The 144,179-nt window shown below is 38.3% G+C and overlaps 1 long non-coding RNA gene across 3 annotated transcripts; it reads right to left on the reverse strand.

Moving 5' to 3' along the window:
- Window positions 1-15,374: 15,374 nt before the first annotated feature.
- On the reverse strand, window positions 15,375-96,579 carry LOC129146888 (uncharacterized). Of its 3 annotated transcripts, XR_008554233.1 has the most exons (4): window positions 96,339-96,579; window positions 89,356-89,437; window positions 22,801-22,920; window positions 15,375-15,679 (listed from the first exon to the last, which is right to left on the reverse strand). It is a non-coding gene; the product is annotated as an uncharacterized LOC129146888 (long non-coding RNA). The 3 variants fall into 3 exon arrangements; XR_008554234.1 differs by lacking the exon at window positions 22,801-22,920; XR_008554235.1 differs by lacking the exons at window positions 15,375-15,679; window positions 22,801-22,920 and adding an exon at window positions 75,854-75,874.
- Between the last annotated feature and the right edge of the window lie 47,600 nt (window positions 96,580-144,179).

Here is a 144,179-nt window from a genome sequence, read left to right on the forward strand (position 1 = left end):
GTAACCTGAGCTGCCCAACCTGCATGGGTGTTGTGTGACCCACCATATCATGAAACTATGCATACACAACACTCCTGAGTTCAGGAAGGGTTGATAATCCTTCGAGAAGGGCTGTCAAATGAGTTCAAGAAGATTCTTAAAGTAATGAGTATGTATCCCATTGTCCAAAGGACCTACTGCTGCTACATCTCTAACTCACAGCTAGATCCTGGGAGGAGTATCCTATGATTCATTGACTCTAGAAGAAAATATGTAGATCTGAATACAAATGGTTCTGCATTATTTGTTGTCTCCATATGAAAGTAGATGGTTGCAGCACGGTAGTTACAACTAACTGAACTTGGGGGACAATGGTGAAAGAAAATTCTCTCACTTGGCAGAACTTTAAGCAGTACATTTGATGTTAAGTTTTTCTGGAAAGAGATATGGATACAAGTACAAATAGACATCCTTTCATGGGCTGAAACTGATGGTTCAGCTTGGTGACTAGAGACTTGGAATGATCACAACATTGGTGAGGAGGTCTGAGGAAGAGATGGCTGTTACTTGGTTAAATCAAGATCATCATAATATTGAATAAATAGACCAAAAGATACTATACTGACTGGGTAGTTAATAGTGACTATGAAAGGGAAATCAAGTTGCTGTCATCCAATGAAGATAAAGGGCATGTCTGTAGCGCAAAAGATCCTCTGGTCTGCTACTTCGTCTTCCCATGTCCTGTGATAAAAGGCAGTGAACCACAGAGACACTTGCTAATGAATGTCCGCTGCAGGATTATTCATAGTGCCATAAGACAGAAAAAATTACACGTCTGTTAATGGATATATGAATAAAGAAACTATGGTATATTTGATATAGGGAATAAGGACTGATGGATTAGTATTTAGACGTAAAAAGGAATGTGGATGGTGCTTGAAAATACTATGCTAAGTGAAAGAAGTGAGGCACACAAAAAAAAAAAAAAATCCAGAGATTCCATTTTATGAAATGTTCAGAATAAGCAAATCTATGCAGGAGGAAAGCATATTTTTGGTTATCTGGTCTGGTGCAGGAGTAAGTGGGGCATAGACTGACTACTCATAGGTAAAGTGTTTCTTTTTTGGGTTAACATATCAAAAAATCAATTGTGGTAGTGGATGTATATCTCTGTGCATATACTAAAAGCTATTGAATTGTATTCTTTAGATGAGTGAAAAAAATGGTATGTGAACTATATCTCAATAAAGGCATTTTTTTATTTTTGTATTTTTTAAAAAAATATTTATTTATGCATACAAGAACAGGGGTATATGCCAGAGGTTAAGCACAACACTGTGAAGCTATCTGCAGCCTCTGCAGCTTCTGCAACACGACTTGATCCTTGCCAGCCAGGGAGCTACACACAAGGCATTTTTTAAAAAGTCAGTGAATAACTACAGTAATTCAACTGAGATAGGACTGTCAATAACGCAGATTTTTTTTTTAAGATGATTATTCTGACGCTTCTTTTTTTTAAAGTTTTTTTTTATGCATAAAAGAACTGAGGTGTAGGCCAGAGGTGTGGGGGTTAAGAGGATTCACCAGAGACAGAGTAGGGAGCAGAACAGGCAAACTGAAATAAACTGCTGAGGGGAGCAGCAGGCGAGACAGGAGAGGTCTGCTGCACCATGTGGGTCAGCTCCCTGGCCAGGAATAGAACTCATGCTGCAGTGGCTGGCCAAAGCTTGATAGTGCTGATACTTTAACCCCTGCACCCTAAGGGAGGCCCTCAGTTCAGTTTTTTTTTTTACATAGAAATTTCAGGGACAATGACTAGCTAGTGTGCTTGCTTCATGGCAAACAGAATTACTGGTTCTTTTACTTCATTGCTCAAATTGTTCTAGTTTTGTAACTTTTTCATGCTTCCATTCTTTTGCTTTCTGAGCACAGCCTCACTTTTTGGCATTTAAAGATGTTAATACTCATCTTGTATTTTCCATGCTATTTTAATATAATCTAATTATTGACATAATTGGTTTTATGTCTAATATATTGATATTTGCTTTATATTTTCTCATCTGTTTTGTCTCATTTATTCTTCCTTTCTTGCTTGTATTTGGAATTAACAAGTATTTTTTAATTATTTCATTTTCTTCTCTATTAGCTATTCAGTTATATCATCTGTTATTATGACATTATTGTTTGCACTTGAAATTATAATACATTTTTTAATTCATTATAGTTTGATTCATTATACTTTAGATTAGTATTTTACTGTTTCTCAAACAATTAAAGATGCTTATTTCTATTACTTCTTACCTCCTTGAGCTATTTTTGTACATATTCTACTTTTTCATATTATGAATCTCACAAGATATTATTATTATTCTTATTTTAAAGAGTCAATATTCATTCTTATTTGCCCACATATTTACCTTTTCAGGGGCACTTCATTCCTTCTTACCACCCCAGCCTTCTCTCTGGTAGCATTTTTCTTCACTCTAAAATTATCCTTATTTCTTGTGTGCACACCTTCCTGGTAACAGATTCTTTGAGTTTTCTTTGTTTTTGTTGTTATTTTGTTTATAGTTTTGAAAATATATTTCAGCTTCAGTTTTAAAGCATTTTTTACTTAACACAGAACTGTAGGTTGGCAAATTTTTAAATTTCAGTATTATAATCATGCTGTTGTCTTTTCAATTTCATGTTTTTGGGTGTTCTTGTCTTCTCTCAAGAATTATGCCTATTATTATTATTAATACTTAATATTATTTTTATGGACTGTTATAGTTGGTTATGTATCCCAACTATCCCATCACAACTGGAAGTTTTCTGTTTTCTTGATATTTGCATTAACTATAAAATAAGCCATTTCTATGATAGACTATACCTTCATCCTGTTCCTAAGCTTAAAAGAGAATGTATCAAAAATTTCTCCATTAAATATCTTTAGTAGTAGTAAGTATCCTTTATTAAGTTGAAGTAGCTCCCCCTTATTCTTGTTTTTCAGACAATTATGTTTTAAATGATAAGTAGGTGTTAAATTTATCAAGTGCTTTTTCTGAGTCTGTTAAGATGGTATGTGATTTTTCTATTTTATTTCATTGTTGTAGTAAATTTCATTTATTGATTTTCCTAAGGTTAAATAATCATTGCATTTCTCAATTCAACCTTGTTGATATATCTACTTTATCATGACATTTGATTTCAAAGCCCATTTTTTTTTTTTGTTTATATTTGCCAGCTATATCCTTTCTCATTATTTACCTTTTTTTTTTAGAACTTTTTTTAAAGATTTATTTATTTATGCATAAAAGAACTGGGGTGAAAGCCAGAGATGTGGAGGGTGAGAGAATTCACCAGAGAGAGTGGGGAGCAGAACAGGCAGATGTACTGAAATTCACTGCTGAGGGGAGCAGCAGGCAAGACAGGAGAGGTCTGCTGCACCATGTGGGTTGCTTCCTGGCTAGTTGGGGATTGAACTTGTGCTATAGTGGCAGTAGCTTGATAGCACTGGCTTTAACTCCTGTGCAACCAGGGAGGCCCCTACTTTTTTATGATTTATTTATTTATGCATACAAGAACTGGGATACAGGCCAGAGGTATGGGGGCATTGGAGGTGGTGAGAGGATTCACCAGAGAGAAAGGAGAGCAGAACAGGCTGACTGGCTGAAATACACTGCTGAGGTTGCAGCGGGAGAGACAGGAGAGGTCTGCTGCACCATGTGGGTAGCTCCCTGGCAGGCCAGGGATGCAATTTGTGCTGCAGAGGCTGCAGATAGCTTCACAGTGCTGTGCTCAACCCCTTGTGCCACCAGGGAGGCCCTCTCATTAATTACTTTTATAATTTCTCTTTCTTTGGTTGTGGGTTTCTGGTAAAAAAAATATATATTACTGCATTTTTAAAACTTTAATCCAGATGACTGCTAACCCTATACCATGAGCATGAGACTATCTCTTTGTTCCCCAAATTCTTGAAAAGCAAGCAGACTCTGCCCCTTTCAGTGTGATCAGTAATTCCTAATGACCTGAGACATCCGCAAAGTAAGAAGGCCCCATCTGGAGCCTCAACAAAAGAGCTGCCTTCCCCTGTGAGGCTGTAATGTGCACTTTATCCCCCTGGAGATACAAGATAGTTGTGTCTCAGACCCAACCTCCACTTTTCCTTATCACAGAGAAGTTGTTCATGATTCAAAGTCATTAGCTAGCAAGCAATTTAGGCTACCATCAACTCAGAGAGCCCGAAGAAAAGATTTGCAGATTTATATTATCTCCTAAAAGCAAAAACAATACTTGTTTATTGTATGGATTTTTGAAAATATATAGAACAAGAAGGAATGAAAATGTTTCAGTATAGAGAAAATCACCGTTCCTCCCTCAGGGAGGGTGTCTTTTTTTTTTTTTTTTTTTCAACCAAAAGGCATCAAGAGGAGGTTTTCCAGCAATAACCTCAACTCATCTTCTTTTCTGCCTGAATTTTGAAGGGCTGCATTTGGTCAATCAGGCCACCAGGAATAGCAGCCAACTTTGTGCATGTCCAGGCAATGGATGTCACATCAGGATTGCAGCCTGGTCACCTGGATATAATGCATTTTCCATAATAAAACACATCCGAATTTCAGGGGAGCTAAAAGGTGGAAAGAAGTGCATTAGAGTTGATGAAATAGAGTCATGCTTTGTAATTGAAAAGTGGCAGGAAGACTAGAAGGTTATTTGAGCCTTTCTATCTGTACATTTTTGTCAATTTACCTTTCTGAATTATATATGGATGAAAAAATGTCTGAAAAAGCATTGTGGTATAATTTTGAGGTGGTTTTGTTTTCACCTTCTATTTTACATTTTTAGCATGCTATTTTTTTAATAATGAATATGTAATTTCATAAAAACAATAAAGATAACCTTGCAAGCAAGAAATTAGAAAGTAAACAAGAGACTAGTGGTGATAAGGGGAGACAGGATATTGAAACGAGTGCTAATATTTCTGGACTTTATGTTATTTTTTTTTAATAAAAATTTTTAATTTTATTTTATTTTTTATTTATACAAGAACTGGCCAGATGCACAGGAGGGTGAGAGGATTCAGCAGAGACAGAACAGGCAACAGAACAAGCAGACTAACGAAATACACTGCTGAGGGAAGCAGCGGTCGAGACAGGAGAGGTCTGCTCGCCAGGTGAGTTGCTCTGAGGCCGGCGGGGATCGAACCGTTACTGCAGAGGCTGGGGACAGCTTCACAGCACAGTGCTCAACTGCCTGCGCCACCAGGGAGGCCCCTTTATGCTACTTTTATGTTTGTAGACACTTTGGAAATGTTGGAAATATAGAGGCGGAAGAGACTGAGTTATGAAAGGCATTAAATAATAATGAAATTACTCCAACATACTGAAATACATAAAATCTGCAGTGGAAAGATACCAGCTTACATGGGAGATTTGGGAGGCTGGGACAAGATTCTCCTCAGTTCATTAAATAAACAACTGATTTTTGAAGTAAAAGAAAATTCAGGCAATTAAAAATCAATTCTAATTAGTATTTTCAGAGATACCACAGTTATTAGTGGATTTTCTCTAGTTGTTTATTATCCCTTGGCTTTCTAATTTTGGGGGAAAAGTATCATTACCAACAAAAACAAATGATTCTTTCCTCTCTCATAAATCCTCCCCCTGCCCACACACCCTGCATTCCCCCCTAACAGCCATTCTTCCTTTCTTCAAAGATTTACTGATTCTCCTGCTGAGATTCTGATTTTTTCCATCGTATAATATATATGGAAAGTATAAGGAAAATTCTGTGTAAAGAATTCTAAAATATGCCTTCTCAATATGATTCCTCTGGGTATCTTTATTGAGATTTGGTTTGGCAAAACTATTTTCTTTTCTCAATTTTTTCCTTATAGATCTAAGCAAAGTAGTTTTCTGTCTCCATTGAGTCCCCATATGCATATTTATATAATATAATTTTAAGTTTAAAAATATTAAGCTTATGCATGTGTCCCAGACATAGTGAAAAGTTTGAAGAGGTGGAAGCATGACCTAGAGAGATTCATAAAAAAACTAGAAAAGTAGCCCAATGTGGCAGAAATGATGACTAATCACTGGTGTCCATATACTCGCCTACATTATCCGGCTACCCTTACAGTTAACGTGGACACACTGATGAAAAATGACTAGTTCTGGCCAGTGGTTACACATCTCAGGTGATTTCCATTCACATGCTCCCCCTCACCCCTTCATCTGCCGTCTGGATGATGAGAGGGCCTCCTTGCAGTGACAGAGGGGACAGCCAGGATTCCTGAGTCACTCACTGTGTTACCTTCTGAGGGCAACAGGAAATACACTTTTGCTGAGGTCAGCTCCTGTGATTCAGGGAAGTTATTTTCCACCATAACTAGTGTACCCACTATCACACAATGGATATCTCCAGAGAGTGCGAGAACTCCTGAGTTCCTCATCTGTGCTCTTAGAGAAAAGTCGCCTGAATCAGGAAAGAGAAGACAAACAGGGAAGGAGGAGGAAGAGGGGCACTGAATTTCTGAGAGAATGAGGATAGACAGACCCTTGGAACAGCAGTGAGGTGCAGTGTCTTCAAGGCAAACCTCTTTCTACTCTGTTATTCAGATCGTTTTATTGAAACTTCTGAACCTCATTCATCTTGCAAAATGAAGAGCATAAACTCAGAGATGGGCACACAGTAGATAATTCAGCAGTCAAATATTATTTATAATGATCTCCCCCTACCCTTGGTAGAATAAGAAAATTTGTGATTGAAAATATTAAAATACCATGCTGAAGAGCAACACATTGTTGTTTATTTTGTAATGAATAAGAGAATGAGTGAAAATGTCACCGTATGTGCAAATTAATATTAAAAAAGCATAATTGAGAGAACTAGGAACATTTCGTGTCTTTACCAGGAAGTGCATAAGGCCTTGTGATATCTACACAAATTTAGATAATGTAATAAAATGAATGCATCTCACACTGGAATAATTGAGAGTCATTATTTTCAAAAGCAATAGGGCAATTTTCAATGGAAAAAAATCTTTAAATTATGCTGCTACTCTATTATAATATCAATATAGAATTTATGAGACAGTCTTTTTAGGTGGCATTGAAACATTTGAGAATGTGACTGTCAGAGTGGAAGACTTTAAGAGACACTTTAAAGAATTAGAATTCTAGAGATGTGCTTAAAATGAACATTAATTACTTGATATTCAACTTGTATTACTCTATGTTCATAATAAGAAGTGATTTGGAGTTCTAGAATACAAAGGTTCTTTGTGAAAGCTCATTTTATTTTCTAACTAATCACAGTGAGCCCAAAGCAATTTATTTTCTTTTACTTATGTAACCTTTCCTTCCAAGGCCTTCTGCAGCCTTTCAAAGGAGAGCAGAGAGGCGGGGTGAGGAAGGTGCTGTTGTGGAAATTATGCTCCTCCGGCTGCTTGTGGCTCAGTCACTGGAAACCCTTGCCTAGAGCAGCCTGCTTGGAAGATCTGACCTCAAATTCTAATTATACCTTTTCTGAGTGACTCTTTAACTCAATTTACACCACCTAATCCCAGTGTACTTGCGCCTGACATTGAGGGTTTGCTAACTATGTCATCTGGGTCAAAAGTGGGGACTCTTGGGGCCTCCCTGGTGGCGCAGTGGTTGAGCACTGGATTGCGAAGCTGCCCGCAGCCTCTGCAGCGCCAGTTCGATCCCCGGCTGCTCCCCGGCCACAGGAGGAGGGTCCCACATGGCGCGCAGACCTCTCCTGCCGCCCGCTGCTCCCCTCAGCAGTGTACCTCGATCCTTCTGCCTGCTCTGCTCCCCGCTCTGGCTCTGGTGAATTCTCTCACCTTCCTGCGCTTCTGACTGTACCCAGTGCATGTATAAATAAATAAATAAATAAATAAATAAATAAATAAATAAATAAATAAATCTTTAAAAAAAGAAGTGGGACTTTTGAATCATCATGTGTATATATTTTTAAGAACAATGGACTACAATTATCTGAAATGTTACAATTCTGGAAAATTTATAAATTCGCTCTCTTAGGAAGGAATAAGTATTTTTTCTACTTTCTCGGGTCTTAGACTGTTGGGTTTCTTTTGCCTGTATCAGAACTTGGCCCTCACTTGGTAGAACTGCTACTCCGTGTAAATGTCCTGGGTAGAAACTACTTACTGGTTTCCAAAACTGTGATACCTTGAAAATTGTGGTTTTGATGTTTATTATAACTTTGGATCTTCCTGTTAGATTCCTCATTTGTAAACTATGGGCAATATTATCACTAACAGGGCAAAAATCTGTATACTACATATGAGAAACGCAAAAATGTAGGCTCTTTGGTTTCAAAATCCAATTTTATCTTCCTCTGAATATTCCAATCTTGTGCTAGCAGCAAAGGAAAAAGTCTTACATTTCTCGTTAATGATACATCCATCTCCTCCAGGCTACAAAGTCTCTTTCCAACAAACTTAGTCTATTTTGTTTAAATATTCAGCCTTTCCAAAATTTGAACTCTCCCCAACTCTTCTCTTGAGTATTTGCTCTCCACTTGTCTTTCCAAGGTGACCACCTAGGTGACAGGAAATACTTGAGTTCTGTGATTATGGAAGCAGACAGTGATGAAGCCATGTATTTAAAATAGAAGTGTGAATCACAATTTGTTGCAACCTGCCCTGCAAACCAACCCCTTATGTGCAATGACTAGCTCAGGAAGTTAGCCCTCTGTAAGTCAGAGTTCCAGGAAGCCAGTTTGCTATTTCTATTGACAAGTAACTAGAAATAATAACTTCTGTTAACAGTTCTTTCAAAATGGCCAAGATTTGGTTAATGACTAAGAGCTCCCTAATTTTTGTCCCTGCTTCCAATTTTGGATCAATGAGAGAAAGTCAAATATGCAAGTCTGACTAATCACCAAGGATGCTCCTTCTAGCTAGGTCACCTCTAGCCTCCAGTGAGAGTGAGCAAGACTTCTGTTTCACCCAGTGTAAAACTTACCTACTTCTTCTTTTATTTTTTTAAGATTTATTTATTTACGCATACAAGAACGGGGTGTAAGCCAGAGGTGCGGGGCAGGGCGTGAGAGGATTCACCAGAGAGAGAGGGGAGCAGAACAGGTAGATCTATTGAAATACACTGCTGAGGGGACTAGAAGGGGAGACAGGAGAGGCCTCCTGTGCCATGTGGATTGCTTTCTGGATGGCTGCGGATCGAACTAGTGCTGCAGTGGCTGAGGATAGCTTGATAGCGCTGTCTTTAACCCCTGTGGCACCAGGGAGGCCCTCCCACTTCTTTGGCTGCCACTGAGTCTCTGCCAAAATGTTAGTGACTGGTTGACTCCTTTGCTGTAATGAGCTCGGGACAAAACAGTATTTGTCTTGCTCACTTCGTTGGTCTTTATTTCCACAGCCTCCAGCTTCAGTGGAGAGCGCTCATATGCTGTCCTTTCTGATGGTAGCTACTGCCCTCCCACTGAGATGCAACGGGTGTCTCTGGGCACTGCTCCTTTCCTCACTGCCTCTGCTGCTGATGTGTCGCTGGCTGGGATACCTGCACGTCCACCCACTTGGTAGAGTAGGGGCCCTACAACTAAGTTAGCTGCACCTTGGCTCTCTTGGGGTGCAGATCTCAGGAATGAGTGAAATGCTTATCTTCTAGGCTGTGCGTCCCCAGCCTTTGTTCTGGGGTCTCTCACCCCCTTACCTTAGTGGCTCTTTTGGCAATGATATGGTTCTCACCCTCAGTTGCCTCCCCACAATCCCTAGCATGTGAGCCTGTCACATAACTATTAAGGACGATATGCCTCCTGCCCTCTCTCTGTCAAAACATTTTCTATCAGCAGTTTATTCCGATCTGCCTGCCGTGACAGCTTGAGGGCATCCTGCTACATAGTGTTTCCAAATAAGACGCAGGCAATTAGTCCCCTTTACCTTTATTGCCCCTTTGTACTTGCCTCTGTCTCTGCTCACCCCTCCAGGGTTCCTCCGACCCCCCAGTCTCCAGCCCTCCCTCCCCCTCCCCCAAACCCTTTCCCTCTCTTTTCCTTTCTCCCAACTTCTCCAACCCTCTCTCTCTCTCTCCTTTCTCTCCTTTTCCTCCTCCATCACCTCCACCTTCACCTCCCCAACCTTTCCTCTTCCCTGGTTCTAGGTTCAAGTCCAGGGAAACTGACTTGCTCCTCTCCTGAGTCCCAGCTTATACTTCTCTCTCTTGTGACTGGCAAACCTCTTCTCTCCCATGAACAGTTGGTCTGATAAGATCATCCTCTTGGTTATATCCTCATTTTACTTCACTTGTGAACTTCTGGCCCACCAGGAATGATGGACAGGATTTAAAAGTTATTTCCTGATGTATTATACCTTACCCGTAGACTGGTTTATTTTTCTTCACTTCTTCCACTATTAAAGCCAATCAAAGTGCCTATTGTCCTCAAGAGTGGTAAGAAGTAGTTTGGAGTGGTAATGAGGATCAACTGATAGGTGAAATACTTTGTGATTATAAAGAGTAGGCAAATATAAATGTTGTCATTTGAATGAAAACTTTGCTGATTGGTCTTGACTTAAAAAGGGGTTTGCTCCTTGTTTATTTAAAAAGGGTTCACTTTCGGGCCTCCCCGGTGGCGCAGCGGTTGAGAGCTGGGTTGCGAAGCTGCCCGCAGCCTCTGCAGTGCTGGTTCGAGCCCCAGCTGCTCCCCGGCCACCAGAGAGGGTCCCGCATGGCTCGCAGACCTCTCCTGCCACCCGCTGCTCCCCTCAGCAGTGTACTTCGGTCCTTCTGCCTGCTCTGCTCCCCGCTCTGGCTCTGGTGAATTCTCTCACCCTCCCATGCTTCTGACTGTACCCAGTGCTTGTATAAATAAATAATAATAAAAAAAAAGGTTCATTTTTGTTGTTTTCATAGGTGAAGAGTTCAGTTTAAAACTGTACTTTTTTTTTCTAATCTTGTCAAATATATGAGTTCATATCTTTTGTTGAATTCAGCGGTATCTTGTTATTCTGAATTTTACCAATAAAAACCAAAAATATGAATTAACATATATTTTTATATATTTCTTCCTTATAGTTTAAAGATAGTATAGAGATGACTCAGAAATCATAGAATCAAAGTTGATAAAGGGAACATCCAAAATGGAGTCAGGCCCTTGGAGAGTAGATTTATGCACATCTACCACACCCGACACTTGGTAACATGGATTTACCATCATCATCTTCAGAAAACCTGACGGGGCCCTGGGGGACTGAGGAACCTTGGAAGTTCTTGACTTTGGTGCAGGAAAGAACCCATGCAGGCATCACAATAAGTGAGTGAGTAGTGAAGCTTCAGTGCAATGAGAGGACATAGTCAAGAATGGGTGCAGATGATTTAAGAGAGAGCTGTGCCTTGGGTCTTGAGCTGCTCACATAAATACCTCCTTTGTGTGAGTAGTAGGGGCTCACTGATAGCATCCAGAATGGGCACTGATCAGTTTTGTTTAACAAAACCCCAGGGCCATAACATCCCTATTTTTTTTTTAATTTTTATTTTTTTAAGATTTATTTATTTGTTTATACAAGCACTGGGTACAATCAGAAGCGCGGGAGGGTGAGAGAATTCACCAGAGCCAGAGCTGGGGACAGACCAGGCAGACTGATTAAACACACTGCTGAGGGCAGCAGCGGGCGCAGCAGGAGAGGTCTGTCGCACCATGTTGGACCCTACAGGTGGTCGGGGATTGAACCGGTGCTGCAGAGGCTGGGGGAAGCTTTGCAGCCCAGTGCTCACCCACTGCGCCACCAGGGGAGGCCCCATAATATCCCTATTCTTAAGATAGGGGGATTTCACAATCAAGGTGCCCTGTGGGGGAAGGAGAGGAAGGGTCTAAACTAGCAGGGTTTGGGTCACCTTGCTCTGAATGTGCATAGACTTTTTTTTCTGAGCTAGTGGATTGGGGGGTGGGGTGCAGTTTCTGCTAAATTGCTGTTCTACCTCAAATTTGCACACATAGTCCTCAGTGAATGAGCACTCTGACACCTGGAATTTGAAAAGTTTGTAGAGAGGATGCCAGTCTACTCACAGGAATCAACAAACACTATCAGATCTCAGCTTCAGAGGACAGTCTATTACTGCACTGACATGCAGACATCCCTCCCTTTTGCATGTTTCTTTTTAAATCCCCTTTTAAATAATTATTTTAATTTGCCAGTAGGAGACAGTTCTGTAATTTTTTGCCACATGGGAGCCTTCCATGGCCTAACTGAGTCGTATTTCCTGCATTGCAGTTCCCTAAAACAGACAAATAAAAGCTTTGTTTACACTTATAGATACAGCTCTGTCTTGTGGCTGAATTATAGATTAACAACAGTAAGGAAAAATCCACAGAGTAGCCAGAGAATAACCCACCTGCCAGCAAGCACATTTCTTCTCAGGGTCTGGACTAAGGTTAAACCCTGATGATCCCAAATCTGCTTGGCCACAAATATATAGGGAAAAACAAACTCCATAGTGCTTACAGAGGAGTGAGAAAGTGCTCAAAACTGAATTCCTCCTAATATCTGAGAACAATCTCTTTTGATGTTGAAGAAAAACTAAAATTGATATTTATACGACACAAATTTATGGAGTTCTTTTTAAATGTACCATGTCTCATTTGAACAAATGGAAATTTTCTAAGAGAACTATTCCCATTTTACAGCTAAGGACAGATGAGGACGTCAGGCACACCCTGATTTGGTCCTGTTTCGACTATTGCATTAGTACACTGTGCTCTTTATTTAATCAGTTCCCTTACTTTAAACGTGTGCATTTAGGGAAATATAGGATGTTGAAGGGGTTTTCATTGCACTTTAAAATCCTTCAACTTGGGGTTACTGGGGAAGAAGAATAACATCCCCACCATCTTCATTGTGAAAGCTCACAAATACGTGTGAAAACTGCTTCGTAGTCGACATACCCACCAACAAAATCTATAAATATATACTTTGGAAACAGTGTTTCTATGGCAATGTAGTATTTGCCAGAGCAGTAATTATGGCAGTGCAAATGTGATAACGGCTGGTTAGAGAAATCACACCTGTTTCTAAGTGGGTTGCAGTTACTCCCTATCTTTTCTTTGCCAGATTTAATTGCTCAGAATATAATTGCTCGGAATATATGTTCTTTGCTGATGAATTCATCATTGCCACTTTAATCATTTATTATTTACTGAGTGGATATAATAGACAGAGGGGTGATTATTGTGATGTTTTGAATGAGAGAAAAATATTGGCTTTGGGAATGTGAGGGGGGAATCTTTTCCATGTTCAAGAACCAATGTGGAGAAAGGAGAGATGAAGGAGATGGATTATATGAAGCAAATGAGGACACAGAGCAGTGATATTAAGTGAACAGTCCTGGGAAAGAAATGTCTCTCATATTAAGGAGTAGAAAATTAAGGAAGTAAGAAGCAGTATGAAGGAAGCAGTGTGAAACAGGAAAAGAAAAAGAGAGAGGCCAAAGCAGAATAAGATTGGGAGCTGGGGGGAAGGAGGCAGGAGAGAGAGAGAGAGAGAGAGAGAGAGAGAGAGAGAGAGAGAGAGAGAGAGAGAGAGAGAATACTTTAAGGTTATTCGTTATTCATTCATTCATTGGAATTATGGAACTCTGAGACATTGAGGCTCAGAAGATTAAGTGAGTTCACAAGACAGTAAATAGTTGACCTTGACTTTGAATCTGAGCCTCCTGTTTCTGAGGTCTGTGTCCTTTGTACCAGGCTGATGCTGCTATACCCCACAAAGGGCATTGATTTTATCATTTTCCTTATAGATTTTCACAATTCTTGAATTGAAAATGTCTGATAAGAAGTAGATATGTGGAGTTCTAAGTGTTGGAGAGGACTGAAAACACTGCTAATTTGGGTAGGAAGGGGATCATAGAATAACACTCAGTTGTCTCAACATCTCTATGTTACCAAATCACCACATTGTACACTTTAAATATATCAATTACACTTGTCAACTATTCCTCATTAAAGCTGGAAATTGGAGAGGGAATGGAATAACTTTTGGCCTCAAGAGGTAAAAGAGGGAGAGGACCAGGAGGTGTGAAGGGCATCTGCAAAGGTTGAACAAGGAAATTGGGAATGTTCCTGGAACTAAATTACTATTTGGTTGTTTTCATCTTTGATTCATTTGTAGATATATACAAGATTTCTGAAGAAAATTCTGTGGGCTTCATATTTTGATTTAACTATTTTTGTTTCTCTGATCATAAAGTATGAATGAGAGTGACTTACTAAATTATAAAGTTAAAGTTTAAAATTTTGCTAGCTAAACTCTTGACAAGATATTGTCTGAATAGGTTAGTATCATTTTTAAAGCTGATAAAAATAAATGACCTTAAAAATTGTTTTTGACCTAAATGTGGCAAGTCAATCTGACAAATTAACAAAATATCAAATAGTATCATATTCAAGATTTAAAAGTTCCAATGTTACCTTCACAGAAAATTGCCCAAAGAGATATGGTTGATTTTTAATTCAACAATTCAGTATAGTCTGTAATCAGTAAATGAACTTGACTTAGGGTTCAAGAAGAAATATACTTTCCTTTTGTACTTCTTTAAATATTTTAAAAATAGTTCAGAAATGATTGAATGGTAAAATGATGGGGAAAGAATACTTTAAAAAAATCATTTAGAAATAAGCCCCAATGATGTTTGAACCATAATTTTTATAAATAAATAGACATATTGTCTTCCCATTAAATGTCATCTGTTTGTCACTTTATGTTGTCAATGACAGGCCTCTGCTGCTTAGAGGCACAGATCAACTCCTTTTGTATCAAAACTTGCCTTATTTTCAGTGGCTCCCTAAATACATGGACACTTGGGAATCATTTATCAACTGGGTAATCATGAAAAAGAAATTTCTATGTTTTCAGGTAATTCTCCACATTCTGTGTCTGGTTGCAGTGTCTTTGTAATTTTACAAGTTAACTTGAAGTTATGAGACTCCTCTAAGAGGCTAAATTCAATGCACTACAGGACCATGAAGAAGCTTCTATGCAGTTAACTCTGTATACTTTTGTGGTTGGCATAACATGGGATATTATTAGTATTTGATTAGGGAAGATTTTCAGTCTCATTTAGGAGGTGCATCCAAATATAAATGTAAGCAAAGAGGTAATGGTTCAAATCAATACACTTACATGTGCACAGCTGTGAGACTCACATAGTGTATGTCAAGGATATCAGAAGAAAAGGAGGGCAGATTGAATTCAAGTAATCTGTGCAGGCTACTTGGAAAGGAATGCTAAGCAATGAGTCTCAGACCTGGTAATGGACAACAAATATCGGTTGAACAAATGAATGAAACAGGACTCAAGGGGAGTGATGGGGAGTGATAGGGAGGGCGTGAGAAGCCGAGGCAAGGAGACTGCCATCTGATTTTTGATGCTGCTCTGGGATCTTTATTTCCCCAAATAATTACTTTGACTACTCTCTTACCTTATTTTCAACAGATTCACATACTCCCCCCTCCCATTCCCACTTCAAAGTCCTTCAAGTAGTCTCCAGACACAGTGGTTTACCACAGCGCGATCTGCTGTGGTCTCTCTCTTCACTCGCAGGGGCTGAACTGATAAAATGCGATCATTATCCCAGCCATACAGAGCAGGGAACTGGAACTCAGAGATGTCATGAAGCCAGTCAGGAAGGATACGCTGTGATAATGCCCACATCTCCCAAATGGTTAATTTTAGGAGTGGTTCCTGAAAACAAAAAATGTCTGCAGTGAAATAAGTTTGGGAAGGGCTGTTCACGTTCTCATTTTCGTAGATTTTCTAAAGCACATGCTCATGTTACAGTTCCCAAGAAGTTCTGTCATAAAGATTAACCTGTTAATGTTTATTTAACATTAACATTTCTCCTAACTTATGATCACAGTTTTTTTTCCCTTCATCAATATTAGTGCTTTCCAAACATTTGAGTATATACTTCAATTTTTTCACCCTTGAACATGACTATGCAAGATTTTCAAATCCTAGCTTCCACCTTCCTCTCCTACCATTTTGTACTATATCTTATCTATCTATCTAGCTACCTACCTACCTACCTACCTACCTATCTATTATTACAAAATGTACAGTAGCTTTATTTATAATAATCCAAGCTTAGAATCAAACCCATTGCCCTTCAACAGGAGAATAGTTAAACAAGCTCTGGTAAAATTACAGAACTTCCCACCTTAAAAATACCCTTTCATGTTAATATATCTGATGCCTTTTTCAGGGAATTGTGGGTTGAATTTGTGCTCTTTCCCCAACAATTCTTATCTTGAATTCCTAACCCAGAGCATCTCAGTATGTGGCCTTATTTAAAAATATGATCATTGCAGATGTAATCAGTTGCATTAAGATGAGGTCATACTGGAGTAGGTTGGACCCCTAACTCCTGTCCTGACTTCTTTTAAAAAGGGGAAATTTGGACACAGATATGTGAACAAGGAGAATGCCACATGAAGACAAAGGCAGAGGCTGGGGTGATGCATCTAAAGATACCACAGAGATCTTAGCAAATAGCCATTCTATATAGAATAGAATAGAATAGAAACAGTGAGAACATGGAACAGATTTTCTCTCAGACTTCTGAAGGAGCCAATCTTGCCCATAGGTTGGTCTCAGACTTCTCTTCACCAGAATTGTGAAGCAATACATTTCTGTTGTGTAAATTACCCAGGTGGAGATACTTTGTGAGAGCAGCGAGAAGATTTTGTACACAGGGCATTCCCTACACTCACTCCTCTAAAACATTCTCTTCTTCCTTGTATTTGTCCACTAGGAACTGCTGGTGGATGGTCAGAACACATGTCACCTGTCACCTCCTTAACAATGCTTTCCCTTGACTTCTCTGCAAAACTAACTGCCCTCCACAAACTCCATTCCACAGCACTTTGTTCCTTTTCCCTTTGGTTTGTAGCCCCACCTGGAATTGTCTTATTTCTCTTGCTATTCACAACACTTAACAGAATGAGGTCACTGTTAGTTCGGTGCTCCCTAAACGGGTGTGAATGGAAGCTGAATGGCGAATGGATTCCTGGTGTTCCTCCTCCCCATGTACGTGAATCACAAAGCCTCGGAGTCATGGTCATGCTGACCCTATGAGACAGCAAAATTTGCTTTCCGTAGAGTAGGGCCAAGGACAGAAAAATTGGTCCATTAGCATCTCTTGACAGCCCTTAGGTGAGATCAGAGTGTTCAGAGCATGTTATGATGTGGTCCCAGTGCCGATGCCATTCGATCAAAGCACACTTGCTCCCAGCATCCAGTTTCAATTTCGTACTGATGCCTGGGGGAATGGAACTGGCTTGCAGGATAAATGCTTCATGGTTTTATCTGGAAAATTTAGGACTCTTAATACCTGCAACGGTTCTAATGTGAGATGTAGGAATTCTTCATTAGCACTTTTACTATGAATTTATTTCCTTCCTTCCAGAATAGAAAAAAAAAATGTTTCCTAGTTACCATGAAAGGAAAAATTATCAAACATTTTTATGTTATAATTGCAAGTGAGGAGCAATAATCGTCACTATAGCAGAAATAAACTTCTGATTAGAATGATGAGAATTTATACATAATCATTTCTTGACATTTTACTTTGGTGTTCATGCCAATTGTGTCTCTGAGAGCTGTGTTTGGCCACAGTTACATAGTGAATTTACAAAAACAATGCTTCCATTTTGTTTGAAAATGCTGAATTGTACTCCTAGGGTGACAACCAGTTCTGATTTGCCCAGTATGGTCCAATTTAGCACCCAACATCCTGTATCCCAGGAAACTCAGCTACGGGCCGTTCCAGACAGTTGGTCTCCGTATTTTCCAAATTTTGGATTTATATAGTTTGCAGATGCTATAGCTTCAATTAAAAAATATTTTTAGTACTTATATTATGAGCACTTACATATATATGCACTGAGTACTCATATGTATGCACTGAGAAGCAGATACAATGTAGACCTTACCTTTTAGCTGCATATCTAGTGTACATAAAACAGGCCTTGGATGCTGGAGTTGTAAGATAAAAAATAAATTCCGGCTTAGAAGGGAGTAACTTCCTGATTGCTGAACAATGCAGGAAGGAGTATTTGAAATTAATGTTGAAGGGTATATAAACTTTTGAAAAGCAAATATTTTGGTGTATGAAAGCAAACAGAAAAAAAAAACTTTCAGATTTTGGGATATAATTTTTAAAATTAATTACTTCAGTGCCTCCATCACTGTATTGTGAACATCTTCGAAGTTTCACATGGTATTGTATTTTGTAATTATTGACAATAACACTCCTTTAACGATCTGTAAGATAAATGGATAAATTCCTTGTCTTACTATCTTTGTGAATTCATCGATTCTTTTTTTTAAATTTTAACTCTGACAGAACACATATAGCATAAAATTGATCATCTTTCCTATTTTCAGGTGCACAGTTCAGTGACATTAAATGTACCTGCATTGTTGATAACCATCACCAACATCCATCCACATAACTCTTTTTATTTGAAACTCTACCCACTAAACAGTAGCTCTCTATTTCCTCTCCTTTCCCCCTCAACCACTGATCTACTTTCTGTCTCTATGAATTTGAATTTGATTGCTCTAGGTAAGTCATAGGAGAGGAATCACACAGTACCTCTCCTTTCTGACTGGCTTATTTCATTTACCATAATGTCCTCAAGGTTCTTCTGTTTTGTGGCATTTGTTAAAATTTCTTTTTCAAGGCTGAATAATATTCCAAATATACCACATTTTCTTTATTCATCTGCCTATATCCTTTTGGGGTGCTTCCTTCTTTCTACTATGAATAAGAGGGTACAAATATATATTTAGTTCCTGCTTTTAATGATTTTGGGTATATTCCCCAAATATAATTTTTATTATCAACCTTTTAATTACTGAGTGAATAGCAATAGAATGTGTACCATTGTTTAAAGTATTATCTCTTCAGTATTCTGCAGTGCAACTGGAAGGCTGTTTCTCCCTGGCCTGCTGGCTCCTGTAAGACTCTGAAAATAGGAGAGTTCCAGGGAGCTCTAAGCCTGGAGGTGGAGAAAAGGGGTCTTCTCTTTACATTATATTGACTCCCTACTTTTCAGTCCTGTCAAGATCCCCCAGTATTTCTTTATCCTGGCTGCACTGTTCACTCTGTGTAGGAGCAGAAATTGGATGCAGTTTGACATTTCCTGTCACTCATAGACCGATCTAATGCTCTCTGTCAGACACACTGCTCTCCTCAGAGGAATCTTCACCTCAGAAGTCTGGGCCAGGCCTGAGGGACACTTCCTCCAGGGTCAGAGACCCCAGCATTAGCTGACGACTGCCTTCCTCTCAAGGGCGCATTCATAGGGACCTTTTTCAATCATCTAAATGCCGTATAAGTTTAGCTCTTCTTTTGTTCCTGCATCCCCAGGGGCAGTAGTTGTGTCCTGCAGTTGCCATTTTCTTGATGTCTTAGAGTTCTCTCTCTCTGCATTTTCAGTCATTTAGTTGACAATTCTTAATATCAAATCCTCTTTTTTGAAATAACCAGGCTGCTTCTGTCTCCTGACAGAATCCAGTGATGCATAATGTGTTATCAGCTTAACCAGATCCACATCTTCCTGCAGCCTTTCATGTCATCCTAAACCCATTTACTTTTATGTTCAGGTTGTATGTGGTCTTTCCGCATTCTGGTCACATTGGATAGAATTTCAGTTCAATTCGTTTCTCTGAAATGCTTATCCATATCACCATGGCAAGTTCTCCTGTAAATTGATGCTTAGCATCTTATCTAGAGAATTCCAGGCTATTTCCTAGAGCTGGAAATTCCCTAGAATGCCTGATTGTAGAGAAACATGTTAATCTTGCCGAAGAGGTTAATTTTGAAGTCCTTTTTTTTTTTTTGTTTTGTTTTGTTTTTTAAAGATTTATTTATTTATTTATACAAGCACTGGGGAAAGTCAGAAGCATGGGAGTGTGAGAGAATTCACCAGAGCCAGAGCAGGGAGCAGAACAGGCAGACTGACGAAGTACACTGCTGAGGGGAGCAGCGGGCGGCAGGAGAGGTCTGCTGCACCATGTGGGACCCTCGTCTGATGGCCGGGGATTGAATCGGCGCTGCAGAGGCTGCAGGCAGCTTCGCAGCCCAGCACTCAACTGCTGTGCCACCAGGGGAGGCCCAATTTTGAAGACCTTTTGATGTCCAGAAGAATGGGGTCCAGAATGTTCCCTTATGGACATTGGCTTTTATTGGAACTTTTAATTTATAAGTATTGTTATTAATATTTATAATTTTTAACCAGAGATGAGTTCTCTTAAAGTAGCAGTGTTTCTGTATCTACACATGTTTCCACAAGTGCCCACTACCTGGCATTAGAAAATGATCCTAATAAAACACTTTTCGGGACTGGGCTCTATGGGGTGGGGTGTTTATGAGCACTGAGAACACCTGGTGTATTAAACACATCTCAGAGGTGACCACTTCTGCGTCATGTCACCAGTCAAGTGCAGGACTGGCTCACGCCGAGGACAGTAACAGCAACTGGACATAGCCCTCTCAGCATAGTAACAACTTTTATTTTATTTTTTTTTTAATATTTATTTATGCATAGAAAAACTAGGGTGTAGGCCAGAGGTGTGGGGGTGAGCGGATTTTCCAGAGACAGAGTGGGGGGGGTGCAGAACAGGCGGATTCATTGAAATACACTGCTGAGGGGACCAGCGGGTGAAACAGGAAAGGTCTGCTGCACCATGTGGGTCAGCTCCCTGGCCGGGCCATGGTGGCAATAGCATGATAGTCCTGAAACTTAACCCCTGGGTCACCAGGGAGGTCCAGTGCAGTAACAACTTTTATTCCCAGATGTATATAGGCCAGATACTTTTATTAAATTTTTAAAATACATTATTGCTGAATGTTTCAATTCAATCTATATTATCCTTATTTTAAGGGATGAATGAGGCTCACAGAGGACTTAACATTGAATACACACAATGAGAGCAGTAATTGTCATCCACTGAGGCCTTGTTTCCACCTCTGATTTTTAGGTAATACATGTGGCATGAAGTAAATGACTCAGATATTGAGATTTACTAAATAAATTATAAATAAGATTTTTGTAAAAGTCACATTGTTTTGGAGTTATAAATATATATATATATAATGTGCAAATATATAAAATGCAAGATATACATATATATAATACAATCTGTGACTGTGTGTGTGTGTGTGTGTGTGTGTGTGTGTGTGTGTAAGTTTTCAGCACAATAAGTTCCCTGGACTTAACTACATGATTCAGTTCATTCTGTCTTGTAATATGATTTTTCTCATCTGTGAAATGGGGATAGTACTTCCTTTTTTATGTTATGATATTTAACTGAATTAATCTCTACAATGCTGCTGAGACAGTGCCTAGTACATCACACATATTCAATAAGTCTAGTTTTCTTCCCTTTACTTCAGACAGCATATATTCAATAAGTCTAGTTTTCTTCACTTCACTTCAGACAACCAGGGCATAAAACAAAATAGGGCAAAGTATGTGAATGTTTACCGTAACCTCTAAAGATCTATGCTAATGTAACATTCTTATTAGAAAGCTTTATTACTAGTGGAATCAGAAATGCAAGAAGTGGGCCTCCCCGGGGGCGCAGCGGTTGAGCGCTGGGTTGCGAAGCTGCCCTCGACCTCTGCGGCTCCTTTTCGATCCCTGGCTTCTCCCCTGCCACTGGAGGAGGGTCCCACATGGCGCGCAGACCTCTCCTGCCGCCCGCTGCTCCCCTCAGCAGTGTACTTCGGTCCTTCTGCCTGCTCTGCTCCCTGCTCTGGCTCTGGTGAATTCTCTCACCCTCCCACTCTTCTGACTGTACCCAGTGCATGTATAAACAAAACAAACAAACAAACAAACAAATAAATAAAACATGCCTCTATTAAAAAAAAAAAAGAAATGCAAGAAGTTATTAATTCTTCTGAGAACAATGAGATGTAACTTTCAATTACTCAGGATGATGAGGAAAAGGTTTAAATGGATAATCCAAAACAAAGGGCTGTTAGTTAACAGAAGAAGCACATTGGACTGCTTTATATTAATATGTTATTTTCTATTTCAACTCTGATAACCAACAATGACCAAAAATTAAGATACAGTTACTTTCAGAGAGAAGACAACATAGAACAATGAGCAGTCTCCTTTTAACCCCAGACTCCTTATCTTTGCCAGAATGGGTTCTAGTTTTCTTAGGTTGAGGGCCTTCCTGTATAAGTGTTTGCAGTTTAACTCAGTCAGCTGGTTAGTTCTCAGAAATGTTTTCAAGAACATGATATGCTGGTCTTTTGCTATCAGTTGCATCCTTAGCCATTTCCCCTGTTCTGCTCTATCGTAGAAAACTAATTTTCCTAGGCTCCCAAGCAATGGGCTTTCAGGTAGTTCTGCTCAATGGCAGGAGCTGAAAAAGTCTGGAAGGAGGGAGCCTGGTGGCTTCTCCAGAGTTGACACCAGCTACCTCTTCTTCATGGCTGTACTTCCTTCCAGGAGTACCCCTCTCTAAGATCCCAGCTGCCACCCTCCCCCATAGTTCTGTTTCCTATGGAAGCCTGCTCCTGGGACTCTGGGAACCAAACCTTCCTGGTGTCCCTCCAGCCCTATGGGTCGGCAAGGTTTTTCATGATGACGGTATCCCAAATTTCATCATGCTCCTGTTTGTCTTCTCAGCCACCTTTGGAAACAATTCCTTCTACTCAATTCCTTTTGTTGAAGGAACAGGAGAGGCCTTTGTGTCCTGAGTGGGCCCTGTGATTGCATATGAGGAGAAAATGGGACAGACCCCTGATAATGTTGAGAAGTGGACTGGTAAGGGATCAGCACCTCATTTCTGAAGCAGCCTTCCTCACACAGCTCCTGAAGCAGCATTCCTCATACAGCTTCTCACTTTAATCTCCTCAGGCCTGTTTTCTCCAAACTCTAGGAGGTACCAAGACGCGCTGGCTGGATAAAAAAGCAAATATGTCCATTCATTTTTTTTTTTAAGTATTTTGTTTCCTAAATCCTTGTCTTTATTTTCAGTCTGTCTTGCCATAGGCAGGGAATATTTGGTTACTGTTTATGGCAATGATTTTTATTATTTTTTATTTTTTCTCTTTTATTTATTTTTATTTTATATATTTTAACATCATTTTTCATTTTTGCACAATGCATGCATTTTCATCTTGGTTATAGTTCCCATACAATTCCCACCCCCTTGTTTTTTGATCCTACTCCTTTCTCCTCCCCCCATGGTGTGTCTCTGGTTTGTAGTTGCTTGTGATGAGTCTTTTTCCTGGTCTCCATTCATTTTTAAAATTTGTGAACAGGTGGCCAAACTGCAGAAGCAGCAGGCCACTGAGTACTAATAGCAAAATTTCATGAAGTAATCACATTAAACTCACACTAAATGAACCTGCCATTTATTAATGATGTACAGAAACATCGCTGCCCTGCTCTAGGGACCACTGTCGTATTTGACAGTTAGAAATGACTGCTGGTTCATTGACAAGATTTCTATTATTCATAAAACATGGCCAAGAATTTCCAGGGTTTTTTGTTTTAATCCCTGTTCTTTTTCTGGTCTTTGGAAACAGCAACAATGTTTATATTTATTCCTTAATTCATGGTATGTTTTCATTATAGACATTACACCCCTTGAGTATAGTGTTCTCGCACTGACACCCCACCTTGCCCTTGAATTCCTTCTCCCCTCACCCAGAGGGCCCTCTGGCACAGAGCAGCAGCCAGCACCCCCAGGGGTGCCAGTGTTTCTGCAGGGCTAGAAAAAACCCCATACAGGGCTGTTGACCTCACAGGCAGAATCTCATTTAACCCTCACAACAGCCCTGTGAAGCAGATACTAGTATTTGTTTTGTAAACTGAATCTCTGAGCTGTTAATTCATTTATTTAAACTCTTACACTCTGTAAAGTGGTAGAGCTAACAACCCACATTTATGTGACACAATAAAAGATAAGCTTTTCTATAGGAAAAATACCAATACATCAATGCAGGTAAAAGGTAACACCTTTATATAAATGACACAACTCTGAGACAAAGTAAAACCACCCTCTTTTTTTCCTTTCATTGTCTGGCCCAGCGCTCGCCCACTGCTGTCCCAGGTCTTAAGGTGACCCAATAATCATTATACTCCTGGCACTGAAATCAGATCACTAACATCCGTTTATATGCAATCATTTTCCCCAATGAAGTAGAAGTTGACTAACTATATTTCAGTGTGGAAGGTAATTCTTCATGTGCTGTATCTAATTCCACACTTTTTTTTTTTGCCTTAGACAACTGTATTTCTGGCGTTTTCTCCCCTAGTCCTTATGAGAAGCCATCTACCAGGAAGAAGGGAGCTGTGAGCAGACCCACGCTGTTCAGCTATTCTTGGAATCCATTATTGAAGTCAGACTCTTTCCTACCTTCTATTCAGAGGATTGCCTGCTAGTTCTAAAGAGGGCTATGAATTCCCTCAATTACTTGTTTCTGGGTGAACATGGTTCAGGAAATGCTAATGGTACCTCTTCTAAGTATCTTAAACAAGAGACAGCATGAATTAAAAACTGAATTCTGGTTCTCAGGGGCTAAAGTCATGTTTGCCAAAATGTAGATTCAAAGGACATCCTCCCCCAATATCTGCAAAATTGCCCCTGAGTACCTGGATTTCAGCTCTATTTTTTTAAAGATTTTTTTTCCCCCAAACTAAAAGGATTTGCTTTATTGATTTCTTCCTCTCTCTTATTTTTTTCTAATAGTTTCTGTAACATCTTATGCATATGTGATAAAAAGTCTGTTCTCTAAGATTATAGTTATTTTGCCTCTATACCCCATCAATATAATGAGATTTTAAAAAACAAAATGGTATATTTAAGGTTAGTTTGTAAAACAATTCTTGAAATAAATATATATGTATTTCTGACTCCAACTTTTTAATTTGCTGAATATCTTTTTGGGAAACTAGTTAAATGCTGGATTTCAAACTTTAAATTTGTACAAATTTGGCTGAAGGATCTGAGAGAGATGGGAAATCCACCTGGAAAACTAGGATGAAACTATAAACCATTTTGCTGAGGGAAAGAGAGGAACACAAAATTTTACCTCCTTGTCTTTATTCTCCTATTGTTAGTAAGCAAGGTGAGGGACACCCAGGGACCCCCAAACCTGCATACTTTAAATGGGTTCTGCTACATACTCTAGTGCATACGACCTTCAATGAAAAAGAACTCAAATACAATCAGTGTGTGAAGAGAGGCAAGAAGAGAAAAAAAATAATTAGAATAGTTTTCTGAAACACCCAAAACAGTGACAGTTGAGAGGGCATAGAGAGGGCAGATTCCAGATCCCCTGATCCAACCAAGGAAGGGCGGAGCTGAGCAGTGAGGAGAAGCTAGAAAGGGCCAATGGAGGAGAATGAAAGAAGAGAGAAGACCTGGAGGAGGCACATGGAGAAGAAGACGTGTGAGGAAGAAGCCATGTTTGCTTCTTGGCCTCAGATTTGTACCAGGACTTGGGGGACATGGAAGGAGACATGTGAAAGGGACAAACATAGGTGAGAGCCTCATGGGGAATCTGACAATGGCAGCTTTTATCTTGACTTGGATTTTGATTTTGCTCTTTTCCTTCCAGATTTGCCTGGCTCCTTCTACCCTTTCCTATGGAGCCCCACCAGGAAGAAGGTGCCTTAGACTTGTGATAGGCTTTTGAGCCTCAGTGGCCTTCCTTTGGGCCAACCACGTTAAGCTGCGCATTTACCCACGAGACAATGGGTAACTTTGGGTGCTTAAACAGGAAACTATTTTAACTATATTCTTTCTCTTCTCTCTATTACATACTAATTGTAGTAAAGTTCTTTTCTATTGAAAAGAGTATATTTCATGTTTATGTGGCAAATATCAGTGCCCATTTAGAGCAGGCAGGTTTGGTAGTCCCAGGGTGCCCTTCATTCTGCATGTTGACACCATGTCCCTTTCAAGTGTTTCCTTCCATGTCCCTCAAGTCCCTGGTGCAAGTCCAAGGCTGAGGAAAAAGTGTGGTTTCTCCTTCTTTATGTGTCTATCTGCTCCATGTACCTCCTTCAATGCTTCTTTTCCCCTTCTTTCTTCCCAAGTCCTTTCCACAGTCTTTTTTAGGTTCTCTTTACTGCTCAGGTCCACCCTTCTTGGGTGGGCCAGGGAAACTAGAACCTCCCCCCCCTTTTTTTTAAAGATTTATTTATACAAGAACCAGAGTACAGGCCAGATTTGTGGGAGGGTGAGAGGATTCACCAGAGACAGAGCAGGGAACAGAACAGGCAGACTGATGAAATACACTGCTGAGGGGACCAGTGGGTGAGACAGGAGAGATCTGCTGTGCCATGTAGGACCCTAGCCAACCAGCTGGGATGGAACCGGTACTGCAGAGGCTGCAGATAGCTTCACAGCACTGCGCTCAATGGCCTATGCTTCAGGGGAGGCCCCTGGAACCTCCCCTTTCTATGGAGATTACCCTGTTACAGTTCTGTGCCCCTATCCAGTCTCCTGTGATCCACACATGTGAGTTCTCCCATCAGTCAGACAGGGGCTGGCTTGTTGTAGCCATCAAACTAGAGCCCAAATAACCCTGTGGGAAATGGAAGAAGTTTAGACATGGGCTTGATTGTTTTGGCGGGTCATCCTTGGCTTTAGGTGCCCTCTGAGTCCACATTTACAAATTCAGGGTGTCCTACTCTAGGTTTTCTCTTCTCTGGCTTTAACTTTGCTAGATAATATTCTGCTCTTCTCATTAATGAAAATGCATCTGACCTACTGGGTCATGCCTTCTGACCCTCATAAGGAATCTATAAAATACATTTAGTCTATAGAGCAACAATCATCAGTGAATTGCCCCTTGCAAATAATAGTTTTATTGTAATTTGATTTGTTTGACCAAATGCTTATTGGCACTTAACATGTATCAGGCGCTGTGTTAAGATTAAGGATATAGTAATAGCTAGGAAGATATGGCCCCCGGCCTCACAAATATGAAGAATGAACTGAAACATAAAATAAATAAACATAAAGTAAGTGTATCTTCGATAAGGGACATCAATCAGAGTTATGACTAATGGACCCTGATTTGTGCAATCAAGAGGACTTCCAGGAGGCAAGATCTCAGAGACCTGAAGAGTGGACATAGAGTCTGGCACAGGAAGGGCCTATGAGATAGAGCAGCTCTGACCAAATGAAGGGGAGCACAGCACCTGGGAGGAGCTAAGGCCTTAGATGTTGCCACACAGCAGAGTAGGAAGAGCAGAGTAGTGAAAAGCAGGAACCTTTCTTGTCATTAATATTAGACACATAACTGTTTTAATTGTGGATGTAAGATCTCATTCTAATCAGTGGGAGAAAGATACAATGTGGGAGAAATTAATTTTTTGTTTTCACCCCATTCTTCACTAGGTAAGTAACACCTGTGCTACCAACATAGCAAGCAGTTTCTAAGACAGACTCTCAGAGATCTGTTTTGTTATCACAGCCATGTGTCTCAATCTCAACCCAGATGTGAGTGGGTCCCAACACATATCGTTCACATGTGTATAGCTGGAGAAGATTTTCTACACCGTAGGTAAATTCCCTAGGCATGTGAAACCTTGCTTCTTCCTCTAAACCTAGGATGTGAATATGATCAGTCTGTGCCTCCTGCAACTCTATGTAAGGAAGCTGCCTCACTCCCAGACACAGTTGGCTTAGTTCCAGTGTTCTGAACTAAGCAACCAGTCTGAGGTTCACAGCTGTGTTACTCAGAGCTGAGCAGTTGACAGAAGGGAAGCCAACCCAAAGGTTGACTTTGTGTAGCATGGTTAAAAAAAAAAAAAAAAAAAAAAAAAAAAAAAAAACAATCTGCCATACCCAGATCTATGCTTTCCTTAGTCTGAACTGGGAAATGGAGAGACCAGACCAGTGGAACTAAAGATTAAATTGTGCTATATGAGTCTGGAGCACAGTGAGACCAAGTCATGTTCAAGTCATAGTTTGGTGGTAATTGTTGCAAATGATTAAATAAGTTAAAGCATGTGAGATACTTGGAACGGTGCCTTGCATACAGAATATGCTCAGTAAAGATTAGCTATTACTTGTTTCATATCTTATGTTGGCAACGAGGGCCCCAAAATGCCTTTTGGTAAAGAGAGGCATGTGGAGCAAGCAGATGCATAGAGAGAAACTGAAATGTCACGAGGGAGAGACAAGACCCAGACCTGATGCCATTTTAGTTTCAATTTCAAATCACATGCATTCCTTCCATAGATACCCTATCCCTTAAAGTAACTTGAAGAGAGATTGTGTTCTTTCCAGCTAAATAAACTCAACTAAGAAACTCCCTAGTTCACAGAATAAATTGGGCCAAATCAGTTAGTTCTTAAACTGATTTGAAGTATTTGGGTACATGATGTCATGTCAAAATAATGAACTGCTGTCAATTCCCAAAGCTTTAGTGCATTTGCCCCCCAAGAATATGTTAATGCATCAATTAACTTCATAACTTCAGCGACTTCTTCACTACACACATGAGCTGATGCAATTTGGCTTCTGAATTTTCACAGATTCTGCTTTGTAAAATATTGATATAATGAACTAATTGAAAAATTTCACCACAGACCAATTCTGTCACAAGCCCCTTTGGCAGCCTAGATCTAGGAGAGACAAGAAATATTTGATGATATGTGGTTATAGCCAAGACACTAACAACAGGCTAAATCATTTGAAACTTTCAATTAAGAAGGTCTAAACTATGCAGGAAAATAGTAGTGATCTTAATAATGTGAAAAGCTTTGCTATGAGTGGAAATAAAGATATAATTTTCATAAAACTGAAATAGGGATTATGTTCTAATGTGTGAGTCAGAATGAGGTGATGAGAAAGGATAAACAACTCACTTGGCGTAGAAGGAGGGCAGCAGCAAAGGAGAACCGATTAAATAGAGAAATGATTGACTTATGCTTCAGTCAATATCATCTGCCCCTGCCTCCAAACAGGAATTATGCTTTTGGAGGATGCAATCAATCTTTTGGTATCTGAATTCTGTCATCCTTCTCATGCTTATCTTCATTCCAGTCACCATGTTGTAAACTTTACATTATTTTGTTAGTGGGCAGATTGAGGAGCACCCCAGCACCCTCAAACCTGCTTGCTCTAAATGGGTTCTGCCATCCACTACATAAAGGCAAACATACTCTCAGTGCATAAGACTGTCAATAGACAAGAATTTTAATACAATTACTGTATAATAGAGAATTAAAGTGCAATAGAGTGAAGAGAAAGAATATAGTTAAAATAGTTTCCAATTAAACACCCAAAGCTACCCATCCTCTTGTGGGTAAATGCTCAGCCAAACAGGGTTTGACTAAAGCAGGGCTGCTGAGGCCCAAGAGCTTGCCACAAGTCTAAGGCACCTTCTGGTGGGGACCCAGAGGAAAGGGGCAGAAAGAGCCAGGCAAGTCTAGATGGAAAACGGCAAAATCCAAAGTCAAGATAAAGGCGCCATTGTCAGCATCCTCACAGGTCTCCCAGCCAGGTCAGTCTCCTCCTCTCATGTTCCCCAAATCCAAGGCTGAGAAGTAAGCACGGCTTCCTCGTCACAAGTCTCTCTGCATCACGTGCATCCTCCAATCTCCTCCTCATCCTCTTTTTCTTTCTCCCCGTCTTTTCTAGCTTCTTGCTGCTCAGCATCACCCTTCCTTTGGTGGTTCAGGGAACCAAAAACTTCCCCTTTCTATTGACATCACACTATTTCAACTTCACAAGATTGCTCCTGTGACTGGTGGCTGCCATCTTAAATGGACTTCCCAGTCAAGAGTTTAGGGAAGGTTTTTTAATTTCTCTTTTTGTTTTTAACATCTGCAAAAGGACAGGTTATCAGGAAAAGGAACAGGGAAGTAGATGATTCCATAGACAAAAACAGGTAGGAAGAGCTCTAGGGTGGACTTGTTAATCTAGCTTATCTTCCTTGGTTGTGCTAACACTGGTATAGACATTACACTTTCTTTGTGAAGGTTTTTGTGTGAAACTTTTCAGACATTCAAAAAGGAAGATGGGCTAAAGCAATTATCTATCTCCCAGTTACCAACTGAATAACTTTAACCACTAATAACATTTTGCCAACATAGTTTGATCTATGCCCCTCCCAACTTACTGATTTGCTTATTTCTGCTTGAGTCTTATAAGCAAATCCCAGACATCTAATTTCATTCATAGACACTTCATTATGCATAAAAACTATTACATAGTATATATTTTAAAATCAGAAAAGGAAACATAAAATATAGACCTCTACCACTGTATTCCAAGTATCCAAATTTTATCCCTCCTTTAAGGCCTAGTTCAAACTTACTAGGTTTTTCCATGAAAAAAGATTATATTTTCTGCTGTCTTATAGCATGTCCTGAATTGACATGATGAAGCATTAAATTTTGTATTTTTAACTTCTCAAGAATTAACTTCGTTTTCCAAACTAAGGGAACAGACAAGAGAAGCAATGTGAGATAAAGAGAAACACTCAAATTTAGTCTCAAAGTCTCAAGTTCCAAAAGGGATTTAAGTTTTCATGCCTAAATTATTACCATTGTAAAATGGAAATGAAACTGAGCCTATTACTTCACAAGTTATGCACATTTTTGCACTCATTTTAACTTGTACTAATTTTAATAACTTAATTTTTTTTAATTTGGGATCATGACTATATGATTCAAGCTGCATGGATATATTTCAGTGAGTTCAAAATTATTGACTATTTTTTTTAATCTAATAAAACAGCATAAGTCTCACACATGGAGAGACATATTCCTGTGAGGATGAAATGATTAAATAAGATAATGAATGTGAAGTGCCTGGTTCACAGCAGATTGCATGCAACAAATGATTATTATTATTATTATTGGCTTCTGACCATCTACCTAGAAACAGGAAGCAAGAGTCTGTATCTTATAAAATTCATTTCTTTGGCCACAGAGCTTAGTCCTAAGATGCATATATAGTTGGGCAAGATCAATTAATACTTGAATCTTTGATTTGCAGGCAGAATAATGACACCAGGTAAAATAATATTTACAGACAAGAGAAAAAGAATTGCATTATCGAGACTATTTTCCACAGTATCTGGAAAGAAGTTTTGATATGATTTGGAGCCATAGGTTAAAGGACAAGACAGGATGTTTCCTGAGTCTTGGGTACACATCCTGTTCTAGCCAGACATAAACAGGGGATTTTGGAACCTGCTTCAAGCCGCAGTAAAGAACCTCAGAGCTGCAACTCAGCACATGGTTATAGAATTCTAATTTATTTTCCTCTAATCTCTTCCTCAAGGTATGAAATTATCCATTCGGCAATTTAGCAGGAAACACAGATTATTTAACCTAGGCTCTCATGTCCTGTTAATCCTCCCTCAACCCTGCTGGCATTTTCCAAAGTCCCAGTTCATTAGATTGCTCTAGTTCTGGCATAAAATTTTTGGAAGTCTTAGGAAAAAGACCAGATTTCAAATGTTCTTTCAGGGCATGTACTAATGAGTTCTAAGTGTAGGTCTGGGAACACAGCCTTACAGAGTTTCTCCAGGTAACTGGAGATTGCTGTTTCTAACATAAGTTCACCAATAAGGAAAATGTAAGTAGGTTTAATGGTCAGAAATCTCTGTCGTCTGACATTCCACGCACTTGATCCTTGCAGAAGCCTGGGACTCTGTGCTGTTTCTCCAAGAGCTGCTGGAAGAGGTTGCTGGGATTTCCCTGGGGGATGGCAGGCCAGAGTCACCAGGCTGGTGCCAGATTGCTGTTTGGTACTATTAGCAGCATTAGGTGAGGTCGGCAAAAACTCTTTCCCACCCTCTGTTTCCTTTCCTGTCAGTATTTATTGATTCTCCATAGGGAACGGAGCTACATTTAACTCCCTATTCCCCCTTCTCAGGCTCTGCCTACTATAGAGCCAGCTCCGAGATGAACAATGGAGACCGCACGACTCTGGACACTCTCCCCTCCAAAGCGAAGACATTTGATTACATGTAATCATGAATCTTCTTATGTGCTGAGAGCCACTGTGCACCCCAGAAAGAGGTGTGTGACTGGTCAGGTGATGGCCGGGAGCCAGAAGTCCTTGATGGCTGTTCACTTGAAAATTGGGGCACACGTGTAGATGACAGCTCCTCCTCAGAGCAGGTCTTCCCAGGGGCGGGTTTGCTTAACCTGTAGTGTCTGAAATTACTTTGGGGCTTCTGCAAGCGCTTGGAAAAGAAGGGCAGCATGCAGCGCTGGGAGGTGAGGTGAGATGAACAAACTGTCTGTACAGACAGCGGTAGGAGTAGGTGGGGATGAATCAGTGGCCAGGAGAGCAGACTGTCCTGTGTGACTCACTGCCCAGCTGTGCTCCCCCTGCTGCTCTGCTGACTCACTGGGAGGTTTCTAAGGAGACTGCTGAGGCCAGGGCAGCCGAAGTCTGTGTGGTCCAGTGTTTGTGTGTCTTGGGTCCTGATGTCTAGTGACCCCAACATCTGGACATGGTGGTTGGGGGCTTCCTGGAAAAGTCTTATTTTTTTAAAAAGCATTAAAGAGAAAAAGATTTTAAAATAAATATTTCTTGAGATTCCTCACTCACATACCTGCTGGTAGTGAAGTCCTTTGTCTGCTATAAAAAGCGATTGATTCACGTTCTGACCCACAGAACTGTGTGTGTTCAACACATTTGGACTACAGAGAGGAGGTGGAGGAAGGATGCAGGAGTGAAAAATGTCAAAAAAAAAAATGAAGATCTATTCTTAAAGAAAATTTGGGTCTGTAACATATAGTGACATAAAGTGACATATATATGTGACGTACATGACATTGAGTGACAGATAATGACTCAGGTGCTCATTGTTCACTTTGTGACAGACACTGAAAGTAAGTAAATTTAATGGACCCAGTCCCACCCCTTGCAGAGCTCGTGGGTCTGGAGAGGGTGGAGGGGGTCTCGGTCACCATCACTCCTCCATGAAGAAAGTTCTTCTGCCCTTCACAGCGCAACAACCCAGGACAGGAGGGAAGGCAGTGACAGATCCAAAGTGAGACCCATTGTCTAACAGCACAGAGGGCACCTGTGGACACCCTTTCTCCCCCTAGGCTGCTCAGAGTATATGAGAGCCACATAAAACATGAAGAGGTGCTTATCCAACTTGAGTCACTGAATGACTACATTTAAGCATAATTATAGTATTGTTTGCCAGTGAAGAGATGCTGCTGAAACATTGCAGAAGTATCTTCTGCTAAAAAGTGAACCATTTCCCCTGAATGTCTATTTGGACATTTTAATAGCTTCAGACTGCTTTATCATAGGCTGTGGGAAAGAAAACATCAACCGAGCCAGTGTCAAAATTATCATAAATTCTGAACTAGTGGATATTAAATTTAATGAGCTTTTACTGGGTATGTGGTTTGCTTAAATTTTTTATGCAACTGATTCCAGGGCATGAAAACAAGGGGGCGGAGCAACATGGCGGCGAGGAGACGCTGCGAGTAAGATCTCCCATTAAAAAAAGTGAATAGGGAGGAAAAGCGGCAGGTCCCAGTGAGAACCGGGACACGGAAGATAAACGGGTGACGCCAGCAAACTGCCCGAAGAAGAAAGTGGCCATAAAAGAGGACCAGAAGGGAGGGAAGCGCAGAACCCTGCTCCCCTCCCCCGCCCACAGAGGCGGCACTCTCCGACCCGCAGAGAGGAGGAAACAACAAACTAAAACGGCCAACAAGAACAAACGACGCAGCAAGCGGGACTGTGAGTGGAAAGGAACTATTGCAGCCACCACACCCCGTGAACGGGAGCTGTGGAGAATCCTGCAGGATCCGCCGCGGAGGTGAGCTCCAGGCGCCATTAAAGAGAGACCCCGCCCAGGAGGAGACCAGCACCAGCACACAGCCCCGGCCGCCCGGTAAGCTTGCCCGGAAAAGCGGCGCGCTGGAAAAACAGGCGCGGAGCGCGGTCAGGATTGCGCAGAAAAGCGGCACGCTGGAAAACCAAGTGCAGATCGGAATCGGGATCGCGCGTGGAAAAAGAAAACTATAAAACACTGTTAAAAGAAATAGAAGAAGACACAAAGAAATGGAAAGACATCCCCTGCTCATGGATTGGAAGAATAAACATTATTAAAATGGCCATCCTTCCAAAAGCAATATACAGATTCAATGCTATTCCAATCAAAATTTCAATGTCATTCTTCAAAGAAATAGAACAATTATTGATGAAATTCATATGGAATCACAAAAAACCCCGAATAGCCAAAGCTCTACTGAAAAAAAAAAGAAGGAAATGGAGGCATCACACTCCCAGACTTCAAACTCTACTACAAAGCCATAATCATCAAAACTGCATGGTATTGGAACAAGAACAGACATACAGACCAATGGAATCGAATAGAAAATCCAGAAATAAACCCACAGATTTATGGTCAACTAATCTTTGACAAAGGAGCAAAGACTATGCATTGGAGCAAAGAAAGTTTGTTCAATAGACTCTCCGACCGGCAGAGAGGAGGAAACAACAAACCAAAACGGCCAACAAGAAAAACGGACACAGCAAGCGGGACTGTGAGTGGAAAGGAACTATTGCAGCCACCACACCCCGTGAACGGGAGCTGAGGCGAACCCTGCAGGATCCGCCGCAGCGGTGAGCGAACGGCTCCGGGCGCCAATAGAGAAGAACAAAGACCCCGGGAGACGCGCACACAGCCCGGGCTGCCGGTAAGCCTGCGCGGAAACGCGGCGCGCTCGGGGAACTTGAAAAGCAAGTGCAGACCGGGATTGCGGCTGCCCAGGTACCCGCGCCTGCGACCTAGGCTTGCGGGGAGACGCGCGGAGGTCCTCACTGAGGTGAAGGTCCCTCCCTGAGTGAGCAGGAACCAGGCACCCGGGCACGGGAGCGGTGCAAAAGGCGCCATTCCTGCGCCACTGAACTGGGCTACAGCCCGCGTCCTGGAACTGAGGGCTTTGAACTGAGACCCGGGGCACGAAAATTCGGGGCGTGGGTTCTCCACGACGGTGGGGCACAAGGCAGACACAGCACCCCAAAGCTGTTGAGGTGTACCCTACCATTCCCGCTCTGTTCCCTGTCCCACGGGGTGGGGGGGGGGCGAAAAACAGCCCCCAAGGACAATAGGAGAGATCTCTGGCGCCACCTAGTGACCAAGAAAAAAAAAGTCACTAACACCCCATAGAACAGGAAATTTCTTAAGACTGCTTGAAAAGGGCAGAAGGCTTCTGCAGTGGCCAGCCGGGAAGTTATTCCACGCCAGGCCCCTTCCGACCAGCAGTCTGAGCCCACAGAGGGAGCAGGCACCCACGTCCGGGGCAGACCGGGGGAGCAGAAGAGTGTGCCTGAAACCGGAGGCGCAGGGACTGCATCCCGCTTCGCCATTTGAGAACAGGGACATTTCTTCAGTAAAAACTGCCTAAAACCAGCAGAAAGCTCCCCCAGAAGGCAGAGATGGCTCCTGGAAGAGCCAGAGGGGAGCGGAGAAGTTCACCCAAGATGCCAGTCAGTCCGAGCATCACAGTGTCCCAACGCATACGACAAATTAGAAAACAGACAGTAGGGAGTAGAAGAACCACACGCAACCTAACAACTCCTCAGGAAAGAAGCACACCACAAAAAGAAAACCACTCCCCAGATTGCAACGACAGCAACTTGGAAGAACTTCTGAGCCTTCCAGAAAGAGAATTTAAAATTGCCATGATTAAAAAAGTGATAGATCAGAAGAAGGAAATTGAGTCCCTAAAGAGGGAAAACAATGGTCAGAAGAATGAAATTGAGTCCCTAAAGAGGGAAGTAAAAGAAATGCAGGAGATCAAAGAATTAATGGAGGAACTAAAGAACTCCGGGAAAAGCAAGGAAAGCAGAATAGATGAAATGGAAGAACGAATAAGTTCTCTTGAAGACACAGAAATAAAAAGAACCAAAACAGAAAAGGAAAGAGAAGTACGAAGGAAAAAGAATGAAGAAAGACTTCGAGAACTATCTGACTCCATGAGGAAAGGAAATATAAGAGTTATAGGAATTCCAGAAGGAGAGGAGAGAGATGTAGGAACAGAGAAAATATTCCAGGAGATAATTGAAGAGAACTTCCCAAATGCGAAGAAGGAGCTGAAAATTGATATACAAGAAGCAAGAAGAACACCAAACTTCCACGACGAAAGGAAAAACACAGCAAGACACATAATAGTAAAGCTCCCAAGAATCCAGGACAAGGAAAAAATAATGAAGCTGACAAGAGGGAAGAAACAGATAACATTCAAAGGAAAACCAATCAGGCTGACATCAGACTTCTCTGAAGAAACACTACGGGCAAGGAGAGAGTGGAGGGACATAGTCAACAGACTCCAAGAAAACAGATGCCAACCAAGAATACTCTATCCCGCAAAGCTCTCCTTCCTCTTTGAAGAAAGAATATGGACTTTCCCAGACAAACAGAAACTCCGGAATTTCATTACGAATAAACCCCCACTCCAAAAAATACTACAAGGAATCCTAAAGCCAGAACCTCAGAGGGACGAATAACAACGAAAGAAGACCAAAAAAAAAAAAAAAGTTATTAAAAGAATAAATAAAATCAAAGGAAAGACAAACATAATGGCAAATACAGATGCTAACATATCAATATTAACTCTAAATGTAAATGGACTAAACTCTTCAATAAAAAGACACAGAGTTGCAGCCTGGATTAAGAAACAAAACCCAACCTTTTGCTGTCTCCAGGAAACACATTTAGCTACAAAGGATAAAAATAGGCTCAAAGTCAAAGGATGGAAAACAATCCTACAAGCAAATGGGCCAAAAAAGAAAGCAGGAACAGCTATACTTATATCAGATAAAACAGACTTCAAACTCAAAAAATAAAAAGAGACCCCAATGGTCACTACATTATGATTAAGGGGACAATACTTCAAGAAGAAATAACACTCATTAACATATACTCACCAAACGAAAGAGCACCAAAATATATCAGACAACTGTTGTCCTCTCTGAAAACAGACATCAGAGAAAACACATACGTAGTGGGAGACTTCAACACACCACTATCAACAATGGATAGATCAACAAGACAAAAAATAAGTAAAGAAACTAAAGCTCTAAATAAGGACCTAGAGCATTTGGGCTTAACAGACATCTATAGAACACTAAACCCAAAAAAAACGGAGTACACATTTTTCTCAAGCGCACACGGATCATTCTCCAGGATCGATCACATACTGGGGCACAAGACAAACATCAACAGATACACCAAGATTGAAATCATACCAACCATCTTTTCTGACCACGAAGGCATCAAACTAGAAATAAATCATAAAAAGAAGGCAAGGAACTATCCTACCTCATGGAGATTAAAAGCCACACTACTGGAAGACCACTGGACTAATGAGGAGATCAAAGAAGAAATTAAAAAATTCTTTGAATTGAATGACAAGGAGGACACCAATATCCTAAATGTATGGGATGCAGCAAAAGCAGTAATAAGAGGAAAATATATAGCAATAGAAGCTCACATCAAAAAACAAGAAAGAACTCAAAGAAACAACCTAATCTCGAAGCTCAAAGATCTAGAAAAAGAACAACAAAAAAACCCCAAATCCAGTAGAAGAAAAGAAATAATAAAAACCAAAGCAGAAATAAATGAAATTGAAACTAAAAAAACAATCCAAAGATCAATGAAACCAAGAGCTGGTTCTTTGAAAAAATAAATAAAATAGACAAACCCCTAGCCAGGCTCACAAAGGAAAAAAGGGAGAAAGCACAAATACACAGGATCATCAATGAAAGAGGAGAAATCACAACGGACACAGCAGAAATCAAAAGAATAATCAGTAACTACTATGAACAGTTATATGGAAACAAGTTCAACAATCTAGAGGAGATGGACAAATTCCTACAACTCTACAATCACCCAAAGCTAGATAAAGAAGAAATAGAACACCTAAACAGACCAATTACAAGCAGCGAAATTGAAATGGTAATCAAAAACCTCCCCAAAAACAAAAGCCCAGGACCTGATGGATTTACAAATGAATTCTACCAAACATTCAGAGACGAATTAGTGCCTATCCTTCACAAACTCTTCCAAAAAATTGAGAAGGAAGGGACAATACCAAACACGTTCTATGAAGCCAATATTACACTAATACCAAAACCGAATAAGGACAACACAAAAAAGGAAAACTATAGGCCAATCTCCCTAATGAACACTGATGCAAAAATCCTCAATAAAATTTTAGCTATCAGAATCCAACAATGTATCCATAAGATAATTCACCACGACCAAGTTGGATTCATTCCAGGGGCACAAGGATGGTTTAACATCCGAAAATCAATCAACGTTATCCAACACATCAACAAAAAGAAATATAAAAACCATATGATAATATCAATAGATGCTGAGAAAGCTTTCGACAAAGTGCAACACCCATTCATGATAAAAGCCCTTGAAATTCTTGGGATACAAGGAACATACCTCAACATCATAAAGGCCATCTATGACAAGCCAACAGCCAGTATCATTCTCAATGGTGAAAAGCTGAAAGCAATTCCATTAAGATCTGGAACAAGACAAGGATGTCCACTCTCACCACTGCTTTTCAATATAATACTGGAAGTCCTAGCCAGAGCAATAAGACAAGAGAAAGACATCCAAGGAATCCAAATAGGAAAAGAAGAAGTCAAACTATCACTATTTGCAGATGATATGATAATATACATAGAGAACCCCAAAATCTCCACAGAAAAACTAATTCAACTCATCAATCAATTCAGTAAAGTGGCAGGATACAAAATCAACACGCAAAAGTCAGTAGCCTTCCTATACACAAACAATAAATCTGAAGAAGAAGAAATCAAAAAAACCACCCCTTTTATTATTGAAACAAAAAAAATCAAATATTTGGGAATAAATCTAACAAAAGAGGTAAAGGACCTATACAAAGAAAACTATAAAACACTGTTAAAAGAAATAGAAGAAGACACAAAGAAATGGAAAGACATCCCCTGCTCATGGATTGGAAGAATAAACATTATTAAAATGGCCATCCTACCAAAAGCAATATACAGATTCAATGCTATTCCAATCAAAATCTCAATGGCATTCTTCAAAGAAATAGAACAATTATTGATGAAATTCATATGGAATCACCAAAAACCCCGAATAGCCAAAGCTCTACTGAAAAAAAAAGAAGGAAATGGAGGCATCACACTCCCAGACTTCAAACTATACTACAAAGCCATAATCATCAAAACTGCATGGTATTGGAACAAGAACAGACAAACAGACCAATGGAATCGAATAGAAAATCCAGAAATAAACCCACAGATTTATGGTCAACTAATCTTTGACAAAGGAGCAAAGACTATGCATTGGAGCAAAGAAAGTTTGTTCAATAAATGGTGCTGGGAAAACTGGGTCGCTACATGCAAAAGAATGAAGCTTGACCACTACCTCACACCATACACAAAAATCAACTCAAAATGGATTAAAGAACTAGACATAAGACCTGAAACCATAAAATACATAGAAGGAAATATAGGCGAAACACTACGGGATTTGCACATCAAAGACATCTTTACAGACACATCACCCAAAGCAGTGATAGTGAAGAGAAAGATAAACAGCTGGGACTACATCAAATTAAAGAGCTTCTGCACAGCAAAAGAGACAATAACAAAAACAAAGAGAAACCCCACCAACTGGGAGAACATTTTTGCACCCAACACTAATGATAAAGGACTGATCACAAAAATCTGCAAAGAGCTGATGAGACTCAGCAACAACAAAGAAAATAATCCAGTCAAAAAATGGGCAGAAGAGCTAAAAAGAAACTTCTCTGAAGAGGAAATGCAAATGGCCAACAGACATATGAAAAAATGTTCAACATCACTTGCCATCAGGGAAATGCAAATCAAAACTACCATGAGATACCATCTCACACCAGTGAGAATGGCACATATTAAAAAAACTAGCAACAACAAATGTTGGCGAGGATGTGGAGAAAAAGGAACTCTTCTGCACTGTTGGTGGGAGTGCAAACTGGTCCAACCACTATGGAGAGCTGTGTGGAGATTTCTGGACCTACTAAACATAGAGCTTCCATATGATCCAGCAATTCCACTCCTAGGTATTTACCCAAAGGACACAGAAACATCAATTCCAAAGAGCACCTGCACTCCTATGTTTATAGCAGCACTGTTTACAATAGCTAAGCTTTGGAAACAACCCAAATGCCCAAAAGTAGATGACTGGATCAAGAAGATGTGGTACATATATACCATGGAATATTACTCAGCATTCAAAAAAGATAAACACATGCAATTTGCAGCAACATGGATGGCGCTGGAAGGGATCATGCTCAGCGAAATAAGCCAAAAAGAAAAAGAAAAATACCGGATGGTCTCACTCATAGCAGGAATCTAGAAAACTTAAATAAGGGACCAGGAAAACGAATAACTATAAGAAAGTGAAAATCAAAATCAACAAAAAACTACGAACCAGAGACACTTTTAAGGGGGCGGGGGTGGGAGGGGAGAGATTGGGGTCAGAATGGGGGGGCTGCAATTGTATGGGGAATATAAAAATAAAATTTATTATTAAAATTAAAAAAAAAAAAGAAAACACCGTATATATATGCTTTTGTATTTCAACTTTTTTGGTGTCATTTTATTTATTTTATATATATATATATATATATATATTTGTTTACATCATTCTACCTTTTTGTACAATGCATGCTTTCTGCTCTCATGTCTAGTCCCCATAAAATTCCCACCACCAACTCACCGGTGCACCATCATTATAGTTCCTTGTGTTCTTCCCTCCCCTGTTTTTTTTTTTTTTTTTTTTAAGGATTTATTTATTTATTTATACAAGCACTGGGTACAGTTAGAAGCACAGAAGGGTAAGAGACTTCACCAGAGCCAGAGCGGGATGCAGAACAGGCAGACTGATGGAAGTACACTGCTGAGGGGAGCAGCAGGTGCGGCAGGAGGTGTCTGTGCACTATGTGGGACCCTTGCCGGTGGCCGGGGATCCAATCGGCACTGCAGAGGCTGCTGGCAGCTTGGCAACCCAGAGCTCAATCGCTGCGCCACGAGGGAGACCCTTCCCTCCCCTGTTTTGATCCCTCTCCTTCCCACTCCCCTGCAGTGTCTCTAATTAATAGTTGCCTGTTAATTTTGTCTTTTAATTTATTATAATTTTTTTTTTAAAGATTTACTTATTTTTATACAAGAACCGGGATACAGGCCAGATGCCTGGGAGGGTGAGAGGATTCACCAGAGACAGAGCTGGGAACAGAAAAGGCAGACTGACTGAAGTACCCTGCTGAGGGGAGCAGGAAGGGAGCAGTGGGTGAGACAAGAGAGGTCTGCTTCACCATATGGGATTCTTACTGGCTGGCCGGGATCAAACCCGCGCTGCAGAGGCTGTGGGACAGCTTCACAGTGCGGCAGTGCGGCATTCAACCACCTGCGCCACCAGGGAGGCCCTACTATAATTATTTTTTTGTGATCCTTACTTGAAAACACTGTATATATTTAAAGGGAAAAAAGTCTAAGGTACTAATTTTCCATTTAATCTTAAGTTCAATATACTTAGGTCTTTGCAAAGGGAGTATGTAATTCTACCATTAAAGCAAAGTTTCATGGACTCAACAATTTTTTTAAAAAAAATTTTTAAAGATTAATTTATTTTTATACAAGAGCTGAGGTACAGGCCAAAAGTGTGGGAGAATGAGAGGATTCACCAGAGACAAAGCGAGGAGCAGAACAGGCAGATGACTGATAGACACTGTTGAGGGGAGCAGGGGGCGAGACAGGAGCGGTCTGCCACGCCATATGGGAATCTCCCTGGTCATCTCCCTGGCCGGCTGGGAATCAAACTGGCATTGCAAAGGCTGCAAACAGGTTCACAGTGGGGTGCACCACTGGGGAGGCCAAAGGACTCAACAATTTTTAAAAAAGTCTAAGGTAAACTGATCACTTTAAAATAAATTTGTCTGAAAAAAGGTAACTTTTTCCCCTTGTTCCCCTTCTTAAATATTAGTTGATATTGCTGTTGTATGAATAACTAAGTTACTGGCTTCTTACCTTTTTTCTTTTTCATTTTCTCAGAATACTTATTGTACAAGTCTAATGATTGTGCAAAAGTTGCTCTTATGCCTTTTGTAAGACTGTGAGGTAGAAAAAAGGGAATTTTGAATTGTTTTTTCTCCCTCTTTTCCTTCATCCCTCCCTCCATTTTTACCTTTCTTAAAATTAATGAGAACTTTTGAGCTGCACTCCATATTTAGTCTTCTACCTTTCACTGTAAGATGCAAATAAAATGACATCACAAAGCCTGAACAGAGTCAAAACAGAGGGGATCTTCTAGAAGTGAAAAGGAAGGAAGGGAAGCGTGGAAAAAGATAACATCCTATGTTTCATCTTTTCACATGACAATTGGGAAATATATGAGTTATCACTTGTTTATAAGACCCAAAGGGAATGTATACTCTTGAGGATATGACAGAGTGGAAGAAAAGAGGCAGATGAGACTCAAGTAAATCTCTTCAACACATTTAAACTTTCCAATTACATTTCAGTTTGCAATGTTTGGTGTTAGGTCTGGAGCCAGGAGAATGAAAGAAAATTCTTGGAGATTCTCAGAGCTAGATCTGAGCTTGAAGAATCAGTGGTAAAGAAGAGGAGGCCATGTTGATGTTCATTTTGTCATTCACCTGCCTGGTTCAGAGTAGGGAAAGATGAAGCAACTGACAGCCTAAGAACAAGTGTAAATGCAGGGTATTCACTTTCTTTGCTTAGAAAAATAAGGATAAGTCCTCCTTGGTGTCACAAGGGGTTTAGATGCAACCTATGAAACTATCTGTAGCCACTGCAGAATGAGTTCAATCCCTGTACAGGGAGATACCCACATGGCACAGCAGACCTCTCCTGACTCATTCACTGCTCCCCTCAGCAGTGTATTTCAGATAATCTGCCTGTTCTGTCCCCCACTCTGTCTCCGGTGAATCATCTCATCTCCCACACTTCTGGCGTGTACCCCAGTTCTTGTATATATAAATAAATATTTTAAAAAAAGAAAAAGAAGGACAAAGGATGAATGACTTAAAGTAATTCTGCTAAAGATCAAGAAGATGGGAGCTGGCCATACCATCTCTGCCTCTAGAAAACTCAGTACTTAACTGAGACCAATAGACACATAAAAATCAAAATATAGCAAATTGTGCTATGGGGGGAAAATAGGTGAAATGCCTTTTTTAGGAGGGGAGATGAGGAACAATTTCATGAAAATTTGATAGATTTTTGGAGTATAGTTTCAAATTGGATTTTGGAGTGTAGGTAATCTTGCAATTGTGATAAGAACCTGAGATGGATGGAGAGTTATCAGGTACTTCGATCAAAAGACAGAGTTGTGGGGCCTCCCCGGTGGCGCAGCGGTTGAGCGCTGGGTTGCGAAGCTTCCTGCAGCCTCTCAGCACCGGCTCAATCCCCGACCGCCGGGCGAGGGTCCCACATGGCGCGCAGACCTCTCCTGCCGCCCGCTGCTCCCCTCAGCAGTGTACTTTGTCAGTCTGCCTGTTCTGCTCTCCCCTCTGGCTCTGGTGAATTCTCTCACCCTCCCGTGCTTCTGATGTACCCAGTTCTTGTATAAATAAATAAATAAATAAATCTTTAAAAAAAAAAAAAAGACAGAGTTGTGGAAACTTTTCAGAAAACAGCAAATAATTACTTCAATTAAAAACAGGTCATGGTGGTGGGTTTCGACAAGGTGATAAGAGCAGAGTCTGAGAATATAGACACTAGATTGTGAGATGTCTTGAAGGAGGCTGGCAGTGAACAATAAAGACCCATTAATTTCTTCCTTGATTTTTTTTTTTTTTTTTTTTTTTAGTTTTAAGGGATGGAACAAGGGAGGGTCAGCAGTGAGGTTATGCCATCAAATCTCTATTTTAAAATTACATTTTACAGAAATGTGGAACATGATGTGTGAGAAAACCTCTGATTCATGGACCCTACATGACTGTTGTAGGTTGAGTTCTTAGGAAGCTCCCTCTGAGATGGTTATTTGCAGGCAGGAACTTTATTGGAGATGACATTTAGCATCCACACCAGTGAGAGAAAGTAAGAAGTAGGATTAGGCAGAGGGAGAAATTGCAACTCCTGTAATCCTAATAACAAGGACCTCAGGTTATCCTTGAAATGAAATGGCTGTTCAGAATTGTATCACATTTGGCCAGAGTAGGGTGGTGGGGGCTGGGGAGAAGGGTCAGGTTTTATCCTGTATCAATCAGTCATTGGATAAAGAAGGTGTGTGACCTTCGTCAGCTGAGATTAATCACCAGAAGGGAGGCTTCAATTGCAATCCACCAGTTGTCAACTTGTTCAGCAAGTGGGGAAATAAGTGTTTTAATCCAGCCCCCATGCCCAGTCTTTCCAATCTCTTGAAAATGGTACCACCAGTTACTCCATTAATCACGCCAATGTCCAGGCACTTTCTTGTCTTCTCTCTCTTTTTTTATTACTCATATTCGCTCCAGCAATAAATCCTGGTATTTCTTCCTTTAAGGTGTTAATCTGTTTATAGTCAATGTACATTAATCAAAGTCCAAGCTCACTCATCTTCCACAGGTACTATTGCAATAAACTTCCAAATGGCTTTCTGTGTCCATCCTTGGTTTGCTTATAATTGCTTCTCCATATGTCAATATTTCAATGCCTGGAACCTAGTGGATAGTCAATATATATTCAATGAACAAATGAATTACTTCAGAAGATAATGATCGTTTTTAGCCACACAGTTACCATTTTTAAGGTGTAATGGAAATTTTTTGGCTCCTGGATGATCAGAGGTAAAAAAAGAAGATGCATTTGGAATAATAATATTTTTAAAAGATAAAATACTATAAATGTCAACAACACATATAAAACACAAGTCAATGATTTTAGGTAATTTAATTATAATGAGGGAATTAGTAAGGAGTTACAACTAGTTCAAAGTTACAGATACAGTAGCAATATGTATAATGCTGAAATGAATTTATAAACAGTTGAAATTGACTTATTAGCTAGGAGGAGGGTGGAAATCAATTGTATCTCCACTTTTTATTTGTATCTCCATGGACAAGAATCATTTCCATTGATATCAGTTATATATAACTCACAGATATACAATAATCCAACAACGAAGGTTACAGAGAGCCCATAAAATCAGCTAATCTGGAAGAATGTACTTGGATAACATCTAGCTTTCCATTGAAGACACCCAGTATTCTTTCTGGATCATTTTAAAGGTCTGTCATATTTTTTTCCATGATAAAAGAGAAAGAAAGAAATAGGAAGGGAAATATATTAAATAATTTTGGTTTATACAAAAATTATAATAATAATTTTTGGAAAAATTATTAATAATAAATATTATTAATTTTTTCTGGAAAAATTATTAATAATAAATATTTTACTCTAAAAAAAAATGACCTGGTTTGAAGATAGGATATGCCATTACTCAATCTGGGATTCAGGATAATTTCATTATTATTCACTTCAAATGGACAAGAAGATTTAGTTGAGATAGAGCTACACTGTGCAAGGTTTAACAATAATTCAGTAAGTACTTTAAGTGTAGGTGTTTGTAGTTATGGCAGTTTGTCAGCAATGTGAGTTTTGAAATGGGCAAAGCCTAAAGAAGCTGTGCCTGCTCCCTGTGCTGGGAGCTTCTGTCTGGACAGAAGAAGTGGGACTGATTTCGCTGGCCATAGGATGCCAGGGACCAGCCTCTGGCAAAATGTTGTGTCAGGGGTTCCTGAAAGGATGAGACGGCCTAGGCGACCTGTAAGGGGCTGAAAGGAAGGGGATTAAGGAGACACTGATACTAGATGGGGTGCAAGTATATTCTTCTGCCGAGAGACTCAGCAGGCCTTTGTTTATTCATTTTTAGTAATCAGAAAAAATACATCATCATGTGCAAAGCAGAAATAATTAGTGTATTCTATTCCCATGGACTATTGGCTCCTACGGGTCTCAGATAGACGGTAGCCTTCAAGGTTAATAGATAAAAAAACAAACCTTACACTAAAACTTATTATTTTAGCTAGACAATTACCTAAGACAGTTGATAGCCGCCAGTACATCCCTATCAGCTAAAGCCTAAGCATCAAAAGACTCTTCTATTTTTATGGCCTTTAGCCAGAGACCAGCTGCTACTCAGCTATCAGAACTTTTTCTACCTAGAAACTTCTTAACACAGTGAACTTCATTTAAAAACTTTCCTAAGAAACTTCTAAATAAAAAGGAAACTTCTTAAAAAGCAAAAGAAAGATTTACTATAATTGTTGTGTTGGATTGCTTGTCAGATATGTACAATAAATTGTCTCCCATTGTCAAGTGGGCCAAATTGTTTAATAACTAATTTTCTAAACAGATAATTTTCCATGCCGTTTATTTGCAGTATACTGATGTATATAATTTATTGCCTAATGTACTTTTTGGGAAATTTTTCTCTTTTTATGACCAAAAACAAAAAGTGAAGGAATGTTAGATCTTCAGCCCCATGGTGTGAGGCACAAGGAATCTTCAGCCCCACGGTGTAAGGCCCTTTAGCTTCACTGCTTGCCAGTGTCTTATCTGGCTGGGGCAACAAGGCCCCCTGCAGCAATAGGACCTTCTCACAGTGGCTGGTAGTCAAAGGTTTCTGCAGCTTCATTTTCTAAAACATCAGGGTTTTTATGTTTTCTGCTGACAGTCCAAAGCAAAAGTTCATAATACACAATGCACATCTAAAACAGAAAGTTAGGAGGGATTGGGGTCAAAATAAGGGGTTTGCAATTGTATGGGGAATATAAAAATAAAATTTAGAAAAAAAAAAGAAAGAAAAAATAATGTATATATATATATATATATAAAAATAAATAAAACAGAAAGTTAGGGCAGAGAAGAAGTAAAAGGTCAGGATATCATTATCTTATGGCTACACTGTACTGTATTCATCATTTCTCAATCTATCAGGTTGAATGAATGTCTAAATAACAGAATTTGCTAGATTTTGTGTTTACTTTTTTTTTTTAAGTAACCTGACCCTTTTGGTTTCTGGTAAACTCTGACAGTTAAAAAAATCTCTTCCTTCTCTTTCCTCTGGTTTACACTTTGGAGGGGTTTTCAAGTTCTGTCACATTTGCCTTCTCTTTTGTGGCATAATGCAGGGAAGCAGGCAGACTAATCATGCTCTTGAAATTTTTAAGAAAGCTTACAAAATAGAAAGTGCTTTTCTATAAGTTTTAGTGGATTTGCTTGGCTTTTTTTTTTCCCCCCAAACTAGGAAGTCACTTTGTGAACCATAAACAGAACTCATTCCCAAAGGGATTAAAGTTAAACTTAGAACCCACTATTAATGACCTGTCTACAAATGGAAGCACATTTGCATCTGTTCTATGAACAATGGTGTGAGCAATTGCAAACCTGGCTATAAAAAGTTTGCCAATTGCAGGCTCTATTCACTCTCCTTTAATTTTAAGGGTAAACGAGGGCTTTGTGAAAGACAACTCCTCATGTGGGTGCACTTTTCAAAATGTGGTCAGACTGGAAGTCTTTATATATGAGTAGGCTTGAGTTTGGCCCCCAGGATAAGAGTATTCTGCTTGAGCCTCTGATTTGTATGTGGCGAGAGTCCCCCTTAGAAATAATCCTTGAATCATTGACATTTATATAACAAGTCAATTTCCACGGAGGATAGTCCCTGAAATATGATCCTAAGTATAAAAAGGAAACAGCCAGTGCATCCCCAACTCAGTCATACCAGGCTCACCTTCTCAAATGGGAAAGTTCATGCCATAAGCATTTTGCAAAAGCTTTCTCTGAATAGTAATAATTACAACTAACATTTGCCTTGCCCTTTATGGTTGCGAAGTGCTTTTAACTCAAGATGTCATTTTGGAAGCTCTCAGCGTGGATCTTAACAATACTACCACCTTGGTGGTGTGGAAAGGTGACTCAGCAGCAAGTGTCAGAGGACTGCTATTCTCAGCGACTGTGGTCCTCACCTTTGCTCTAGTGAGTCGGTAGGGACAGGATTTTCTCAGAAAAGATCATGAACTATGATAGTTACAGTACTTCAGAGTGCCTCTCTGGAAGTGTCTGTTTTACATAAATACTCACTGAGTTATGTATTGTTTCAGAATCTTTTTTAAAAGATGAGTGCCAATTATACTTGAAATTACTTTTACAATTCACAAACTAGTAAAGAACCTGTATTTCCTTTCAGTTTCTCATTCAGATCAGTGCTAAAGTTAGTCAGCAAGCTATTGGACTTATGTTCATCTCTGTATTCTGAAAGCAGATTTAATTCATTTATATGCTCAGTGAATATTTAAGTACATATCCTGTTAATACCTCCCATTTTTAGAATATGTAACAATGAATAAAGTCTTTGTTCTCTATAGGTTTACGATCTATTAGAGAAGATACGATAGGCATACAACTCATAATGTAAAATGTCAAAAGTCCAGTAATTGAAAGAAATAAAATCCGTCCTGATTGAGAATTAGAGGAAACCTCCCTAAGTAGGGGTTGAACAGCACAGCATGAATGGATAGGCTTTGCAAGGATGGATGGAGGAAAGGTAATCCAAGAGGAGAAAAGAGCATGCAAGGTGGGAACACAGGAGGCATGTTTGCGAGGTGGTAATTTATCTATTCTAGTAGGAACACATATGATGATAAAGAGCCCATGAAATGGAAAGCGCTTTTCTGTGGCTCTGTAAATTTTTTCCCGTGCATAGCCCATGAAAACAATACCCTCAGGTAAAAGTAAAATTTAAATCTGTACCACAAATTAACATGGAATCAGAGTCATGTATATAAATAAGTATTTAGACTCACAGTCTATAATTATGTATGGTCACAACTGATTCACACCTTTATTTTTGTAATTCTTTCCCTCTTTTTTTCTTATAAAGAAATAAAAAGGCAGTTTTTTATTACAAAACAGCGCCATTTCCTCTTGTCATTAAGCAAAAAGAATAAAACAAGCACTAAAATGCATCTCACTAAATATCATCTTAATATTTTTGTATATTCTCATCATCTACTGTATATGTATATATATTATGTATTTCTTCCTGTTCTTAAATATCCTCTGCAAGTTTTTTTTTTCCCATATGCTGTTACATTATATAGAAGTGCTGTGATTTATACAGCCAACTTATTGGTAGTCATCTGGCGGGGGAGGGGGGTCTATGATTTTTCCTCTTGAAAAATACAAAATGCTGTAGTGGGCAGTTTTATAGTTAAACCTTGAAATATACATGAATATTTCCTTAGGATAAATGCTTAAAATCAAAATCTTTGTTTTACAGAAGGGGTGTGTGTGTGTGTAGTAAAATTCTGTTCCAGAAAAGTCATACCTTTCTTGACTCCCACCTGAAGTAAAGCTACATTACTTCTCAAAGAAAATGATACAATTTCTCAGGAAGATGGGAGAGTCGGAAGTGCAGTATGACATTGACATTTGGGCGGATACATAAAATCACTAAGACCCGTGTGTAGGAAGTCCTCCATCTAATACATCTCTCACCCTGAGAACCCCTCCTTTATCCATGAATAAGCATCAATTGCTATTCCCTGCATCATGGATTCCTTCATTACCTCAGCCTTGAAAACACTTCTATCTACTCCTGATAGAAGCCATCTGAAAAGCTAAGGTTTGCTGCTATTTTTCATTCTGCTGAGACTGATCACAGAGGCATACCATGGCAATCATGAGTACTAACCAGGCGGTAAGTAAGGGCAATTTCATTACAAGTGCACACTTGCATTTCATGCCCCTTAATCTCTGTTACTGATCCTCCAAGCAGCACATGCTCCCAGCTTGAGTTTTGACAATACCATCTTTGTCAGAGGAATGCGGCAGTGAGAATCAGAGAAGTCATGATTGCCAGGAACTCATTCCCTGGCACTCCAGGCAGAACAGTTTAAAAAACTCCGTGTACATTTACACTTGCGCCATCGGCACACATGCCCTTACTCAAAAGAGCGAAAGAGCAAAGTCAGCGCAGGTTATGGTCCAATCTGACTCCGAGGCTTTATGTTTTTATAAAATCCAGATATTTAATGAGGTTCCCTTTCAATCCACCTCTTCCAGTTAGATTAAGACTGAGGGGTGAGGGTATGCCCTGAGACCTGAACACATTGCTGTCTGAGCTGACAGAAAGACCCACTTTCTACAGTGTGATTCTTTTCATAACACCTATTAGCCTAGAGTCACAATTATTAAGCAAGGATCATAAATTAAATTAAATTAAATGATATGTAGGAGATGTCTGACCTGCTAGAAATATAGCCAAATAGAAATTCCTGAACCAGAGCGATAAGAAAATCAATTCCATGGCTGGTGGTTGATTAAACCCAACTTCAGGGTATTTCCCTGATATCTAACTGTCTGATAGAGTATTACAGAGTATCCTTATGCAAGGTTGGTTCTAAATGGCTACAAGTATTGTAACCATTTCTCAAAATTGTGGTAATTTAATACTTCTTTGAGTGGGATGATTTTCTGTAGCAGATGTTGGCTGATGGAGAAAGATAGAGCCACAAGTTATAGGTGGCTACCTACATCAGGGAAAGTGCATAAAACAATTGTACCACAATACATAATGGCAGGAGTGTTGTGCAAAATATTTCACAATAACACAGCGAAGGTACTAACTTACCGAAATGGGCACTGACCCCAGCAGAATAGACACTTACTCTAAAGAATGAATACTTGTGTTGCCAGTCACTGCCTGGCATCAGTCCTTCTTGTGGCTGTGTGTGTGGGTACAAAAATCTACTCATATGGTTAATTACCAGAGCCTGAATTCAAAGCACTCTCTCCTGGTACCCACATTCCCTCCATGCCATGTTGCATTTCCTTGGAAAATAACACTGGTCTTCACTCTGTTGTTAAAAGATCACTAAGTCACTTCAGTCTCAATAACCTTTTTTTTTTTGAAGTAGGAAATAAGATAATATAACTGAAGCACTAGAGTGAGGTTCTCTAGGACAGGATTTATGCCATCATATCCTCATGAGGAATACAATTCTCTATGCATACTAAGTTCTTAATAAATTTTAAATGCATGCTTAAGTTCCTAAGCACATGTGATTTACTATTAAAACATGAGTCCCTCCCTAGAGGTATTTGAAACTTCGTTGTTGAGATAAGATTTATGTGGTAGAGGATTTTCGATGCCTTGGTTGCAGGTGTGGTGTGCTAACATACACCTCCAAATCATAAATGAAATTGTAAACCAACATTGCCTTAAAAATAGTAATAATAAAAAGATTTGGATGCTAACATCAGAGTAACAATTTATGGTAATATATGCTAAATCCCAAGTAAATTGGAATAGTCATAAGTATGAGCTAAGTTTCTTGAATTAGGTGATCTGAATAGAATTCAGATGGAACTTGCATTGGACATTGAGGGGCAGATAGACCCAAGATATTTGGAAAAGAAAAGGGGAAAGGAATGACCAAAGACACAGGAGTGGGAATGTTGAATGTGTTTGGAGGTTAGTCCATAAATCTCTTTGCATAAGAATAGTTACTTTAATAGCACAAAATGGTGGGCGAGACAAACACTAGAGAATCAGAGAGATGACGTCACTCAAAGCAAATATGGCTACATTAGCAGAGCTCATGTTTTCATGGATATCAAAAAAGCCTTTATTTTTTTCTTGAAATCATATTTTTAATTAATAAAATTCTACTAAATTTTCTTTTAAAAATGATTAAGATGGTAAAAAACCAAACAAACAAAAGAAATAATACCCTGTAGGGAAATGTTCTGTCCTGATTAAATATCCCAAGTGCTATAATGATTGCAGTTACACTTTTGCTGCATTTTAATCGGTTATTTTCTTTCCCGTCTCCTGCATTAGCCTGTAATTTCTTTCTTATTGGTCTTTGAGTCTCCAGGATTTAGTGCCTGGGACTAGTACATTCTCAATATATTTTTTGTGAATTAGGGGCTTTAAGTAAGCAAAGACTTGAAGTAAATTGCATTCAGCTCAATACATAAACCTTCCTTAACACATTGAAAATGAAACTTAAGGTTAGTTAATATTAATAAGCATATGCAATCTATATGTGCATGCTGAACACAAAATGGTTAAATAGCATAGCCCAAGATGGTGCAGCCACTGGGAATTTTTGGTTATACATCATAGGAAGTGCAGGAGGACAGCAATAACTCCTGTGCAGAAAATAATTTTTTTAAGTATACTCAATATGAAAATTGTTTTCTCCTAGGTAAAAAGTAAAGGAGACCTACATAATGTTCACTATTATTTCAGCAGAAAGATAGCTCAAAGAACAAGACAAGCAGAGAATGGAGAAAAGAGAAGGCTCCCCCCAAGTAGTAGGCAACAGACCCTTTGAATGTTTTAACATTCAATTAATCTATTCGGTAGTCAGTTAGAAACAAGAGGAGGCACCAGCTAGAAGCATAGAAATAAAGTTAATGGAAATAGTTCTCTCGCAATAGAAAGGTGGCAATTTCCCTGCTTTGCACAAAAGGAAGAAATCTTTCAAAGCAGATCTGCTCACCACATAGAAGACAAGAAACTCAAGATTCCCACGAGTATCCAAAGTGACTGAATGACCATAAACCTCCTTGGACAAGTAGTTCACCAATTTCTTGGTGCAGAGGATTGGGGTTAATATATGAAACATACAGGAGACTATGCATAACCACCCCCAAATATTTGATTTTCTTTCTGGAAAAAATGTGTACAAATCACTAATAGCATACATTCAGCAAACTGTCACCAAATCCTTCTGTGATCTTTATTAAATCCTGAGTTTAAAATCTGTGCCTAGGGATTGTTAGATTGGCTGTGGTGGTAGCTTCGTCTCTCTGTACCTGTTCTCTATCCCACCCTTAATTGTTGTGAAATATCCTTAAAAACAGAGAAATCCCCAGATTTACACATTAGTCACTATGTGAATTTACCAGTGATTTAAACAAACACTGAAAATATTTCTCCCAGGTAAATTGTATTTGGGCTGGATTGTAGAGGGAGTGGTACATCCTGTGGCCCAAGGTTTCCCTCAGTTTTTTCCCTGCAATAGGAAATACTAGCAATAGGGGGACAGGAGTTGACTTCTGTTTCCTTCTCCTGTGTGTCTCATAGCAGAGATTTTGGTCTTGTGCTTCTATTTGTATATCCAAAAGGTGGCCTCAGTAATCAATAACAAAGCCTGATTTGGTGTGCAAGGGTACTGGGAGGTTGTGCATTATATGCTACTCCTAGAGGTGAGAACCAATTGTTTTTCATTTATTCATTTTTTAATTCCATTTAATAAAGATGGTCTGAATTGTTTGGTGATAGCAAAATTTCATTAAGCAGGAGAGGTTTGGTCTCTGTCTTTATCACACTGACAGCCCAGCTATGAGAAAAAAAGGTAATTAAAAATGAATAAAATAAATGTGGGAAGTGCTTTGCTGGGGGGATTTGGACTATGAAATACACAGCAGGAAAATTACGTATTTGGGGATTTGAGGGTAGGAAGCAGGGTTCAAGGAATGCTTATGTAGTAAGTGATTTTCACTCTTCTTGAAAGTAATGAAACAATCTGTTGGGGCTATTATAAGAAAAAGGAGAAATCTGAAAACTGAAGTTTATGATTTTTATGAATTATAGGTATTAATTTCAAATCCTATTCTCAAAAAGCCAGAGGGCCACACACTCATAACTGCTGTTGGAAAAAAAAATTACCAAGAGTTCTTTACATTAATATGTCCCCAATTTACAATCTAACAGGTGGACTGTAGAAACACTCCAAAGGACAGTGATGGGAATCAAAATTCACAAACCTGACTCTTGATTAAAAATTATTGAAGTCCTGCTATGTGCTAAGCCTTCTTTTAGTCCTGAGCATGCAACAGAAAACAAAACAAAGTCTTCTGTTCTATGTGATTATATTCTAGTGGGGTGAGATAGAAAATAAACAAATATATGTGTCGGGTAGTAATAATGGCATTGGTAAAAATAAAATAGTTGAGCTGAATGAAAGGAAAGGAAACGATAGCTGCTGGGGTGGTCACAGAATGTTTTCTTTGTAAGTTGATATTTGTTAAGTTTGAAAGCCTTTCTGAATTAAGCAGTAAGTTAGTCGTGAGGATGCCTGAAGGAAGTATATTCCAAACTGAGGGGATGGTATTCATAAAGGACGCAAGATAAAATGGTGCTTGGCCTATCTGATAGGAAGAAAACACTGTGATAAACACAGAGAGAGTGAGACAAAGGGAGAAATGCCAAATTTAGTGCATCCAGAGGAAACCGTGGTGTGAGATACATAGGTTAACTATGCCAGAGAGGGGCAGTCTTGGAGGTATAAGCAAACCTTGCTCAGATTTAGAATCACTATAGGTGCTGTGTGGTTGATAGAAAGATGGAAAGCAATAGAGCAAGCAAAAAGAACTACTTGGACACTGTCTCCACTGTCCACAGTCATATTGTGATGATCTGTTGTTAGGTGATGAAAAATGGGTAGGTTTTTCACATTCAGTGTCTTAGGATTTGCAGTTTAATGGTCTCAGATAATGTGAATGTTTTTAAACCTTCAATATATATATCGCCCAAACATTCTTAAGACAGTTATATTTTGGTTGATTTTGAGATCATATATTTGGAAACACATTATAGCCTTATGTAAGTTTGGGCATTTAAGGAGTTGAAAATAGCTGTGATATTTGAATTGTTTATTTGTAGTTCTCCTGTGTGATTCAGTAGGGGGACAACTATTTCAAAATTTTCTAGCATATAATATACACTGTTTACATTAATAAATATTGAGAAATGGAGGAAGGAGTAAATAAATACATGATTATCCTCATTGAGGATAATATATTTTCCCCCTCTGTGTGGTTCTAATCATTCCCTGTATTACACTCTCCACATTATTACCCTCCTTACTTCTTTTCAAAGTCATTGTATTAGAAGGTCAGGCCAGGAATCCCTCTTCCAAAAAGATCATGCCAGACTGCCAACTTCTGTTATTTCGACAAAATGGTAAATAGAAGGGAAAGAAAATGGTAACGTAGACATGAGTAACAGGGAAAAGAGGACAGAAGAGGTGGCACTCACACATTGCATGTCTTCATGTCACTTGGTTTAAGAAGTTAGAGAAGCCAGAACTTTCAGCATGAAATTGGACCTTTCTGATGGTGCCTGGCAGAGTCTAAACAGGAAGGCTCAACAGTACGCATCAAAATATAAATCCAGCCTGTTCCCAAGAGTGTGATTCAGTTCCTGTTCTGGTTTAACCCCAATTGGAGGCCCATAGGGCATCACCAGAACATATCTAGTATATTTCCAATATAGCATGAACTGTTGCATAGATCTTCCTGATGTCCCTTTTGCTGCAAATTGGACTACCACGCTATTGAATGAATCTAATAATTGTAAGAAAATTTCAGTCACATATGGAACAATAACATCTGAGTTCAGAGTTCTGCATACTTACATTGAAACTCAGTAAAGATATTAAAAAGAAATTTTTTCATTCTCAGTGAATACAACAAAAGACAGTTGAAACCCACTGTTTCTTTTTTCATAGTCATTGACAATTATTTTATTCATTCATTTACCTGCATTTGTCTGTGATCTTCACTCAAAAGTAATCCAGAGCAAGTCAAGGATAACATACATCCCATTCGGTATTGATAGACCCCCCTTCACCCCCGCATGCTAGCACATAGTAGACCTCAATAAATTGTTGTTGGCTGTTGAATAAACACATCATTCATCCATGAACACAGGTTTGGGGTAAAACTGAAAACAACCTTGTAGTTATATGACAGGCCACAGTGATTTTATTGATAGTTCACTGTAGCATTACCTACTTAAGATTTACAACATACTTAATTCTGAAAAGACTTGGCTCTGTTAGACATTAAGATATGTGACTCTTATTACACCTTTATCTGCAGGATAAAAAATGGAATATAAAGATGAATATTTTAGGACATTATTTTATGAATATTTAACAGAACGATCCTGATGCTCTAGGCTTTTTCTGCAGGGAATATATGCAATTTGTACATGTTATTTTGTAAGTTGTTCCTCAGAAGTAAAGATATTTATTTGAGTTACTGTGGCCTCAACTTTTTTTTTTAATTTTTTTAAAAGATTTATTTATACAAGAACCGGGGTACAGGCCAGATGTGTGGAAGGGTGAGAGGATTCACTAGAGACAGGGTGGAGAACACAACAGGCGGATCTACTGAAATACACTGCTAAGGGGAGCATCAGGTGAGTCAGGAGAGGTCTGCCACACCATGAGGGTATCTCCCCACTGGCTGGGATTGTACCCACACTGCAGAGGCTGAGGACAGCTTCACAGTGCTGCACTCAACTGCCTGCGTCACCAGGGAGGCCCTATTTTTTTTTTTTAAGATTTATTTTTATTTATGCATACAAGAACTGGGGTATAGGTCAGAGGCACAGAGGGGTGAGAGGATTCACCAGAGACAGAGTGGGAAGCAGAACAGGCAGATGACTGAAATGCACTGCTGAGGGGAGCAGTGGGTGAGACAGTGGAGGTCTGCTGCACCATGTGGGCCACCTTGAAGGCCAGGGATTGAACTCTTGCTCTAGTAGTTGCAGATTGCTTCATAGTGCTGATGCTTAACATCTTGCACCACCAGGGAGGCCCCTACGGCCTCAAATTTTGAACTTAAAATCCAACTGATATGTTCATTAGAGTTTTCAAGTTTTTGTGGAAAACATGTTCTGTTCATGAACTTCTGATTCACTGTATTTCTACAATATACAGGCAGAACTGGTAGCATACAGCACCCTATCAATGAAATCCAATGGTTCCTAACAAGCATCAGAAATCATTGGGTTATCATGCTGATTATAATGATGTTTGGCCTCCCATGATCAATATTAAATACTCAGTGGATATTCTGAGTGCAGTGTTAATATTCCAGGAGAATAAATTTCAATCACAGGAAGTCTGGAATCTGATGAAATCTGTTGACTTTTTCTTCAGATAACACTAAATCTTTTTTAATAAAGGAAAAACAAAAATTGGGTTATCAAATGTATGTTCATGACAGTGGCTATAAGAAGACATTGCCAAACAGACCCATTGATGGAAATAACTATTAAGTACAGCATTCACAGTTATTTTTCTTCAGGTTTTGGCTCTTCATGGACCCGATTAGGGAGGAAACACTTAACAACAGTACTTGTATGGCTTTTGGTTTATAGCATGCTTTTAAGTTGCATCACTGCCCGAGGCACTGCCTGTTTACCATAAGATTGGCTCTCAACCCCACTCAATCAACAACTAAGAACCCCTGCACTGCATTACTGCTCCTAAGGTGGGATCTGACCCCCACTATCTTTAGTTCCTCTCTTTGGAGCTGAATTGTATTACTTAAAGATTTTTAGCTTTTGTTTGTCTGGAGGGATCTAAACTCTCTCTGCTAACTAATCCCCATCCTTCTTCCTCTTCCACTTGTTTTATTTCAAGTCACTTAATAAAAGGAGTAATGCCCTGAAATTTTATGATCGTCCTCTTTTGGGGCCAGATATCATTTTATGAGAATTATTTTGCGTGTCATTAATGTCTTATAAAGCCTTGTTTTAAGTGGTAGTATATTTTGTTCCTGGAACATAATGTAATTAAATCATTCTATTATTGTTGGCTGTTTAGACTGTTGCCAAAGTTTTACTGTTGAAGTGGCTTCATCTTTTTAACATAAAATCATTGTTCTCTATATATCTTGTGGCAATGAACTTTTTTGCACATATCTATATTTCAAAGCTTTAATTTTTTTAGGATACTTTTTTCCAAAGGATAATTACTGCACACAAAAGTATGAACTTTCCTGAGCTACTCGATATATTCTAGGATAATAACTTTTCAGAAATTTGAACCAGTGTCTGCTTGCCAGTATTGATCATTACTTTACAGAAATCTTTGTCAATATATAAATGAAAAATGCTATATCATTTTAATGCAAATGAAGAAATATTTCAGAAATGATGTTAATTTTAAGGAGGTTTGGAATCATTTTTAACCTATATGCTATGATTATGAGGTCACTTCTGAGTTGCTGACCATTATGCAGTCTTCATGTGCCATTAAGTATTCTGATACTTAAAGACTCAGGTCACTTTCAGTCTTAATTGTATTTTATTATTCTCCATTGTTGCAGAGTGTTTCAGTCAATTTAGCCACAAGGATCTCTCTTCACCTTTTCTTCATTGGTTCATTTCCAGTTATAATAATGACAGATTTCTTGAGAGGTTCTATTAATTTTGTTATCATCACAATGATTATTTTCCTCAAATGAAAGTAAGAATGAAATTTTAGAGACAGTTTTTTTGCTCATTGAGAAGGTACATATTCTTTTTACTATTTTCAGTGAGAAATAAAGGTTAGAGAGTCTCAGATTTAACAATAATTGTATTTCACATCAGATCAAAAAATAAATAAAAGATAATAAAACATCAAATTTCTTAACATTTGCTATAGGGGTGTCTACTGTTATCTTTTAAATTAAACTCAATATCAGTCACCAAAGGCCTATTTCTTCATCTTCATACTTGCATGGAGAGATGTGTCTTTGGTGCCCTGTCTCTTCTGCTTTTCCACTGAATGGACCCTTAGCTTCTAAGGAGATACTTAGTACCCTCATGTTTTCTCTTTCTCTATTAGAATTGACTCTTGATCGGGCCTCCCCGGTGGCGCAGCGGTTGAGCGCTGGGTTGCGAAGCTGCCCGCGGCCTCTGCGGCGCCAGTTCGATCCCCGGCTGCTTCCCGGCCACCGGAGGAGGGTCCCACATGGCGCGCAGACCTCTCCTGCCGCCCGCTGCTCCCCTCAGCAGTGTACTTCGGTCCTTCTGCCTGTTCTGCTCCCCGCTCTGGCTCTGGTGGATTCTCTCACCCTCCTGCGCTTCTGACTGTACCCAGTGCTTGTATAAACAAAACAAACAAATAAATAAATAAAAAAAAGAGACTGACACTTTAAAAAAAAAAAAAAAAAAGAATTGACTCTTGATCAAGTTCTGAAAAATTACTTCATATTTAAAGAAATGTTGCCTCTACTAGAATTATTTGTATTTCAAATAATATGAACACTTCATAGGTGCCCATGAGTGAACCCATTCTTTAATGAACGTTTCTCCATAGCCAACCTGATTTCTAAGGACTATCAACCATAATAGCCAAATGAATGAATAATGAGTGTAATTAAAGGTTTTGTGGTTTTTTGGGATTTTTTTGGCAGTAGATGCTTTTATCTTTTTTGTGGGAGGGCTTTTTGTCACTCCATTGTGACAGTAACTTCTGCATGTTAAACATTATGTGCCAAACACTGTGCATTTCACATTTAACACTTCAAACCTTCATTTTACCTATAAGGACTCTAACTTTAAACAAATTAAGTAACTTTGTCATTAAACTGATTGATGCCACAGGCCATGTTCTTAATCCTTATACTTTTTGGTACTTTCTGCTGAATGGTGGAATGGATTTCTGATAGTTTTTCTTATATCACAAGCTCTTCTGTCTGTGACCTTGTCTCTACAGTAGTGGCAAGAGTAAATTCCCTCTTCCCTTGACTATCAGAAGTTGTGAGACTGCTTGGTGAATAAAGTATGGCAAAAATGATGGTTTAGATCTCCAAAGGATGATCCTTAAGCGATCTCTATCTTCTTTGCCTTCTTGAAACTCCTAGAACTCAGTAGTTAATGTAAGAAAGACAGCTTGAAACCATGCAGCTTCCTCTAATTTACACCTACTTTCTCTCCATCTCTGTACTCTGGCTTTATTTTTGCTGCTGCTGGCTTTCATTCTGATGCACAAATCAGTATCTTTGGCCTCTAATCTTGTTCTTATTTTTTTTCTCAGCAGTTCAGAGACCCCAGAATCTCTGGGATCTTCCCATGAGACTATCCTGTCTTTCTTTGACATGACCAAATTTGAAGCTCATTAGTGTGTAAAATCATGTCTAAGATTTACACATAGTGTACTTCCCACACTTACTTGTTCATGGAAACCTCTTTTCACAGGTCATATTTTGGTTTCTCAGAGTGGCATTTTAGGTTAAATTTCTACAAGTTGATTTGTTGTAGCTATATTTTTAGCATGATCCCCAGATGATTCTGATGTGAACCAATGTTTGAGATATGCTGTTTTAGAAATAAGTAAAACTGAATTTATAATTATTCCCCCACAATGTTTGATCAGTCTCACTTATTCATTCCCTAAGCTTAAACATGAAAATCTTCAAACTTTATAAACTTTCATAATAATTACAGCTGAATTTCTTTCCTATTTGACGGTTACTATAAGTTTAACTCTGAGCCATATAATATTTGTCTAAATATTTTATTGGATCCTTATTTTCCTACCCCTGCATTGAACTAGGATTCAGGAAAACTGAGTTATTTTAAGGCTATTCAACTAAAAGTTAAATTCTTTTTGTTATATGTAATTTCCCCAATCAATATACACACCTTGTATGGTAGATTTTGGACTCAGACCAACCTGGGTTTTTATTTTTATTTTATTTTTTATATATTTTTTAATTTTTTACATCATTGTTCATTTTTTAACAGTATTTGCTTTCCCCCATCCCCTCAGGTGTAGCCTCCATAGAGTTTCCTATCACTAATGCATAACTTGGGTTTTTAATTGTGGTTGCAACACCAACAGAAAAAACAAAATAATATTTATTTTACTGGCACATTTTGAAAATTAAAAGGAATTTAACCTGTATCTATAAAATTCTGGTGCCTCAATAAATACAAGTTTGCTCTCTTCTCTCTATATGCCTCAGTTTCTTGAAGGGCAATAGAGGCTGATTACATTGTTTTACTTTTTTTTTAACCTGTGTTGTAAGGGTAATATAAAACTGTAGCAGGTTGAAAAATAACTTTGCGAAAGTTAAACGACTTTTATACAGTACATAACAGTAGTTTTTACTGATGAGATCTAAGACTTGTTGGTGGAAAATTATTTTCATATTAAGGTATTAACATTTTAGTGCAAGCAAAGTAAAAGTATTGAAATGGTATAGGTATCTATGTATTCATTAAATATTTCTTAGTGATGGTGTTAAAGGAAACTAATGTTACAAGCTATTTTGGTTTTGTACATGTTTTCTACTTTTCTTCATCATTGTAAATTTTAACAAGCCGGGAGTGCCCTTTTCCAATGGTCCTTTCTACACACATAAAGTATGTTTTTTCAACTTCACTTCCCATTTTAATGGAGGTTAAAATTTAAATTTATATTTCTCCTCATTGCTGGGTTTGTGCAAAGTTAAGTTAGTAAATATTGAAGGGAAGTGGAAAATGAAACTTTTGGTCAATTTGTTAAATAAATATGACCCCATGGATTTTTATTTGAATTTAAATCATACCAACAAGGGCTCAGCATTCATGCAGTCCTTTCATAATTCTAACAGATTCTCTTAAGTGAGTATAGAATCCCAAGAATGCAAACCAATGATATTCTTAAAATTGAAAACCATGGATTAAAATTTCATCACCCCGTTACATCACTTAATGTCAAAAAACATAATGCAAGTTCTCTAATTAAGATTGTATTGACTGCATGTACAATTTAGTCTATTAGTGTGCTCCATTATTTTGAATTTGTCAAATCCTTGAATAAAAAACTCTATGTTAGCAGTTCTTGGTTAAGTTATGAAAAGTAATAACTGTTGCATTATTACTTCCAAGGAGAAGGCTTGCCACAATGACTAATGTTCCTCCTACCGAGGTGCTATCAAGCACACTTTACACATCCCCTGTACCAGGCACACTGACTTCATTTTCCTCACATAGAAGGTACACACAAACACACACACACACACACACATAAAATTCTGCTTCTGCTGAGACAATGGACATTGTTCATCACTACATTTATTATGTGAGTCTGGGGTCTGTGTGCCCTGCCACTCTATTTCCAGACCTGTGGAGACACGCCTTACTCCAAGCACAGTGGCTCTAATATTTTTTGCACTCTCCTTCTAATAGAGAGGTATTATTATCATTTCTGTTTTACAAGTGGGAGATTAGCGGCAAGTCCATAGGGAAAATGCATAGCTATCACTACTTGTTTTTTTTTTTTTTTTTTGTGAATTGTATTTTTTTTTTTTTTTTATTCAGGAGACCTTAGTTTACAACACTGCATTGGCTTTAGGCATACAGGATAAGGCCTCTTCAGATGCACACACCCACCACCAAAGCACCCATAATCCTCCACCATAGTTCACTGGGACACTCCTGCCTTGCTCCTCACTCCCCATACTTCCTTCTAGAAGCCTCCGTTCTACAGTTATAGTTCTAGGGTTTGTTTTGGTTCCGTTATGCCTATCCCTGTGTTTCGTTTCTTTATATTTCACATGAATGAAATCACTCAGTATGATTTTTTTTTTCTTCTGACTTAATTCACTTAGCACAGAACTGTAACTATTTTTAGATTCCATTCCTTCAAAGAAAGAAGAATGAATAGGAGAAGGCTTGACCCTGAGCTGTTACCTAAAATGGAACCAGAGAAAGAAAATTGTGCTTTTGCATAACCCAATACACCTACCACAGCAAGAAACATTATTTTCAGTGGGTACCCTTCTCATCCAGGTGAATAGGTTGTGTGATACTGAAAGGAGCTAAATCAAAAGTATCCTAGAATGGGGAGGCAAACATCATTTGCATTTCACATGGGGAATTCCACCAGTGTTCTTTGCATCACCACCTCAGGGCCACATGGGAGAAAGGAACTGAGGAACTTTAAGTTTGAGACCCAGACCCTAGACACCAGGATTAAGAATCTGCATGTGTGAGTTTGTGTGGAGGGAGGGTGGTAGGTGGTTGGGTATGGTATTTAACTTGAAATTTATACTCAACATATTTTTAAGTACACAGCACAGTATTATTAACTATAGGTATTACATTACACAGCAGACTCCTAGAAGTATTCAGCTTGTATAATTGAAACTTTATGGAGATTAAAAAGCAAGTCCCCCTCCTCCTAACTCTTGACAATCACTATTATACTTCAGTTTCTCTGTGTGGATATTTTAGATATATCATATAAGTAAATCAGCAATTCTTGTCCGCCTGTGACTGGCTAATTTCACTTAGCTCAATACCCTCCAGTTCCATCCAAGTTGTCACAAATGGTAGGATTTCCTACTTTTATTTAAGGCTTCTCCTCCCTTAGGTTAATTTAGTTTAATCAAGTCCTTCTTTCTTATTTGTTTACTGTTTATTTATTTCTATTTATTTGTTTCTTCTTTAAATTAATAATTGTCAACATAATGTAGTTTTCAGTGTACAAGTCTTTTACATACTTGACTAAATTTATCACTAAGTATTTTTTTAAGCTATTGTAAATGGGATTGTTTTTTAACTTCCTTTTCAGGTAATATGAAAAGGAAAAAACTTAACTGGTTTGCAAAGAAACTTAACTGATTTGAGCATGTTGATTTATATCCTGCAAATTCACTGAATTTATTATTTTTACAGTTGTTTGTTGTCTTTAGAATTTTCTACATATATGATTATATAGTTTTCAAACAAATAAATTTAATCCTTTCTTTTTGGTTTGGATGCCTTTTACTTATTCTTTCTTGTTTTATCACTCTGGATAGGCTTTCTAGTACTATGTTGAATAGAAATGATGAGAATGGGCATCCATTCCTTGCTCCCATACTCGGAAGAAAAAGTTTGTTTTTTAACCATTGAGTTGAGTGTGATGTAAGATGTGGTCTTTTCACATATGGTTTTTATTATGTTGATGTACTTTATTTCTATAACTAGACCAGCAAGAGTTTAGGTCATGAAACAATGGTGAATATTGTCAAATGCTTATTCTGGATCTACTGAAATGATCATATGATTTTTATCCTTCATTCTGTTAATGTGGTGTACACATTACTGATTTGTATATGTTGAACCATCCTTGCATCACAGAAAGTAATGTAATGCCCCCTCTGGTTCCATCCACAAGTTCAGAGTCCCTGGCAGCGTCTTCTATTGTCTGATCTAAGGCCATGTCTGCAGCTCCTTATTCCTTTTCTTTTCCTTCCATAATAATATCCATTATCTGGGTTTTATTTCTTCTCCCTGAGGTTAATTTAGCTTAATCAATTAATTTAGCTTAATGCTATCAAGCTACCTGTAGAAATTTAAAGTAGAAAGAAAAAGGAACATTGGTCATGGTCCCTACACTTCTTTCTATAGCATGAGAGAACAAGTGTTGAAGATGCTCCCTTATTAAAGCACAAATTTCACGAGTTTCTTATCTTTTCATCATAGGTATTTATAGGAATAGTACTTTAACATAGCACTCTATTCTCATTGTTTTGTTAAGATTGGCAGTAAGATCAGAGGTTTTATCAAATTAAGGTTCAATATTTTTGGCAAGACTATTTCATGAGTGTTGTTATATTTCTTCATCTGGAGGCAAACCTATATCATGGTAATATTATGTCCTTCCAAAATCTGGACAGCCATTGCTCATAGAGGAAATAGTGGGTTAGGTTCCCAAAAACCTCTTTCTAAAACATTTTCATCTACTGATCAGTAGGGGATCTTGTTATGTTTAATATACATTTAATGTTTATTTAATCAATGCATGTTATTAATTTTAAATTAATATTTAGTAGGCATTTATTACATATATTATATGCTATACGTACTATATATTTATGCTATGTAATATATTTAATATTAATATATTTAGTTAATGTATATTTGATATACTATGTATATCTATACCATATATCAAATATAGTACTATATATAATACTATATTTAATATATATTGCATATATGATATGGATGTATTTATTATATGTATTTAATATATAGTAAATTGAATTTTATACATAGTATATACAATCCTATATATAACCATATGTATTCATAAACATTGAACAGTGCCAACAGCACTCTAACTCATATAATTCATGCCTGAGTGAAGATTATGTAACAAAAGCATTTTACCCTTAAGGTAGAAATATATACTTATACTTTTTAAAGATTTATTTATTCATGCATACAAGAATCGGGGGACAGGCCAGAGGTGTGGGAGGGTAAGAGGATTCACCAGAGACAAAGCAGGGAACAGAAAAGACAGACCAACTGAAATACACTGCTGAGGGGAGCAGCGGGCAAGACAGGAGAGGTCTGCCATGCCATGTGGGTATCTCGCCGGCTGGCCAGGACCGAACCTATGCTGCAGAAGCTGCAGATAGCTTCACAGCACTGCGCTCAATGCCTGCGCCACTGGGGAGGCCCCAAAATATATACTTATACTTTTATTACATATATGTGCTCATTCTTCTCTCTCCATACACACACATGTGCACATGTGCATACACACACAAAGATAACGGTCATGCATTTGTAGTAAATGTTACCATTTGACATTATGAATGAAAAGTATGCCAAAAAAATCATTGTAATAACTAGTCAACTTTCCAATAATTCTGAAATTATTTGGAAAGAATTTTTTTCAAATGGACTTCCCCCTCTTGGTGGTTAATAGAATACAAACAATTAAGATTGGGCCTATCACATGTATTCATTCTAAGAATGAAAGATTAATAGGATTAAAAATATCATGGATAAAATGGTGGTGGAGTATATAAGAATCAATAATCTCTGAACATGTATAAAAGAAAGGCTGGTTTAGTACTGTGGATTACAGCATCAATTAGACAAATGTTTAATTTAGTGTCTATCCTCTCTTATTTTCCTACCATAATAAATTGTGATTGGTGTGCTTATAGATAACTTTAATTATAGTAAAAATAAGTCACATCACTTCAATCACTTCATATTATTGACCTTGACCTACACATCCTCAAAATTGTAACTTTTTTCCACTATGTTAAATGTTGAGGCATTCAAATGACCTTTGTTTGATCCCAGATACAACTTATGGTAGCCCAAGGTTTGAGATGAACTTGGCCCAGGATTTTACTTATTCATTGCATGTTATTTAGTATTCTGCCTGTCTAAGCATCTTATTTTAGAATCAACCATATGGAATTTTGATGCCAAGGCTTATCTTAATTCTGAGCTATCTGATAGCATGGTAATTACTACAAAGCCATCAAGTACCACCAAACAATTTGCATCTCCTTAGGGAGTAATTTTCCTACAGGACAAATAGCAGTTGTCAAAGGACTAAGAATAATTTTGTTTACAAGCACAGATTTAGAAACCACTAAACAAGTATGAACATGTACTGGAGATGTGACTTTCACTCTTAAGTATCTGACTTTAAATCATTGAACTTTAAATGCTTATAATGAAAAAAAAAGTGTTTCAGTTCTTCTAATGAACAGTTGAGAATTGAGCTTTGGGGTTCCACTTGTCCCATTAATGGAATGTAAATGTATATTAAAAACTCATATTTGTTCTTACCAACTTGGTTTAAAAGTGCTCAGAACTAGAAAGGGGACACTTACTTCCTGAATTAATTCATTTAAGTTTGAACCAATTTAGTAAACATTAATCAATCACTTCTTTATGCAAGATTGTGCACAAAATCTTAAAAATAGTCGTATTCAACATAGTTTAGTACCTTTCCCTGTCCATGTACAGTGTGACACTGAAATACCAATGTGTGCCCCTTTGGATTGTTGCTATTTACTCAACTGCCTGATTTCTATTTTCAAATGAAATACTTTAGATTAAAAAATCAATTTATTGCTTGAAAATCACAATTTATTCTATCACAAACACCAATATTGCCATTCTGTTTGACTCTGTAGAAATAATCTTTGGTATAATAAACATTATGAGTTTGTCCATTAATAAATTACCCTACTGGAAAAAGCATAAAAGATTTATCTCATCAGAACTATTATATTGCTGAAATTGCACTTTCATTATAATTTTCTGCCCTGGAATTGCCTTCAAAACTAAAATAAATTAGAGTCTAAATTATGCATGGGTATATAATGTTTTGATGTTCAAATTTTAGACACCTAATGTTCATCAAATTATTAAATAAAATTTTAAAGTCAGTCTAGGTACTTCCTAGTCATTTAGTTTTTGAGTTGGCAATGATTATTTTTGGCTTGTAATGTTAATTAAAACACCTTCACGCTGAGAGATTTTTGCTTCCTCAGTGGCTGTTCCTAGAATTGATGCGTTTTGACATAAGGGGACTGTATTGCAATAGTTATAAAGATAAAGTTGAATTAGATATGTTCATATTCCCTGAAGATTTTCAATGGCTAAACAGTTTATCTGAGTTTACATCATGATTGTCAACAAGATTGTTACATAAAACAAAGAATTAGTTCCTTTCTAAAGTTGTTATAGTGTACTTAGCTGATACATAGCTGCGTAGCTACTACGGTAACTCAATTTGTAGTATCAAAGTGAGAATACCACATTCTGTGTCTCCAAGATTAAAACAACTGATCCTACAGAATGAACATTTACAACACAGTATCCAGTAGAGATGTATTGTTATCAAGGTAAGTTGATGGGTAAATAAATAGGTAAAATTAATATCATGAATACCCATGGGGATTTTAATTTGCCAAAATAAATAATCATAATTATTTATTTCATTAACAGATTACAGGTAATATTTGTAATAAGATTAAGATTGGACTTTGAATTAACCAAATCTTGTTAACAAAGTGGCAAGTTTATCTGGCTTCGTGATTCCTGTGGCTGTCAACTTCATTGGAATCTCCACCCGCTGTGAAAATGTACCAAAAGGAATGAACGTGCTATCCATTCATTTACTGTATTGAGACTGCTAAGACAAAGGTCATTTGCCCCCTCACTATTGCTTATCAACTAATCTGAGACTGAGAGGTAAAATCTTCTTTCCTAGGAATTAGGCTTATGATGGTTTTTGATGCAGGAAATCTAAGTATCTATTATTTAATCAATACTTTATTGTTTGGTCCCAAATCTTCTCCAAATGTTTATTATATCACCTTTTAGTCATTCACATCAAAGCTGATGCTATTTTCTGCATTGTCACTTAATAGTGAGAAAGTAATGATGTAATTTAGTTGAAATTAAAAGCATGTTAAAGAGCAAAACTACATGTGAATGAGCTGGTTTTATTCTTTTTATTTGGCATTTGATTGAAAAAAATCAGTTTTTTATTTTTATAGGTGAAAACATTTTTTTCAAATGTATTATTGTAAGACAATCACAAAATATAAGGTGAGACGAGAGAATCAGATCACTAGTGAGGCCAGCATAATATAGCACTGAAAAGGTCAAAAGTTAAAATTCTGCTCCATGTCATTGAATAAGTCACATTTTTTCCCTGTGCTTTTAACTTCATGGTATATATATATATATATGAATTTTCTAAAAATGATGGATGGAAACTATGTGGTGAAGATAAGGCAAAATATCAGATGTTGATTTCTATGTGTTGATATATATCCCTGAAACTGTATTACCACTGCTTATAAATCAATTTTATTCAATAAAAATTCTTTATTTTGATATATTATGTTCTTTAAAGGGAAGTGGAAATTGTTCAAATATAAAATTTGTCATTCGTTTCAAAGATATTAAACATAAGGTAAAGAAAAAGTGATGTAATAGAAGACTAAGTTTTCAGAAAAGAGGTGCTGGGAAGAAAACATAAGGTCAAAAATTAGAATTCTGTGACAGAATTTCCCATTTAATAAATATAATTCTCCCTTGAATGGATATCAGGTTAGTACATTGAAGGGTCAGTCTATGCGTATAGAAGCCACCATTCACATTTTAAATTACTTCTGAGCTGCTGAAAAAATCTTGACATTGCAATATTTTTCTTGGAATTTCAAAGTTGATGAAAAGAACTTATTATATCATCTCTTAGACACTGATAGGATGTTGCTGAGTGGATTTGGCTATTGTCTTGGCTCAGTGAACATTTAAACTATGTAACTCCAGAAAGTCCCAGAAAGATACTACTTAGACTATAGTATCTTCCCTCCTGAATCTCTTTCCTAACAGTTGTTGGTTTTTTTTTTTTTTTTACTTTTTTATGGAAATAATTTTCCTTCCTTCCTTTGCTGCTCCCTCCTCCTCTCCTTCCTCCTTGAGAACCCACTTCATATAAACTACTGAGAATACACTGAAGAAGGCACCTCTGTGCAGAACTCATCTGTGAAGCTGTAGAACGAACTCATTTACCACAATCCTGTGTGTGGCAGGCCTGGCTTTAAGGAGAATCCAAGAGAGATGCAGGAGAGAATCTTGTTTCTGCTGAAGTTTTGAAGTAATCTCCAGATGGCAAAGAGAAGAATTAGGCAGATGAATTATAGCAATAAATGTTTAGGGCCATGCTAATAAAGCTGCACGTAGTTGGAGTGTACCTTATATACCAGGAGGCGGGGAGCTCAGATTCTAGCAATTCAAGAACATGAAAGGAACTTCTCCCATCTGCTGATAAATATTTGAACATTCGTCTTTTTATTCTACAATTGGAGCTAAGGCATAACGCAAATGCTGCTAGAAAAAGAAACACGTCGGTTATGACAACTTATTTATATCAGTTCCTTTCTTAATGGCAAACTGATAAAAAGGTGACGATTTCAAGAACACTTGGGAAGAGGGGTTCACAAGAATGAGGAAAGGACTAACAGGTGGTATCAGAAATATTGGTGGGTTCAATGAAAATTCTTTTTAAAATGTAACCTATCTGTAAATGTAGATTTTTACAAATGAAATGTCTGTGACTTATGGAACAGTGGAAGTAATTAATAGTTCAAAATAAACTTTAGTATATATAAAAATGTATTCTATGATATGTGAGGTTTTAAAAATCTAATGGGGAAATGATCAGTTTACATAATCTGAGATAGTTAATATACAACTATTAACTTAAGGAAAATTTTGTTACAAAGCATGTGAAACACAACAGAGACTCCACGATGGTAAGAGAAATGTGCTGAAAATGAAAGCTAACAAATGGAGAGTATGGACAGAGGCTGAAGTGGTAGATTAACTTTACCGATTACAGATTTGGAAAAAAAGGATATTTATTTTTCATAGTGATGGAAAAGCAGGAGTTAAAGTTTTCAATAACTCTTGGTGGAAGTTAAGAATAAGTACAGCCATGTAAATCCAGGACTTTTGATAGTTAGATCTTCAGGATAAGGGTAGACTGGAAAAAATAATCTTTCCACATCCAAAGGACCTAGAGACTAGGCAAGACAATTCTACAAAACAAAGTTCTTAAAACTACTACAAAGTTCTTAAAATTACTTAAAACTAGCAGATATCAAAATTTGCTAAAAAGCTAATGTAATTGGTATTAGGTGAGTGTAGTCTAGGAAAAGGTATAAAAGGGCCAGAAAAAAAATATATATAAAGTCATCTGATTTTTAATTTTTTTTAATTTTTATTTTATACATTTTTACATCATTTTTCATTTTTGCACAATGTATGCATTTTCATCTTGGTTATAGTCCCCATACAATTTCCACCCCCTTTTGTTTTGATCCTACTCCCTCATCCCCCCCTGTAGTATGTCTCCGGTTTATAGTTGTTTGTTGATTTTGATTTTTACTTTATTATAATTAGATTATTTCCTGGTCCATTATTTAGGTTTTCTAAATTCCTGCTAAGAGTGAGACCATCCGGTATTTTTCTTTTTCTTTCTGGCTTATTTTGCTGAGCAAGATCCCTTCCACCTCCATCCATGTTGCTGCAAATTGCATGAGTTTATCTTTTTTTGATTGCTGAGTAATATTCCATGGTGTCTATGTACCACATCTTCTTGATCCAGTCATCTATTTTGGGGCATTTGGGTTGTTTCCATAGCTTAGCTATTGTAAACAGTGCTGCTATAAACATAGGGGTGCAGGTACCCTTTGGAATTACTGTTTCTGTGTCCTTTGGGTAAATACCTAGGAATGGAGATGCTGGATCATATAGAAACTCCATCTTTAGCAGGTTGAGGAATCTCCATAGTGGTTGGGCCAGTTTGCACTCCCACCAGCAGTGCAGAGAGTTCCTTTTTCCTCCCCATCCTCGCCAACATTTGTTGTTGCTAATTTTTTTAATATGTGCCATTCTGACTGGTGTGAGATGGTGTCTCATGGTAGTTTTGATTTGCAATTCCCTGATTGCAAGTGATGTTGAACATTTTTTTGGTATGCCCGTTTAACATTCCAAAAGGAAAATAGATTTCTTTTCAGTAAGTGGTGCTCAGTTAGATATCCATATGGGGAAAAATAGAATTCTGACTCATTATTTATAAATATTTATGTGAATTGGGTCATAGACTTAAATTTGAAAGGTGAAGCAATAAAATATATAGATAAAAATAAGTATATATTTATAATTGTGATTTTAAAAGGTGTCAGCAGATTCTTTGACACTCCTCACTTTAAAAGGTGGCATCTAATTCTCCTTTCAAATGTGGGACGGACCTGACTTCCTTCTGAAAAAAAAAAAAAAGAATATGCTGGAAGTGACACAGATTGCCTTCCTTGGAAAGATTTTTGAAAATCAAAACAACTCCCTCACAGTTCTTCCCTTCTTTTTCAAGACATACACCTTTGCATACCAGAGCTACCTTGGCTATTCTGAGGCTTTTATGCTGGAGAAACTATGGAGACACCACAGAGAAATAGAGAAATGCTTAAAGAGTCCCTCTGATTCAGCCCCAGCTGGACACATCCTCCCATTAAATTGCATTCATTTCCTGTGGCCTTTATAACAAATTGCCATAAATTTAGTGGATTGAAATGACGCATCTCTTTATATTTCTGGAGGTCAGACGACTGAAATCAGTTAGAAGTACCAAAATTAATGTGTGAGCAGGGCCAAGCTCCTTCCAGGTGCTCAAGGGGACCCATTTCCTTACCTTTTCCTGTGTCTAGAGCTACATCCCTTGGCAAGCGTTTCCTTACTCCATCTTAAAATCTAGCAGCGTAGTATCTTACTCCATAATCATTTGGCCTTCTTATGCCAAATCTCTCCCTGCTTCCCATTTATAAGAACACTTGTGCACTTAGTTCCCACTACGATAGATAATGCCCTCTATTAAGAAGCTAATTTAATTAAACTGAAAAATCTTTTTTGCTTTATAAGTAGCGGTCAATGGTTCCAGGAATTAGGACCTGCATACCTTTGGGGGTCATTTTCAGCCTACCACAACATGTGAGTGAGAAGTCCCAGGAGAGGGTCTCCCCAGCCACTTCCTGGCAGCAACTTCATAAGTGACAAGAGCCAGAACCACCCAGCTGAGCCACTAGATTCCTCCTTCATAGAGACCTTGGGAGAGAACAACTATTTGTTGTTCTATACAAGTAAGTTTTGGTGCTCCTTAATAAAGTTTTCAAGATGAAGAAAATAAGTATAAAGTTGACACCAAGCTAAAATTATTCCTTTTATAATATTGAACTTTGTTCTTAGAATACATCCTTTCTATTCTTTCGAACAAATATGCCATATAAGAAATTATACTTAAAAGTACACTATGGCTTATTCTTTTTCCTTAAAGATAGATTTATTTATTTTTATACAAGAACTGGGGTACAGGCCAGAAGCCTGGGAGGATGAGAGGATTCACCAGAGACAGAGTGGGGAGCAAAACAGGCAGATAGACTGGACACTGCTGAGGGGAGCAGCAGGCGAGGCAGGAGAGGTCTGCTGCGCCATGTGGGTAGCTCCCTGGTAGGCTGGGACTCAAACCCATGTTGCAGAGGCTGCGGACAGCTTCACAGTGCTGCGCTCAAGCTGCTGTGTTCAACCCGCTGTGCCACTGGGGAGGCCCAGCTTATTCTTTTATTAATTGTCTGACTTGACAAAATGCAAAATTAATCACCCTTGTCAGTTTCATAATCTTAAAAAATTTACTTTGACATTTGAAAGTCAGGTAGCCATTGGCCCGCATATGAACCCCCATCCACCCCCAAGCCTTCTAGGGTTCTTTTCCCCTTATAACATTCTTCAGCTTATACTTCAATATTTCTAAACTCTTGATTTTCTTACAAGCAACATACTGTTTCGCTAGAGGATGACTCTGTTTGCCATTCTTATGCCAAAATATCCCCACTCCCCCATCCCATCTGAGACCACTGGTCAACCTTGAATTCTCAACCTTAAGGAAACATCCCCATCTCTACTCTTCTGTGTAACTGTATTTTAGCATTTAAATTTTTATTGAAATTACCTTTTTACAAAAATGTCTCAGTTACTGAGTAGTAAGATCTTCAAGGTTACTTTTAAACAATTCCTTATAGGGCCTCCCCGGGGGTACAACGGTTGAGTGCTGGTTTGCGAAGCTGCCCGCAGTCTCTGCAGCACTGGTTCGGTTGGCTCCCCCACTGCCGGACGAGGGTCCCACATGGTGCGCAGACCTCTCCTGCCACCAGCTGCTCCCCTCAGCAGTGTATTTCGTCAGTCTGCCTGTTCTGTTCCCCGCTCTGGCTTTGGTGAATTCTCTCATCCTCCCGCGCTTCTGACCGTAACCAGTGCTTGTATAAATAAATAAATAAATAAATCTTTAAAAAAAAAAATTCCTTATATTCCTAGAAATTCACAGATGATAATAGTAGGTGTTCAATAAATGCTTGTCAAAATACATATGGATAATTTTTGCAATAAATACAAATAAAAATCTTAAATCTGATGTCTTCACTGCAAGTAAATGTCAGTGTAACATGTTACTGTCCCCTGTTGATGGTGGCATTCTAAACACTTTTTGTGGGGTCTCTATGTTTTTTACTTATTTTGTCCAGTATTATTGAGATATAATTGAATATAAGTATACAGCATAATCAATTGAATTACATATATTTTAAAATGATTACTGCAGTAAGTTTAGTTAACATCCGTAATCTCATACAGATACAAACAAAAGAAAAAGAGAAAAAAATGATTTTTTTTCCTCGTGATGAAATCTGCTGGGATTTATTCTGTTAGCAACTTTCAAATATACCATATAGCAATGTTAGCTCCTTATGTTGCACATTAGGTTCCTAGGACTTATTTATCTTTTAACTTTAAAATTCTAACTTTTGACCACCTTTCTCCAGTTTCCCTTTCCTGATTCCCCACTTGTGGTAACCACAAATCTGATCGCTTTCTATGAGTTTAAACCACTTCCAATTTTTTTAGATGACTTTATTTCTCAAAAAGTTTTTTTTTTTTTTTTAATGAGTGAGTCCAATCTTGACACATATTTTTTCCTTACTTGTCTTTTAAGTTAAAGATGCATTTTTACTACCTTCCTTTCTGTATCATATGATCCTAACTCTTGAATTTTAAGTCATTTTTCTGAGGCTATTCTTAGAGTTGCCAGTCCCTGTGTCCTGATTTTTGTTCAAGAAAATATAACCACAGAGCCTCTGATAATATCCTACTATTGTAGGAGATGTTCTGGTGGGTCATCAGTTCTTTCAACATGTTCTATTTGGTCTATCAAGGAAGATAGCAGATCTACAATGTGAATGAGGGAGCTAAGGAGCACAGTGCTTGCCATTTTATTTAATGACAATGAGAAATTCCAATAATGAAAGGGGTAAGCAATAGCACAGCCTGAAAGCTTATATTTTTAGCCCTTGTACAAGAAGCTCACAACCTTAATTTTCACAGCCACATAAATATTATGACTATAATTAACCATGAATATTTGATGACTTTTGAGAGTATTATCTACACTTGCTTAATATCACTGGATGTCATTCTAAATTCTGGATGCTTTTTAAGTATGGAAATGTTCTCTGTGTGCTGCCAGATTTCTAAACAAATGCCTGGTAGAAAATTACACCTTAGCCAGAACAATAACCCAAGTAAATAGGTAATAATGGGTTTGTATTTTGCACATGAGCTTCATACACAACATTAAAATGTCCCAGGACATTAAAAATCACTTTTATAAAGAGAATTAAAATAGACTCAACAGCTATGCTTTATCTGAGAGATTAATTATTGCAGATAATTACTTTTAACATGGAAAAGAAAGTGGGACTTTGCTAAAATGCCAGGAGTTTCTAATTTAGGATGGGTGGGGCTATTTTGGTAGGCACCAATTTTCAGGTGGCAGTTGAGTCCTTAAAGATAATATGAGGACCCTAACCCTGCAGGCCCATTATATGTCTAGGGCAATTTACAACAAAAGACTTTGGCCAGGAAGCAAAAATATATGCTTATTGCTATTTTTTTTCCAAAATTTGCTTTTTTATTCAGTTATTTTCTTTGAAATGTGAGTTTTCTTTATTTTCCAGTAGTATTATATAATTTGGAATAAAAAGATCTCTGATAATATGGATTTTAAATAGAAAGGCAAAGTACAACCATGATACATTACTAAGGATTTTCTTAGTTCTCAGAGATAGTGTATCTCATTGTGTAAGTCATTACAATAGATTCCTAAACCTGTTGCTTAGGGCTTGGCACTTCCTGGGGCCTTGGTACTGAAGATAGGTAGGCATAGACTGATGTGGGAGATCAAAGATGGCTGAAGCTTTCTTACTATTATTTGTTATTTCTCCCACTGAGATGAGGAGTCTTACTTTCTTTCACCAGAATCTGGACTAGCATTTCACTTGCTTGATCAATAAAATATAGAGGGAGTTGTTTCGAGGCTAGTATTTAAAAGCTCTTCAGCTTCCATTTGCCTGCTCAGAAGTCAGAGCTACTATGAAGAAGATAGATTGAGCTTAAGTCATGTATCTGTGGGAAACCTAAGTCATACAAGAGGCTACTGGTAGGTGCTTTTGTGGATAGGCGAACCTGTACCAACAGCCAGTAGCAACTGCCAGCCATGTGAATGTGCCATCTTGTAAATCCAGCGCAGTTAAGCTTTTAGATGACTCAGTCCCTGCCACCATCTGCTGGAAAGGACATGAATGATACAAAAACTGCACAGCTGAGCACTATCTTCTCACAGAACACTGAAAGAAAATAGTAATTATTTACATCATTAATAATTGCTTATACCAACTTAATTGTTTACACCATTAAATTGAGGGGTAATTCGTAATGCAGTTATCAAAGAGTAGGGACAATGGAAACATGAATCAGACAGCTTAAAATAGAGAGAGAGTTTTTTGTTGCCTCCATTTGTGCCTCCTTCCCAACCTCCTTCAGCCACAGTTGAGTTGGAGCAACTGTAGCCCAAGTAAAGGTCAGGGAAGTTGCCTCAGATAAATACAAATGAAAGGCAACACTTTTACCCACTGATGCCTTCAGTGTACACTACATGGTATTGTATTTAAGATTATGGGCTGTAAAGTCAGAACTATTTAAACACAGCTCAAGCCCCTAGCACCTTTGGGAGCCTAGGCTACTTATATCATTTTGTGTATGTGTGTGTGTGTGTGTGTGTGTGCACTGGCACAAGTATCTTGGTTATCTTAGCTGAACCATAAAATAAATAATGTATGTCAAGTCTTTAGATTAACAATATCCAAGGATATAATAATTAATCCTTTGAAGACAAGGGATCTTTCACAATTCTATATAGTCAGTTCCTACTTTTGTATATAATTCCTAAAATTCCTAAAAACATGTATGAAATTTGAATATAAAGTGTATATTTTCATAATAGGAGTGAAGTTTCCATACCTACACTGCTAAAAATATTATAAACCTCTTTGCTCCTCTTTCCCCCTCCCCCCCAGAGATATGGGGAATCATCTCTGCATCTTGATCCTAGAAATGTTTTTGGCTTGGTTTTAATGAACCATTTTTATGACATTTGATAATATATTTCTAAAATTACATATGTCTTTAGGTTTTCTTTTTGACTAGTGGACAACTAGTCAACAAGTACAATTCCAATGAGACTAATATGGACTTCTGTTGATATGCCCTAAAGATTCCTTCTCTCCTTGTGTGGCATGTTGTAGACAGTGGTGTGCCAGAGCCAGCTTGTACCAACTTGAGAGAGTTGTTAAATCTTCAGGAATTTTGTGAGCTGATTGACACAATTGACAGCTTGCAATCAGGTGCGGTGGGAGTATTTATGTAATAAAAACTGGCAAATGCTACAAATCAGGACTTCCTTCCTAGCCTAAGATGCAGTTAGTTGCATATTTGCTGTCATTGATGGGCACACTTACCAGTACAGAGCCAAGGACTTTGGTTGAATGTGAATTCACTTTCTTCATAACCAAAGCTGTATTATCTTATCTACAATTTCCAGTTGCAATTACCTTAAAGTGTATCAGGAATTTAAAAATACCTGTGATCCAAATTGAATGTATAATCCTTCAGATTATATTTTAGACTGTCTCACCCTCTCCTTATTTGACAAAAACTTAGTGACTTCTTTAATTGCATTTTCAAAACTTTCCATTTGTCATATAAGTACCATTCTGTCAACATTATCTATGAAATAATGGTTAATTAAATTAGTTAATTATAATGATAAGTAACACTGTCATGAACAGGTCTATGAACATACATAACTGATATTTGTATTTAGGATTTTTGGGTCTAACGGGGTACTCATGCCCAAGCATTCCCTGCACCTCGAGTATCGGTCAGCACAATCCCAGAATGGAGATGGCATGGAAGATGATAACTAACCCCATTAACCAATGAGATGGAGGTCAGTTAAAATTTTTACTGTGTCATCATTACTTTTATTTTCCTGATGTCTAATCATTTTATAAAACAAGGCTAGTAAAAAGCATAAAATATTCAAATAATGTATTTAGAATATCTTAACAAACATTTTAAATCATTTAAACATTTTTTATTGATGTACTATTGCATGATGACATTGTATAAGTTTCAGGTGGGCATCATTATAAATCAGCATCTGTATATCCTACATTTAGTTCCTTGCTAAAAGCCCAAATCAAGTTGAATAGTAGACAAAGGGTAACATGAAGACATATTACTTGATTCATGAAAGACAGAATTTGATCTAAATGAGGTCAGAAATTGACGTAGGAAAGGCAAACTGTGAATGGCACGGTATCAGCACCGGCATCATCATCACTATCACAGAAGCAATAATAACCACTAATATTTACTGAGCTCTTTCTAGTTGTCAGAGCTTTAAGTACATTACTTCCTTCATGGTTTAGGGAAGACAGCAAAGCACATAAAGGTGAATTGCCTAGGGCCCTACCTCTGGTCAGGGCTCAGACTAGTCTGAACTAAAGTAGCTCTGACTTTAGAGTCTATGATCTTAAACAAAATTCCCTCTAGTGCATGCTGAAGGACACTGTTATTAGGGGCCCTCCACACCCTACTCTGCAATGTGTGGTTGGAAGAAAGGAGATGAATAAAAAAAGAGCAAAACACAAAGCCCAAATATTTTTCTATGTTTCCCCACATTCTGGAGAAACAACATTTGTTGACTAATAAAACATTCTCTAAAAGACCCGCTTAGCATAATAAAACACAAATTATTGACTATCATTTTTTTCTTTCAGCCTCGATCATAAAAGTGTTTGGGTTGAGAGGCACAGGAGAAATAGAGCTGTGTCTGCCTTGAGACTTCTCCCATGCCCTGGCCTCCTGAATATATTTCTGGTGTTTCCCAGGAGCTCAGTGATTTGCACCACACAGCCTTGCTGCCCCTAGGCCAAACGTCGGCAGATCCCATCACCTTCTCCCATTTCTAGCATTCTGGAAGCTTGCTTTGTGCACTGAACTCGAAGAATCACTCTGACTGCCCCCAAATAAATTTACATGACTCATCTTTCTCAGTTTAAGATGTGTGCTATGCATGGAAGTGTTTTGTTAATGCTTAGTATGACACAAAAGCTGTTTCTGTGTTTTCCCGTCATCCATTTCTACTGTCTTGAGCTCAGCATCTCTGTGTGGTGATGAGAGGTACCATGCAAGGCACAGATGGGGTGGGAACGGAGGAAGGTTTCTCTGGGGCTCAGAACTCGCTGTGCCATATGCCGTTCTCTCTCCTTCTGAATTCTGTCAAGCACACTGGTCACTGGCTGGCACCAAGTAACAAAGACCGAGAGGCTTTAATCAGTTGAATGTCTTCAGTTTATAGCTATTTCAGTAACTTCTTAGTGTAACAAAGGCAAGTGTCAATTTTAGTTAGGTATTTGGGGAAAAATCCTGTCTCTCTACCATAAATTAATCTTTCCAGAAATTCAGGGCGAGCCCCCTCAAAAGTAGGCACTTTGAACTAGCCTGTTTTGTATAATACAGAGATGATTTTAAAACCCTGAAAGATTAAGATATAGTTTTATTATCTGTCAGTCTTCATTTCCTCCAGTATCCCAGTGAGGACTAACATTCATTATATATCTCAGCACATCTTAAATTACAGATTTTCTTACTTTTTTATTTTAAGCATAAATAAAATTTATTACCACCAGAGCAGCAGTGAAATCTGGCTTTTTATACACTGAAACCTGTATACAGTGAAAGAAATTTTGTTCTTTTGCTTTCTTGTAGCTATTCAAAACCTCCACTCCTGTTTTTGGTCTCTTGTTCCTTCTTGTATCTTCCTATAATTTTCTTCCTTTTTAGTTTATGCTAAAATATAATAAAATATCCCCTTTTTAAAATTTTAATATTCTTGCCTTTTATACTTTCTTCCAGATGAATTCTCTTCTGACAAATTTTAAAGATTTACTTTTAAGATTCAAAAGGGACCCTGCTCTTGTCATGCTAAGATTATTAACATGACAAGAGTATTTTCCAGGCAAGAGAGACAAAGTAACCCTTACTGGATATCTCCCTACAGCATGGGGACCTTAAGTGGGCTCACCCTTATTATTATAGTAGTAGCTGTATTGACCAATTGTGACTAGTCTTATTGAGTAAAAATGGTCTTTTGTGGGAAGAGGCAGCCCTCTTCCCAGTGTCTGCTTTCAGACATAAGTGAGGTGTCTGGTGTCCCAGATGATCTTACTTTATAGAGTCTAAAAAATAATCTGAAGTTTAGACATTGACAAAAGGAATGACTGGAAGTTCTTTGTGTGCTTGTCCTTTTATTGTCTGGATTATTTTACAATTAGTAGATTTTTGCCACTGGTAGATTTTACAGCAAGAAGATTTTTGTCCGATAGAGTTGCAAATAATTTCTGTCCATACTCCCCCAAATTACAGTTTATTGCTTTTTGTAACATTAATGAGTTTTCTGTCTAACCCAGCACTAAGCATGGCCTATCAGTTCTAGCCTCTCCAATGCTCTTTGGATTGGGCTTTATATCTTTTTAATGCCTTTTTAATAAATTAAATAAAATATTTGACACATTCATTTTAAACCTGTATGAGAATCATAATTTTATCTTTTTGAAACATACTTTATCATTTCATGCCATTATGAATTCGATACCCATCAATTTATCTAGGTATCCCCAAAGCTATTTATGTTTATTCCTTTTTTTCTAAACTCATGTTTCATTTTCGTGTAAGTTTTAATTATTTTATTGCTGCATTATCTCCTTAAATTTTAAAGTAATGTTCCAAATTATTTTTTCTGATATTGTGCTATCAAATCCATATCATAAATGACATCAAGTAAAATCTTTACTGTTAAAAAAAGTTAGTTTGACACTCTAAAGAACCACCACTTTCCCTTAATTGCTTTTCTCTAGGCTTTCCCTGGCTATGATATGTCTTTCTGGACATCAAATGAAAAGAACTTTCTTTTGGGCACAATCAGAAAAAAAATTTTTAGAGAATAAAAGAACAGAAGAGTTGTCAAGCTGTACCAGGTAATTCAACACACTTAATTTGATCTAATCTTCACAGCACTCTGGTAAATTTTCTGTACTATCACCATTTAAAGACCAAGTAAGTGAGACCCAAGCCTGTACTCTAGATCCAATCCTACATTCACCCAAAGTCCTTGTACTTTTTATTATACAATATCACTTATGCTAATTTCATGTTCTCGTTGTAATTATTGCGGGTTCACCAAGATGATGAGCCCTTGTGTGGACTGAACGATGTGCTGATTATCACGACTGGTGCCAGAATCATAGAAGGGAAAGAATTGTATTTTCAGATTTGATAGACACTGTTAACAGCAAGCTTTGCTTTTCCTTTCTTGTTTTCATGTTGATCTATTTTGATCTGTACTGAGCCTTCATTGGCACATACATGGGCTGGAGGATTGCAGCAATGAGAAGGATCTATGCAATGGTAGATGACTGGGCACTGGCAGTTGTGGGCAAATTGAAACCAAGTAGTCCAATGAAGAAATTGACTCCTCCATGGGAAAGTTGTTGAAAACAGAATGGAATGATTATTAAATATTGCAAGATGTATGAAATAGTAACCAAAAATTGCATCATCTATATTCACTCTTTATTTTTCAAATAAGGAATATGTAAGTGGCCATTATTTTACTTTTTAGAATTTTTTTTTTTTTTTAAACCAAGGTAACATTAGTTTACAGCATATGACTTAGGGGGTTGGTTCACATCAGTTGTATGTTACTATACCACACACACTGCCTAAGCATCCAGTCCTCCACTATAGTCCATTGCCCCCTCCACTTTTTTAAAAAGATTATTTATGCATACAAGAATTGGGGTGCAGGCTAGAGGTATGAGGGGTGAGAGGATTCACCAGAGACAGAATGGGGAACTGAACAGGCAGACTGACTGAAATACAATGCTGAGGGGAGCAGTGGGCGAGACAGGAGAGGCCTGCTGCATCATGTGGGACCCTTGCCAGCAGGCCAGGATCAAACCAGCTCTGCAGAGGTTGTGAACAGCTTCACAGCGTGGCGCTCAACCGCCTGCACCACCAGGGAAGCCCCCCGCCCCCACATCTTTTAATTCATGCATCTGTTGTTATACACTGAGGTGGTTTCTCTAGCTTGGTTCTTTCAAATAATGCTGCAATAAATGTAGGAATGCATATATCCCTTCAAATTTGGGAAGACATGTAGGAGTAGAATTGCTGTATCACATGGCAGATCTATTTTTAATATTCTGACTAGTGTAATGGTGAACAGGCTGGACTCTCTAATCACTATTCTAAATTACCTGTGACCTTAATTTGCCATCTGATTGGGCACTTGTATTATTTTAATTTCCCTTTCATTGGAAACAGTCTTTATTTGCTAAAAGAGCCCCTAAAGCCTTAAATCCTGGTACTTTAATTTGGTTGCTTTGACAACATCTAAGTAAAAGATATTACCCTCAAAGGACTATGGTGGGTGATTACTAGTTTTTTGGTGGTGGGGAAGGTATGATGACATAATTTTGTAGAGATGTGAACCTATGTACCTAAAACATACACATGCATACATTTATGGAATTAACAATGAGAGGAAACCAGATATTAAATTGTGACAAAAACAAAATTTCATGTATATACTTCAGTATTTATGGTTTTAAATAACTCAAATGCAATTCCTGAGCCAAATGTCCATTGAAAGCACATTTTGTGCTCTCCACTAAATTTTATTTCCTGAGTTAAAAATTTACTTCTGTGCTAAGGACAATAAAGAACAGATAATGTGCAAATTTCCTTCTTTCAGAGAATGTGAATAGATGAAGATATGTTTCTAATTTTCAGTATGAATGTGCTTCTTTCCAAGACTCTTTTTTTAAATAAAGATTTATTTATTTATGCATACAAGAGCTGGGGTACAGGCCTGAGGTGTGGGGGGCAAGAGGATTTACCAGAGACAGATTTACCAGAGACAGATTTACCAGAACAGGCGGATTGACTGAAATACACTGCTGAGGGGAGCAGCGGGTGAGACAGAAGAGGTCTGCTGTGCTATATGGGTCTCCTCCCAGGCCAGGGATGGAACTCATGCTGCAGTGGCTGCGGATAACTTCATATGTTGCGTCTTAACCCCTTGCGCCACCAGGGAGGCCCATCCAAGACTCTTCCTAGTTGTTAAAAACATTGCAGCTATGCTTTGAGAAGATATTCCAGGCAAAATATTTCTATGAGATTCATGGAAGAGGAAAATGATGAATCATCTCAATTCCATTGTGGAAATGATTTTTCTCTACCTTTACTTGCACTGCAGAAGTGAACTCTACACTTGCTGCACACTATATTTTACCTTGTATTTAAGAGAAGAGAAAAGATGCTGCTACTTATTTCTCAAAATAGCACTGTTGCATCTCCTGGATTCCCCTCCCTAACAGAATTTCAGCCCAGTCTGAAATGAAGGTCAAACCAAGTACCAGCGATATTTCAGTCTAAGACAGATAATCACATCAGCTATTCTGGTTATGAAAAAATTTTGTGTGAAATCACTTAAATCTTGTACTCAAAAGGAAGCCTAGTAGTTGCCATCAGGTATTTAGGAACTATTTTATTGCTATCTTAGGAGGATTAATATCATAAGTTTTACTATCTTAAAAATCTTCAGCTAATTAATAAAAACACACTAATGTAAATTACTTAACACCAACAAAATATAAGACTCCTGCAGGAGACATGGGGGATTATTTCTAGATCCTGGCAACTGACTAAAATCCTGAAGTCCATAAATGGAAGAGGCCAAAGGGAGCTATTGACCATGATTTCTTTCTTTTCATGAAGATTCATTCACCCAGATTAGCAAGACCAGTCAAATCATAGGCAGGCTTGATTTAGTTAATATTTAAGGACATTTAGTGAATGTTTACTCCACCCAGAGGTACTTCTCTCTGCATGAAGAACACCTCAGCATCCTTTCTGTGGACACCAGGGTCAGGTCTGTGCCTCTGGATTTTATTTATTATCTTTTTAAGATTCATTTATTTATGCATACAAGAACTGGGGTGTAGGCCAGAGGTGTGGGGGTGAGAGGATTCACCAGAGACAGAGTGGGGAGCAGAATAGGCAGATACACTGAAATACACTGCTGAGGAGAGCAGCAGGTGAGGCAGAAGAGGTCTGCTGCACCATGTGGGTAGCTCCCTGACCAGCATTGAACTTAAGCTGCAGTGGCTGGTGATAGCTTGACAGCGCTGTGTCTTTAACCCCTGTGCCACCAGGGAGGCCCTGTGCCTCTGGACTTTATCTCTTGCTTACTTAACTTCGCTAACATCAATTCTGCCTTTCAGTCAAAGAGCTTTCCCACCTTTGGAATATTTACACTTGCTGCTTCTTTGCCTAGAACTTTCACATAGCTGACATTTTCTTTTAAGATGAAGCTTAAAACTCATCTCCCCAGAGAGCTCTTTCCTGGCCAATGGAACTGGATATTCTCCACTCACTACTGCAGTTATTTTAAATTTTTTCTTTTTTTTTTTTTAATGTCTTCATATGAGCTTCCATTATTTAAAATAGTGCTGCTCACTTTGTTACCCATGTGTGCATTGTTTGTTTCCAAAATAGAGTGGAAGTTCCAGAAATAAGGGGTCTTATATGCCTTCCTCTCTGAAGCATCTGGGACTATGCCTGATTCAGAGTATGCATTCAAAAAGGCCTACGATGTTCTTAACAGAAAAAAAAATACATATAACTATGCATGATGATGGGTGTTAACTAGACTCACAGTGATCATTTCACAAGATATGCAATTATAGAATGATGTAACTGAAACTAAGTGAAATGTTATATGTCAATTATTAATAAAACTGTATTTTTGAAGAAAAAATAGATATGGAAATATATTTAGCTCCTTTTTAAAAATATTTATTTATTTATGCATACAAGAGCTATGGTACAGGCCAGAAGTGTGGGGAGTGAGAGGATTCACTAGAGACAGAGCAGGGAACAGAACAGGCAGATTGACTGAAGTACACTGCTGAGGGGAGCAGCAGGCGAGACAGGAGAGGTCTGCTGCACCATGTGGGTTGCTCCCTGGCTGGCCAGGGATCAAACTCATGCTGCATAGGCTGCGGACAGCTTAATAGCTTGTGTCTTAACCCCCTGTGCCACCAGGGAGGCCCTATTTAGCTCTTTTATTTAAAAGAGCTAAAACATACTTGACAAAGCAGAAAGTTGACACTTTCATAAGAAAGCAGGAATATTAATGTAGAGTCCTATTAGGAAAGAATTCTAACTGTGGAATCAGATGCCTTCACTGAAAAAAAGTAACATTTCAACTGTGCCATGAGGTGGGAACATTTTTATATACACATAGGCAAGAAGGATGATTTAAATGTCTTCATGTAGCCTATGGTATAAAATGGTCCAAGATTGGAGGACAGCATGGAGCAAGGTCATGGAAGAAGGTAGCTAAGTTTTGCTTAAGTGGATGAGAGGCTTCAGATGGAAGCTTTGTCTTAGGTCCTAGGTCCAGAATTTTATATCTGGATTATGATTATGGACTGAATTATGTGCCCCCAAAATCCAACGCTGGAGCACTAATCTCCTAGTACCTGAGAACGTGACTGGGGAGAGAGATCTTTAAATCTGAGCTAAAATGGGATCACTAGCATGGGTTCCAATGCAATATCACTATCCTTATGAGATGAGGAGATTAAAACCTAGAGAGATACCAGACATGCACAAGCTTGGAGGAAAGAGAGTATGAGGAACCAGTGAGATGGTTGTATCTAAGGCTAAGGACAGAGTCCTCAGAAGAAGGTAAATCTGTTGACAGGATGATCTGAGACTTTCAGATTTCAGTACTGTGAGGAAATAAATTTCTGTTATTTAAGTCACCAGCCTGTGGTATTTCATGGTGGCAGTCCTAACCAACTAATACATTTACCTTTAGAGTGCTGACTCTTTTGTTTATTTTCTTATCTGCAAGATGTTGATAGCACCTCAGAGATGATAAAAGAATAAACTGAGATGAGTCATTAAAGTTCTTTTAAAAGAATATGTTTAGAGCAAAAAGATATCTTGACAATAATCACAGTAGTTGATAGTTTCTCTTGCTTCTTTCATTTGCTTTTAATAGTAGCAAGAACTAAGGGGTTAGTCTAATTGAATACACTTGTAGCACTGTTAGGTTGACAATCCCAAGGCAATCCCTGGAAGGAAATATCATCTCTCTATTAGAGAAAAGCTTAGAGGACAGTATCTGGGGCAGAAGTCAGATGGAAAAACAAACTCTGATCTATGCTAGTTTTTGTTTCTGCTTTAACGTCTTTCATATGTGCAGCCATCAGCCGTATTTGCACTAATAACATAAGATTGTGTAATTGTCCCTTTATAAATTGTGAGCCTCTTAAGGATTGACTTGCATTCAAATCCCCAGCATCTGTACCTGGTTCAAAGTTGGCATTCAATCAATGGTTGATTGAGTATCAACAAAACATTTGCTTTGCTTCCTCTGACCATTCATTATTATAGGAGAGAGCGTATTGTTGTGAAAAGCTTAATAAAACTCAAACCTAGTCATCTTCCCTTGGAAATTTGAGATGGAAATGATAACCTCATCATTGGTTTTAAGGATTAGACTAAATAATACATGTGAATTACTTAGTACCCCATCTGTTGTTGTTTTTTGGAGTCTGTGGGTTTAGAATGCGGGGTCCTTGGGTTCACTCTGAGAAAGGTTTCATCAGAGCTCCCTTTTCAGCGGCACGTGGCAAGTTCCCCAGGCGAGTTTCTCCCTGAGACAGAGACATCAGTTATATTTAAAGAACAGGTTTATTAGGGAAAGGGATAGAAAAATGAAGGATACTTGCATGGACACAAGCGGGCAAGAAGAGCTGTCCCAGAAGGGACAGATTTGCCAAGAGAGGCCTGCATGGTTGCAGGCGGGCGGCCTTGAGGAGAGCGGCCCCCGTTGAGGGAGGTCAGTGAAGAGAAGCCCCAGCAGGTATAGGTCACCTGCAGACAGGAAGCTGCTGCCCTGCAGAGGACAGAGGTGGTGAAAAGAAGCACATGCATAGGCACAGGTGGGCAGAAGGACTGCTGCCCCAGCCTGTGCAGGGACTGCACTGATATAGTCTTCTGTTTGGGAGGGGCTCACTCCTTGTGAGCCTTCGGGTTAGTTGCTGATTTTGGATAACCATGTAGGATCTGAAAGGGACCAGAGATTCTACAATGGGATTTGGGGTCTGTTGGGCTCAATCTCCATATCTTTACCCTTGGGCCTATGCTCTAGACACTCTCTACAGCAGTCTGATACCTGCTTGGATCTTAGGCTTTACAATCTGGGCATTGGCACTTAAGGATCTTGGTTTCCATAGCTGTGTCAATGGCTATGCTAATCTCTTCTACCCCTACCTCTTTGTGTGAGCCAGGTTTCTGGTCTTGTGGTGCCACCTTTTTCAGTTTTTTTCTATTCCTGTCCTCCATCACCGTCCATGATGAATATTGTATTTTGCTATTGTTTGATATCTGTCTACTCCCTTTGTACCAACGTGATCTGCTATATGTCAGCTCTGCAAGGACAAGGCCTATATTATTATATTTTATCTGCACCATACCTTGTGAAACCAGCACTTTTCATTGATTAGTTGATCTTTTTATCTCACAAGATAGTAATGAGGACTACTGAGAGCTCATTTCTCCCTATAAATAAATCCAAAGGTAATCGGGAGCTCAGAGCATGTTTGGTAAGAAAGCTTTCCTTGATCAAAGACACTTATCAGATTTATAATGGCATCCCATGCTTCTGCTTTCCTTTATGGTTCTTTAATTTCCTATATATAATTTGAGTGAACTAAACCAGACAGCCAGAGCACAGTGAATTTTCTTAATTGCATGCAACCTTTTCACTTATACGTTTTCATCCGTTGAGACAATCCAGAAGATACCCCGGGGTACCTATTTGCTTATTCCTCTAATTAAGCATAACTGTCTATAGCCTAGAATGCTGATCTCAAACAGTATTTTGTTTCTGCAGCAATGACCTCTGTCCAACCCCACAGCACATTCCAGCATTTGCATTGTGCATGGAGGCTGCTGCACTGAGCACGCTCTGGGCTGTCTTTCTGGACAGTCACGTCACTAAGGAAGCCAGGCTCATTCATCATCCCTGCCGGGTGCTTGCAGGGCTGCCTGAAGAGAAAAATATCTGGAAGTAGTCAATGACGAAGCTACAGAAGAGACTCAGTCAGAAGTAAAGGATGGGGAAGAGGCATGGGGGTGGAAATGTAAAAACAGGAACAGAATGCCCAGAAAGACAGGCTCCTGACTCATATTTCTGTTTCTGATGAGAAGGCTTCAGAGGGACAAATCTGGGCCTTCTGGATCCTCAGCCATCTTAGACCACATTTTAAAACACAGCCTGTTACACTAATTGCTCCCAAATTGTTCATACCTTCCCATAGCCACAATCTTAGGTGAGTCTCTCCCAAACTGACTCTGAGCTAGAACATGGGAGGGTGGCAGATAGGACACAGAGACTTGAAAATCTTCATGCAGCGGGGCTTTGACTTGTGACTGTCATGTGAAAAAACTTGGAACAAACTAATGACTCCAGAATGAGAGGCCGCAAAAAGAGAGGCCCTAGTCAACTCAGCTGTTTCCTCCAAAGCCATCTTAAACTAGCCTGCCCAACTGAACTTCTAGGCACATCAGTGAGTTAGCTAAAAAGAGTTCAGCCTGGCTTAGATCAGAAGTACCCAGCTGAGTGCCAGGACTCAGGGCTGACCTGCACTAAGTTTGGGGATGGTTTATTGTACAGCAAAGACAACTGACAAATGCTCTAATTCTTGAATTGTCCATATCAAGAATGATTCCAATTTTGTTTTCTCATGAATGTTTTCAAGGTTCTATTTCAAACATTCTGCTCTAAAATAAGAAAGCAGTTAAAAAATAGGGCAACCTAGTATATTATCACCATTTGATAAGGGCATTTTCCAGAATAGGCTCTCCCTGTGACTTTCAGAGATATTTATGAAGTGGGATGGGGGTAAGGAAAAGTCACTTGCACAAAAAAAGTCTCACCTAAGCACAAAGGCATTTTCAACTCAGAGAATCTTGGAATAGTCTAGCTTGGTGGATCTGTGATGGACATTTTCACTGTTACAGGAAAATCAACCCCAACTCTTGTCTCTTGAATATGTTCAAAGAAACAAACACCATTTCAAATCCTGGATCCTTTCTCAAGCTACAATAGTTTTAAAATTGAGTGGAGGTTGTGAATGTGGATAAAAACAAGGAAAATATAATATTTTGTTGTTTGCTTCTAGGATTTATTCATTCAACTCATTTGTCTGTTCAGCAAGTATTTTGTGAGCCTTTCCAATCTGCCAGGTTCTGTGCTGATTTAAAATACCTGCTCTAAATGCACAGGGTGGGAAGAGTAAATAGCTATTAATTTCCATGACATTTGCAGGAAACTGTTCACTGCTGGCAAGTAACTTCACTGTGTCCTCTGCCTTTCTGAGGAGCCACCTGAACGTCACAATTACATCATAAGGACCTACTGCACTTTTGGGAGAATATTCCTTCCTCCAAAGGAAGCAGTAAATCCTGAATAAGGAAGGCTGATCAGGGACTTTCTCTCTACCTAATATTGGTATTCATGTAAAATATGATGATGGTAAGAATCAGCACTTGGAGAGTGTTTATTGTGAGGCATGACACTGTTCCAACACTTAACCTCTACTAAAGTTGACCAAAGTACCTTTGCTCAATGAAACCATGTGAACAGCACATTCACCAGCAAGAGCTGCAAGGAGGAGGCACACAGGGCATCACTGGAATTTCTGTGGATAAAGAACAGGGACTCTGAAATGTGCTGCTCCTCAGAAAGTTGCTCCAAGTTAGTGTTTAAGAGGTTTAAACAAATATTACATTATCTTCTGGGGCAGTGTGATCCTGAAACCTAATTTAAAGAAACCAAGTTTTTATGTTGTATGTATGAAGTTTTAAAAATATTCTGATAATTCTTATTTAGTAACAAGTGTTAATGTTTTTTCTCATTTTTACCATTTTTTGTTGCTCTATTTCTTCCTATAGATTTGGACTTCTTTTTGACAGCATTTTTCCTTTCACAGAAAACCTCTTTAGCTTTTTTTTTAGTGCAATTAATTCCTTAGGTTTTTTTTTTTTTTTGTAGGAATAAAGATGTTTATTTTGACAACCTTTAAACATACTTTCTTTTTTTAATGTTTTAAAAGAAATGAAAAAGAGGCATCTGCATAGACACAGGGGCAGGAGAGCTGCCTTTAAATATAATTTCACTGGATATGGAATTCTAGATTGATGGATTTTTTTGCTTTTAGCACTTGAAAGATATTCCCGTTTCTGAGAAATCAGCTTTCTATTTAATTTTTGTTTCTTTGAAGATGGTGTACCCTTTATTTTCTGACTGCTTTTAAGATATTTTTTTCTTTATCTTTGATTTTCAGCATTTTGATTATGATGTACCAAGGAGTGATATTCTCTTATTTTTCTTACTTGGGGTTCACTGAACTTCTTGGGTATACAGCTTCATGTATTTAACCAATTTGGGAAAATTTTGGCCATTATGTCTTCAAAATATTTCCTTTCTATTTTCTCTCTCATTTTCCTCTAGGATTCAAATGAAATGTATGATGGCATATTTGCTATCTTTCCTCATATCTCATATCATATATATGTTTTATTTGTTGATGTTTTCTTATCTTTGCACATTTCAGTTTGGGTAATTTTCACTTATCAAACTCCAAGTTACTAAATTTACCATAAATGAGTTCTACATTAATTTTTCTAAAATTTGTATTTAGGTCTTTTTAAAAATATTTGCTCTTTGAAAATTCCTTTCAGAGCATCATGTTCACTTTTTCTACTATGTATTTTAGCATTTTATTAGTTGTATTAGTTATTATTAAGTCCTACCTGATAATTGCAACATATTGGCAATCATTCAGTCTGTTTCTATTAATTGTTTCCTCTCCTGACCAGTTTTCACACTTTCTTGCTTCTAAATGTGTCTTATTTTTTTTGTATACTCCACACTATGTATAAAAGAAAAGTTGTATATGACATTTACCCTCAGAAAAGAGCATTTACCCTTACAAAAAGATTTGTAAATTAACTGGCTTTCCCTTGCTGTTAGCCATGTATATGTATATATCCCACAACCTCCTGGTAGATATGGGGAGACTATTTCTCATGTAAAAGACAAAAACTGGCAGTATATTTTTTGAGTAACGAATGAATGACTGGATGAATGCAAAAGCTACTAGAATGTATGAGAGGGAGGGGTTGTGCAAGATCAATTAAATGGTGGTTAACTTGTATCTGGGCTTTGCAGATGCTTTGGTTGAATGCAGTCTATCACATTTTCAAATATTTTCAAGGCAGCATTTGGACTCTCCCTTCCGATAGACTTGGGTCTGAACACTGGCAGAGCTCAAATGATCATTTTCTATTTTATAGGCCAATCATTAGCTTTTTGGTTTGCTGGTAGGTCTCTTTTCTCTCTATCTTTTTGCCCCTCCTTTTACCCTGCTGTATGCCCATGCCCTTGGAAGAACACTATACTATGCTCAGTGAAGGTCTAGAATGCCTCAGAGGGCTTCTCTCTCCACCCTGCCCTTCCCTGCCCTATACTTTCATTAAGTACTCCCATTCATACATTTTGGACATTTATGGCATAAATCTATGGAAAGATGCTTCAGTGTCTTCAGACCTCTTTTTGTGAGAAATCAGCTTTTTACTTAATTTTTGTTTCTTTGAAGATAGAGAATTCTGAGATTTTTAATCCCCACACAGTCATTAACACTTTGTTAAATTTCCACCTGTCCTCTACGATCTCCTTCTAGGACGGATTGTGCTCCTTCTTATTTTCCTGCCAACAAGGAAAATAGCCATGTTTTACTTCTCCTCTAGGAACTCTCTTCTCCTACAAGAGTTTGCCTCTTTATGGAATATAGATAATTTAGGTTTTTTTATTCACACACAGTCATTTGGTGATTTTTTTTTAAAATAAAACCTCTGATTTCATAGATTAACTGGCTTTCCCTTGCTGTTAGCCAAATATATGTATATATCCCACAACCTCCTGGTAGATATGGGGAGACTATTTCGCACATAAAAGACAAAAACTTGCAGTATATTTTTTAAGTAACTAATGAATGAATGACTGGATGAATGCATAAATGAGCTAATTGAGGAAATAAGAAAAGAGTACATAGTTCCCCAAATCAGCATTTTAAAATAGAAAATATGCTTCTATTGTAAGATCTTCCCTTAAAATACAAAGTATCATTAAGTGTGTCAGGGTCATCCATTACCCTATTATCCCACAGGACCATCCCTTTAGTCTGCCTGTCATGCCTATTCCAGAGTCTTTCTCTGAGAATTTTATTTCCCCCCCAGGCAAGCCCTGAGCACATAATAACACCCTGGAAGGAACACCTCCAACACAACAGAAAAATATTTATGTGTTCAACCCTAGGATAGTTATGCATTTATTTGTTAAATGTGTGCTTGTAAACTAGGTTCATCTCTGTTTTTAATATTCACCAACTGTTCTATAATGTAGCAATGATTATTCCCATTCTGTATTGAGGAAAGTGAGATGCAGAGAGCTAGTATGAGGTATAGCTGCAATTTGAATCTGTGTTACTTTTTCTGAAACATGAATCTCAAGTTATTCTAAATTTATTTCTTTAAATTTAGCTAATGTTTCAAAAATATAAATAAGCACTGTCCAATTTGATCCATGGAGATAATCCTGTGAAATAATTTGTGCAAATATTATTTTATTTTACAGAAGAAGAGCTTAAGGCTACACTGACATTAAATAATATATTCAAGCCCTGCACCCTGGGGGTTTCTGATCCCAAGTGAATTGTTTTCTTTAATACATCTCACTATCCTCATGTTCTCTTGTTTAAAGCTGTGAATGATGACAAAATGCTGCAAAGTAACCCTACCCCAAACTCTGTTGTCCTCAATGAACCAGTGGTAACAAATACCCTTTTTATTAAACCATTTTCATAGTCCAGAAACATTTACCAATTAAAAATCTACACCATGGTACAAGTCAAATAGCTAAAATATAGTCTTTATTATTATATTATTCAGCTAGAGGAAATGTAATTGTATTCGGACAAAACTTATTAACCTCAACATTTTTTTCTCAAAATTTGTTATTTTATCACGTGCAAGGTTGAAAAATGCCAAACATCATATTAAGATAGCTGCAAGCAATTAGAATGCAAAGGTCACCATCCTACTCAGATTTAAAGCATGGTTCCAGCAATTTCCTCATCTGTTTCACTGGGACTTTTATTCAGCACTGAAAAAGCCATTCATTTTGTAAAGGTTAATTTGCAACTCCTGATTTGATGAAGTGCTTTGCCTATATCATCTGCATTTTAACATTGTATCCATGTCAGTCAAATCCTTTTCCCTGATCAGAGCTGGCCTCCCCCTGTCAGAAGTGAGTCCACCTTTTTTCTTCTTTGGCCCTCCCCTCCCACACAGTTCCACACAGATTTACAGCACCCAGATTATGTCCCCTACCTTTCTGACTTGATGGGGAGATAGAATGGTTGCTTTTCATCTCATGAATTCACTTTTGAGCAGTTGCCTTCCAAATTCCCACAAATTAATGATTTAATATAATTATGAACTTCTGTTCATAAATTTTGGTGGTCCAAAAAAAAAAAAAAAGCAATTTTCTTTCTTTTTTAACAAGACCATTTTTACTTTGGTTTCCTATTCCAGAATCATCACAGTCATTCCAGGGTCTTTCTTGTATACTTAATGTTGCTTCTAGATATGTAAATTAGATCTAAGAGGTGTTATAGTACTGGGGGAGGAAAGACTTCCTCTATATTACCAGCTTGTGATAATCGTCTACATTTTTATACATTCCTTGGCAATCCAGCCATGCAGGAGACTGGTACTACCTGCTCATCCAATTCAAGGTCTCTAGATGGCTACCTGTTCTGCCATTGCCACTTTGTTCTTGGTTTCACCAAAAATGATGCGCTTCTCTTCACAAGGGTTTTATTTTTTTTTTGAATTGTTTATTTTTTTTTTTTTAAGATTTATTTATCTATGCACTCAAGAACTAGGCTGTAGACTATAGGTGTGTGGGGTTGTGGGTCTGCTACTCCTAAGAGACCTGCTCAGCCACCATTTTGTTACCTACAGTTTTATACCCTAAGCAAGGTCAAAATGACCTGCTCAGTTAGGTACAGGAGCCCAACCCTGCAAGGTGCCTTTCAAATCAAACAAGAGCACAAAGCTGGATCAGGCTGGGAAGGCTATGCATCAACATGTATGACCAGGAACACCTGCTCCCCACCCCCTCCCTGGACCCCAGGACCGTTGTATAACAAGGGATCCCAGAAGCTGATCAGTGGAATGTCTTGTTGATAAGATTAAAAACGTGGCTGGGGATCTAGAGCTTGATCTCAATTACAATATCAAGTCATCAAACAGATGAGAAGTGCCTGGAGGGCAGACGCACAAGCCCTGATACTATAGATGACAGAGCAATTTTTCTAGTCTCACCCCTCCCTTTTCTTTGTCCTCCTTCCTCTCAACTGATCAATAAAAAGGTCAGGATCTTGCTCTTCAGCAGCATACTGCATTATGTAGCCTGCTCTACAATGCCCATTTCTTTATCAGTGTGGTGTTGCCCAATGCAACAGGGCCTGAGAGGATTCACCAGAGAGAGTGGAGAACAGAACAGGCGGATATACCGAAATATACTTGTAGGGTAAAGTAAAAGTATTAGGCTTTTCTGCCTCCCGCCATTAGGATAGATGACAGATCTGCAGTCCTGAATGCATGCCTGATGGCAGGCACCTGGAATAGGGTGTGGGCCTGTATAGATGGATTCACCTGGGCTAAGACTGGATTCTCAAGGGTGGCATCACGGAGACGCCAGCAGAAGCTGAGAAGAAGAAGAGAAGCAGAGAGAATGCCAGAGAGCCCAGATAGAGTGAAGATTTGCTGGGGACTGGGAGGACTGCCAGCCTCCCAGCCCCCCAGCACCCCTGCCTGCCATATGCCTGGTAAATCTAAATAAAGGACCTGCAAAAGTCACTGAGGGCCCCAGGACTCCTCCTTTACCCAGTCTGCTGGATCAGAAAACATGCTCAGTGCCCTGTCCTGCCACTACACACTGCTGAGGGGAGCAGCGGGCAAGATAAGAGAGGTCTGCTGCACCATGTGGGTTGCTCCCTGGCCAGCTGGGGATTGAACTCGTGCTGCAATGGCTGGAGATAGCTTGATAACACTGTCTAACCCCTGTACCACCAGGGATGCCCATCACAAGGGTTTTTGTAGGGGGTTTGTTTCAAGTCTGTCTCAGGATTACTAGCCCAAGCTCAGACAGATATTTGTACTGTATTAAAGTTTATTGCTGAGAGCCCAGGGCCCAGGGCTCACCATGTGGATGGTATCATTTGATCCCCTGAACTATCCTACTCCTGCCATGGTATATAGAATGGACATTTACCACATTCTACCTGTCCAGCATTGAAACCCTCTACTGATTTGGGGGAAATCCTCCACAGGGTGGATGTTTGGAGAGTAGCAGTTTTGTTTTTTTCCCCCCCCCTCCCTTTACACAGGATGAAAGAGGAAGTTCATCCCACTCCACAACCAGCACAAGAGCACTAACCTGGCCTTGGCCCTCTGGGTACTTCCTTAGCACAATCATGATTCCTGCTGTCTTCTCTTTCCTGACTTTGGTCAATTGTTCCTGTATGTAATTCTCGAAGTTTCCATTAATTCTGTGAGTCACCTGTTAATCTAATATATTTCCTTTTTCTATTTAAATTGCTCAAATCTGTTCTTGTTATTTAATCTATAATCCAAACTATTATTGGGTAGACCAAAAGATGCCTGCAGAAGGTGATGCCTGGGCAGATGGGCCTGAATCAGCCTCAGAGACTTCTAGCCCAGGGTTTGGAGAGTAGTCGAATACTTTTAAAGCCAAACATTCACAGCAGGGATTATTGGCACACCTGAAGGGCCTTGCTGCTGAGACAAGGACCTGCCTCAGTTAATACCTGAAAACTGGATAAGAATAAATACCCATCAAATATTGACAGTGTTGAGCAATGACAACACCTGGTAAGCACACACTCCCCCCATGACTCACGATTATAGGCACCTTGTCATTTAGGTGAAAGTCTAGAGGAAAAGTTTAGTGGGAGACCTTAAAAGAATGTGGGCTTAAATAGAAATTAAGTTCAGTTATGACTTAATTAAATTAGATTTCTTATATACTTGAACTTGTTATTTAATGACACATATACTAGTAAGAGTAAAGCCAATTCAATTCACCAGAGAAAGGAGAAGAGATAGTTTATGTACTCTAACCTTTTCCTTTCGTATTTATTTATAATTTCAACCTGCCTACTCGCACAAGGGATTTGAAGCAGCTGAGGCTTACTTGACATTCTAATGAGGCAGGAGCCCGATGAATCACCGTGCCTGCCCGCAGCGCTGTTCATTAGAGGCTGGATGGAGGCGCTGGGCTGCTTGGGGCAGGCCCAGCCTGACGGGGCCATTAAGCAGCTCGGCAGCTGCTCACCCACTCATTAGAGCCAGGCTGCAGCTACAGAAACAGAAACTGTCCCGGGTCCAGAGAGTTTCATCTCTCAGGACCTTCTCCTTAAGGCTTTATGTCAATGGAATGGAGTTCATTACCTTTCCAAATCACCAGCCTGGTCTGCTAGTGATAATAGGGGCTTTCAATCATCCAAGGGGGATGTGAAGGCCCATCAGGCAGGCTTTACATAAACAAACGGATTTTACACAGGACTCCTTCCTGTTAAAGTGATGCTGGAACTCACTGGGAAGGAAATCTACTGCATGTGATGCTGAAGGTGAGCTGGAGATGGTGCAAGGTGTATGGACGTATCTGTGAACAGGCTTCTAGGCGACAATAAACGTGGAACAGTGATCGTTTGTGCCTCCCATTAAACAGAATTTCAGATGCCCGCGAGCATTCCGCCTGCTCCATAAGCTCTAGTCGAAATTTCTTTGCCATCCCATCCGTGTTAAGCTCCATGACCTGGCAAGATTTTAGGAATTCCTGTGGCCTGTAGTCTCAGAATTTCCTCAGCCCACCCTCCTGCAGGTATACGTGCTGTGATCAGTTCACGAAGACTCCAACATCGAATGAGACTTAGAAATTGGCCCGTTTACCACTTTACAGGAGACATCCAATCTCATCAAGCATCTTGGGATTCTATAAACTTTACTGGCGGTTTTTATTATTCAGCACATAGCATGCTTCTTTCTCCCCGTTCGCTTCTCTCTTCACCCCCTCACTCCCGCATTCTTTTTCCTTTCTCTCCTTAGGAGAATATATCCCAAAAAGGTGGGTCTCTCTCTAAAAACGATTATTTTACTAGCTGCCAAGAGATAAAATTTTCTCCATCTTGGCACACAGAGAAGAGTCACTTAATCCATTCTATATCAAAGAGCTGCGGGCCTCCCCGGTGGCGCAGCGGTTGAGCGCTGGGTCGCGAAGCTGCCCTCAGCCTCTGCAGCGCTGGTTCGATCCCCGGCTGCTCCCCTGCCACAGGAGGAGGGTCCTGCATGGCATGCAGACCTCTCCTACCGCCCGCTGCTCCCCTCAGCAGTGTACTTCGGTCCTTCTGCCTGCTCTGCTCCCCGCTCTGGCTCTGGTGAATTCTCTCACCCTCCCGCGCTTCTGACAGTACCCAGTGCTTGTATAAATAAATAAATAAAAAAGTACTTCTAAAAAAAAAAGAGTGGCTATGATTTTCATTTCACTTAAACAACAGCAAAAAATAACAAGACTCAAAAAGTCCCGACTCACATTTCAAAACGACAGTATTCATTTTAATTTTGTGATTATAATATGTTTACCAGTTAACAACCCATGTTGGTACTGGGCTAGTTTTTTGTGGCTGCTATGAAAAATTGTCAGAAAGTGGCTTGGGCCTCCCTGTTGGTGCAAGGGGTTAAGTGTCAGCACTATGAAGCTATCTGCAGCTACTGCAGCACCAGTTCCATCCCCCGCTAATGAGGTGACCCACATGGTGCAGCAGACCTCTTCTGTCTCACCTGTTCCCTTCAGCAGTGTATTTCAGTAGATCCACCTGTTCTGCTTCCCACTCTGTCTCTGGTGAATCTTAACGCCCCCCACCCCCACCCCTACACACCTCTGGCCTATACCCCAGCTCTTGTATGCATACATAAATAAATCTTTTTTTAAAAATGAAATAAAACAAAATAAATTTTTCAAAAAAGGGAGAAAGTTAGCAGCTTAAATAAATTTATAATCTGAAAATTTTGGATTCAAGATCTCACTGTGCTAAAAACTAGATGTCAGTGGAACTGATTGCCTTTCTAGGGGTATTCTCAGGAAAAATCCATTTCCTTGCCTTTTGTAGATTCTGCAGGGTGCCCAGATAGATTTCTTAGCCCCTGGTTACCTTCCTCTTCAAATCCAGCAACGCTGCCTCTTCCTGACCTCTGTAGTCATATCTCCCTCTGTTTTTCTCTGCTTCCCTCTCTCACCTTTACAAATGTTGTGATTATATCAGACCTATAATGATAACCCAAGTTGATATTCCTATATTGAGGCCAGCTGATTAGCCATCTTAGTTCTCTCTTCAGCCATCTTAGTTCTCTCTAATTCTTCTCTGCCTTACAACTTAACACATTCTCAGGACCCAGCGATAAGTACATGGATATATTTGGGGGGGGGATAATGTGGAATGGGGGTGTTGTGTTACAACAAAGTCTCTTAGTGTTATTAGATTAAGATGTAAAAAATTAATGCAGCACCAGTAATAAGCGCAAACTTAACTTCTTAGTAATGCCTCATTTGAAATCTCAGATAAGTAAATGCCAAGATCCAAGGGTCCATGAGCTCTAATTAAAATTTTTGTTATGAGTATTTCTCAAAGATATTTCTCTATGCAGTGGCAATGATCCTTAACCCTGATTTGTGGTGGAGCAAGTCAAGAGTTCCAAGATCAAATTAAGTTTGGGAAACATAAAATCATTTGTCCTTCTCCGCCACTGATATAGCACATTAGCATCTCAAAGCTTTTCCCTACCCACTCACACACACATTGCCCAAGAAAATTTTAACTTTGCTTGGCCCAGCAGATTTATTTCTCCACTATTTGAATGTTGAACTTTTATTTTCAATAGATTGCCTATTAATATCCTAGTTCTGGAAATAAGGAAAATACCTTAACTGGGAGGATAAAGGGAGTGACAGTGAAAAACAAAACATCGCTGGAAAAATGGAAAGGTTACCCCAATGAAAAGTGGCCCCCTACACTGCATCTAAAGACAATCAAGATAATCAGCCATAAATGATCTAAGATGGACTTTGAAAGTTAAAAATATGTCACAGTAATTAGTGGTAGTACTCTGGCTAAGGAATTAAGGTCAGTGCTTTACATTTACTGTTAAAGAAGTAAAGTACAAGGGAAAAAGTGATGAGATGGTAATGTATCTTTTGCCCTTTTCTAAGGAAAGGTTTGGGGAGATTTCTGCTAGAAAATTGTCTTTCAAATAAGAAGTCAGAGGTAATTAGATCAAAAGGTGGTAAATAAACAAAGCAATCTGGTCCTGCTAGACAAATTAGTTGTAAATAAATCACCAGGGCCAACTTGACATATCCCCCAAACTAGAAAGTAGTCAAGGAATTCAAATACAAACCGTCATGCAAAAAACTCCTAGCTCTGCACTTCAGGGCAGGGAATTAGCTAATATGTTTCATGACAAGAAATGTTGTAGAGGACTTTTGGCCACTCTAAGCTGGTGAGCTGACAACTTGTCTAATATGGAGGAGGGAAAAGTTGAAATGAGTTGAAGAGAAATGATAACTGGTTTATCCATTAAAATATTATAGAGGTGGAGGGGTACATTAATAGATGAACAAGAAGGGCCTGACTGATATATTTTTTAAATTCTATCGTGAACTTTTTTATACTAAAAGTCTACAGATGTGCTCCTTGAAAGTTTTATAAAGGGTTGGTTTCAAAATAGGGCAAAGATGAAGGATTAACAGCTATCTTAGGAAATGGAATCTTTGATAGCACTGTAGCCTAGGGATTTGTGCAAGACAGATCATATTTTCTATTGCTCTAAATGATATGGAAGAAAAGTACACAGCAAAGTCTTCAACCTTGCATTTGATTAATCTTTCTGAGTGAAATGCCTAGTTCAAGGTAACAAAAGACAATATCTCTCAAAGGTTTTAGAGAACAAAAGGTGAACTTAGAATAAGCTATTTAGCAAACATTTAGTATTGAGTGTCTGCTGTATAAGGATTGCCATTAATAGTTTGGGGGATTTGTATGTGAATAGATATGGTCCCTGATCTCATAAAGGACCATACTCCAGGAGTAGAGATACAATTGTGTTAAGAAATTCTGAGAGTAAATAAATAGCTTCAGTGATGTTGCTGAGATTATGAGCTAGTTTGAGTATAGATTGTGCTTAGAAAGATCTGGTATACGTTTGTGAAATGGGATTTTAGTGCTGTGATCTGGAGGGGTTGATTCAAAAACCCATTCTAGGTGATCATTTCCTAAATCAGACAGCCAAAGTAATAATCCATTACTCTGGCCCACTTCCTAAAAAGCTATTAGGACCCACAGAAAGCTAAAAATTGTATTGTAGTGATGCATATAAACTTGATGCATATAAGCCTTACCTGGAGCATGGACACTGGGACTTATCCTCAAAGATTTCTTTTTAATAGGCCTTGGGTGGAACTTGGTCATAAGTGCATTTTCAAAGCTCTTTGGATGATTTTAATGTTCAGCCAGGGTAGTGAATCAGTGCTCTAAAGAGTTGGACAAATTAGATATCCAACTTTGAGCTGAATTATGTAATTGCTCTAAATTTTGGCCTTCATTTCTGTAAATGCAGTTGATAAGAGCCTTTTGAGAAGTTGTTTTCAGATTAATAATATCCAAAATGTGGGGCCTCCCTGCTGGCACATGGGGTTAAGCACAACATTGTCAAGTTATCTGCAGCCTCTGCAGCACAAGTTTGATCCCCAGCCAGGGAGCTACCACATGGCACAGCAGATCTCCCCTGTCTCACCTGCTGCTCCCCTCACCATACTGCACCTCTGGCCTGTACTCCAGTTCTTGCATGCATACATAATTCTTTAAAAAAAAAAATATCCAAAATGTGAAAGCCACAAAGAGTTTCTGTCACATAATTACACATTAATTCCTGCATCCTTCCTAAGGGAGAATCTAAGGTCAGGGTTTAAGACCCTGACACTGAAGCTGAGGCCTAAGGTCTATCTTGTTGCTGCCACTTGTGAGCTATGTGATCTTGGACAAGTTACCTCTCTGTGTCTCGGTTTCTTCATCTGTAAAACGATAGCAATGCTTATTATGAGGATTAAATAAAAGAAGAATTAAATGTGTTTGACTCAAAGCATATAGCTGAAATCTAATCATAAGGAAATATCAAGAAAATCCTGCAAAATACCTGAAACGTACTCTTCTTAAATGTCAATGGCATGATATAAAACAGAAAAAAATTGAGAAACATTCCAGATTAAAGAGAACTAAAGAAACATAAGAATGGAATGCAAGACATGTTCTTGGATTTCCTTTTGCTATTAAGGAAATTATTATGATAATTTTTACTATCTAAATAGGCCTTTCTACCAGATAACAATACTATAATGATGTTAATTTGCTGAGTTGGTAATTATACATGGTTATGTAAGAGAATGTCTTATTTTTAGGAAATATTTATGGAAATAGCTGGGGATAAAGTAGCATTCTATTTGCAACTTATTTAGTGAGAAAGTCAGAGAGAATAAAGCAAGTATAGTAAATTATTACCTTTGGGAATTCTGGGTGTGGGTTATCCAGGAATTCTTTATGCTGTTCTTGCAACTTTCCTGTAAGTGTGAAATTATTACAAAATAAAGAATATTTTTTCAAAGTCCCTGTCCTGGCACATATTAAGCACTGCATGAGAAATGCATAAATATACATATATGCCAAATAAAAGTAGGATGAAGCAAATTCATCAAGATAAGACAAGCTATGGTGAGACAGTGTTGGAATTAATTATGCACCTTCAGACACCACAAAAGTGCCCTTCAGTTCATTCATTCACTGAATTCATTTGTCTTTAAGAGAACAGAAAATCCTCTTGTTCTCAGCTCACACTTCTCAGACCCCTGGGAAATGTTCTTATTAGCTCTTGGGAAATGAAGTTGGGTGTTTCACTGGGATCTGAGACCTGGGGAAGGAGATGGGCTTGGCACCAGAGATTTTTCTCAGACAGAATTGGGGTAAAATGTTAAGTCCACAAGTGGGGAGCTCAGATAGGGTAGCAGTGGGAGGGGGTCAGTTTCAGAGCAGAGTGGAGACTGCGGAGTCCCACATAAGAGTAGAGGCACACCAGCTAATCTCTTTGCCACTCCCTAGTTTTATGTTTGTTTGGTTTTTTGTATGTGGCAGAGTGAGTTTATTTTTGAAAATAGTGTGGTAAGATAATACTTACCATTGGCCAGATAATACTGGCCATTCAAAACTTTCAAGCAATAGAGAAAACATTTTAAAGTTTAAAACATTTTAAAAGTTTAACCACTCAAAATGCAACCTCCCAGAAACGTTTTCTCTTCCCTAACACTGGGCATCCTTCCATCACAGACACATTTGACACATTTCCTAAACATAAACAGACTAATCTCATAAAGTACACTGGTGGGCCTCCCCGGTGGCGCAGCGGTTGAGCGCTCGGTTGCGAAGCTGCCCACGGCCTCTGCGGCGCCGGTTCGATCCCCGGCTGCTCCCCGGCCACCAGAGGAGGGTCCCACATGGCGCGCAGACCTCTCCTGCCGCCCGCTGCTCCCCTCAGCAGTGTACTTCGGTCCTTCTGCCTGCTCTGCTCCCCACTCTGGCTCTGGTGAATTCTCTCACCCTCCCGCGCTTCTGACTGTACCCAATGCATGTATAAACAAAACAAACAAACAAATAAATAAATAAATAAACATGCCTCTATAAAAAAAAAAAATAAAGTACACTGGTTTCACAGTTTCATTCTGTGTAGGCACCATCATTTATTTGACTGATCCCGAACTGATGGGTGTTAAGGCTATTCCAGATGTCTTGTATCTTCTAACCTGCACCCCCCCCATAAAGTAGGCATAAAAATACTTACCTCATGGATGACTGTGAATATTAGCATTATAAAGTCCTTAGAACAGTGTCTCATATATACTAACTTCCTTAGAAATTTTAACTCTAATACATTCCACCAATTTTAGAAGTCCCACTTTATTCTTGGGTCTCAGAGAAATAGAGAATGTGTTAATAAAATACTGGGATTTATTACTAAAATTACTCTCATCCCAGTCTAATAAAACACACTGCTATCCCAGCCCACCCCTTTATTCCAAAATTCTGGTAAAGTAGGGTCAGAAAAAAAAAAAATCTCAGATACGTTTATGCAAAGGAACACAGGGGTCGGGGAGTATATTTTTATAAGATAAAAAAAACCCAACCCACACAAACATTATGACCCTTTCTTTATTAACAACATATTTCCCATTAACTCATAACAATCAAATTATATGAGTTGTCATATTTTTAAGTGCAAAGAAGAAAGAATTAATAAGTTACCACTGATTGGTAAGGATTTATTTGCTTTAACCTCTTTTTCTGTTTAGAGTTATTTATATTCCTTTGACTCCCTCTCAAAGCAATGTCAAAGCTTCCCATCATGTTTGTATTGATAAAACCCTTTCCACCTTAAGGTTTACACAAATGTGGAAACCCTATGTCCCAAGGAAGATAAGGGTCTTGTCACTCAATGCAGGCCCGTGAAAAGAATAGGTTTGCCCTCCTTCCAGAAGGAAATTCTGCCTCCTGGCAATGTGCATGTTCCTGTGCTCTCAGTCTGTGAGACAGGACTCAAAAAACAGTTGAAAAAAAAAGTCTCTTGGAAAAAAAAATGAGAATGGGAAGAAAGGTAGATTAAAAATGAGTCAAACGAGCTTTTCCTTGGACAGCAGGACAGATAAAAGGAGCAGGAGGAAAGAGGCAGATACACAGCAAGAACACTGTGGGGGCGAGAGGGTCAAAGCAAAAAAAATCTACTAGCTACAGAAGGGAAGACTTAGAGGTCAAGTTTCTGTGCTTAGAGATATGCAAATCCCTTTGTCCTCATGAATGATCTGTCCTTGGTGGAATTGTGGGACCCATCCCCATCAACAGGCTTTATTTATTTATTTATGCATTTGAACAGACTTCTTTTTAAACTTAATATGTAAACCTTTAGTAAAATGCTTGAAGTGAGCTTTTCATTTTCTTTCTAAATAGGAAAATGCATTTTATTAAGGTAAAATGCAACTTCATATGGTAACAATTACCTTTGATGGAATATTTTAATTAAGGGGCTTTGTAAATTGCCTCTTTACATGTATCAATAGTGAATCTAAGCCTAAATGTGTTCACAGGGAAATGAGTTTATTGAACAGTCATAGGATATTAAATTTCATTCAGGATCAATAGTTCTTCCCACATAATTTTTTCAAATTTGATTCACCTTAAGGCAATTTAGACATGAGAGATTTCAACAATGTGCACAGATTAAATTTTCAGGAAACCTACAATATTTACTTGTGGAGGCTATAGGAGATAATTTATAATTTCATAGTCAAGACTGACTATTTTGAAACATGGCAAATACATTTCTTAATATCACTGCAGTTTACTATTGTCTTCAGTCATGAAAACTTAAATAAAGCATTTTAGTTCTTTTAATGAGCACAAAATCAAGTAGTATGACTTTATGTTATAGATTGATTTGTGCCTCCTTTTGTCCCCTGACTGCTCTCCCCTTCCCCTGACTCATCTGTTGAAGTCCAAATATGAGTGGGCAGAATTAGGGGCACCCAAGACCCCCAAACTTGCATGCTCTAAATGGGTTTTGCTATTTGCCAAATAAAGACAAAGTATACTCTTAATACGTAAGAACTTCAACAGAAAAAACTTTAACACAATTAGTGTGCATAGCATTAGAGAGAAAGAAGAGAGAAAGGACAATAGTTTCCCAATAAAACATCTGAAGTTACCCATCCCTTGTGAGTAAATGTCCAGCCAAACAGGGTTAGTTGAAAGTGGAGTTACTTCCAAAGCTTAGCTATTGTAAACAGTGCTGCTATAAACATAGGGGTGCAGGTGTTCTTTGGAATTGATGTTTCTGTGTTCTTTGGGTAAATACCTAGGAGTGGAATTGCTGGATCCTGTGGAAGCTCTATGTTTAGTAGGTCCAGAAATCTCCATACTGCTCTCCATAGTGGTTGGACCAGTTTGCACTCCCACCAACAGTGCAGAAGAGTTCCTTTTTCTCCACAACCTCGCCAACATTTGTTGTTGCCCAAATGCCCAAAAATAGATGACTGGATCAAGAAGATGTGGTACATATATACCATGGAATATTACTCAGCATTCAAAAAAGATAAACACATGCAATTTGCAGCAACATGGATGACGCTGGAAGGGATCATGCTCAGCGAGATAAGCCAGAAAGAAAAAGAAAAATACCGGATGGTCTCACTCATAGCAGGAATCTAGAAAACTTAAATAAGGGACCAGGAAAATGAATAACTATAAGAAAGTGAAAATCAAAATCAACAAAAACTATGAACCAGAGACACTTTTTGGGGGGTGGGGGGCGGGAGGGGAGGGATTGGGGTCAGAATGGGGGGATTACAATTGTATGGAGAATATAAAAATAAAATTTATTAATAAAAAAAAAAAAAAGAAAGAAAGTGGAGTTACTGAGGCCTGAAAGCTTGTCAAAATTCGAAAGCACCTTCTGGGTGAAACCATAGAAAAGGGGCAGAGTAGCCAGGCAAGTCTGGATTCCTATGTCCCCTTGTCCTTGGTACAGCCCAAAGCTGAGAAGCAAGCATGGCTTCTTCTTCACATGTCTCTGCTCCACATGCCTCTGCTAGTCTTCTCCCTTGAGTCTCCTCAAGCCTTCTCTTCAAGTCCTTTTTAGCTTTCCCTAGTTGCTCAGCTCCAGCCTTCAATAGGTAGAACCTAACCTCCCCATTTTATTACACTGTTAAACTAACTCCAGTGTGACTCTATTTGGAGACAGGGACTCTAGGAAGCAATTGAGGTTAAATGAGGCTGTAGGGTGAAGCCCTGATGCGATAAAACTGGTGACCTTGTGGAAGAGACACAGGAGTATACATTCAGAAAGAAAAGACCATGAGACCACATGAGGAAGCAATGAGAAGGAAAATGTGCACACACCAAGGAGCCAGTACTCATTAGAAACCAACCCTACCAACAACTTGATCTCAGACATTCCAGCTTCCAGAAATGTGAAAAAATTAATTTATGTTATTTAAGTCATGCTGTCTATAGTATCTTGCTCTGGAAGCCTGACCTGGCTAAAACACTTTGGCTTAACCTAAACAATTACCCCTGTTAGAAAAATAATTCATTATATTAATGACACTAGAAAAAGTCATCATTTTTGTATTTTTTTTGCATAACAGGAAGAAATTGGTATGTGCAGACATACCTTTTATAGGAGGTTCTTATTTATTTTCTAAGTGATCATTTCAAAAACATTTATAAATCAACTATTATGTGCCAAGCAAGGTGCAAAGGAATGGACACGCAGCAATGCACAAGACGTAGTCCTTTCCCTCAAATACCTGTCACATAGGCAGAGAAAACCAACATGTGTAAACTCAGGTTCAGTCTCCCATCCTTCAAAGTCTGAGTTGATTTGAGAGAAGGTATCATATTTAAGCTGTTGGTTGACATGTAAGCAACCTTATTTCCTTTCCATGCATTAGTTGGAAGTAGGTGATCCAGAGCTGAAATGGAAGTTCTACTCCATGAGTTATCTGGGAGACCAGGATGCCTCTATGTCAATGTTCCCCCATCACTCAAGACCGGATTATTGTCTACCTCTTAAGTAGCAGGATGGAGGAAGAATGCAAGAAATACTATTTGCCACTTAATGACACATTTAGGAAATTGTGCACAATACTTGGATTCACATTTCAATGAATGTAGTTTAATCCCATTGTGTCAGACTGGTTTTAAGCAAGGCTGAAAAAAACAGTTACCATGCTCCCAACTAAAACTCAAGAGTTATATCTTTAGAAAAAACTAGGAGCAAGTAGTAGTCTCTACAATAGGAAACTAGTGGTCATGTGAACAAGGCTTTGGCACCCTTGCTATTTGAATATCCCTTCCCTTGCATTTCTCTAAAACACATCAACATACTGTGGTTTGCCATAATTTCCAGAAGCTTTAGAGGAAAGACAACATAGGTGGAGAGACAGTATGTAAAATGGCCTACTAAATCCTCCTGAAGCCTAGTTAAAAACAATCACCCCACAATCAAACCAAACAAGCACCTCTGCAGTTCTCCCCACTCCACTGCAGCACCTCCCTTAACAGTTGCTACAGGGCAAATCTTCACCTGACCTCTACAAAGCCTTCTTTCTTTTTCTTCTTTTTAAAGATTTTTTTATTGATTTATACAAGCACTGGGTACAGTCAGAAGTATGGGAGGGTGAGAGAATTCACCAGAGCCAGAGCGGGGAGCAGAGCAGGCAGACCGATGAAATATACTGCTGAGGGGAGCAGAGGGTGGCAGGAGAGGTCTGTTGCACCATGTGGGACCCTCACCAGTGGCTGGGGATTGAACCGGTGCTGCAGAGGCTGCGGGCAGCTTCGCAGTCCAGCACTCAACCACTGCACCACCAGGGGAGGCCTTGAATGCTTCTTGAAAGGAACACAAGTCAAGTGGGTCAGATGGAGTGTACCATAAGGCCTGTCCATGCGGCAACCACACTCAGCTTTGGTGGAGTTTGATCATGTGGGTCTACTGTTTTTGTCTCTTTATTTCCTTTATATCAAGGAATCTGAAAATTAGTCTTTTTTAATGGCAAGTCCAGATTTTCAAAATGTTGGCATTGAACTAAAATGTGAAACATTGCATAATAGATCTACTGGGTTGAATCCAGCTTGAATTCACCCTAGGAGAGACTCCAGTTTGAAACTCCCATACTAAGCATTAAAGGAAAGAAATATTTCCCTTGCTTGTTCTGATAGCATGCATTAGCATTAGCATTTTAGTGAGTATTTCGAGTTCTTTCCTTCAATTGCCTCTTTTCAAACTCTATCTACTTGAATAAGGACATACCTACTATGGATGTTCTTTCAAATACAAAGACTTTATCAGAAGCTGTGACTTACCACCTGCAAGAACATGATTAAATTCTTGGACAAGCCACAACCTTCCTCCTTAGTTTCTGTCTAAGAATGGGTTGTTCTTTTTCCTCACTTGCTCTGATAATTAGAGTATAGAATGGGAAGTCAGTTAGGGTAACACCAAGTCCTCAGTATTCTCTATGGCTAGGGAACACTCTCTGCCTCCTGCTATGGCTTTTGCCTTGCATTTGGCTTTGGGTTGAGACACATATTACTGGATGTGTCTTAGGAGCATTGACACTGTTTTCTGAGTCTGACCTTATTGCATGGCAATGAGAAAAGATGGAAAGTTTTCAATCATTAGAGAGACATGTACGAAGTGAATCTGGAAACCACTGAAGTTGACCTGGGAAAGAGAAAACCTAGTCAGGGAGGACCAATTAGAAGTGCTTGCAGTAGGATAAATGTCAAGATATTGAAGTAAGTGCAGTTACAGAGGATATAAGGAAGCAGTGGCAAAGTTAAAATGGAGACACAAAGTAAAATTTTTTCAACTGTTTTTTATTTTTTTTTATTTTTTTTTTTTTAATTTTTTTTTTTTTATAAATTTTATTGTTATATTCCCCATACAATTGCAGCCCCCCATTCTGACCCCAATCCCTCCCCTCCGCCCCCGCCCCCTAAAAGTGTCTCTGGTTCATAGTTTTTTGTTGATTTTGATTTTCACTTTCTTATAGTTTTTCATTTTCCTGGTCCATTATTTAAGTTTTCTAGATTCCTGCTATGAGTGAGACCATCCGGTATTTTTCTTTTTCTTTTTGGCTTATTTCGCTGAGCATGATCCCTTCCAGCGCCATCCATGTTGCTGCAAATTGCATGTGTTTATCTTTTTTGAATGCTGAGTAATATTCCATGGTATATATGTACCACATCTTCTTGATCCAGTCATCTATTTTTGGGCATTTGGGTTGTTTCCAAAGCTTAGCTATTGTAAACAGTGCTGCTATAAACATAGGGGTGCAGGTGTTCTTTGGAATTGATGTTTCTGTGTCCTTTGGGTAAATACCTAGGAGTGGAATTGCTGGGTCATATGGAAGCTCTATGTTTAGTAGGTCCAGAAATCTCCACACAGCTCTCCACAGTGGTTGGACCAGTTTGCACTCCCACCAACAGTGCAGAAGAGTTCCTTTTTCTCCACACCCTCGCCAACATTTGTTGTTGCTAGTTTTTTTAATATGTGCCATTCTCACTGGTGTAAGATGGTATCTCATGGTAGTTTTGATTTGCATTTCCCTGATGACAAGTGATGTTGAACATTTTTTCATATGCCTGTTGGCCATTTGCATTTCCTCTTCAGAGAAGTTTCTTTTAAGCTCTTCTGCCCATTTTTTGACTGGATTATTTTCTTTGTTGTTGTTGAGTCTCATCAGCTCTTTGCAGATTTTTGTGATCAGTCCTTTATCATTAGTGTTGGGTGCAAAAATGTTCTCCCAGTTGATGGGGTTTCTCTTTGTTTTTGTTATTGTCTCTTTTGCTGTGCAAAAGCTCTTTAATTTGATATAGTCCCAGCTGTTTATCTTTGCCTTCACTATCACTGCTTTGGGTGATGTGTCTGTAAAGATGTCTTTGATGTGCAAATCACGTAGTGTTTCGCCTATATTTCCTTCTATATATTTTATGGTTTCAGGTCTTATGTCTAGTTCTTTAATCCATTTTGAGTTGATTTTTGTGTATGGTGTGAGGTGGTGGTCAAGCTTCATTCTTTTGCATGTAGCGACCCAGTTTTCCCAGCACAAAAACCCACATTTCAAGCATGGGTGAATGGGAAAATGGTTGTCACAGAAACAAACCAAATTCCTAGCAATATGTTTGTTTGCGCACTACATTTTTATATTGTTTTTTCTTTCTTTAGAAGTAGCTTTCGGCACTGTCAATTGTCATTTTTCTATTGGTTTGTAATTTTTGTTGTGGTAGATTGCAATGACTTTGTAAGCATTATCTCATTAATTCTCCCGAAATCTTTGAAAGGTGGGTGATAGTGGTTTGTAAGACCTAATATACAAAAGATGGCTTTATAAAATTATTCTTGAATGTATCTCACATTCTCACTAAGATATTTTAGACTCTCAGTGGCAATTAGTAGAGATTAGACTTGGCATGTACTGTGTTCCCAATTATTATCAATAGGTTGTAATTGAGAACATGTGTTCATTTCAGCTGGGATTATTGTCTGGTTGATCACAATGGAGAATCTGAAAGATGGCATCTGGCAGAGTCATTTTCTGACATTACTTCTCAGTCTCTTCTTCTTTGATAATTGCCTTCATTTAGTATGTGACCCACCAAGACAGAGCAAGGTTTGCACTATAAACAGCACCAGCTGTAATGCCCGATGGGCTCTAAGCTCAATGTTTGCATTCAAAGCCAAGCTCCAGGTACAGTGTCTCAAAGTACTAATCCAATTATCTTTTGCTGTGTTACAAATTATCCCCAAACTCAATGGCTTAAATCTTAAATCTGTAATTTGGATAGGACTGGAAATGTATGCCTTATATCTACTCCATGCGGTGTGAGCTGGGGTTGCTTCACTGGGGATAGAGGATCCTCCTCCAAAATGACTCACATGGCTGGAAGTAGGTTCACACTGTCAGAAGGTAGTTCAGTTATGACTCTTGGTCAATGTTCTCAGTTCAACTGCCAATTGATCTCTTCATGTGCGGTCCTTATGGGCTTCCTTAAAATAAGTACACTTGATTTCAAAAGTAAGAATTCCAAGACACACAGTGGAATCCGTCAGTTTCTTGAATGTTAAGCCTTTAAAGATGACATAGGGTCACTTCCTATTGCTTTGTATTGGCCACATCTGTCACAGAGCCCACCCAGACTCAAGTGGTGGGTCATAGACTACACTCCTCCATGGAAAGAGCGGTAAAGACTGTGTGGCCACACTTAATGTGCCACAGTGAAAATTGCATTAATATTTTTGAATGCATGGTGATTTGGTTTGGCATCTCAGAGTTCAAGGATGATATATTAAATTGCATTGATAGCCAATAATTCTGGATTCTAAATATATTTTTCTTAGTTTTCACATAACTTCTCCATATACTGATTCTATTATTCATCTCTGATACTTATCTCTTTGTCTTGCGCTTTTACCTCTCTTTGGTTTGTTGTATGTGCTCCTGAAACCTAGCTGTCATCTTTTCTGGTAAGTGCTATTGAGCTTCAAAACTGGATGATGTGTCTCTTCTGGGTACCACCATAGCTTTGAGGGGCATCTTGTCAAAACAGTTATCACTACACTTTGGAAGCTGAGTGCTGCCCATTTTTCCCATGTAGACTAAGGGCAGGTATCCCTTGTACTTGATATCCCTAGTACAGGAAATTACTTCTATATACCTATATAGTAGGTAGTCAATGCATATTTGTTGAATGACTGATCCACTTGGGGTGATCTGCAATAATCACTGTCTTTATATTTCATTCGATATTACTGGAAATCACCCTCTGCTTTTCTGGAGAGATTATGGTTTTTGTGATGTCAAAGCTGAGTGCATGAAAGGAAGTTTCACTTAAGCCCCATAGGAAATGCTATGAAGGAAGTCAGATGAACAAAATCACTGTTGTTCGTGCTGAAGATGATTCTTTCCATGATTACTATATTAAGATTATATTTAGTAAGTATTCCTGCATGGCTGTCTATGTAAAGATTAGTTGTACAAAGTAGCAGGGGACATTATGATGCCTCAATTCATCTCCAGTGGCCCCCTGGATATTTTGAAGCTGGATATATAAGCCACTCTCCAAATTGATAACAGGTGTCTGATTCCAAACAAATGTCACCAATTTTGCCCCTAACACATTATAGCAGAACGTGATGGAAGATCACCAGAGTGCAGTAGTACATGTTGGAAAGAGGAATGGGCATTGATTTTGGTAATAACATCTTATCATCTTGAATTTAAGATGATTATTAATCTTGCTTTTAAGCACAAAAGCAGATGAACTAGTGAAATCTTACATTAGAAGCTGTGGGTGAGACATAATTTCTTTTATTTCAGACAATTAGGAGCCACTGATCACTCTAAGAGAGACCCTCACTCAGCACTAAGAGACCCTGACAAGGAGATTAAGGCCTTTAGTAGGTGATGTCAGTGGAGCTTTTACCGTCATTTAATTTCATAATTTGAGCTAAACTGTAAAAATGCTACTCAAGGCCTGGGTATAGAAGGTAATAGGGAAGAATATGACATAATCCCTTCCTCACACATCTTTTATCAATGAATAGGCAAAGGGGAAAGAGGGACAAACAATGTGGAGAAGGTCAGTGTAGATGGCATGGGATTTGGATAAGAAAGGTATAGAAGTTGTACCTCTTTTCTCTAAAACTTATAGGGGTTACTTAAATTCTTTAAACTCTGATTTACTCATCTAAAAAATAGTGCTGAGTATGATATTACCTACATCCAGAGGACTAGGACAAAAATTAAAATAGATAAGTAGGTACATTCTTGTCTGTCTCATTGTATCATCAGCACCTGCCATTGCACCAACTTGTTGCAGTTGTTCAGGCTTATATGGTGACTGCATATTGAATAAATGTGCTAAATCAGAGTGCTGAGCACATACTAAGAACTCATTAAATGCTCACCATTAATACAGATAACACTATGATGGTCATGGTAACATCAAGATAACTAATAGTAACAGTAGTTGTTGGTGGTCATAATAATACAAGTTAACTATGTTCTGGGGAGCCTGGAATAGCACAGTGGAAGTTAGTACTTCATTCAGAAGGTAAGGCTGCTTTTTTTTTTTTTTTAAGATTTATTTATTTATTTCTACAAGCACTGGGTACAGTCAGAAGTGCAGGAGGGTGAGAGAATAATTCACCAGAGCCAGAGCAGGGAACAGAACAGACAGAAGTGCGGAGGGTGAGAGAATTCACCAGAGCCAGAGGGGGGAACAGTACAGGCAGACCAATGAAATACACTGCTGAGGGGAGCAGCGGGCGTGGCAGGAGAGGTCTGTCATGCCATGTGGGACCCTCGCTTGTGGCTGGGGATTGAACCAGTGCTGCAGAGGCTGCGGCCAGCTTCGCAGCCCAGCGCTCAACCGCTGCGCCACCAGCGGAGGCCCGAGGCTGCTTTTGAAGAACTATGAATAAGGAGGTAACTATGACAGCTGAGGGCAACATGGACTAGGAGATGAAATATATTTCTGAAAGAGGATCACGTTTTTATTACACAGGCCCAGGCAGGATTTGGTGCTGAGGGGGAATAGAGGTAGGTGGTGGGAAGAAGAGAATTATTGAGGGGATTCAAAGGTAGAATTGATAGCAATGGGGCCTCCCTGGTGGCACAAGGGGTTAAGACGCAGCCTATGGAGCTCAGACACTGTAGCACCAGTTTGATTCCCGGCCAGGGAGTTACCCGCATGGCGCAGCAGACTTCTCCTGCTCTCCTCAGCAGTGTATTTCAGTCAAACCACCTGTTCTGTTCCCCACTCTGTGTCTGGTGAATACTCTCACCTCTCCCCACACACACATCTCTGGCCTGTACCCCAGTTCTTGTGTGCCTAAATAAATAATTCTTTAAAAAAAATAAGAATTGACAGCAATGGCCTGTAGAGTTTGGGAGGAGAAAACAACGAATGATTTGAAGGCCAGGAGACTAGAGTACAGTACTGACATTACCAGACACAGATATCAAGTTTTACAAGGAAGATGATCACGTTGATTCAGCATATGTTTATGTTTGTGCTGCTACTCAGGACAATTGGTGAGAATTGCATCAATGGTAATAGAAAATTCAAGACCTGGTTGCAAAGCAATGTTGGAGTTGAAGGTGAAGTCAAAGTTTTAAAGCCAAAAGAGTTAAAATCTGGGAAGCATATGATGTCGCAAAGGAAAGGGGATAGTGAGGTGAAGGTGAGGACCTTTGGAAAGAGTCATCCTGTGCAGGAGGATGGGGCGGTGCTTGAGATGTAAAAGTAGTCAGCGATGGAAGAAGAATGAAGCAAGTCCATGCCACCTGTTGTGAGAAAAAGACCATCTGGAGAATTGAGAAATGAAAGTTATGTCATGTACTCAAACAAGAAAAGCCCTGGTTTATCTTATACTAGCATTCTTCATTTTGCCTGATGATTAGCAACAATTACCATAGGTGCTTAAAATGGCTCACCCTTCTTGCCAACACTTAGCATTGTATTACCTTATCTTTGCCCCAAGTAACTCCTTGTGGGCCTGGGGAAAGCTCACAGAACATGTGGCCTGGCCAGGTCCACCCCACCACCTGAATGTTAACTCTTCCTGCACAAAGAATAGGACTTCTACAGCCATGGCACCATTGATCCTATTTAGCTCTTTCTCCACAGAATCACAGAAGCATCACATGTGTCCCATATGTGACTTTGCTATACCCTCCCTCCCCTCTTGCACTTCCTAATTTTAGCTTCTTCTAATACTATTAATATCAGTCTTGGTATTGGCCATAGTTATAAAATAAACGTGTTTCAAATTTTAAACACATGGAAATTTTTTCCTTTGTTGTTTCATTCAGCTTAAAAGATGTCAACCCATGTGGCACAGAGGTTGGCCCAGCATGGCCATAGTCTAAATGTCTGATCCTAATCTAGATCCTGGTGGATCCATGAGGAAGTAGTGCAAGAAAGTAGGGGATTATCCAGGATGCCCTGCACTAAGTTAGAATTGAAAGGAGAATTAGAAAACAAAATGAAAAATGGGAAATACTTCTCCACAGTTTTAGCCCAGGTTACATCTGAATAGTCGTTTGGATAATGAATAGCTGTTTTACACTAATAAGAATTAAAGCATATTAAAACATAAGTAGCTGGGAAAAATAGAATTTCACCCTTATTAGCCATTAATGCAGAAGCATGAATTAGTGAAATTATCAAGTCAGTCACTTAGATAAGGTAGAGAAAGAGAAACTAAGAAAGAACAAAAAGCTGACCTATATGTTTTACAGTTGTGCCAGAGGTGGCCTCACATTGTTGGGCAGAAGCTCCCTGAATTCTGTCCTCATAGGGATCTAGCTCTCCAGGCCCAGATAAAAGGCCCCACTATGATCCTCTCACAGTGCCTAATAGAGATAATTTATCTTTTGAAATCCTAGAAGACATTATTTACTGCTCTTTCATGGCATTTCTAACAACCTACTTTGCATGACTATTATTTGTTTATGTTATTTCTTTCTATGCATTATTATTTGCAAATATGAGATATTGTTAGTTTATATGCGTTATCTGCCCTATGAGGAAAAACGCCACAAACAAAATCCACATGTGATTCCTCTTAATCATCTTCATACTGTCTTGTATAGTCCTTTCATAGTGTGTGTTCAAAATACATTTATTGATTGACTAAATAAATTATATATGATCACTCTACCCACATATCATTGTTTATTTTCTTTCATTTCTTTAGCAGTCAATGTTAAAGTCATATTCTGAAGGTGGTCTAGGTGGTGGGGAATAGCATATAGAAAGATAAACATTTGCATTTCCCTGAATATAAGGGATGTTGAAATTTTTTTCATATGCCTGTTGGCCATTTGCATTTCCTCTTTGGAGAAAAGTCTTTTAAGTTCTTCTGCCCATTTCTTGACTGGATTGTTTACTTTGTTTTTGTTGAGTCGTGTGAGTTCTTTATGTATCTTTGTGATCAGTCCCTTATCAGTTGTATGGAGTGCAGAAATTTTTTCTCAGTTAGTGGGGTGTCTCTTTGTTTTTGTTAATGTCTCTTTTGGTGTACAGAAGCTGTTTAGTTTAATGTAATCCCATCAAGAAGATGTAGCATATATGCACAATGGAATATTATTCAGCAATCAAAAAAGATAAACTCATGCCATTCCCAGCAATGTGGATGGAGCTAGAAGGAATTATGCTCAGTGAAATAAGCCAGAAGGAAAAAGAAAAATATCGGATGGTTTCACTTATAGCAGGAATATTGGGGAACCAAATAAGACATCAGTGTAAAAAAAAATAATAACAGTACAAAACACAACAAAACAAAAACAGACAATTATAAATCAGAGACATCCTGCAGGGGAGGAGGAGGGAGAGGGATCAGAGGGAGGGAGGGAGGAGCACAGGGCACTGAGGTGATGATGCACAGGTGCATTGGTGAAGGAAACTCTATGGGGACAACACCTGAGGGGGTGGGGTAAGCAAATGTTGTTTAAAAATGAACAACGATGTAAAAAATTTTTAAAAAGATAAACATTCTCATTCTTTTAAAACTGGGATATGTGAAGACATACCCATTGTAGTCTCTAATCACCCCCCACTCTCCATGAAATTGGTAAACTCAACAAATGCAGTTTCCAGTTTTTGTTCTTGAACAACGGTGTTAGTATTTATTCATGAAATAAGGCAGCAGTGGAGACGTTGGGATTCCAAAGTCCATGTGAGTCCTGCCTTTCAAGAAAAGCTTATGCTACTCATCTCGTCATTGGAGAAATTGTACTACTTTCTTTCTGTATTACAGTCTAAGGCCACTGTAAAGTAAAAACTGGTAAAATTCAGGAGGGGTCTTTCCCGTTAAATAATAAGGATATTTTCCCAGATTAATTCTGAGATAAACACCCTCAAATCCTTCATGGATCAGAATTTTAATTTCCATAATACCTATAATTTCAGAAGAACAAATCACCCTGGGTAGCTTTCTGGTTCATAGACAAAGCTATCTTTTTAATGCAGTCCGTGTCTCTCAGCCCTGCACTCTGAGGCAAACATAATGTATAAATGCTCCTTCAGACCCTAATCCCTTCTGTGTAATGGGGCATTTGTTTCTCTTCAGTGAACAGTAAACCTGTAATTCCCTTTAATCCTCAGTGAGGTTGAGCAAGGAGGGATTTTAGTTATTCACTCCCCTACCTACAATCTATAGGGTTTCATTGTCACAGAAGACCCTTCGGAATTTTCACAAATCCCAGAATATCTATCTACTTAGTCCCTAAAAAGATACTACAAATGGAGTTCAGAGTTTAGGTCAAATCCATCTTTTATAAGAATGTCTGAACAGAGGTTGCATTTGGTCTGGAATCTGACTGTCAGCTGCCTGCTCCCATGTCAGTCCATTCCAAAACATCTAGGGTTAGAATGGATTAGACAAAGTATGAGTAGAATGAGATATATAGATATGGCGTGACTATAATTGGTACACATGGAGAAAAGCTTTTCTAGTAAAATGCCTTTTCCTAGTCTAAGCTGATATAGAGGGACTAATCTATTGAAATATGTAAATCTAGCAGAGGAGAAGACTTTTCTTTTTTGTAAGTGCTGCAATAACAAAGAAAGAAGAAAAGAGAAAAGAAAGCAAATATTTTCAAAAGTCCTTTGCTCTGGATAAACCTTGTAAACAAAATGTCACTCTGTTTTGGGCCTCCCCTGGTGGCGCAGCAGTTGAGCGCTGGCCTGCGAAGCTGTCGGCAGCCTCTGCAGCACCAATTGGATCCCCGGCCGCTGGTGAAGGGTTCACATGGCATGTAGACCTCTCCTGCTGTGCCTGCTGCTCCCCTCAGCAGTGTATTTTGTCGGTCTGCCTGTACTGTTCCCCCCTCTGGCTCTGGTGAATTCTCTCACCCTCCCGCACTTCTGACTGTACCCAGTGCTTATATAAATAAATATATAAATCTTAAAAAAAAAAAGTCACTCTGTTTTGAAATAGCATTTCTAGATCAAACACATTTTTTATAAGTTTATTATAAGCAATTTTTAATTCAATGTTAAGGAATTTTCAACCCTACATCAATCAAATTTTCCATTTGTTGGAGGCCCAGAAACTTAGATATTTTGGAACCATGTGGTTTCCTTAACTAGATAATCAAACAAGGCCTTTGTATGTCTTTTGATTTGATCCTTGCACAAATTTACCCTTCTGATTGTGATACTTGAGGAGCTAAGTAATGTCTGATTTTTCCTCCCCAGTGACTTTATGCTATAGATCTCAAATAATTCTTCCATTGAGTCTGTTAGTGCAGTAAGTGCTTCACTCTATTCTGAAGGTGATTCTTGAAAATTATTTTAAGCAAATTTCAGTCCAAACTAATTCATTGGCAATGCCAGGGAAAGATTAAGAGGAAAATAAATTTTATCAATAATAAATTGTTCTCTTTTGTTTTTATAGATATGAAATAAATACTGCTTGTGGCTACTACAATTTAATTTTAGCAAAGCACAGCTCACAGATTGAGACAAGGAGTTATTATAACTGGAGAAGATGACAGAGTTTGGTTTCAGACTGATCTTTCCTATTTCCTGCTTTACCCACTTATTGATTTCTCTTGGCACAGAGTAGACAAGAGAATTCTACTTAGGTGTTAATTAGGATCTGTACCTGGAGTATGCTTCTGACACTGTGTGCATGTAACTCCTTTTTAATAGAAAATGTATGAAAATTTTTAAGCACCTTTTCTTATAATACATGAACAGGGCAAGTAGAGAAGAGAGGACCCAAAGACAAATGTACAAGTATAGGAGCAGGTATTACAGATAATGAGGAGGAAGTTGTCCTAGACAGATCAAAGGCAGTAGCTGGGTATAAAAGGAAAAGAGAGGCCATTTTTAATCCAAGATGAGAATCTAAACCTGTGCTTTAATTACCTGGATCTTACAAATGCCAACTGAAGCAGCCAAAATAACACAATATGGAAGAAGTGCAAATGGGCCCTAGAAACAAAGAAAGAGTGCCACCCATACTCAGAGGCATCAAAGAATTCATGCAAGAAGTGGTACAAGAAAGAAGTGAGAGAAAGACAAATAAGCTGGCAATTTCATACTTGCAAGGGAAGTGACTGCCTGGTTATAGTGAAGGGATTTTCAGCTCCCCTGACATAACAACTTCTGGTTGGAACAAAATGACATAATGGAAAAAATAAACAAAGTAAAATATCAATTCACATTTTGATCCTAAAACAGATGACTGAGAAATGTGCTAGATGCTGAATCCCACCAGGAAACATGCCTTCAAAAATATAGAATCAAAACCATTGCAACAAATAGCACTTATAAGTGCTTAGTATGCACTGGGTATGGTGTTTTGCAAATACTAACTGACTCAGACATCACAATGTAACTATCAGGTCGGCATTTTGATGATATATCTTTAAAAGTTAGGAGAAACTGAGTCATAGATGTGTTGAATTACAATAGGTGATTTGAAGATGAGGTGATCACCTCATATTCTTGGATCAAATATAATAGAACATATAAGAGTCCTATATATATATATATTTTTAAAGATTTATTTATTTATTTATACAAGCACTGGGTACAGTCAGAAGTGCAGGAGGGTGAGAAAATTCACCAGAGCCAGAGGGGGCAGGCAGACTGACGAAATACACTGCTGAGGGGAGCAGTAGGCATCAGGAGAGGTCTGCGCGCCATGTGGTACCCTCACTGGTGCCCGGGGATTGAACCGGCGCTGCGGAGGCTGCGGGCAGCTTCGCAGCCCAACACTCAACCGTTGAGCCACCAGGGGAGGCCCAAGTGTCCTATATATTAATAGATTTCCTATAATAAGCAACCTATTAGAAAATAGCATGGAGAAAAAAAAAGCCACTTAACAATCACAATAGAGTTATAAAATATGTATGAATAAGCTTAATGAGAATATGCAGGATTGATAATGAAAGCATACAATTTTACCAAAGGGTATAAAAAAACCCTATGAATAAATGGAGAGAAATAGTACATTTCTAAGTTGAATTATCTAACATTGTAACAATATCTGTTCTTGTCTACTTAGTTAATAAATTAAATTTCTATCAAGTGATACTTGACTAGAATTTTGAGGGAGAGGGAAGGATATCATTAAACTATTTTGATTGTGTTTTTAACTATAGAATTAATACACAAATATTTAATTTCATGGTTTAAAAAAATGTCATGTTATAGAAGTTGACATTACTTTTGTTCATGACCCAGCAACCTTCCCCTTGCCCTACGTAATAATTTATTTTGAATCCCTTTAGACAACTTTCAATGTTTGTGAAGATAGATAGATAGATAGATAGATAGATAGATAGATAGATGATTGATTGATAATCAGATATATAGAGTTTTGTTATGTGTCCCTCCCCTTTTTTATAACCTATGCTGTGTATTTTTAAAATATTTATTTTATTTTTATTTTTAGAAGCACTGGGGTATAGGCCAGAAGTGTGAGGGGGTGAGAGGATTCACTAGAGACAGAGTGGGGAGCAGAACAAGCAGATCTACTAAAATACACTGCTAACGGGAACAGTGGGCAAGACAGGAGAGATCTGCTGTGCCATATGTGGGTTAGCTCCCTGGCTGGGCATGGAACTCAGGCTGTGGCAGTGATAGCACTGAGACTTATCCCCTAGGCCACCAGGGAGTTTCCTTTGCATGTTTTATGATCACAACGTTTTCACTCAATAACGTGACTTGGAAATGTTTCCATTTTGTGTGGAAATACCTATTCAAATCTTTTTAATGTGTGTAGTATGTTCTATGATAGAGATATACTGTTTTTCTTAGTCATTTCCCTACTTACCAACATGATAGGAAGTAATGATGGGAAAGTGGGTGTGCAGAAAATTGAAAATTCAGAACTTTGATGGATTATCTGTGTGGTTATTGATGCATCAAGAATATGCAAGGTACAGTGGCAGAGAGGAAGACAATACTAAATGTGCCAATTTCTTCACTGATTGAGGAAAAATGACTGGAGAATATTCATGGTTACAATCTAAGAAGTGGTACAGGAAAATCATAGAATTTGATTATGGACTTTGAAATAACTGAAGTTATTTTTAGAAAGGAGGCCTGGAAAATGATTTAAAATGTGTTGAAGGTGGAATAATTCATCTCCAACAGGAATAGGGACTAGGGCATGGAAATATTATTAGCATTGTACACAATTGTGTGCTATTTTTTCCTAATCATATATTTCTATTACTTTGATGAAATAAAATTTGATTAAAATAAGCTAAACATGACATGAGTATCACAAGAGAAAAGATTAATTTGTCAAAAGTGTCATAATGATATCAGAAAGTAAAATACACATAATTATTCAACAAATAGTGTTGAACCATCAGAATCAATGGTAAGCCGCTTGGTAAAACAAAGTTAGATGTTAATTTCCAACTAACTTCCAAAGATCATTTCATATTAAACAAAGATTTAGACTTAAAACAATGAAACTACTGTGGGAAAATTTGGTTAAATATTTACATATTTTTGAAAAAAAATCCCTTCTTCCATTTATCTCTATAGGAACTCAAAATAAATAAAATAAAAATAAAAACCAAATAAAACACTGAGAAAATTCAATTGCAATATAGGACAGCTAAATGTTATTTACAGAGAAAGAATTATAAATCAACAAAAAATTTGATTGTTACAATTCAAAGTGAATAAAGCACATAAACAGGCAACTCAAAGAGTGAGAAAACAGAAATAAGTTTTTATTTTTTTTTAAAGATTTATCCATTCACGCGTACAAGAGCTGGGGTACAGGCCAGAGGCATGGGGGCTGGTGGGGTGAGAAGATCCACCAGAGACAGAGTGGGGAACAGAACAGGCAGACTGAATGAAATACACTGCTGAGGGGAGGAGCAGACGAGACAGGAGAGATCTGCTGCACCATGTGGGTTGCTCCCTGGCCGGCCGGGGGATCGAACTCATACTGCAGAGGCTGCAGGCAGCTTCATAGGTTGTGGCTTAACTGCTTGTGCCACCAAGGAGGCCCATGTTTTAGTCTCACTAGGACTCAAAGATAAACCAATTAAAACTATAATAAATTGTAATTTTCACCCACAAAATTTTCACATTTTCAAGTAATATTTTTCAGAGCTGATAAATACAGAAAAATGGATACCTGATAACATTTCTGGTCATACTCATAGAGAGAGGAAGAAATGAATCAGCAAATTGGAGCCCAAAACTAGTCTCTTATAAGAATGTTTGCTCACTGGATGAACGGAAGCATTCTCAAAGAATGTCTAAGGATACAAAAATAAAATTGTAATAAAAAGGTTGATAAACTGAATATTTGTTATATAATCATTATCACTACAAGGGAAGCATTTTTAATCTGATAAAATGCCTCTCAGAGAAAACAGTCTTTTTATTTATTTATTTATTTAAAGATTTATTTATTTCTGCATACAAGACCTGGGGTATAGGCCAGAGATGGGAGGGTGAGAGGTTTCCCAGAGACAGAGTGGGGAACAGAACAGGCAGACTGACTGAAACACACTGCTGAGGGGAGCAGCAGGTGAGACAGGAGAGGTCTGCTTCGCCATGTGGGATTCTCTCTGGCAGGTGGTGGATTGAACTCATGCTGCAGAGGCTGCTTGTTGCTTCCTAGTGCGGTGCTTAACCCCTTGCGCCATCAGGGAGGCTCTATTTTATTTATTTTTATTTTTAATTCGTTAAAATACTCCTATATCCTGCCACAGAAATATGGCTACTGCTCACCTGATGAAATACTTTCTTCTTTTTAACCCTGAAATGAACTGCAAGCATAAAGACAGAAATAAAAGGAAATGGGAACGTGAGAGAGCTCTGCTGATATCAACCCAAATCATGAAATGCTTCGCATGGCTATATTTTCATGAAAATAGTGGAAGCGGGCCTCCCTGGTGGCGCAAGGGTTTGCGTACTGCACTGTAGGGCTGTCCGCAGACCCTGCGGCAGGAGTTCGATCCCCGGTGGGCCAGGGAGCTGACCCACATGGGCAGCAGACCTCTCCTGTCATACCCGCTGCTCCCCTCAGCAATGTATTTTCAGTCAGTCTGCCTGTTCTGTTCCCCACTCTGCCCTGGTGAATCCTCTCACCCCCTGCACCTCTGGCCTGTACCCCAGTTCTTGTATGCATAAATAAATAAATCTTTAAAAATAGTGGAAGAAGGGAGCTTCAGGTGAGATGACTCAAGGGCATGTGGGTTTCCAATCTAAAAGACTGTGAGAACTTGAGCTTTAGGAAGAGGGTTGGATGTTAGTGTTCCCAGATTATTGTCCAGCTTCCCAATGACACGATAATTCAAAATGTGTTTGATAATCTTAACATTTTTATTGTTCTTATTTTTCATTTGGTGTGAATTTTCTTTTCTATTAAGATAATATCCTTTATTTGAAAAGTACAAGGCAGTGAGGGGTAAAAAACAAACAAATCGGAAATATTTCCTGTAGGGTATTTTACAAACTGTTTATATTACTGGATATATTTTCCAACTTTTATGTAAAAATTTAATTTAACACTTATGCTTGCTTCCATTTCTTAATATTCCTTAATGTTTCACTCTAACACTTGGCCTCTTGGTTTATTGGGGCTAGTGGTTTGTTTTGTTTTGTTTTAACAAATTGAAGCTCTTAACACTTGCAATTTGAAGCACTAAGTGGCTTCGTACTGTGGCAAGGAGTGGAGGCTTTATTTGCCTTAGAAAAGCTGTAATTAACCATAGCCCCCCAGGAACACAGCAATTGATTATAAGAATGTAAACTCTGAGGCTAAACACCATTCACTTGTGAATAATTGACAATACAGATGATCAATTATCCATAACCTTTATTCACTGATGGGATTTGAGAAGCATCATTTTGTTTCCCATTGGTTAATTCAGGCCTTTGATTCTTAAAATCCTTCATGGTTAATTTGGAAATTAATCAAACTTCAAGGTCAGTTTCACTTCTCTCTGCTGATGCAATGGATTGTTCAATTACATGAAGATTATTAAATACCTAAAATGTTATAAATACTAGGTGAGTTGAAGAAGATAACAATGGCAAGGAAGATAAAATTCCTACCAAAAAAAAACCAAGGGCACAGTCATAAATTTTTCATTCAAAAAAACCCTTTTGTATTTAATAAAAGAAAAATGATGACTATAAGAGAAAAATATTTAAAAGTCACTAAAGCTGAACTAGGAAGGCAGCTTCTCAAGTACAGACCTGTTTAATTTGTAAATTTATAAATCAGAGTCTGCTCACTTCGTTCATTTCAAAGCCATAGTCAATGTCACTGAGATAAAAATTACAAGCTATCCATTCGGAATCATGAGCTCCAGAGAGCTTCAGGGGGTCGCTTTCTTTCCTGAGACCAAAGTCTCTGTGTGCTCCTGGGAGGTGACAAGCAGAGTCTGTGGAGCTCAGTGGTAGACTTTAGCTTCCTTTATTTCACCTTTACCTGTTTTAGATAGAAAGCCTTAATCGTTTCTTCTACAGCAAGACGGCCAACTTCATTAGTTCATAGCAAATACATTTTCCTACTCTTTAGAATTTATCATCCTTATTCTACAGTGTTTTATAATAATCTCATTTTAGGCTACACTGATCATCTGAATGAAATAAGTTCTTTTGGGTGAAATCACCAGTTTCAAGTGGCACATGTGTGTGCACACATCCTAGCATCTACGGAAAGTAAGAAATTGAGGAGTAAAATCTTTGAATGGAGCAAAACTTGAACCAAACTTCCTGGCACTTACTATGTGAATTCCACTGCAGAAGATGAAAGGGCATAGTTAAGATCAAGGAAGATAAGGCAGCTTACCCTAGCAGAGCTTACATTCTTTGCAGCAGACAAATAATTAAAATGCATGCAACTAAACAGCCCAAAATAATTAAGCTTATGGTAAAGAACAGGAAGAAAATAAAGAGTTTTAAGCTCAAGACCATGTTGGATGACTAGAAAGTCAGAAAAAGAGTATATCTCCTCTGGGGGTAGGGGTGAGATTCAGCCACACTGTTCTAACATATTTTAGCAGCAAAAAAATAACTTGTGTTTTTTAAAAAAGATTCATTTTATTTATCTATGCATACAAGACCTGGGATGTAGGTCAGAAGTGCCTGGTGGGGGGCGTGATGAGAGGGTTCACCCAAAGCAGAGTGGAGAGCAGAACAGGCGGACCTATTGAAATACACTGCTGAGGGGAGCAGTGAGCAAGACAGGAGAGGTCTACTGCGCCATGTGGGTCAGCTTTCTGGCCAGGATAGAATTTGTGCTGCAGATAGCTTCATAGTGCTGAACCTTAACCCCTTTTGCCACCAGGTAGGCCCAAAACACTGTTTGTTTTTTAAAGTAAACAGTAGTAGCATGTTTTCAAAAGCAAGTAAAATAGACTTGCTCTAATAGAAGTTATTTTCCATTACAGATGGACTCAGTCTCTCTCTTAACATACTCAACCCTCAGAGAGGCCCCAGATATTTTCAGGGATCTTCTCCTTGTATAAGAATGGGTTATTGATTTGTCTTAAATAATCCTCAGGGGCCTCACCTGGTGGTGCAGCAGTTGAGCGCTGGGCTGCGAAGCTGCCCACAGCCTCTGCAGCGCCGATTCGATCCCCAGCTGCTGGTGAGGGTCACACATGGCATGACAGATCTCTCCTGCCATGCCCACTCCTCCCCTCAGTAGTGTATTTCGTCAGTCTGCATGTTCTGTTCCCCGCTCTGGCTCTGGTGAATTCTCTCACCCTCCCGAGCTTCTGACTGTACCCGGTGCTTGCATAAATAAATAAATAAATCTTAAAAAAAAATAATAATAATCCTCAAAGGAAAAAAATGATAGAATGATTCAGAGTTCCATGGAACACAGTTTGAAAACCAATGCCCTGGTGCGGTTGTGTAATTGCGCCCTGTTGTACTGCCCTCTTTTTTTTTTTTTTTTTAAGATCTTTTTATTTATACAAGTACTGGGTACAGTCAGGAGTGTGGGAGGGTGAGAGAATTCACCAGAGCCAGAGCAGGGAGCAGAACAGGCAGACTGACAAAATACGCTGCTGAGGGGAGCAGCGGGCATGGCAGGAGAGGTCTGCGCACCATGTGGGACTCTGGCCCCTGACCGGGGATCCAACTAGTGCTGCAGAGGCTGCAGGCAGCTTCGCAGGCCAGGGCTCAACCACTGCGCCACTGGGGAGGCCCTGTCTTGCCCTCTTAATCAAACATAAAGATGCATGTCAATAGTTAAGCCTGTGTTCAGCTTTAACAATGATTTCAAATTTTCCTCTTTATATCCTAAAATGTCAGGCATATAAAGCACTACAAACCATGTGTCTGATCTGTTCTGTGTCTACGCTTTAGTGACCTATACCCTAGCTAGAGGACTGTGTACATTAGAAATAATATTAGATCATTAATGATAATAATGATCTTAGGTATATTTCATGATAGTCAGCCTTGATTAAATACTGAGTAGCTAAGCATTCTACTTACACATGTTATTTGATAAGGCTTTCTTTATCTCTGTGTTTTGTCCTTTCATTACTATTCTGTACTACATGGGATAAACATAGGCAATTTATATTTGTGAGTGGTCAACAAATTTTCTTTGCTTTAATTCCACTAAAATGATTCAAAGAATGAACTACTTCAAAAAAGCAAAGTACTTAATTTAGATTGCTTACTGATATGGTAGTTAGTTACTTATAAAGAACTATCCAAGCAAAACTGAGAAAATAATTGAATAATTTGCTCCAACTAAGGTATGTAAAACAGTATTTATATATGTGAATACCTTGCCATTTATTGTATTCTGCCATTTAAATAGTAACCTACAGGATAGACTTTGAGATTTTTCTTATAGAATCTAGTCAAACCATATTTTATATGTACTAAAAATTTATTGTATTCTGCCATTTAAATAGTAACCTACAGGATAGACTTTGAGATTTTTCTTATAGAATCTAGTCAAACCATATTTTATATGTACTAAAAATGCCATGAATGATTCAAGTCCATCAACTATGAGATAACTAAGAATGCAAAATTTTCTCTTTAGGATCACTGGAATTTAAATAAAACAGAGTGCTTTGGTAAACCTATTATATAAAGTTCATAAAAGCATTATCTTTCAAATGTCATAAAGAGCTAATGTTCCCCTGGTGAAATCCAAATAAATGTAAGCTATTTCCAGCTCTGATCTCTGGTTTAATTTTACTAAAACTCCATTTTAACAGCCTGTGCCTAGCATTTTAAGGACCAAGTTGCAAGTCACTATATCAAACATGCAACATAAAAGAGAATGCAATGAATAGAACACAGTTTCACTTGATAAATACTCAAGGTCAGGTAGACTTGAGAAAGGAAAGTGGAATATAATGGTTCTCAGAAAGTAATGAAAAGCCAGATTTCCAAAAAACAGGTGATGACAGGAATATAGATTTATCCAAGCTCATCTTTTGGTTTATACTATCTGATCCCAGTCAATGAAATTCAGCTATTAAAGAAAAGTCAGAGTGCCTGATCGCCCAGCCCGACTTCACCATGGAAAGTTCTGTGACCTTGGCAAATTTTAATTTCTTTAAGTATCTTTTTATCATCTGTAAAACAGGAATTAGACAATGTACTCCATAAAATTTTTGAAAATTAAATCACATCATTCCATATAAGCATTTAGTATTACTTGATAAATTATCTGAATAAATGCCATCATTATGACATTAATAATGGATGAAGGTTATCATATGCCAGGAAACAAGAGAGGTTCTGGAGACATAAATAAAAAAGTCTGTTTCAAGAGCTAACATTTCAAAGCATCTGGGATACTACATGGTAGGATAGGTTAACAGAGCTACCCTAACCTATACCCAATCCCTATAGGGAGATGCTGTCCTTTCCACAGTCCAGGGGTCAACCGCTGCTCCACCAGGGGAGGCCCCATCCCCTTATTTTCTAAACCTAGAGAGATATAGTCTACTTGTGCCACAGATTATTTAGATAGATACAATTTTCTTTTGTCCTCTACATATTTAAACCTCACTATTGTTATCTCCTAAGCAAGAGACCACCTACTTTAGGCGGTGAGGAGAATAATATAAAGATTTTTTTTCTCTTCTGGCAAGAATTATGCCACCATCAGGGGAAGTAGCTCATCTTGGGTTTTTAATGCTTTATCCCCTTTTTATCCCCTTTTTAACACTTAGAATTGAGTCAGTATTATTTTCATCTAATCTGAAGTCTCAAGAAATAGTTAATCATTCACAAATTTTACAACTTGGTTTATGGTATTTGAAAATAAATGATGTCTAATTTCAAATAAATACAATCCCAGCACAGTGTTTTCATTTTTTTTTTTTAGTTTTTTTTTTTTTTTCAGCAGCTATATTAGAGTCAAATTCTAGATCCCCTATACACTGACTGTCTAACCAGGATAAATTATTTACCCTTCAGGAGATTTAGTTGCCTTGTCAGTAATGAGGATGATAATAGCCCTTAGGGCTGTCATGAGGTACAAATGAAGTTATGCAGGTAGGGATATATGTGCTCAACACAGGAACAATGAATATTGCATAGGTCTTCATCGTCATGGTCTAAATTACACAGCTGACATGGCCTAGATTTTGCTCTTGGTATCTCAGTCACCAAAGCACCAACAGTCTAAATGTTAGTGGAAAAATCATACAAATATTCTGGAAAATGACTCCCACTCACTCAGCAGATCCCATGATCCCCTTGTACTAAAAGAAATACAATTAAGCATTGTATACTCACCTAGGAACAGGGTTATCCTCTTATCAATTTCTGATATCCCTACACTTTGGACTATTTCTCATTAATTAGACACCTAAGAACCCCTCACATTGACACAATTCTTCAGAAACAAATAAACAAAAGTAGGGCCTCCCAGCCTGCTTTACTACACACTACTTCACAACAGGGTATATTGACTCTGCCCAGGACACTGTTTGCTATTTGAAAGTTGTTCCCTAATTCCCATTCCCCCAGTGAACAACCCATCAACATCTTCATCAGTTCACAATCTAAACTTGGGCTACACGTTATTCCAAGAAGCTCCCAGAGGAACATGGGGGCTGGGTCTCAGTGCCCAATGAGCACATGTTGGGTGAGAAGAGATGCCCAATTAGGTCAGCACTTAGAATCCCTGATCTAGCTAAACAGAATTATATAAACTTTCATTAATTTACTAGGAAAATATATGAGTAAAGCTCATTAATTCTTAAATAAATTCACAGGGGAACAAATTTAAGGCACACTTTTCCATGAATTTGTAATGTCCTCTATTAATTATTTCAGCAGAGAAATTGGATCAGGCGGCAAGTAAACATCTTTGTAGAAACAATAGAGTTAATATATGATTCCCTATGAAATCCAACTATTTCCAAGATAGAAAACTCTTAGCATATATGAATTATCACCTTTGATTCTCTGTAGGAGCTTGAAAACATTTGACACAAAAACCACATACATGAGTTTTCTTTTTTCATTTAAACAGTTCAGAATTTTTAAGGAAAAAAAGTATCAATCACACTAGACAATGGGAAACCAAAGATGTGAATCAGGTATGTCTTTTTCATCACTTGAAAGTTCAAAGAACTTGAATTTTGAATGAAAATGAAAGTCAAACTTCTCACTTAGGAAGAGAGAAATGGTCAGTATGCTAACTTTCATCTCTACTAAATGAGAGGAAAATATCTTTGTATTGTGGGGAATTAAGTTAAATAAGTTAAATAGTTGGGACTAAGGAGGTTAAAATGGGAGTTGAATGGAGATTGTAGAAACCCAAAGCTTGAAAGTCACTTAAAATAATATTAAATTCATGAATATCACATATTGAATACTCATTTTATAATAGTTGCGGTATGAAAACTGCCTTTAATCCTCATAATAGTGCTGCAAGATAAAAATGATATTTGTACTATGAACTCTAGAGTTACAGCATTATTTATGGTATTCAGCAACTGGAAATAATTTAAGTGTCCATTGACTGATGAATGTATAAAGAAGATATGGTATGTATACAATGGAATAATATTCAGAAAAGATGAAATCCTGCCATTTGCAAAAACATGGATTTACCTAGTGGTAATTATGCAAAGTGAAATAAACCAGACAAGGAAAGACATATGCCAAATGATTTCACTCACATGTGGTATATAGAGAAAACAAACTAACATGTATGAAATAAAACAAATTTTTGGACTATAAGAACAATTAGTGGTTGCATGAAAGGAAGAAAGGGATCATAAATTATAATTAGTCTTTTTCCTGGTCCCTTATTTAGGTTTTCTAGATTCCTGCTATGAGTGAAACCATCCAGTATTTTTCTTTTTCTTTCTGGCTTATCTCGCTGAGCATGATCCCTTCCAGCTCCATCCATGTTGCCAAAATGAAAATGCATACATTGTGCAAAAATAAACAAAACATGTAAAAAAAAAAAAAGAATTCTGAGAAATTCTGGAAAACCTAAAAAATTTTAAAAAATTAAAAAAATAAGTGACCTAAAAAAAAGAAAGGGATCATAAATAAGGAAAAAGAGGGTAATAGTGTGGTGAAAGATAAATTTATCAGTGACCTTAATGTACAATAGTATATGCATGCATATATTGATTCTCGATGGTGAACACCTGAAACATATATAACACTATAACTCAATGTCATATCGATAAAAAATTAACAATAAAAAATATAAACAGAAAAGCTCTTTGTAACCATGGAAAACTAATGTTACAGCAACTCTCCTTACCGCCCCCCCCCAAGAATGAAATTGATCTCTGAATGGCTACTACAAAGGATTTGATTAAAGACTTTTTCTTGATAGCATACTATAATACAGAATCTTGAAGAAATTAGTTATGAGTGTTTGTGGTAGTCAATCAACTCTGCATTCCTGACCGCTCCCCTGTGAAATGAAAATGGAGTTCAAGACTTCGCCTATCTCTTTTCACCTAAATGTTTTCTGGGTGACAATGGAAGGCAAGGCCTATGTCTGTTTCACTCTTTCATCCTCTAAGCTTAACACTGTGTCTCGACCATTATAGATGCCCATTAAATGTTTGCTTTAAAGATAGAAAAATATGATTTCCTTATGTTTGAACCTCTATACAAATATTACAACATATTTAGCCTTTTCACTAAACTAAGAAACCTACAAATACTTATGGAAAATGTTCTTAATGCATTGTAGACTCAGGCTAAATTTATTTACATACACACACTTGATAATATCCTCTCTCTATATATTCTTTGTATATAATTTATACAACATCACTATGTGTATGTATATTCTGTATACATGTATATTCATTATGTGTATCTTTTCTATGAATATATTTATTTATATGTATCATTTTCTCTATATATATTTACTATATGTACATATATATCCTTCATATATATGTATGCGTGTTTATATATGTTATATATCATACGCTCCTTAGTAAGTTTATAGTAGTTTGACTTCTTTTAGAAGAGCTGATAAACTATAAAGTGTTATGAAGTTTTTAACAAAATGGAGCTGATCCAATTGAGTTAACCACTTTACCTTTTCTTATTAAATAATGTAATAGAAATAAATTGCTTACCTCAATATTCAGTGTAGCGTTAGCATTCAACAAATATGTGTTGAATTTTTAGACCATTTTAAATCATTTTTAAGCTATTCCCCTGCTCTCAGGGCCATAAATATCTGTTAAACAATTCTTCTAGGTTTCCGAAAGGCACCTCTGGGGAGTTTGGACTCCTCTGTTCCCAGGAATTACTGGGGCAGGCTTTATGTTCTTCAGTGTCTCCAAGGAAATCTAACAAGAATTTTTTTTTTCCATAGATACTGACTCCTTCCTCCTTCTTAACTGTTTGTTCCTTCTTACCTTCTTACCCAAGGATGTGGGGGAGAAGGGGGGCGGTTAGAAAAGAACAATGTGGGGGAAAAATCCCATTCTACCATATATGTGTGAGAAGGCTCTGCCATGGTTACATTTTTCTAGGTCACAGTTAATAAACACTGACAAATTGTCTATGAGCATTTTTTTTCCTATTATGCTGATATATGAATATTGGATTTTAGTTTCTCCGTTTTTAATCTCTGGTGCAGCCTGCATTCATCACAGGAGGGATAGAAGAGAGAGACTCTAGTTTAGAGGCACAGTGCCCATAGCAGCTTATTCCATAGGTTTAATATATTCTTTCCCAGACATTATTTTCTTCCTACACCTCTACTGTCACTGACAGAGTGACTATCTAATTTGCAATACTTGTAATGAAAGTGCATGGCAGCTAGCAGCAGGCTGTGTAGTCTAGACTTCAGAATCACAATTAACATAAGCAGGCTTCACCAATATTTGTCATCACACATTAAGCCATCACTTTTGAGGAAAAATAAAATACCTTACACATTGTTATAATCACCAGCACCAATTGAAATTCTGTGAACTTGTTTTTCTCAATGCCTAAGCTCTCCCAGTTTTTGAAAACCTTGTTTGCTCTCCTCTCAAAAATTCTATGTTCTTTTTCAGGCAGGAAAATATAATTTGTACTTTTGTGCAATGCCCTACAAAATCAAAGAGTGGTGACCTGGGCTAGAATTGGAGCTCTTTAAGCTACAGATAATAACTCATAGCAGTTAGAAAGATAAGGAAAAATTAAACTGAATTTTAACTGTGATTGTCCCTATGTGTATTTACAACAGCTGTATTTACAGCAGCTGGAATTCACTGTCATCAAGGTTAAATCTTCAGAGCTTTCCATATTATCCTGATGATGCACACAAGGTATATGCCAGTCATACTACCCTTTTAGCAGGAGTTCAGAACACCCCTATGAAGGACTCTTACTCTTGAATTGTAACTATCTTCTCATAAAAGTTCTTATAAGTCATGATGTTGATTGTAAATGACTCTAGCAAAGACATTGATTGGACTATATTGAGTTCTTCACCATAAAACAAAAAGTCTTTACTGACAAGTGATCTGAATTCTGTCATAACATGGCATATCTGTCCAACTGGGGTCTTCCTTGGAAAACACTAGCCTTGTGGCTGGCTACTCCAATCACATCCTCTCTCTTAAGGAGTCTGAACACAGAACCATAAAAAAAAAAAAATGACACAGGCAGTAGAATGTTATACACGCACACACACACACACACACACACATTTTTTTTTTTTTTTTTTTGTGGGACCCTCGCTGGCAGCCAGGGAACGAACCTGCGCTACAGAGACTGCAGGCAGCCTCGCAGCCCAGCACTCAACTGCTACCCCACTAGGGGAGGCCCCACATACATGTTTAACAAACAAAAAGATAGCTGGATCTCAGAATGTAGATCAGGATTTTTTTTTTTAAAGATTTATTTATTCATGTATACAAGAACTGGGGTACAGGCCAGATGTGTGGGGTATGAGAGGATTCACCAGAGACAGAGTGGGGAACAGAACAGGCAGACTGAAATACACTGCTGAGGAGAGCCACGGGAGAGACAGCTGAGGTCTGCAGCGCCAAGTGGATATCTCCCCGGGCGGTTGGGATCAAACCTGCGATGCAGAGGCTGCGGAGAGCCTCATAGCACCGCACTCAACCACTTGTGCCACCAGGGCAGGCCCTAGATCAGGATTTTTTGAAGGACTTTGGGGTTCCCAGAATTTGTTGGAGACTACAGTACTAAACTTAAAAAGTAGGCATGGGATCTCTTCCAGCAAAGACACAAAAGAGTCACAATGATGTAGAAACAGTGAAATAACCTTCAATCATCTTTTGCAATGTTGAGTGGTTTCCTGCAAGATTCAAACCCCCCAAGTTCATGGACTGGCTCTACCTCAAATGCACTCACTCCCTGATTGCCCAAGTAGGAAACTGTTTATGAAGACACACTAGCCTTTTCATCAGGGGTTGTTTGCCACCTTCTTCAATGATCATACACAATGGAAGAGTGTTTCTAAAGGAAAATCAAGACACCATTTGGAAAGGGGGTTGCAACAACAGTCAACTATAAATATGTCATATGCTGACTGCAGTCACTACTTTAATGATCTAACATGTCCACTTATGCAAACCTACATGAAAACTGAAAACAAAACTGCCTATATAATAGCATTCTCTGTCATATTTCAGTAAACTTTCTAGCTTTTCTTATAAAGATTCCACCTAAATACTCATGATTTATTGAGTCCAGCTCTGAAATTTCTGTCCATTCATTCACCCTCTACACCATCGCAACCAACTCCATGATATTTACCTAAGTTTCCTATATTTTAAAGTTGGGTAAATGTAAAGTAAAGGCAAGGAAAATTTATTAAAATATATTAATACATTTATTAAGAAAGGAAGTATGGGTGGCGAAATTAAAATTATCATGAGCAGATCTCTCCTGTCTTACCCACTGCTCCCCTTTTCTGTTCCCCAGTCTGTCTCTGGTAAATCCTCTCACCCCCAACACCTCTGTCCTACACCCCAGTTCTTCTATGCAATAAGAAAAAATAAATTTTTTTAAAATAAAATCATCATGAGATGTGTTTATGATTTCCGTCTTCCTCTGTCTTATTCCCTTTTTATTTAGGCAGAACGACAGATGGTCAGAGTTCTTTCCTGTAAAAATAAAAATTTAATTTTTGATGGATCTTGACATCAAATGGCCAAGTGGTATTCTAACTTCGAATTCAATGGTGTTGTTGTTATGCTTCCTGGTGGGAAGTTTCCTCATTCAGGTACTAACACATCTAAGCCCTGAAACCTACATTGCATGCAGAATAAAACTCAATTTGAGCTAGGGATTATTTCTTGAAGGAATATGAGAGAATGTTATTTACAAAAGGTGATAGCTCTGCTCTCAAAGGATGGGTCTTCTACTGTGATTTCCCCATGGATGTCTGACACAGGCTATACATAGTATTGTAATCTGGTACAAACACTTGAAACAACATTGAATCTTCCAGGTCACAGAGTTGAATATCATAGTCTAAACCAGTTCAGAACATTTTCTTGAAACTGGGCTCTTAAAATAGAGAAATATTTGTGTCATCCAGAAGATGACTTGAACATCAAATACAAATATAGTTCATATTGCTTCCAAAATCCAAACAAGACTGCCTGATTTATTGTGTACAGCACAGGTTTATGTCTTTTTAGTGGGGTAGATTTTCCAAAATGTTCCAAAATTCACTGAGAAATTGATCTCTTATCTTATTATTAAGACATCTAAGCAACTAAACTTTTAACTGCCTGCTTTCCAAGGTATATTAGCATGTTGACTGCAAATGTTACACTAAGCAGGCCAAGATTTCTATTGATTAAATTGCAGAACAAAATTAGAAGTTTGACTGTTTCAGACTCAAACATCTATCAAATTGAAGCAAATTTTGGTTGTTTTCTGCAATTGTGAAATAAAATTAAAAATAATAATACCAGGGCCTCCCCGATGGCTCAGCAGGTTGAGTGCTGTGCTGTGAAGCTGTCCACAGCCTCTGCAGTGAGGGTTCAATTCCTGGCCGGTCAGGGAGATGCCCACATGGCGCCGCAGATCTCTCCTGTCTCGCCCGCTTCGTCCGTCTGCTTGTTCTGCTCCCTGATGAATTTTGCCTGCCTGCTCTGTCTCTGGTGAATTCTCTCACCCTCCTGTGCCTCGGCCTGTACCCCAGTTCTTCTATAAAAAAAGAATCTTAAAAAAATTACTAAAAAAATAATAACAATACCAAATGTGGTATATCACATATTCGGTAAAGATCTCATCTGTAATGACAGATCCAAATAAAGGTATACTTGATTAAGTTGCCCACTAATATATAGCAAGGACATCTGTACTATCCAAACTAGATAGTTAAATGGAAATGTGATATGATTTTATACTTCTTCATCTTTCTAGAATTTGTTGATGGTCCTAATTTCTGCAATGTTCTCATGGATATTGATTTTTTTATTTATTGTTTGAATAAGAGATGGATAGCTTCAATGATCCATTGATCCTTCCAACAACAATAATCCTTAATCATGGGTCAAAGAACCAATAAGTTCATAGATTAATAATGAAAAAGCTAAACAAATTAAAATGACTCTGTATAAGCCTTTCTTTAGTGAAGACATACAAATAGTTAATAATCACATAAAAAGTTGTTCAACATCATTAATCCTTAGAGAAATGCAAATAAAATCACATGGTGCCATTTCTTCTCCATTCATATAGCTTTAATTTAAAATAATAATAATGATATTGAGTATTAGTTGAAAGTACAGAAACCATTATGCTCATACTTTGCAAGTAGATGCATCCACTTTGAAGCACAATTGGGCAGCGCCTCAAAAATTACAGATACCATTGTTCCAGCAATCTCACACTAAGGAACATAAGAGCAATGAAAACATACGTTCACACAAAAACTTATACACAAATAATTATAGCAGCATAATTCATAATAGCCAAATGTTGGAAAAAAACTGTATTTATCAATTGATGGTGATTTTAGAAAAGTGGATTATTTAGTCATTAAAAGGATGAAGTACCAAAGCATGTTATAATATGAATAAACCTTGGCAGCATTATGCTCTTAGCATAAAGAAGTCAGACACAGGGCCTCCCCAGTGGTGCAGCATTGAGCGCTGGGTTGCAAAGCTGCCCGCAACCTGTGCAGTGTGGATTCGATCACCGGCTGCCGGGTGAGAGTCCCACATGGCGCGCAGACCTTCCTGCGGTCCGCTGCTCCCCTCAGCAGTGTACTTTGGTCCTTCTGCCTGTTCTGCTCCCTGCTCTAGCTCTGGTGAATTCTCTCACCTTCCCACACTTCTGACTGTACCCAGTGCTTGTATAAATAAATAAATAAATCTTAAAAAAAAAGAAGTCAGAAGCAAAATACCACATATATGACTCTATTTATATGAAATGTCCAAAATAAGCAAATCCATAAACAGAAAGAAGATCATTGATTTTCTAGGGCTAGGGATGATGGAAGAATTCAGGGTAACAGATAAATCACACAGGCTTCTTTTAGAAGATGATGAAATGGTGTAATGGTTATAATGATGACAATACAACTCTATGAAGATCTTTAAAAATATCAAAATTGACACTTAGAGTGAATTCTATTAGAATAGAGCTATTATTAACCAAAAAAAAAAAAAAAGAACCAATGCTGCCCCAATTATTGAAGGTAAATTATTCAACTATACACTAAGTTGAGGAATAATCACTAAATGGATTTGAAACCACACTATGCTTTACATAAAGATTCCAGTAATACTTTATTTTCTGTCCCATAAACTTCACTTAACAAGGTAACAAACTGTGATTTTATGGTCTAGAATTCTTGAAATTTTAGTATCTATTAAAAAAACAAGATCAGATATTCAAGATTGTTTTAGGGTTATCCCATTCCCTGGTGTACATATTTTCTGGTTAATGAGATGGATTTCTTGTGGGGAAATCTAGGAAGAAAGCAGGATGAGCACATCTGAGTCCTTGAGTCCTTGCAGGATTCTCCCAAAGTCCTTCCTTGGGGATACCCAACCTTTTCAGTTTAAACATTGAATTTTTAAATGGACTCAAGTTCTGTATGAGAAGCAGTGAATTTCTATTAAGATGGCTTAATTCAAGACTGCATATTTGTTACTTTTCTTGTACAAATTAGGAAGAACTTATAGGGGGTAACAATCTATTTATATCCCTGAGACCCCATGAACAAGTAACCACCACCAAACCTTTGCATGTCAGATTATTCAAATTGTTACCTCAGCTCTGCCGTCAAGTGAAAAGGAAGGGTAACTATGTGACGTCTGCCTCTTCAAATCCTTACAAGATCTTCCATTCTCAAATTTTTGCATCAGCTTCTCAAGATGAAGTTTTAGATGAAATAATGATGTTAGCAAGATATAAATTAGTGTTTACCTCTTGAGTCCTAAAAGGCATGAGGAGAGACATTCAGGATCCCTTAATTATGCAATGTAAGTGTGGTGTAATCACTTCCAAGATGGCACATAATTGAGAATTCTTATAAGGAAGATTTGGCATGATTGTGAAGGAAAATAGTGGTAAATGGCTGGACAAACAGAAAATGACAAAACTTTCACTAGAGAATTGAAACCCACAGAGATAACATTAGTAAGAAACCAACAAAAAAAAAGTTTAATTCAAGATTTAGTGAAATAAAAGCAAATGTCAGTTATTTATTCACAAAGACAAAATATGTAGCAGGGAGAGGAGAGCTGAATTTTGAGCAACTGGAGTGGTTGTTCAGCGACCAGAATTATTGCATGCTAACTAAAATTACGGCCATGCTCTGGATAGCAGTAACTCATGTTCCAGTTGTCCAGATGTGCTCATCCTGTTTTCTTTCTAGATTTCCCTAAAGGAAATCCATTCTCATTAACCAGAAAATATGTACACCAGGGAGTGGGATAAACCCTAAAACTATCTTGAATATGTGATCTTTTTTTTTTTTTTAACAGATACTAAAATTTCAAGGACTAGACTCATGCTCATATTATATTTTTCTCACCCTTTTAAATCTAACATGCATTTACAATGAATCCATCATTAAAGAAACTGGCCCAGTTGACATCTGAAAGTGCACAACAAATCCCACCATGCTCACTAATGAAGTTATGCTGGAAAATTTTCCATGCTGGAAAATACTGGAAGTTCTCCAAACTTTGTGGCTTCCTCAGTCCCAGTTACTGGCGATAGTTCCCAGTTACTTAATAGATTTGAACCTCCAAATCTTCCCCTCCTACACTGGCCTTACTATTCCAGGATTTCCTTTTAAAAGATGTGACAGAAGGTAACAATGTGACATTGCTGCTTGCATCTGTGTCTTTCCCACAGACATGATTCACTCAAAATAAGTCACTAGGCATGGAAAAATTTGTCCTAATATTTAGAGAAATTAAGTGTCCCACTTTGGTTTTTCAAAATCCAGACCAATTTTGCCATCTCAAAGGGCTAAATACAGTAAAGTTTCTCTCAAAAGAATAACTCTCCCCCTAGGCATGACCAGCTATAAATCTGGAGTTGTAAAGTAGAGAGGACAATTAAAATCAATGACAATATTTAGTTTCCTGCCAAGAATAGCTTGCCCAGTTAACAGACTGTGCTCAGATGCCTGCAGAGCATGGAGAACACGCTGGGCTAGCTGGTTGCTCAGCTGGGAACATACTAATTGCTTTTATTAATGAGGAAAGCTCCCTTTCTGCCACTGATGTTTCCTGGACTTCCATCTCATGCTTGGTTGGTAAAGCACAACTACTACAAGCCAAACCACAGTTATATTTTTTTCTCCTAATCAAAATCATCAGAGACTATTTTGAAGGAACAAATAGGGGGAAAGTTATATTTGAATTCCTAATGATTCTTGTAAATCATGAGCATTTTAGAACATAAGATCAATTTAAATGAATTTAAGCAAATCAAGTCAAAAGAATTTTTAAAAATTATAACATGTTTCCTTCAACGCCAGAGGGTCAGAATCTAGATTTGAAATAAAGAACAGTGGATTTCACGTCCAGTGGCCAGAGTTCCTATACCATTTGCTTAGGGATATTCACAGTATGACACTTGATGTCACTAGGATTTAGCATTTTTATTTTGAAAAGGTGATGATCGAGGACTAGACTATCTCACAGCCCTGAGAATGAAGTCCAATGAAATGATGCATGTGATAAGATGTTAGGCAGGGTCCTCCCTGGTGGCACAAAGGGTTAATACACAACCTATGAAGCTGCCTACAGTCTCTGCAGCATGAGTTCAATCCCCCCCAGCCAGTCAAGGAGCTACCCACATGGCGCAGCAGACCTCTCCTGACTCGCCTGCTGCTCCCCTCAGCAGTGTATTTAAGTCAATCTGCCTGTTATGTTCCCCTCTCTGTCTTTGGTGAATCCTCTCACCCTCAACACCTCTGGCCTGTACCCAAGTCTGGCATGCATAAATAAATAAATCTTAAAAAAAAAAAGATGTTAGGCAAATAAATACTGTAACCAGTATCAGCAGAGGTTCCATTACCAATCAGTGAGTACATAATAATATCTTACCGTAAGATCAACATCGTACTAGTCAAATGTAATTAGTTCATATCTCCACTCTTACCCTTATCTACTGTCCATTATACACAAAGAACAGAGGTTTGTCAATAGAACCAAAGCTAATTAGGGAGATATGCATTTGGTCCTGTTTTCAAGAACTAGCATGATGTAGATCAAAAGAGATTATTTGAGGGGGATTATTGTCCACTTGACAGTATTTTCCTTTCAAAATAGGATCACTATTCCCACCATTACAATACTACTAGAAAGTGAACCTAGGATAATACTAGAAAATCTAGGATAATACCAGAAAAGAAACATTATGTCTGAGAAAATATTAAAGATACTGGAGAAAGTGAACAAGAGGAAACTGAGCAATAAAATGAAGAGGGAAAAAGAAGTAAAGGGAAATTAGAGAAGAGAGAATGCTGGGGGAATGGAAAACAAGTAAATAACAACCAAAAAATGATATTCAAAGAGAGATGCTAATTTAGCAAAAGAGGTCAACAGACATTTGAAATCCATTTAGAAAATCGTATTATCAAGAGAAAATTTTGGAATCGAGTACAATTAGCACAAAGGTTGTGCTGGATTCTGTGTGTGGAAAGAGAGATGGTCTAGTTGAGATTTCTACTTTTACAGCCTGACATGTAGACCTAGTGATTTAATGCCTCCCCAATTATGCATATAATTGACACTCTTGTAATGTTTCATTTATTCTTCAAGGTCCTGTTTATTACCTACTGTCTCATCTTTGAGTTATTTATGTCCTTATCTATCTTCTTTATCAGAGAATGGATTCTTGCAGGCCAGAATCAAGCCTTATTTAATTCTGCATTATGCACACCACCTAGCACAATGTCGATCATTCACTACCAGTTTAATAAAATTTTAAATTTAATTATTTCAAGGCTGTTACCGTGTGTGTGTGTCTGTGTGTGTGCGTGTGTGTGTAGGGAGTGTGCATGTGCATGTGTATGCTAAATTGTTCTGGAGAATTTCATTTTGGTTTTGATTTTTCAAGGTAAAAATATGACCATAATGCACTAAAATACTAGGACGGCAATTATGATAGTATGTTCATTAAGCAATGTCCAGAGAATAATTATCTGTCTATTTTTAATTGGATCTATCTGTACTCATACTTAGGAAATAAGGAGATGAAGTGTGGATTAATGATTGATAGGGGATAATTATCCTTGTTGGCAAGTAAGCAGATCAAAGGGTGTAGTATAATGCACAAAACATAAATATAGACCTAAGCCATAAGCCACAACCCTAAAAAATGTAAAATCTATTTTGAGCAAAAGAAAAAGACAACAACTGGACTCAATTAAGCAACTGTATCATGGGAACAAGTGATAAATTTCTTTACATGACAGGAAAGTTTTGGCAATGAATAATAGAGTGTATTAACATTGTTCTTCACAACAAAACTAGTTTGGTCCCATTATACTTTAATTTTGTTTAGTTATCCTGAGGGAAGATTTCTAGTCCAAATCATTCTGATTAGTTAATTCCATCCTATTAGCTTTTGAAAATATCCTCTAGCACCAGAACCAGATGACACAGTAGAAGTTGCTAGGACCATTTGCCTGCATCGGTGGACCCTGATCTGCTTAGAGCCCTTATAAATATATCAAAGAAGTAGCATTTGAAAGTAATTTATGCTCTTAAGTGAGAGTTATATATAACTTCCTAAGAGAAATAATATGTCTTCTCTTTATTCATATGTGAGGATTCATAACTCACACTATGAATGTGTTTTAAAACCAGTGGACAATTGGCTATGACTTCAGATGAATAGGCAGAAAGTTGAAAGACCCATCTTGTCTATTGTGCTTGTCATTTTGACTCAGTCTTTCTTTGCTTGTTCTAATTCCTTAAACTGAAGGAGGCTGCCCTCTATTCATGGAATTTCAGACTCACCTACATGGTGATTTTTGGTTTTGAGATCTAAAAAAATATCAGAAATTATTTTTTATTGGCAGGAATAATGGTAAAGAAAAGAAAAATGATTATTTTCTATATGAAGAGAGAAAGCTATTTACAGAAGGCAATGAAAAATTTAGAAACTTTTAATGTTTTCTTCACTTTTCCAAATACAAATAAGGGTAGCAAAACACCCAAGGATGACAGAAAAAGTGACATATTTAAACAAAGAATTATCTATTTCATGATTACTTTAGCAAATTGACTGGGCTCATATCTGTAGTTGCTAACGGATTGTGCTTATGCTACCAGACAAAATGACTATTACCAGAGTTTAATATTGAAAACAAGTGGGCATATTCAAGTAGTGTGAAGACTTTAAACACAAGAAAAAGACAGGCAGGAGGGATAGAAGGAGCAAAATAGCTGATTTTGAATCAAAAAAGACTTTGAAATTCACATACTTTCTTTTCCAAGTTATTTCAATCTAGATTTTGAATAAATGAGATTTTGAGAAAACAACTAAATGCACTCTATCAACTATTTATATACAGAAGCCTTTGACATCCTGTTCTATCTTTCTGTCTATCCCAAACCTTACTATCATAACAATAAATATAGGACACAAGGAACGACATAATTAGAAGCTAAGAATGCAGGCTTCAGGACTAGCTTCATGGGTTCAAATAATGATCAATTACTAACCAACTGAGTAAGTTGAGGAAATTACCTAATTTGTAGCTGTTACTGCATTGTTCTATGCCTTAGTTTCCTCATCTGTAATTCTGGAACTTAGTAATAGTACTTGATTATATAGATGTTATAAAAAATTAGTGCATCAGTATATAAAACGAACTTAAAAGAGACACTGCTATATAGTAGGTGTTCAAGAAATTGGGCACCCTAATCTCAGTTCATTGGCTATTCCATCTCTCATTTTCAACAACTTACTTCCTGAACAGTTGGTCTTCTGTTGGCTTTGGAATTGCTCTACTTTCAAATATTTTAATATTATTGGTTCCAACCTTTCTATTATCCTTCCATCTTTCTGACCCCTTAAATTTGATACACAACAACTTGGGAATCCACTATTCACAAAAGCAAGTTAAAAGACAACATATTGAAAGAAGATATAATCTATATTAACAAATGATAATATATAGAAAAATGAAGAATTTTTACAAATCACTAAGAAAAAGGCAAACAACTCAATAGAAAAGTATCTGGAGGGAGTCATACTTACAGATAATGCAACTATTCTGCTACTAGTCTGAGAAAGAAGCTACACATAAGATGGCAGGATGGACAATAGAGGGAAAAGATGTCTTGATGACCTTAATGAACACTGACTAAATCAAAATTATGCACACAATAGAATACTACTGAGTATATAAAAGTTAAACTCATGCCATTTTTGGCAACATGGATGGAGCTGGAAGGAATTATGATAAGCAAAATAAGTCAGGAGGAAAAAGACAAATACCAGATGGAATTGCTTATATGTGGAATATAGAAAAACCAAGCATAGGGTCAGATAAAGTCAAACTTAAAACTGGTACTTGAAGAGTGATCATACAACTGAGGTATCCAGAGGGAAGAGAGGAATAGGAGGGGCAAGAGCAAAGTGGAGAGGGAGCACAATGGACTATGGTGACGGACTGCGGCTGTTTTCATGGTGGGTGTGCTATGGTGACTACACCTGGGGCAAGGGGAGACCATATCATTGCAAACTTCTAACAACTTTGTAAACAAACAATAGTTCAATAAAAGTTTAAAATAAATAAACAATAAGCTAATAATTTTTTGTTTCTAAGTCAGATTGAAATTAATGGGTTTGCTTCTTGTCATAACCTGCCTATTCTGGGGTATACACCCTACAGAACTCCTACTCAGGTGTACATGGATATATGTACAAGATTGTATACTATGGCAATCTTTATAAAATTCCTACATTGGAAACAATCAAATTGTCTAGTTCCGATTAGATGTTGAAATACTTTCAGTATAATCATATAATGCAAGACTGAGAATTAAAATATGTTTAAACTGATCTATTTTTTATAAACATGAGTATATATCAAAAACATAATATTGAATGAAAATAAAGTTGCAAAAATGTATGTACAGCATACCGTTTGTGTAAACTAATCTTGGATACTATTTCTGGTCAGTTGACATAAACATAAATAATACATAAAAATACAAAATGCAAGTTTGCTTAAGAACATACATAAACTCGGGCCTCCCCGGTGGCGCAGTGGTTGAACGCTGTGTTGCAAAGTTGCCCGCAGCCTCAGCAGCACCGGTTCGATCCCCGGCTGCTCCCCGGCTGCTCCCCGGCCAGCAGGGGAGGGTCCCACATGGCGCACAGACCTCGCCTGCCGCCCGCTGCTTCCCTCAGCAGTGTACTTCGTCAGTCTGCCTGTTCTGTTCCCCGCTCTGGCTCTGGTGAATTCTCTCACCCTCCCGTTCTTCCGACTGTACCCAGTGCTTGTATAAATAAATAATAAATCTAATAAAAAAATGAAAAAAAAAGAACATACATAAACTCATAATTAATGGAAAGGATGAGACATGCTAGTAGTATAAAGAGAATTCCAACTGCCATAATATTTTATTTCTTTTACTAAAGAAACAAACGGCATAGGAAGAAACATAGCATTTATTAA

Source organism: Talpa occidentalis, unplaced genomic scaffold (assembly GCF_014898055.3).
Source record: "Talpa occidentalis isolate TD23 unplaced genomic scaffold, MPIMG_talOcc4v2.1 talOcc4.5, whole genome shotgun sequence".
NCBI classification, from domain to species: Eukaryota; Metazoa; Chordata; class Mammalia; order Eulipotyphla; family Talpidae; genus Talpa; species Talpa occidentalis.